General features: G+C 47.4%; 2 protein-coding genes and 2 long non-coding RNA genes across 11 annotated transcripts in view; 2 read left to right on the top strand and 2 right to left on the bottom strand.

Moving 5' to 3' along the window:
* LOC135897293 (uncharacterized) overlaps positions 1 to 203 on the bottom strand; it is a 5,468-nt gene extending 5,265 nt beyond the window's left edge. For both annotated transcript variants that reach the window (XM_065425905.1, XM_065425906.1), the window contains exon 1: positions 1 to 203. This exon is cut by the window's left edge and continues 953 nt beyond it. The gene's annotated coding sequence lies outside the window, so the exon portion shown is untranslated.
* Positions 204 to 18,824: 18,621 nt separating this feature from the next.
* On the top strand, positions 18,825 to 25,239 carry LOC135897295 (uncharacterized). The gene is made up of 3 exons (XR_010562991.2): positions 18,825 to 18,866; positions 21,988 to 22,176; positions 24,874 to 25,239. It is a non-coding gene; the product is annotated as an uncharacterized lncRNA (long non-coding RNA).
* Positions 25,240 to 63,847: 38,608 nt separating this feature from the next.
* On the bottom strand, positions 63,848 to 90,694 carry LOC135897296 (uncharacterized). Of its 4 annotated transcripts, none has more exons than XR_010562993.1 (7): positions 90,359 to 90,694; positions 88,707 to 88,838; positions 88,224 to 88,537; positions 88,062 to 88,168; positions 87,567 to 87,690; positions 64,597 to 64,775; positions 63,848 to 64,512 (listed from the first exon to the last, which is right to left on the bottom strand). It is a non-coding gene; the product is annotated as an uncharacterized lncRNA (long non-coding RNA). The 4 variants fall into 4 exon arrangements; XR_010562992.1 differs by having other exon boundaries at positions 88,707 to 88,804; XR_010562995.1 differs by lacking the exon at positions 88,224 to 88,537 and having other exon boundaries at positions 88,707 to 88,804.
* Positions 90,695 to 91,853: 1,159 nt separating this feature from the next.
* LOC135897301 (uncharacterized) lies at positions 91,854 to 135,063 on the top strand. Of its 4 annotated transcripts, none has more exons than XR_010562999.1 (5): positions 123,562 to 123,687; positions 123,803 to 123,855; positions 128,082 to 128,223; positions 133,836 to 134,020; positions 134,756 to 135,063. XR_010562999.1 is itself a non-coding variant. In XM_070527265.1 (4 exons), the coding sequence occupies exons 1-4, from the start codon at positions 91,907 to 91,909 to the stop codon at positions 124,352 to 124,354; spliced, it is 492 nt and encodes a 163-aa protein (XP_070383366.1). In that variant the 5' UTR covers positions 91,854 to 91,906; the 3' UTR covers positions 124,355 to 124,926. The 4 variants fall into 4 exon arrangements, 1 of the variants encoding a protein (XP_070383366.1); XR_010563000.1 differs by having other exon boundaries at positions 133,825 to 134,020; XM_070527265.1 differs by lacking the exons at positions 128,082 to 128,223; positions 133,836 to 134,020; positions 134,756 to 135,063 and adding exons at positions 91,854 to 92,084; positions 124,217 to 124,926 and having other exon boundaries at positions 123,565 to 123,687.
* The last annotated feature ends 9,116 nt before the right edge of the window (positions 135,064 to 144,179 follow it).

The raw sequence follows: 144,179 nt of genomic DNA, 5'->3' as shown, positions 1-144,179 counted from the left end.
TATTGGGCCCGATACCCGGGAACAAGGCAGTCGCGGAAAATCGCAAAGAGAACCCCTTTTTGCCCCGGTTTTTTTAGTCGAATACGATCCCTGTGCGCTTAAAAACAACCCCAGCTACAATTTGGACATGCCGAATGGGAAATACCTGGTTTTTCTTGAGAAATCGCGGAGCCCGACGCAGCCGGCCAGCCAGACACTTGCACGCGCGCTCGTGCAAGTGCCTGGCTGGCCGGCTGCTTCGGGCTCCCGTTTTTCGGCGAAAGGTCAGTCATTTTTGATTCCCGGCTTCCAATTTCTGTCAGGGGTTATTTTTGAACATCTGGGGAGTGCATTCGACGCGCGGGTTTGGGCTAAAAGGGGCTATTTTGTTCTATTTTTCGACCTTTCGCCGCGGCCGGCCACCGGCCTACGGGCCAATGGCTCATACCCGCTAGCGGGGCATGGCAGAGAGCGTCCACCCCGCTACTGACCTTCCGCCTGGGAGCGGCTCTGCCTCGGCGGGCGGCTCACCGCGCTCGGACGCGTCTGTATTCTCGAATGATGGCGATCGCATCATTGCGGATGTTAACCTCGGCCCTTCCGAGCAGGGTGTCCCTGCGCCTCCTGGGCGGGCGGATGCCGATCGCCGGCCGGGAGACCGGGCGCATGCCGACTCGTCTTCCGAGCGCGGGGCCGTCGATGCCGCGCTTTCGGCTTCCTTTCAACGGGCTATTGATTATCACAAGCAAATCACAGATGTCCTGTTCGAGAACAACTGTAAAATAACTAACAACTACCGGTCGCAAATCCTGGGCCTTTTGAGAGGCATGTTGCAGGAGTGCGCCGACCTGCGTGCGGTTGCGGCCCGGCAATGTGGACGGGCGGACGAGTTGCGGCACCAACTGGCGCGGACTGGAGCGGCTGGTCCGGTGCTGTGCCCGGCCGCTGTTCCTTCCGCGACTCCAGCTCGCTCCTATGCCGCTGTGGCCCGCGTTGGGGGTTTGGCGCCTCATGTGGGCGCGCCTGGCATGCCCGCTCCGCTCGCCTTCGGCCCGGCGCCTTCGGCCGTCGACGTCGCCGTGGAGGAGGAGTTGCCCAGGCGAGAACACGCCCATATCATGTTCCTGTCACCACTCACACCTACCACCACGCCCGCAAAAGATCTGTCCAACGTCCTTAAAACTAACATCGACCCGGCTAAGGAAAACATAAGTGACCTTACTATTCGCAAGACGTCCCGCGGCCTCACTGTCCTCACGAACAATTTACCTTCTGTCCTACGACTTAAAGAGGCGATCGAGCAGAATGTCATAACCAAAACATCAATGTCCGTGCGACTCGTTGAGCAGCGTAGACCTCAGGTCAAAATCACTGGCGTTGATCCTGATGTCCCGGCTTGCAACATCGTGGCGCAGATCAACGCGCGCAATCCCGATATCCAACTCGACCCTTCGACTTCTGAAGTGCGAGTCTCCTTTCGGGAACGATCAGGCAATTTCACTCATGTGCTTGCGGTGCACCCTGCAGCGTTCCGGGCGCTCGCGAGCCGCGGTCGCGTCACGGTGGGGTGGACGTCTGCCACCGTGGTGGACGACCTGCACGTTCCCACGTGCACGTTCTGTGCCTCGTACGGCCATCCCCGGCGTGCGTGTCCTCTGCGCGACCAACCTGAGCGGGCGGTTTGCACCCGATGCACCGGCCAACATCTCGGCGAGCAGTGCACCGTGCGCATGGGTGACGCGACGGTGTGCTGCAGCGAGTGCCGTCGGGCGGGGCGGCCGAGCTCGCACCCGACGGGCGATCGGGGGTGCCCTCTTTTGATGGCTCGTGTAGCCCGCCTGCGCTTGCGCACCGACTATGGCTAGCTGCCATCCGATGGCCGAACCTGTCAAATTCCTCCAGGCTAATCTTGCCGGCACGCGCGATGCGACCAAGCTGTTTGTAGAGCACATGCTCGCGGGGGCATTCCATTTTGCACTAGTGTCGGACCCGCACCTGCGTGACGGCCGCATGCAGCATCTGCCCCGGTCCATCGTCTCCTATCATGCTCCCGCGCGCCCGCGTGTCGTCTTGTTAGCGCGGGCACCTGCCTTTGACATCTTTCCGATACACTGCTCCCAGTTGGTCGTTGCTGTCCGCTGCGAACGTGCTGGGAAGGCGTTCATTGTCGTCGCGGTCTATGCGCCGCCTCATCGCCCATTGGACCCCATCCTGGATGAACTGCGCCAGGTTGTTTCCCAGAATCTCGCACTCAACTTTATTCTGGGTGGAGATTTTAACGCGAAACATGCGCTGTGGGGTCCCACGGTGGGCGATGTGCGCGGCGCTCAACTTGTGCAGTTCGCGTGCGGGAACGATCTGCAGGTTCTAAACAACTCTGACTCTCTCCCCACCTTTGAGACACCCTACGCCCGCTCTTGGATCGATGTCTCGTTGGCGTCCTTCCCCTTGACGGAGCAGGGCTTCAGCTGGTCGGTTTGCGAGGAAGAGACGCTGTCCGACCACCGCTATATCGCTTTCACTCTTTTCGCGGCCACGACGACGCCGGTCCGTCGACTTACCAACTTCGCGCGCGGACAGGTCCTAGAACGTCTCCGGGATCATAACTGGTTCCGAGCAGTCTCCTGTTGTCAATATTCCACTTCAACAATGCTCGACTTCGTGTTACAGGGGTTTTACACCACTTACAACTCCCTCTGTCGGCGCTACATTCGTAGGGTTCGCCCACGCAGCGACGGAGCCAGGCCTTGGTGGTCGCCTTTCTTGCAGGAGGAGCGTTCCAGGGTGCGTGCGATGAGACGGTGTTTTCAGCGCACGCGCGACCCTGCCATGCGTGCCGTCTTTCGTGCCCAATATGCTGCCGCCTTCGCTATCTATAAGCGTAATCTGCGGCAATCAAAGGCTGCGGCTGATCGGGCGGCATGCCAAGATCTCACGGCACGGGCCCTCTTTAGTCTCCCTTTCCGGACCGCTTTTGAAAAGATACCACCTCTCCTCTCTCTTCCCCCCCCCCTGCAGGCCTCGGATGGTACCCTCACCTCGTCCGTCTTAGACTCGGCGACCCTCCTCTTACGGACGCATGTCGCTCGGGATGACCCCACCGTTGACACCGACTATCATCGTCGCATCCGGACTGTGATACAGAGCCCATATCCTGCGGTGCGGGATGACTATCCCTTTACTGAGGCCGAAGTCGAACGCGCGGTTTACCAGGGCAATCCGCAGTCGGCGCCAGGGCTCGACGGGCTCACTGCCCTGTTCGTCCGCAACCTGTACCGGCTTCATCGGCGCTTCTTCCTTGCTGTCTTCAATGCCTCCCTCCGTTTGGGCCACTTCCCCTCCGTATGGAAGGTCGGCCGGATTATTTTTATTCCTAAACCCGGTCGCCCCCCTTCTCTCCCTTCCGCATATCGGCCTATCGTCATGAACTCTATATTCGGCAAGATCTTGGAACGGCTGCTAAATTCCCGCCTCTATTACTTTCTTCACGCCCACAACCTCCTTCACGCTCGACAATTCGGGTTTACGCATGCGCGGAGCGCCCCTCTGGCCCTCTATGCCCTCCAACGCCGCCTCAGTGCCCTGAAGGCTGATAAAATCCCGGCGGTTTTGATCTCCCTGGACTTTACCGGCGCGTTCGACAGCGTGTGGCACGATTCGGTGTTGTTTTTTTCTGCGCCAACACCACTGCCCCGCCAACCTCTATCACCTCCTCAAATCCTTCCTGACGGACCGCCACGTAGTCTTCCGGGCTAACGCGGGCGACGCGTCGGCGCGTCCTTCTATTGGCAGTCCACAGGGCTCACCGATTAGCCCCTTACTGTAGAATTTAGTCATCTTTTCTTTACTCGACCTTCCACTGCCACAGGGGGTACATATCCAGGCTTATGCAGATGATACCGTTCTACTCGTTTCCGGATCGTCGCGCTTGCAATTGCAGGCTCTTGCAGAATCCGTCCTCACCTTGGTTTGCAATTGGGCTCGGCAAAACAAGGTCAAAATTAGTCACGAAAAGTCCTATTTCGTCTTTTTCAACAATGGGCACATTGGCACCTCTAAGCGCCGTCCCTCCATTCGGTTGGACGGCACTTACCTAAAAACCAAAGACCACATTAAAATTCTCGGCGTGGTCTTTGATGATAAACTTAATTTCCACGCCCATGTTGAGTTTCTAAAAACCAAAGCCGAGGTATTGGTTGCTCGATCTCTTAAATTTTTACGCATGCATTTTTCGCTGCGTCCCGTGCTTATACGGAGTCTATATAGACAGGTTCTGCTTCCTGCCATTGCTTACGCGTCTCCGGTGTGGTGGCCGGCTTTCCCATCCTCCTTCTTGACCACAAGGGTATTGTCGGTCCAACGCTCTCTCCTTGTGGCCCTTACCGGTGCCTACCATACCACGCGTACCACGGCATTGCATATCCTGGCCAACTGTCCCCCTTTGAATGTGGAGTTGGACAGGTTGGCAGCTGAGTTCTCTACCCTCACTCTCCGCCAAATTACGCACTATGGCCAGGTCACATTCCACCCGACCTCCATAGCGCGTCCTTTCGACAAATGGGCGCATCACCCACGCACCGCCTGTCGGTTTTCATTCACTCGGCTGACCTCCTCCCAGGCAGCCCTACTCTCCTCCTTGCCAGTATACCACGTCTACACAGACGGCGCCTTCACGACAGTCGCGGCAGGAGCGGCGTACGTGGTTTTCGACCCGCGCGGCCGCCTTCTCGCGGTGCGCAAGTACAACGTCCAAAACGCCACTAGCGCCTACAGCGCTGAGGTCGTTGCTTTTGACGAGGCCCTCCAGTTCATCGTCAACGTGCGCGGGGCTCGCGTCACCCACCTCTATACGGACTGCCTGTCTCTTTTGAGCGCGCTTTCCAGCCTCCACCATGCGGATGACCGCATATGGAAATTCCAGCAGGTGCTGCGCCAGCTCCACCTCGTGGGCCGCGCCGTGCGCCTATTTCACGTCCCTGGCCACCGGGGCGTGGTGGGTAACGAACTGGCAGACGAGGCCGCGTCCTCGGCGCTGCACGGAGGTCTACTTCGTTCCTGCCTCACCACAGTCCGGTCGGTGAAAAAGACATTATTCGTCGCCTCATTACGGCTTTGGCACTCGTACTGGCAGCGCGAGGGACAGGGTACCAGCCTTCATAGATGGGTCGGGAGCGTCTTTGCCATCCCCTCTTGGTTCCCCCCGCCTCGTCTGTTCACACATTTCTTCACTGGCCACGGCCACTTTCCTTACTACCTTCATCGTTTCCGTCTCATTGCCTCCGATCGGTGTGCGTGTGGTGCCTCGAACGTCGATGAACTTCATTACTTCACCTCCTGCCCGCGCACTGCAGTTATTGCTTCGCGGTTGCGCCGCCTTCTCAATGTAGATACCATCTCTTCCGACATGTACCCCGCACTCATCAAAACCGCACGATCCCGCGCCCTGCTCCTGCAACTCATCCGGCTAGTAACCCTCTCCGTTCCTTCTCCCTCTGTTCCTGTGCCTCCTCTACTTCCCGATGCCTACTAATTCCCTTCTTCTGTTACCTCTCGGCTCACCCTTTCATATTACTTTCGCATGACTGTTCGTGGCCATCCTCACTGTATAAGCCAACTATGGCGGGGCTTCCCCGTGTAGGATGGTCCTAGCCGCATGCTACATTCCCATTTCTCACCTTTTCATTTCTCCTTTCCGTTCCTGTTTTGTAAACTCTTCTAACGATTGTGCAGCTGTCCAGCCAGCAGACTGCTGGCGTCTCCTTCGAGATGCCCTCTCTTCGGAACATTCCAGCCGCCTCGGCGTGGCAAGACCATGCTGCTCGAAGACCACGAAGACGCACGAAGACGCACCACTGATCTGGCTCTTCTGTATAATAAACCACCTGCGCGTCACTGTGTGGGCGTTGTTGGGTTGCCCTGCGGACGGGGTGGTTTGGGAGCTTGCGCAGTTTGCAGACCCATGGAGGCAGTTTTATTTCACTGCTCCCCTCTTCTCTATGTGAGTCTTTGTTCCTTCCACCGTTTGGCCCCTTCGTACGCTTGCCTCCGCCTTTTTTTCTTTTATCAATTGGCTTTTTCTCTAAAACTGATTTGGGCTGCCTTGGCGGCCCCTTTTCATTTATTTTATATTCGGTTTTGTACCCGTTATACCTTCACGGTGGTGCGGGTTTGCCCCTCCTTTATTTTTCCTTTCTTTTTCGCTCATGGGGCCACATAAAGCTATGGATTTATCCAAGGCATACTTGAAGCTTTAATTGGACGAGCGAGCGCAAGAACTGCTCATGGTCAATACACACTTGGGCCTTTTCAGGTTCCAATGATTGCCATGTGGCATAGTCTGCGCGCTGGCAGTGTTTCAAGTAGTGATGGACCAAATTCTAAACGGGTTGTCTGGTACTGCCTGTTACTTAGGTGACGTCGTCATCGCAGGCGAAGATTGAAAGCAGTGCTATGACATGTTAAAGGAGATGCTCATATGCCTACGAGAACAAAGCATAAGGATCAACACGGACATGTGCAAGTTGTTCCAACAACGAATAAGATACCTGGGCCATAAGGGTGATAAGAATGGCTTGCATTCCACTGTGGATACAATAGCAGTCATCGAGCATGTGCCAAAACCGGAAAATGTGACTCAGCTGAAAGCGTATTCGGGCTTGATTAATTTCTACTCATAATTTTTGCCTTACCTAGCTACAGTGCTGAAACCCCAGCATGACTTGTTGAGCAGAGAAACAGCATGGCAATGGTCGTGCCAATGTGATGATGCATTTAGGGCTTGTAAAGAAATGCTTACCAACGAGCGCGTTCTCAAGCTGTATGACGTCAAAAAAAAGATACAGCTAACATGTGATGCTTCCATATATGGTCTTGGTGCTGTTTTGTTGCACGTCGTGAATGCAAAAGACAAACCAAGTGCATCTACGTCCCAGTCACTGTCACCAGCTGAATGCAATTAAGGGCAGATCGAAAACGAAGCTTTGAGCATTGTGTTCGGTGTGAAAAGATGTCACAACTACCTGTATGGTCAACTTTTTAATGTGTTAACAGACAATCAACCCCTAACCATGCTCTTCAACTATAAAAGGAAAAGCAGTGATGTGGCCACTGCTAGGGTACACCGATGGTTTGCTTTCTTAGCTAACTACAGCTGTACGATGGCACAGAAGCTCGGTATAGCAATTGGCCATCCTTATCTAGACTGCCATTGCCATAAATGGCAGAGAAAACTGAGGAATTTTTTTTATTTTTCCAGTCTTGACGAGCTTCCTTTGACAGCAAGGGATATAGAGCGTGAAACAATGCACGACAAGTTACTAACTCTAATTTGCAACATACGGCATGGTTGGCTAAAGGCTGTTTCTGGGGGATTGCAACCTTTCTGGGTTGGATGTTTTGAACTTTCAGTTGAAGCTGGTTGCATTGTTTGGACGAACAGAGTGGTCATTCCGAAATGTTTGCAGAATGCTTTGCTGAACTAGACGCACGCACAGCACCTGGGAATCCCAAAGATGAAAATAGTCGCCACGTCAATGGTCTGGTGGCGAGGCGCTTACGATGCACTGGAGGAAACGGTGCAAAAGTGCAGCATTTGTCAGAGCATACAAACCACAGCACAACTAAAGCCTCTGACCTCGTGGAAAGTGTGCGAGCACCCATGGGAAATTGTGAATTTTGATTTTGCCTAGAAAGAAGGAAAAATGTTTCTTTTAGGCATTGATGCTTATAGCAAGTGGTTGTAAGTTAAAGCGTGTGTAGCACGACGATGCCTGCTATGACAGTTACAGTGGTTAGATCTCTTGTTTGCTGTGCACGGTCTCCCTTTAGAAGTGATAACAGGCAACGGGCCACAATTCCGTGCCAATGAGTTCCAAAGCTTTCTGAAAGCTAATGGTGCGAAGCACACATTCACGCCTCTGTGCCACCTGCAGTCCAATGAGGTAGCGGGGCATGCTGTACAAGCTACAAAGACTGCACTGTCTAAGCAGTTGCTGGAGGACAGAGAAAATGGCAGAACAAGAACTGTGTAGCACAGAATAGACAATTTTCTATTTTGCTATCGAACAATGCCGCACACATTCACCGGAAAGACAACGGCTGAATTGTTCTTGAGAAGGAAATTGCAGACCAAGAATGTCTTTGTTGAGACCGAAGCTGACAAATGTCACGACCGATAAAGCAGAAAGGGTGAAACAGTCGGCAGATAAGCAAAGAGTGAATCCACAGTATTTTGTAGCTGGTAACCATGTGCTGGTTTGTTCAACGCAAGACATGGCAGTGAAAGTAGTTTCCTGGAAATGTTACACGAATTAAGTGTCCAACTACGTATTTCATTGTTACTGCAAACAAAGTGCGTTTTGTACGTGTAGATCATTTACGACATTGTGTGTTTGATGGCGAAAACCAAGATAACAGGGAAATTTGCCTGCCAAACACATCCGAGGTCGCCTCTCCTCCGCTACCTGTTCAGCCACAGTCTCAGGTTGAACCACAGCTGTCAGACCAGTTGTCAACCGATAACGAACTGATACCCCTAAGAAGGAGCAGCTGGGAAAGGCAGCCTCCCGAGTGTTGGGGCTATGACCGCTTTTGATCTAGTAGGGAAGGAAGTGTTGTGTCGGTATCTGGAATGCGGCACGTGCGTTAACCATTGTTAGATGATGCAGCGATAGCGATGTCACCATGTAGTGCATTTGCGAGTGTCTTCGTTGCTATATATTCTTGTTCATGTACTGTAATCTTGTAGATGGTTGCTTTCATGCTGCCAGTATGCAGCACAGTCAAAGGTACTACGTGTACACACACAATGTCGATGTGGTTTGTAGAAACGGTGTTCCGAGTTTAGAATATGGCTTATGGTTAAAGCAACAAAACATTTGTTCCGTAAGCGTGCCCATTTTCGACAGAACAGTCAGCACACTATGAGCAGATGCAGCACGGATGAACGCATCTTGAGAGGCATTCGGTTTTCCTATTGGCTAACTAGTAGTGCAGCTTCCACAGTGCTGCAAGAAACTACTCGGACAGAGTATATCTCTCAATACTATATGGGTGTTTGCAGATTACTGCCTCCATTGAAAACGGGGCCACAGGGGCTGAACCTGAAACTTTGTGATCGGCAGCAAAAAGTAGCTAATGAGTCATCACGGTGGGTCAGAATAAGCATACTGTTATGGCTGAAGCAATCATTCTGATGGCATGCATTTTTTGTGTCTTTTATGTTGAGAGAAGCAATTTAGTTGCAGCTCAATCTATACACTCATGTGTCAAGTGCCTGATAGATAAAAATATATGCCACTGTGTAGTTCATGTTGGCCTTCTTGACTTATAAAAGGTAAAATGTCACATACACCTAAGTAATGTTTGTGATCTGTGTGGTTTGATGTGTAAAAGCAGTACTGGGACTATAACAGATGCATGACCACCAAAAGTACCCACGTGCTGCAGTGTTCATTGCCACAACTCCAAGGTGGTTGACATGAATCGTCATTAGGGGTTGCTTTTGTGCATATCTTGGCACAAATTATGACCCCACATTATACAACCTTTATGGATTGATAGCTCTTTTCCACATTATTTGAATGGGGTGAATTCTCTTCCAGTCCACTATTTCGTATCGCCTTCCTGAAATACATTAGGAATTGCAGAAATAATCCTGTCTGCCCCTATGAGCTGTGTTATACGGTGGCCTATGAGTAGTGGTTGCTGTATTGCTTTGAGAACTAAAATGTCTCCCGGCGTCGCCATCTCATCAAGTTCCCTTAGGAGCAGGATTCGACTGAGAGTCGTTCTGATGCATTTTTTCCAATGTGGTAAAGAAGCTCATAGTCGTAGCAGCCAAGTAACAAACCCCGCCATATTATTCTGGTTGACACCATTATTGGGATTTGGTCCGCCTGACTCATTATTCTCAGTAGTAGCACATGGGCAGTGTAGAGTTTTGTGACGACCAGCAAGGTAGAGTTCAAAATGTTTCAGTGCAGACAATTGCTGCCACTTCCTTGAACCTGCGTGTAGTCTTGCTTGCTTTGATTCCACTGTTCAGGATGCAAAAGATACTGGCGCTTCGAGACCTTTGCCACTAATTCGTGAGAGGACAGCTTTCAAGCCGCAGGGTGAAGCATCGCATGGCAGTACAAGGTCACGTAGCTCATCAAAATGGCTTGGTTTTCGCACCAAGCTTAGAATGGGTTTCAGTCATTGAAAGGCAGTGCTTTCACATCCTCCCCAGTTCCATGAAACTTCTTAATCGAGCAGTGTATGTGAGCTTTCTGCTAGTTATGCTCGATACCGCAGGAAATGGCTAAGGAAGCTGAGCATTCCAAGGATACTTTGTATCAATGTATGGTTATTCAGCTCTGAAGGTCTTCCTGATGGCTTGCTATTTTCCAGCTGTTGGTCTAGTGTCTCCAGCATCAGCACAGTAGCCGAAAAACCCTACAGTGTACCAAACACAAACTTTTCTTTCAAAACACTGACTCCTGCACTTTTCAGTGGTCGCAGGGCTGCTTTTAAGGGTATTGTTGCGGGGCAATGATATCAGTGGCTGCGACAATATCATCAATGTACACACTTGCGCCGTCAAGTCCAATAAGCAGAGGCCATGAACTGCAGGAATAACAAAAGCGCTACGGCAATATTGAAACGGACATCACTGACTCTGTAGAGTGACTTTGCTGTGGTCACAGGGAGATCTTCAGTGGGGCTTTCATCTACTTGTGACTGCAGATATACCTGCTGGAATGCACCTTTTGGAAGAACCATTCACCTTGGCATTCAACTCATTAATTGTTGAGAGGTTAAGGATTTGGCCTAAAAGGAGAGCTCATCGTGAAACAGTACTTGCCACATAGGCACACCGTTCCATTTTTCTAGTGAATCATGCAGGCTTGTGGCCCACGAAACGAGCTGCATGGTTTCCTCAAGCCTTCAGTATGTGTAGTTCCTCGTGTACTGCCAAATGCAAAGCTAGTGGCCCTTCATGGCATATCAGGAATATCAATGTAACTCCTAGTAGCAAATAAACATGCACTGGTTCACCAATGTGCCGAATGTGTGTTTATTGAGCATACCATGGTGACCCAAAAGTTAGCCCAGGTTAACAAGAGTCACATTGTTTATTCTGGCAATCCCAATTCGCAAAGCCTGATAGTAACCTTGTCCAACTACCTCATTCGCCTAGGACGACATGTAGGTAGTTGTGTGGTCTTGTTCTTGAAATGGAAACTCGCTGAGTTAGCATCCTAGGAGCGCCATTATATGTTTTCTATCCCGACCATAAGTGCAATAAAAGGTCTGTGGGTTCCAGCTGTGCACAGCAATTGCGCCAGTGATGTCAAAAGGTCTCTTTGCCAACTAGTGAGTGATCATTCTAAATCCACTGCCATGAGTAACAGCTGTTTTTGTTAATTTTATTGTAATCAGTGTTGGCAAACCAAACTGCACATTGTTCAGGATGAAGAGTTCTGCCCACTGTTACTACTGCAGAAAGCTGTTAGTGTAGAGGAAGCTGGAGCACTATCAAACTTGTTCTGAAGTTGGAGTCACGTGCAATTTTGTTTGTAGTTATTCTCATGCAGTGTCTATTCCTAACGTTTTACAAAATGTAGACATTGTGAAAGCATTTCCTGCATTCAATTGCTGTCCTTGTACAGATGCTGACAGGAGTATGGTGCCGAGAATACTTTTTTTTTGTTTTGGCATGGTTGAGGTCTGTGCTGTTGCAGTGAAAGTGATACAACTTGTAATTCTGTGGTTTATTATTCTCGTAGCAGCACTGATTCTTCCACTATCAAACTTGTTCTAAAGTTTGAGTCACGTGCAATTTTGTTTGTTATTCTGTAAAGATTGTCAGAGCATTCGCTGCAGTGCTTGTACGGATGCTCACAGGAGTACGGCGCTGAAAATACGTTTTTTTAGGTATTAGTATGGTTGAGTTCTGCACTCTTATTGTGTAAACGATATAATTCGCAATTCTGTGCAAATGTTGTTGATGAATAAAAAGCTTATTCACCTTGGCTTTTGTTAAGCTTAGGATCCTTGTTGTGCTTCAAGGCGCTCCTGAACATCAGAGATATTGTTTTGGGTATGGAACACTTTATCAGTGCACCATTTGATCAGTAAGGATACGACTGGAATGCATGTTTGCTAAATATATAGATTGATGTGTGCGGTTTGAGCACATAGCACTTTTTACACCTGTGACACCCGCGCACTTAAGGTAGCGATACTGCTCGGTAAGGATCCAGTCGGTCGAGCATCGATCCAGCATTCGAGCGCGCATTCGTTTTCTGCGCCACACCTCAACAAACTCGACACGGATAGCAGGGCCGTGCAACAGCGCAAATTTTTATCGTGATCGGCCTCGATCGCGATCAAAAGAAACCCGCGCAACAACTGCTGTGACTGAATGAGATAGCGATATTCCTCGGTAGAGATCCAGTCGATCGAGCGTCAATCCAACATTCGAGTGCGCATTCGTTTTGTGCGCCAACGCTCAACAAACTTGACACGGATCGCAGGGTCGTGCAAAAGCGCACATTTTTATCCTGATTGGCCTCGATCGCGATCATAAGAAACCCGTGCAACAACTGTGTGACTGAATGAACGGAGATCAGACACGCGAGTATGGCGCAGGTACCCGTTTTCTTTTTTGCATCTGTCACGGACGCACATAAAGTATCATTCAAGAACAAAAGTGAATACAAAACTAACATTGGCGGCACCTCCACTATGTTCACTGCCGCTGAACCAATATAACAAAGTGAAACTTACCTGTTTTTTTTCAGCATTTTGATGGACAGCGACCCTCTGGCCGTTAGCTTGCAGCGCTCCCGTCGCTCCGTGGGGGCTGCAAAAGTTGGGGAGGCGGCGGCGCTAGGGGAAGGATGGCGCTAGGCGCGTTTTTTTACACGACACCTAGGGACCTAGACTCCCCTAGGACGAAAAGTTACCTAGATATATAGTTCCAGTTGGCGCCGCGGGGGCGGCGCTGCAGTAGACCGGCTGCAAAGGCGAGCGAATGTAAATGCGCGCCCCGAACAACTACTTCCCTGTGCACCTGAAAGCAAAGTCAAAACTAAACGTTGGGGAGAACATCTACCTGCAAGAATGCATACCAGGTTTAAAGCCAATTGAAAATAAAAGAATAGGGGTTGTTAATACCGAAAGCGCAAAATTTAATGATAAAAAGCCAATCGGAAAAATAATATATGGGCAAGGTAACGGGTCAGTGTCTGAGGGCGTCTCATCGAGTTCAGAAGCCCTCGCGCCGGGCTTTTTTAATGATGAAATAACGAGGCAGAGACAAGGAGGCATGGGCATGCCATAAAAAAAGTGAAAAAATCCCCACCAATTCCCAATGCAAACGAAATAAACAAACACAATAGAAATGAAAGGAAAAAGCAAAAGAAAGGACAGGAAATAAAAGTGCATGAAATGAAAGTCATGGATAAGTGACACGATGAAGGCTGCACAAGACAAGTCTGTCTAGCGAAAAAAAAAGGAAGGAAACGAAAATGAAAAGAAACGAATAAAAAAAATGAGAGCAGGAAAAACGTTGGCTGGCACACACAGCGTCACACACGGTGCCGACACTGCTGCCAGTCCCCTTAACGTTCCTGCTTGATATGTCAACACATGACGTGTTCGGGGTGCAGTCGTGTAGGTCTCGTGATTTTACACTTGAATTCTGCAGGTGGCTTGTTCTTGTGCGGCCGTCTAAGTTGCCGCGGGAAGTTCCAACGGCGACCGGCACACACACCGTCGCGCTCGGTGCCAACTGCAGGTCCCGTGATTTTGTTCTTGCAGTCTGCAGGCGGCTTCTTGTGCGGCCGTCAAAGCCGCCGTCCTCTTCGTACACGCACGTACGCGTACGGTTCGACGGTCTAATGTTTGCTGTTACGGACCTACGCCACTTGCCCCCGGCATGCAAGCGAGGCGAAGCCTCTCCATATCTGGTCGAAAGGCCAGCATGCAGTAGGGGCAGGGGCGTGACGTTCAACTAATATGTATTTGTGTCATGTACCATACCGAAGAGAAAAAAGAAAATTAAAAAAAAACTTTTGTCACGGTGGGAATCGAACCACGGACTTCTGGATTCCCGCTGCTTCTTGCCGCCGGCCCTCCTTCCGCCTTGCCAGGCGGTGCGACGACGATCTAACATGTCGATCACACGGACAGCTCACCACCGATCTGCGATGTCCCATCCCCGCCCCTGCGAGAGGGCGCACCCCCGACTCGCCGCCGCACACTGCCCAGCCCCCGCGCTCCGCCGCCGAACGGCGCGCAAACGGTGGCTGTATTTGTGTCGGATCTTTCGTGCGACGCGGCAATGTCTGGGATGTGTTCGCTCACGATCGCCACTATGCGCGTCAGGTACGCCCGAGAGCGCGCGCAGCGCAGGAGACTGGGGTATTGTGTATACGTTATTGCTGGTTCCCCTGGTGTTTTTCAGTTTTGCCGCTACCTCCGCCGTTAACGGGCACGCGCTAAAGTAACCCTTATGAAAATGACTGTTGAAATGTTGTTGGCATATTGTTGACGAACTGTTGACTGAACAGCTTTTCAACAATACCTCAACAATTATTGAAACCATAGAGCAATAATTCAACAGTAAAGTTGTTGGGCAGTTCACAACAAAAAGGTCGTTGACTAAATTTTGTTGGTATAGTGTTGAATAGTATTGAGTATTATTGAGCCATTCTTGAGTAGTTTTCAACACTAAAGTCGTTGACTAAATTCTCTTGATATGTTGTTGAATAGTATTGAGTATTATTGAGCCATTGTTGAGTAGTTTCCAACAATAAAGTCGTTGACTAAATTCTGTTGATATATTGTTGAATAGTATTGAGTATTATTGAGCCAATGTTGAGTAGTTTTCAACAATAAAGTCGTTGACTAAATTCTCTTGACATATTGTTGAAAAAGTATTGAGTATTGAACCATTGTTGACTAGTTTCCAACAATAAAGTCGTTGACTAAATGCTGTTAACTTATTGTTGAATAACACTGAGTCACGAGCAATATTGAGTTTCGAAGTACATGTGAAAAACACATGCACATATGTATGTGTGCGTCTTTTGCACATATATGTTGCTTTACTGATCACTTGATCACCATTGCATATATACAGGGTGTTGTTTCACGTTACTTGAACCATAGACGTATATACATGTGTTTCAGCCAACTTTACTCAGAGATAAAAAATATGCCGATGCACCATAAGACGATGCGACCAAATGCATGTTGCTCACTCTTGCACGTGTCACGCTATTCTTGTATTTTTCCTAAGTAGTTATTTAGTGAAGAAAATTAGCCATTCTGAATGAACAAAGTTAGGCGAAAAATTCCAATTAAAAAGTTCTAGAGCACTTTGCAAAACGTCCGATTAGGCAATTTCTAACTTTCTATCTATTAAGTGTTAGTGTGTTTCAGCTTACTACGGATGCCCGAGAAACACAAAAAATATCACTTGACATACCCGCTTGCGCGCCGTGCTTGCAGCGCTCCCAAACGAGCATACCATCGAGCAGGGTGTGTTGCCGCTTAAAAGGCGACAGGGCAGTTACGAAGGCGTTGGCTGTGGTATTGACGCCAGCGACGTGCTTCCCTCGCTGCGGTTCATGATGGCGATAAGCAGACGGGTGTTCACACCGGTTAAATGGTATGTTTTCGTTTGTGTGCAGAAGGCTTAGGAGCCGTGCAATCACGACTCGCAGGCGGGCATGTCACGTGGTGCTTTTTGTATTTTGCGAGCATCCGCAGTAAACTGGAAAACACTAATACTTAACAGATAAAGAGACAGAAACTGTTTATTCGGATGTGTTGCCAACTGCTCTGCAATTATATTTCTAATTGGAATTTCTTCGCAACTTCCTTGCTTCAGAAGTTGGTTAATTATCCTTGACTAATTAGCCAATTAAGCAATATATAGTAATAGCGCGACACGCTACATACCAAAGGGAGCAACATGCATTTAGTCGCGTCGTCATAGAGGGCATAGAGTTTACACTCGGCCTAAAGTTAGCAGAAACACCCTGCATATATATATATATATAGTTTGAGAAGACAAACGTCGCTACAAGCAGTGATAAACAACCGATGATTGGACGCATTCTGCATTTCTATCGGCGTCCATTATAAGGGGCCAGTGCCCTGGCTGAGTGTTAGGAAACGGCATTGCATGCCTCTATGTTAAATATGGTCAAGGTGGCGGGGAACGTTAACAAAATTCAAGTCTGGGGTTTGACGGGCCAAAACCACGCTTTGATTATGAGCCGCACCGTAGTAAGAAACTCCACATTTATTTTGACCAACTGGGGTCCTTTAACCTGCACCAAATTTGGTGCAGGTTAAACGCACAGTACGCGGGCGTTTTTGCATTTCAGCCCCATCGAAATGCAGCCGCCGCCGCCGGCATTAGATTCCAAGCACTCGGCTTAGTAGCGCAACACCTCAGCCGCTATGCCACCACGGCGGGTGCGGCGGAGAAAGGAGTGAACATCGTTTTTACAGATTAATTTAGCTTAGATGTTACCCGTTAGCGCGCTACAGAACGAAACGAAAAGCTTGGCGGATATGTACAACATGGTGCTCATATTTCACATGGAGGCCAAATTCTTTTCTGTGACCTAGACGGGGTGCTGGCGAATGTGTTGGGAATCTGCTCGGCCACCAAGCACAACCTGCGCTGCTATACGTTCTCGGTGACAACTCGCACAGCGCAGAAGCACACGCACAAATGTTTAAAGAATGGGACGACAGACCGCCTGCAGTTTGCCATGACGTCGAAATAAGAAGCACAAACAGCGACGTTTCTGTACTTTTGTGGTCAATAGTTCAGTTCGCATGGTTGCGGCACGCATTACTTTTTTTTTTTTAAATACAAACGACGAAAACTGTGCGCGCAAACATTAGCACGGCGTTTGCGACGTTTGAATTTGGCGCCTTTTCCCGCGCATGCCATTAGCTCCGGCCGGTGCACTGCGTTATTGCGCCAAAGAAAGTAGTTCATCAAAGAAGTGAAGCAAAAAACTTTTATACACTTCCAAAGCGCTACAATGTTTCTGTAATAACATGACATCATAGAATTTGTTATCAAATGGTACAATTTATGATAATATAAGCGTGTATTTGTATGAGTGTACATGTATGATTGCGCGTTTGCGCTGTTGAGGCTTGTAGCATTCCGGCGTGATCGTGCATGCCGGTTGTGTGAAAACTTCCTGCGTTTTCTGCGTTCTTTGTGTGCTTCGCTGTGACATCTTTGGAATGTTCCTGCGTGTTGCTCGCTTTTTATGGGCTTGTTGCCTCGAAGATCGCCATGATCGCCTCCGACTCAGCGACATCAAAGGTGAGTTAGTGTTTCGAATTCCCCTTGTTCGTCCGCGCCGCAGGAATTTCAGCGCCTGTGCGTGTTTTCCGTGCGCCTCTTTTCTAGTTTTCATTCCTAGCACTATCCTTCCGTTGCCAGAATTGGTTGTACCGCACTAGATTCGTGGTATATAACATGGAGCTTTGTCCTGGTTTAACTTTACACTCCGCTTGTGGTGACGTAAGGCAGCTATGTGGTGCCAGCTAAAACAGGGCATGTTGTACGCCATGATTTCTGATACGGTATTCGAGCAGTGATTGAGTTAGCCTTATTAATGAGCGCAAAACAATGCGACGTGAAACCATCCGATCTGTACTGTAATCGGAAGATATTTCGTTTGCGCCACGCTAGTACAAGACGTGGGAGCGAGCTTGTAGCGGCGTGGGGCGGTGGGATCGGCGAAAGTGTATTCTGTTGCGCTGAATTCCCTTCAGGAACGAGTGACTAGGCTGCTATCTGACACGCCGTGCGGCCGATGTTCGCGCGATCGGAAAACACAGAGGAGGCTGTCGCGCAATAATAATAAAGAATTTGAAGGGTGTACATGTGATTCTATGCGATACGTGAGATACAATAGAGGGGGATGCCACAGAGTGCTGCGAAATCATCGAGTTATACGCCTTGCTAACCGCGTGTGTTTTGTTTTCCACCAGTTCGCGCGCATTCAGCTTTCTTTTTTCATCTTCGTTCGACGCCATCGAGTGCTTCGCCCCAAACGGCTTCGCGTAGACGCTCTTAGCATTCACGGAAAGGCAGATTTCATGGCACTCCAGGTCCTACAACATTCAAAATAACGTAATTTCGTGAAATTGCAGCTTTTCGCACTTCAGTAAGTGATTGATTTAACAAAATTTTAAAATCAGTAGAGGAACGAGATGCCTGGCATATCTGCTTTGTCGTCCCACTGGGTTTCGAGGCGGCATGTATACGTTATCGGCAACATAAACATCAATAATTAGCATTGTTTCTTGTGACCATAGAAGTAGCTAGTTATGTCGAAAAGCTATTTTTGCTTTGAATCCGAGCACTAAATAGTGAACAGATTGAAAGGGGAGCGCATAGTTGTGAACTAAATTACAACGCTTTGCCACAAGCTTGGAATAATGCATTGTCGAAAGAGCAGTTCTGTGAAATTCTTTCTTTGAGAGTAAGCAAAACTTCAGTAGCATCAGGTAGACGGGGAGTAAAAGAATGCAACACTGTGGTTTTATATGAAGGAGCGTCCTTTAATATGTGGCCATAACAGTTCAGTAGATGCATGGAAATAATTTTTAAAATAATAGAGGAATGTGAAATAAATTATTTGACAAGCTCACACTGCCATTGGCAAGAGCGGCCACACTTTAGTGTATTCAATGACTAGTCATTTGTATCCGTCTATTTATGTCAGCCTAATGGTCCATGTAGCTCTTTTGATTGTTGATTTTGCTGCATTGTGGCTTCACATTTTAATACTGACATCTTTTTTCACATTCAAAATGAGCTGAGAGACACCCAAGCTGGAATGCTAAAGGTGAATTTTTTGGCCATCCATTCTGTAACGTCACCATGATCAAATACAGTGATGCCGTGAAAATGTATTGCAGGAAGCAGAAAAAACATTGCTGATGCAACTGCAAGGCATTTGCTCCAGTGATCAATTGGTGCAGAGTGCCTTCATTAGGAGACATGGTGCCTTTAAGCACTCAGCTGAAAGACTGCAACTGCACCGGGACTGGGAGTGAATTTCAGTGTCACTTGTGAACATAATAAAGATAGAATGTGCCTTCTTCAGGGTATATGCCTGATATGGGAGGGGTGTTCAGAAACAGTGTGGACATTAGTGGTCTACGTGAGTGCACATCTTCCTAGTTTTACCTATGTCATGCAGCAGTGCACTGCTAGAGGTATCAAACCAGAGCAGCAGCATCCTTTGAGAAAGTTGGCTGAAGAACGAGCAGTGATCAAAGCTTTCTGCATTTCAAGGGCCAAATTCCAGAAAGATTGATGCCGAGCTGGACGGTGTGAAGTGCCGGTCACCACATACTGTAGCCAGCATGGCATGAATCTCCTTGGCATTATGCCTCGTTAGGATACAGAAATTGCATCACTGTTCATAAAAAAAAATTGGAAATTGGGAGGTTGAGGGGAAGTGGCAGGGCTCCCCTCTGGAGTAGCCAGTGCATGCCCATTGCTATACTGATAATCCTACCTTAATGAGAACCAGTGATGCATGTTAACCTATTACGCAGCTAAGTGCATTCCTTGTTTTGTAATAAGGGGACACTAATGACACCTTAAATGAATTTAAAATAAAGCATCGTTTTAAATGTCTACTTCTGTAAATTGCTTGGTAATTGCTTGATTATTAGAGAAAATAAAGTTCAATTTTCTGAGTATCGCCCCAAAATCTTCGTGCTGACATCTCATTGTCACATCGTGGATTTCAAGTATTTTTACAAACTTGGGTTGTATTGTTTCAGTAAAAGTTCCTGACGCTTTTTATTTTGGGTTTTTGGAATACGATGAAGAACATCTTTATTTGTAAAAAAAAATTGCTACACCTGAACAGACATCATCTAAATCCATGACGTCACAGCAAGCGGGTGTGGTAACTTCAAGGCAGCACTGCCAACAATCTTTCCTCTTGTTGCTTTTACAATTTACTCACCCTCTTGTCATGGTACGAGTGAATCTCTTGAATTGTAGGAAGGTCATTTACAGATACATCTAAAATAATTTTTCTCTTTAGTGCTTTCTTGCCATAGTTGCTTAGGGGTGTTGGCACAGCGCCGCTAAGCACGAGGTCACATGATCAAACAACCGCATTTTGATGGAGGTGAAATACAAAACTGCCCATGTACCTTGCAACCTGATTTGGTAAAAATTAATCCAGAGTTCCCCACTATGGCGTTCTTAAAGCCTGTTTCACATGCAAGCGAAAATGCTTGCAAATCCTGCCGCCGCGCCGCAGAAATCAGTTTCAAGCGGTGGTGGGAGCGGCAAGGTTCGGGCCAGTTGGAATTTCATCGCAGCGGCAGAGCGGCAGCACTGCTTCCGAACGGCCCACCTCGACACGTGACCAGCGGAGGATTAGTGCTGGAAAGCCTGCGCATAGGACGATGTTTATTTACTTGGTACACGTGGTACAGGCAACATGCCAAGAGAGCTTTTGAACGAATTGTTAAATTGCTAAGCGCAGGATATGTATTTATAAAATAAAAATTTGAGAGGCAGGGACAAAGCTATGTTTATGTTGGTAGTCGCAAACTACCGAAACTGGCTGAAAGTCCTGTGTTTTATGCCAGCAACATTGCTATTCGCAGCAGCGGAAAATGCGCGGCGGCAATGCATATGAAACGAAACTTTGTGATAAGCTTTGCAGCGCCGCGTCGCTGTTCGCTCCATTCGCTGAATCGCTTGCATGTGAATCAAGCTTAAACATCAGATTGTCGTTTTGGCACTTAAAATGCCAAAATTTAATTAATTTAATTTTACTTTAGTGCTCCTTTAAGCGGTAGAATTCATGATCTCTGCAAAAACTCATGCTCAAAGTATTTTCCGTAAAGATTAAATAAACAGTAGATATAAGTGTCTATTTATATTTTGAATTCTGTGATACGTGATGACTATTAGTGGTACAACGAGACAGAATTGTAATACAATGTGTGACGGCACGATGATGCACATCGAGGAAATGACCGAGTCTCCCTAGAGGTCCTTGACATGGACATCAACTGACTGTCCACAAACTTCTGAGTTCACTCCGTGATCTTGTGCAGCCTGTGCTTTGCGAGTAGATTAATTTAATTGAGGTTTAATTTAATTAATTTAATTTACTGTCCTTGCGGCTTATGTACATTTCATACAGTGGAGTGGAATCTCGCATTACTTCTGGAGCACAGCAAGCGAACGTGATGTGTAGTGGTAATCTTAGTAATGATCGACAATCATGTCCCACTTCGAGCTCCTAATGCTGCTTGCCAACACAAGCAGCAGCATCTGCTCAAGATAGCGTGAAAGAGATTCATTGAAAAGTGGCGTATGCCCAGGGTCGCATACCCAGTCACCCAAGCTGTTCCAACGGTTGGTATTGAACTCTTCCCTCAACATAGCAGCCCAATCTCCCCATTAGACCATGGCTACATATTCACACAAATGGATGGGACAATCGTGACAAACACCTGAAAATATGAAGTATCCCAAGAATGGTAATCACAATAAATAGTACTAGATGTGCATTAGCGCAAGCTCTTGGGCCAGTTGGTGCATGATGAACTTGAAAAAGGGGGGTTCCAGCAAAACAAAGGACGCGCACACATGGAAAAGGCGCTAGACAGGGACGAACGCTGGTCCGTCCCAATGTCCGTCCATGTCTAATGCCGTTTCCTTGTGTGCGTGTCATTTGTGTTTCGCTGGTGCTCCCCTTTTTCAAGTACTAGATGTTTGGATACTTTGGTTTATTTTTCTTGTTTGTGCTGGATTGTTTTTCTGAAACATGGGGCATCCAGACAGCATCCGAAGCTTGTAAGAAGTCAAGTTTAGCATTTTAGATTTGCAACAGGTATTTTTGTAATTGATTTGCAGTAGGGCTGTTGTGTGAATGTACTTGAAAGGCTTAAAACTGTTTTGCTAACATTTACTTAAACATGCAGGTTCACATACGCTGTAAGAGTGCACATTGAGAAGGTTATCCTGGCCCAGCTTACCATGGCCTGCCATGGTGGACCAGGAAAGTTTGCAAGGGCCTTGCTTCACCATGTGTTCACAGAGGAGGAGCTCATGGGCCATTTGGGCTTTGGAAATAACACCAAGGGGCAACAGAGGCTCTTGACCCCATCAGGGTCAGTGTTGTTATAGGCAAGTACCATATACCCTTTCCGGTTGCATTTTTACATTCACATTTGTTTTCTAAGTTTATGAACTTGCCATTGGCATAACAAACGACTTTCATGTAGCCTGTGTGTGCAGTTGTGTGCTACAATAGCCTACCATTTGGAATGACTGTTCATATGATCTTGAGTGCCTAATGCCGCCATACTCAAATGCTTCCAAATTTAAAAGCTGCCTTCACTGCCGAAAGTTTTTAGCATCTCCACCAAATAAAAGGAGCTGCATTTGTGCATTAGCAGTGCTACTTGGCTGTCATTGCAAGGAATAGTTGTCTGTGAAGCACGCTCCAAATCTGTTGGCATGGAGGACATGGTTAAGTAGCCTGAAAGTGTTAATACACGAATTGCGGAGAAGCTATGCTCAAGTGTGGTTACTGCTCAGCTCGAGCAGGAGCACGTTCACCAAATTGCAGAAATCAAAACAAAACTGCTCTCCATGTTCTGAGATGTGAAACAGTAGTTTCACCAATTTTAACAGACCACATCAAATCAAGGTTGCTCCTATCTTGAAGCAGGTCCATGTGATCCGAGACAGCAACCTTTCAGCGGAGGGAACCTGAGTGTTGTGGCAATTTTCTTTTGGTAGTTTCAATCAAATAAACAACAGGGACAGAGTTGCCAGCTTCACAGTCAAGAGTACTATGTTTAGTGGATGCTTACTTATTCTAAGCACCTAACCTATGACTCGTATTTAATAACATGCACTGTATCACTTTGTATTCTAAGATAAGAAAAAAATATTTATGTGGCTTTTCCTCATATACTTCAATAAATGGAGAATAGGCTCTTGGGGCCTAATGTATAAAGCTTCTTACAGACCATCGGACATGTCCACTACTCCCATTCTGAAATTGTTAGAATTGTTTCCTGCTTCCTTATTTCACCTACCTGTTAACATGGTTATGAACCATTGCCAAGTAGATTATAGGCTTAAATTTATCAAAAAGATGAATGGGCTTTTCTGTCGCTCTTGTTTAGCCCGTTGAGGATCACATTTTGGGGAGAAATATGCCTCTAATTTAGGAGTTATATATCTTTTGTAGTGTGCACATACTCAAAACTTTCGACTTGAATAGTGTCCTATTCAATTTAGTCTTTGAATGGTCACTATTTTTAAATGTGAGTATTATTCTAATATTTCGAAACACCAATAAAACATGAGATTTGAGCCAAAGTACGGTAAATTTTCAGCTCCAATAACATAGTATAGACGTAAAACGTAAGAACTTGTAAGAATAGCAGACCAGGCTACGTTACTAAAGTAGCTGTACTTTAGAGGCTGTACAGCAATCATTCATGCTTACTGAAGAGTCTTGTGCATGTGAAGAAACTTTTTGCTGCTCCATTTGTGCCTTTAATAAACAGCTCTTCATAACGTAACAATGACAGAAACTTGCTAACTTTAAGAATACTAGTATGTGAACCTCATCTCACATTAATTGTGATATCAGCTGTTCATTATTCAGAAGCTATCCAATATTTGATTTGCTTCTGGCATTATTCGGTTCAGTCTCAAAAATCACTTTTCGCGCATACTTAATATTGTTATTGCAGATTTAAGTTCTTCAGGGCGACTTTCCGAGAAAATAAACTGGTAAATAATTTTTTTAAATAACAATAAAGTGGCAATACCATTTCAGTATTTGCAGTTTTACATGTTTTATTTTTTTATGCAGGGGAAAGCAGCATAATTTTTTCTGTAAAGAAACTTACGGAAACTTGTGGCAGCACTCCCAAATTAGTGCAATGACAGACACCAAGGAGCTAAGTGAAAAATCAGTTTGGGAGAAACCCAAGGGGCGACAGCACTATAAGAATATTTTCTAGAAGTCTCGGAAGGTTGCAGCACCTCCAGTGGGAGGCTAGGCAACACTTTGTTCTGAAAAGGCAAATTTTTTCAGAACGTTCCATCACAGTGACAGACGTATGGCAGTGAACCCTAAAAGGGTTAAAGAAGTCAGTCCTATGGCATATGGCTCTTAAAAGACAGCATTTCTTCGTATCTGTCACATTCTGCATGTGTCATGCTAAGCAGTTTGGCGCACAACTACACGGAATCCTCATTATAACAGTAATTCAGTCGTTGAGGAAGAAAGCATACTTCGCTGTAAGCAGTGTCTTCTTTAATGTGGAAAGTCCTAAGTCATTGTAAGGCGAGAAGTACGTTCCGATTGCATGTGAACTCAGGAAACCTAACATCAAATGAACCTACACTCAATTATAGTGACATGACACTATTGTATTTGGAGCATGGAAAAGCACAGGGAAGTGCTGCACATTTTAATTATGAAACTTACAAGAAATAATTTTAGTTGTCAGTTCAGGTTTATTTATAAACGACATGAATTTTTTTCACCATTTTGTTTATCAGCAAGCAAAGTTCACATCTTTGACATTGAAGATATTCATAAAGTTATATTGCTACAGTGTTTTGTTCCTCTTTGCCCTTTCCTGCATTTTACACTTAGTGGAGTCCTGTGCCACACTAAATAAATTTAAATGGTCATGCTGTAAAGCTGTACCCATGGAAAATTGGAATAAAGCAACACAAATACATAAATCAATTTCATTGTAACAAGGGCATATTGCATGCCATTCCTTTGCATGTGGAAGTTGTTTTTTAAAACTTATTCTGGCTTGTTTTTGCAGGCTTCACGTGTCGCAAATTTCCTGGTACCAACATGCCCTATGTAAAGAACTCTGGCCTCGCTTCTTGCATGGGACCCTGCCCCTGAAGCAACTGCCCCTGCCCCTTCACCTCTGAAGAGCCCAAGTTGGACAGCTCAAACCAAAACACAAGTGTTGTGCTTTTGTAACTCTCGACATTTTTATGTTTTATGTTAGTCTCCTGAAGGGCCCAATTTGGATTTCTCAAATGAGCATACAAATGTTGTGCCTTCCTATGCCTTGACATTTTTATGTTAATTTTATTTATGTTAATTATGCTAGTCTCCTGAGAAGCCCACATTGGATTGCTCAATCCAGAATACAAGTGCTGTGCTTTGTTATAGTTCACTACATTTTTATGTTAGTTTTTGATATGGTTCCAGTAAGGATAGTGTTTCCTTATTAATATATTTTTTAAGTAGCTTAAGTCATTTCATGCCAAACCACCCAACAATTTTCTCAAGAACTGTTCCATTATGGCAAACCATTTCAAGTTTGCTTGATTTTGAGTAGGTACAACGAGAAAATTTTTGAGAAAATTTGCTTTCATACATACTCAAGTAATTCCAGGGCAACCAACCAGCGTTTTGTTGGCCATCAGAGATATAGTTGAAGCTCCGAACTCTTGCTCCCCATTTATTTTCCTTCACAAAAATTTTTTTGAATTTTGGCAAAAATTTATTGTTCTTGCCCAGCTAAGCTAGAAGCCACTGATACACGTTTCTTCTGAAAGGGAAATTGTATGATCCAGATATTCAGGTGGTGTTCATGTCAAGAGACTGAAGTGGTGTGACTGCCAAAATTTGCAAAGTTTGAATTTTCTTCTAACGTAGGGAAATACAGAAGGCACAAAATGAATATAAAATCAGACTGGTTGACTTGGGATAGCAGCAAAATATTTCAAGCCTTGGAGGTTCAGTTGATCAGCTAAAAAAACTGTAACATTGAAATTTTTTGCAAGCTTCGTGTTGAAGGTAAAAAATTAGCTTTGGTGGTTGGCACAAAAGTATGTCACCCATCATTACACAGCCGTACATGTCTGCTATGCATGTGACATGAAACAAAAAGTGATTATTCTTTAAGTGCGATAAGGTATTTTTTATAATGTTCCTTTGTGGATCACACATACAGCATAAATATAGCATAAATATATGAAGCCATGTCATCTAGCAAGGAGAGGTTAATATATTAGCCACAAGAACTACTCAACAAACTGACTTGCCTTTTTTATCATTACGAAGGCAGGTGACGTCAAGCGCTGCTGCTGCAGTCTCAGCTCGTATTTTTTTAACATGAACGCAAAAAGTGGTCGCCAATGGTGTCTGACCACATCAGATTGAACATGGCACATATGACTTTTATAGATGAGCATGTTCCAGCTCTGAAACAGTGGTAGCAAACAACACCACAAGAATTTGTTCATACTCATGTAGGTTTTCAGTCTTAATTGTGAAGGTGTTTTCTACATGCATCATCATTGGGCTTCAGGGAGCAGGGCACAAAGTGTCCTGCTCCCTCTATGTTGCATTGCAATGCGACATGCCCTTTAGGATGCTTTGTATGAACAATATCAGTGCTCTTTATAGATATACTGTCTACATAATAGCTGATATTTCTTTTTCTAAACTGCATGAAACATATCTTTTAGCACTGCAGGATTCCCTCACATATTTATTACGTACGAGGTCTGTTAGAAAAGTATTCGACCTTTTTTTGCGAACACCTGGTGAATATGAAACAAGCGCGTTTTCATCAGCCGCCCTTGAACCTTTGTGCGCATGCATGAATTTTTTCCCACCTGCCAATAGCGTGAATTGCTGGGACGCAGCGTTTGAATGAGGTAGTACGGTGCTCTCGTCGGTTTTTTATCGCAAGGAAAATGGCAGAGCGACTGGAGCAGTGCTACTGCATCAAATTTTGACAGAAACTGGGCGACAGCCAAGTGGAAACCATCTGGAAGATTCAGAGTGCTTTCGGTGACTGTGCTATGAGCAGCACACAGATTATGGAGTGGTACAACCAGTTTAAAGACGGCCACACATCGGTGGAGAGCGAGCCACGCTCCAGTCGGCCATCAACATGCCGAAATGACCAGGTCATTGCCGAAGTGAACCCCGTGGTGATGCGGGACCGTCGTGTAACTATCCAAGAAATTGCGGAAGAGGTGGGCATCAGCACATTTTATCCATATTCCATTATCGCCGAAGATTTGGCCATGAAGAGAGTTGCGCCGAAATTCGTTCACAAGCTGCTCATGGTGGAGCAAAAGCAACTTCGTGTTGAAGTCTCGCAGACATGCTGGATTCCACAAACAGTGACCCCAACTTCATGAACACCATAATCACTTGTGACAAGTCTTGGGTGTATGTTTACTACCTGGAAACCAAATCCCAGTCGTTACAGTGGAAGCATTCCACGTCGCCAACCAAAGACTGCTAAGTGTGCAGCAACGTCAAAGTGTTGCTGACTGCTTTCTTTGACTCCCACAGTGTGGTACATCACAGATACACACCACAGGGTCAAACAATCACTAAAGACTACTACAGGGATGTCCTCCATGGCCTATGTGATGCTGTATGGAGCAAGATACCGAAGTTGTCAACAGGAAATTGGCACATCCTTCAAGACAGTGTTTTTCTCGCACTTGATTCAGACTTTATTGGCGAAAAACCAGACTCCTGTAGTTAGACAGGCTCCTTGCTCTCCTGATATGGCGGCCTGCAACTTCTGGCCGTTTCCCAAAATCAAGGGGCCATTGAAACAAGCATGATTTCAGACAAGAGAAGACATTATGGCTGCAACGACAGCTGAGCTAAAGTCCATTTGGAAAGAAGCCTTCTCGGAATGCTTCTAACAAAGACTACTTTGAGGGTGATTAGGTTTCCAACACTTCAGTTATGCCAGTTTTTTTTCTTCAGCCAAAGGTCGGATACTCTTCTAACAGACCTCGTATTGATATTTTATGTGCAATGGCTGTATGGTTTACCTGGCCCACACCAAACACAAGCCTCGTTGCATTAGAGCATGTGTCCCTTAGCAATAAAATGCAGACCCTAACACCGCTTATCTGTCATCTGTGCATACGAAGCCAACTTTGTCGTTGGCTTTGTCGTGGGCTGTCAACATTGACAAACAACACATTTCAACAATACCTCAATGGGCTTTCAATTTTGAGGCTCAACACATTTGCAACAATGCTTCAATGGGCTGTCAACATTGACAAACAACACATTTCAACAATACCTCAATGGGCTTTCAATTTTGAGCTTCAACAATGCTTCAATGGGCTTTCAACATTGACAAACTACACATTTCAACAATACCTCAATGGGCTTTCAACATTGACAAACAACACATCTTCAACACTGCTTCAATGGGCTTTCAAGAGTGAAATACACCATAGTTTCAACGATATGCCAACGATCTTTCAAATTGAGAGGCCACAATGATGTTTCGACAAAATGTCGCAAGCCAATTATCAACACTTGTCAACAATTTCCTCAATGATGTTTCAACAATTCGCCAATGATCTTTCAAGGTCATTTGTTGACGTTGACCAATGATATTTCAATAACCTTTCAACAATTTTTTTTGTAAGGGAATGGTTGCTGTCCTCGCATTTAACGCCGCACGGACACTGCGATTCTCGCTGCAGGTGGAAACGAGCGAAATAATAGACAGTTTTAGTACTGCGTACGTAGCCTACGCAACGGCGTTGCGTACGTAAGATCGCTGCGTTCTGCAAACTGCGCATGTGCAGAACGCAACACAAACGGTACGAGATGCGTACGCGGCCGCTGCGTACGCACGCATCCGATTCTTGCGTGCGTACGTACGGAGCCTTGCGTGCTGCTCTCGTGGTTCTCGTTCGTTCGGGAGAGCGCGAGACAAGAGTTTCGAAAAATGGCGGTGTCGAAGGCGACCAGCGGAAGACTGTTCTTTTCCGTGGCGTACGACTTGGCTTTGCTGCGTGGAGTGAACGCGCAGAAGGCATTCCCAGACCCTGCACGTTGGGAATGCCTGGCAAAAATACGAACCTTGTTTTTGAGAAAGTGTTCAGTGTGTGCTGTTTGCGCGAAAGGCTCGACCTGCTTTTGGCGCAGTTTGTCGCAAATGACCGTGCCAGCCCCAGAAAGCAAGTACTTGGTTTTTATTTTTCTCTATGTGATTCGTGCATTTCATCCGCATTAAAAGTAGAGTCTCTTAAAGGCCTAAATATAGTTCGACGAAGCGGGAACGCGCCCACACGTTACATCACGTTAGTCAGATCAGCAGCGTCTAGTTTGGCCGACGGTTCCACGTACTGGTGGACACGGCCAATGCGCTCCGACGCGCCCGGCGTCTAACGCGCGCCCTCTTGCGTACGTAGGCATTTCGCAGTACTAAAAGCCCCAACGCGACACGCGCTCCTACGTTCCGAAAAGCCCTTGCGTGCTGCGTACGTATCGTCATGACGCAGTACTAAAACTGTCTATTATGGGAAACGCCCATGCGCCGGGAGCAGCGTGACGAGCGGCCTGGGCGGCCTGGGCGGCGGAAAAACCGCGGAATGCGCGAGGCCGCTGGGACCCATTTGAAACATTCTGTGTCGTTATTCTCTTGCAACCATCTGGTGTTCCACTAGGCGGTCACAGTAACATGAAACGCGCTGCGAACCGCTCTGAACGGTTTCTTAAGCACCCGATACGTCCCCGCGTCGCCGCCAGATCGGCTAACTCCTTACCATACACGCCACTGTGCGCGGGCACGTGATGGAGGCGAATTACCGACTGCTCATTTATTCGCGCCAGCATTACTTTAATGTCTTGTATGCGTTGGCCTTTCGTCACGGGTTCCGCGAGCGTCGTCAAGAGCGACAAACTGTCCGAATATAGGTGGATAGGGGGAACGCACCTGTGCGTTTCAACGAAGCGCAACGCTTCGGCAAATGCACATAATTCGGTGCAGTAGGCACTAGACGCTTCTTGCAAACGGTATCGAAGAACCGCAATCATGCTGTCCTTAGGGCGCAACACGACCACTGCTGCCCCTGCCGACGAGGAAGAGCCGTCGGTATAAACTGCGTGCCCGGGTGTCTCGACGCTTCGCACGCGGCGGTCGTGTTCAGTCGGAGAAATTCAAATTTCCTCGCCCTCGAGGGCTGCTCACTGAATGAGTATCTTCAGTGAGTAGAATGAGTATCTTCCAAACGCTACTGCACGGCGCATTTGAAATAGAGCGAATTCGACGCTTAGTCTGTTCAGCTCTAAATCAATGGGGGGGCTGGTCGAGCAAGACCTGAAGCGCCTCTGTGCATGTCGTTCGGTACGCTCAGGTCAGCGCAAGGAGCAAGGTGCGCTGCACAGTATTTACCCAGACCTTAAGGCGACAGTCGGGCCGCACCCTCCACCACATGGGCTACGCATACGTCACGGCGTATTTTAACGCGATAGCGTTAAGGAGCTCGTGTCGCAGAAAAGCCGGTGTCGTCGGCGTCGGCGGCGTTGGCCATGAGCGATAAATCACGGCAGGCACTTCATCAATAAAAAGAAAATTGGAGGACGCTTAAGCTTCGCCTTCAAGAGTGGGACGCGACAGCGTTCCCGTCGACCCGCCAAGGGGTATAAGACAATGCGCTACGGCACAGCGATCACTTACAATGCGCCCCGCATCGGACTTAGCGCCCACCTATCACGCGGTGAGCGTCGAGCAACGCAGCGTTCGGCGCGGCAACGAAACGTGCGCCTGAGCGAACGGAACGAACCAAAGAACTCGGTGTCTCGGAGGGGAAACGATCTACGCCAGCCAAACGTCGCGATCGGCACGGGCAGAGAGATAGATAGTAATCTAAAGAAAGGACCGGGAGCACGGCGAAGCGTCGTCAGGGGAGAGGGAGTCCCGCGACGCGCCTGGCAGCGGTCCCAATGCGCGCGCGGCGCGCATCCTGTCGGGGCAGCGCCGTACATTGAGAGGAGGGGGTCTTCTGTGTTTGCCGCAAGATGGCTCTGCGTGTGCGGAAAGCGCAGAAGAAATGCAGCGGAAACGCACTTCGCAATTCGTGTAATTGTGACTTCTGTACGTTACATGTTCATAACTACCGATATACACCGCAGTATAACTTTCCACGGCTCGTTTCGAAGGCAACACCGCATTCACTAGAGGCGCGTTTGCACCGCTTGGAAGCATCGAACTCGTGGCTGAGTGGTAGCGTCTCCGTCTCACACTCCGGAGACCCTGGTTCGATTCCCACCGGGCCAATCTTGGAAGTTGCTTTTTATTTATGAAGCGCCTGCCGTGATTTATCGCTCACGGTCAACGCCGCAAACGCCGACACCGACGCCGACGACACCGGCTTTTCTGCGACACGAGCTCCTTAACGCTATCGCGTTAAAAGCAACTTCCAAGGTGGGCTGGGTGGGAATCGAACCAGGGTCTCCGGATTGTGAGACGGAGACGCTACCATTCAGCCACGAGTTCCATGCTTCAAGCGGTACAAACGCGCCTCTAGTGAATGCGGCGTTGCCTTCGAAACGAGCCGTGGAAAGTTATACTGTGGTGTATATTGGTAATTATGAACATGTAACTTACAGAAGTCGCAATTACACGAGTAGCGAAGTGCGTTTCCGCTGCATTTCTGCGCTTTCCGCACACGCAGAGCCATCTTGCGGCAAACACAGAAGACCCCCTCCTCTCCATGTACGGAGCTGCCCCGACAGATGGCACGCCACGCGCGCATTGGAGCTGTGCGGCCCGGACTCTCTCTCCCCTGACAACGCTTCGCCTTGCTCCCTCTGCAGAATTAAGCGTCGTTCCCTTCTTTAGATCACTATCTGTCTATCTCTCTGCCCGTGCCGATCACGACGTTTGGCTGGCGTGCATCATTTCCCCCTCCGAGATACCGAGTTCTTTGGTTCGTTCCGCTTACTCAGGCGCACGTTTCGCTGCTGAGCCGAACGCTGCGTTGCTCGACCATATGGCTCGACGCTCACCGCGTCCGATGCGGGGCGCCTCGTAAGTGATGGCTGCCCTATGGCCCATCGTCTTAAACCCCTTGGCGGGTCGACGGGAACGCTATCGCGTTCCACTCTTGAAGGCGAAGCTTAAGCGTCCTCCAATTTTTTGAGCCCCTCAGATTGCAAAAATACCCTAAATAAAAATGAGGGAAACCCGCACCACCAAGGTATAGCAGGTTTAATCCGATCAAAAGTAAATGAAGAGGGGTAGAAACCCAAAATGTAATTTCAGGAGAAGCCAATTGTTGAAAAAAAAAACGAGGTACGCCGACAGAAAATTTATATCGTTACAAGTAGGGGACAGGAATGAACGCCGGAATACCTGTCTGTATTGGCTTGTGGCGTGTGACGTCTCGTGTTTCGTCCAATTCTTTATTAGATCACTGAGCTTGAGGAAAAAACAGCAAAAAAGGGAAAATAAAGAAGAGAGAATTAGGACGGCAGAAGATGGCAGGGCCAGAGGAGGCCTGCAGTTCCAGCAGGATTCCGGATATCTGGAGCAGAGCTTTGGGTAGATCGGACTGCACAAGCCTGGAGACGTACTGGCGTGTAGTAGGCTCCTCTAGACAAAACGCAGTGGCATACTCTTGGAGGCTCGTGGGATGGCGTACTTTCCGTACATGTGATCGGAGGCCTCCGGTAGGTGTGACTTTACGTCAGGTATCATAAGCATAGTGCAGGCCCCTTGGCTGCAGCTCGACCGAAGATCTGTAGTAGACCTGAAAGAGGTGGCAAGCAGGTTCAGTAGGTGTATCTTGGGCACAGGCAGGGAATGGAGGAAAAACTAAAGGGCCGAGTCAAGAAAACAGCCATTCCGTCTATAGTGTCCGCGGAGACAAGCTCCACCTTGGTTGGCATAACTAAGGACACTATAAAGCGAAAGGCGAAGGGCAAGGTGTGAGGGATATGGTATGGAAACAGGGAAAAAGGAGAGAGAAAGGAAGCCGTTGAAGAAATAAGGGACGGTTGAAGAAAAAAAATTAAAAGGAGTCCGGGAAAGTGAACGATGAAATGATGCGATAAAGACGAATGAGAAGTGCCCGCTTTCTTTGATCGGTAAGAAGGGAGGGGTAATCAATCAGGTGTTAGGGTAGTGGGGTGATTCTCTCTAAGGAGTTTAGCAATGTGAGAAGTAAGAGGACAATTGTTGAAATAATGGAGCAAGTCTGTGCAAGGATTGCCACAGGCACAGTTACTGTGAGATAAAAGGTGAAATCGGAAATAATAGAGATGGAAGCGGCCATGAGCGGTCATGAGGTGAACAATGGGTCTTTTCGGCGGGAAGAAAGGGGGAATGCGAGTGACGTTTTTTATCCAAATAAAAAGTCCAGTGTCGCTGTTCTCTCGCGTCCAGTGAGCATTCCGCTGGGCGAAGGAACAGGCACGCATCTTTGATTTTATGGATGAGGGAGTGGCAAGGAGGAATCGAGAAACACCGTGGGAGGCGGCGGAGTTAGCGAGGAAGTACACCATCTCGTTACCTTCGATTCCCTGATGTGCCGGTACATGGAAAACAGACACCCGTCGCCAGGTAGACATGAAATAAGGAGCTTCTTGATCTCTCTGCTAGAGGTATTGGTTGTTGTGAAAGTGTTCAATGCAGTGAGCATGGACAAGCAATCGGTGTAAATGTGAAGAGGGGGGGAAATGGGGCAAAGTCTATATATAGGCTAGTGCCTCCAGTAAAGCAACTGTTTCGGTGGCATAAGAGGAAGTGGCACCAAAAAGTTTAAATTTTACAACTTTATTGATGTGGCCTGTTGGACTATAAAGTATGAAAGCGGCTCCAGCAGACTGGGAAGTGTAGGAGCCGTCGGTATACAGGTGGTAGGCCGGCACATTGGTAACATAGGGTACCTCTTTAAGTCGCAGGCGGTAATGGGAAAAACGAGATTTAAGGCTTGGAGGACAGTCGCAAGGATTCATAGGGTAGTGAACAAGCGACGGATGGTAGGAGTCAGGGCCATAAAAGGTAAGGGCCTTGAGTACAAATGAAGAGAAGTGTGCGTTAAGGCGGTCTAGTTCAGTGTGGAGCGGTGGTGTGTTAGCCAAAACTTGAAGCGACGAGGTACGCGTCGTGCGTAAAGCACCGGTGATTGGAAGGAGAAGGGTACGTTGGATAAAGGAAATTCTGATTTTAGACTGTGAAGTAGGTAAGGTTGGCCACCAGACAGGAGAGGCATATGTGATGGACGGAAGTAGAACCTGAGTATAGAGGAGACGGAGAGCGGATGGGGGCATCGAATAATGCATTCGAAGGAACAGGAGAAGACGGGAAGAGATAAGGTCTGCTTTAGTACGGAGATATGTTAAATGAGCGTTAAAGGTGACATGGGTGTCAAAGATGACGCCAAGAATTTTAATACTCGATTGAAATCTGAGGGGAAAGCCGTTAAAGTAAACAATCGGAAGACGGGTGCGTGAAGAGGAAGCAGAGTGGCTATTGGGGAAGTATAGAAAGGAGGATTTGTCGGTACTGATTGTGAGTTTGGTGCGCTGCGCCCAGGTCGAAATAAGATTAAGAGTGAGAGCTACCTTCGATTCTAAAGCGCGACGATTGTCTGCAGAGAGCACTATGACAGTGTCATCTGCATAAGCCTGCGCATTCACGCCCGGCAGAAAGGGGTGGTCAAGCAATCCGTAGATGGCAATGTTCCACAGCAGCGGACTGAGTGGTGACCCTTGAGGGCTGCCCAAAGTAGGCGTAGCAGACACCTGACCTGCCTGCGATAGGAAAGTGATCTTTCGGTGTTCTGAGAAAGATTTTAGAAGGTGGTGAAGGTTGGAAGGGCAATTATGCGAGCGTAAAAAGTGGAGGAAGACAGGGTGCCAAACACTGTCGAAAGCCCCTTTAATGTCTAAGCAGATGAGAGTTGCGTGTTGTTTCAGGTCTTTGTAGGTGTTTAGAGTTTGTCTTAGACGGTACAATGCGATGGACGCAGTCTTCCCATGTGTAAAACCGAATTGACGCGGATGAAGTAAGTTATTGGAGTTGAGAAAAAAGTAGAGCGAGGAATTTAAAGACGTTCAAGAATTTTTCTAGATAAAGAATTCATAACAATAGGGTGGTAGGATGAAGGAGAGTCGGGAGAGCGATTGCGTTTAGCAATAAAGATAACACGTCCTTTACGCCAATGAGCTTGGAAGTAGGAAAGATTGAGACAATGGTTAAAAATGAAGATGAAAATGGACGGGTGATAGGAGAAAAGCGTCTTGAGCATAGGAAGAGTGAGTCCGTCTAGACCTGGGGCGGCGTTGGTGTTGCCTGAATTGAGGGCATGTTCAATCTGCGCAATAGTGAAAGGGAGGTCAATAGTTTTGGAGGAATAAGGTCTGGCAGTTATATTACGCAGGCGCACGTGATCGTCATTATCTGTTGATGCGGGCAGTAGAACTTGCCGATATAATTGGCGCTTGTTCTTGAGAGTGAGCGCCGCGTGCATTTGTAAGTATGACATGGCTTTATAGCACCAACGTCTCGGCCTTGCGTTGTAGATGTTCGGCGTTGTAGATGTACCGCGTTATGAAACTTCAGGCCTTTTTTCTCCCGGTCTATTTTTATGGTATGTAGGCTCTTCTCCATTCCGCCCTTGCCAAAAGAAAAGAGGACGCAAATGGACTTGTCATGGTTTGTGTTTAATTTAGCCATTTGCGACCATTCCTTAATGCGGTCTATGGCTTCCGTCGCTTTATCGATTACGCCTCGTCCGTTTCTAGCCGGTACGAGGACGACAGTGTCATCCGCGTATACACCTGCACGCGGATGCCCTCCGGCATCGGCGATCGCAGCAGCCCATCCACCACCGTGTTCCAGAGCATGGGCGACAGCGGAGATCCCTGAGGGCTCCCCAGCGACGCCTCCGTCGTCACCGCCCCCGAGTGCGACCAAAACAAGACAGTGCGGTGGCTCAAGAACGCATGTAATAAGCGCGCCAAGTTGGTCGGGCATCCGCGCTCCCTGAAGTAATTCAAAACCAATGTATGCCACACGCTGTGAAACGCTCCCTGAAAGTCTAGGGATATGAGCGTCACAGGCGTGTTTTGGGAGCGATGCGTACGAATAAAATGGCAGAGATCTTGCAACGCCATCACTGCGCTTTTGCTGTGTGTAAAGCCATACTGATGCGCGTGAATGAGTCCTTGCGTGACCAGAAAATGGTACAGGCCGCCGTGTAGTAGCCTCTCTAATACCTTCCCCAATACAGATGACATACGTATCGTACGATATACCGTGGGGGGGGGGGGTCTAGTGGCCGAACTAATTTGCATATAAAAATGACCTTGCTCTGTCGCCAAGTTTGCGGAAAGTATCCCAACGCGAGTCCGGCGTTACGAAGCATGATGACGAACTTAGGGTGGGCGCGACAGATGGAGGCTACGACGTCGGTCGTGAGTCTATTCCGCCCCTTTTAAATCCGCAATCTTCGATAGCGGCACGGTAGGGCCGCTGCATACGTTTGCGGATCTCGCTGTCACAAGGTGCATCGCTATCTTCTTGGTCTTTGTTATAGAACGTGTCGAGCAATAATTGCGCCGACTGCAGCACGCCCTCCTTCAAGTCGCCGTCGGGTTTACGCAGCGGAAGCAGTACGGTTCTTGCACTTGTTTTGCCGAAAGCTCTTTTGAAAGGTTCGCATATGGCGATCGCTTACTGTACGCAATGCATTTTTCTTTTTCGGCGCATTTTTTTTCTTTTTCAATATGACGCCTGAATTTTGCAAGTGCCGCACTATAGGACGCCCTGTAGACGGCCTTCAGTGCAGGGTCGCGGCATCTCTGAAACCGGCCCCACCCCTTAACCTCCTCTGTATCTTCCATGCTCACTGTCAACCCTCTTTCGAGGAACATGCACCTTGAGCATCACGCCGCCCGCCGCTCTGCCCGCGCCTCTACCCTCTGGCGCCAGTATGGCTCACAGTCTAATGCTATGCATGTCGATGCGGCACCATACAATTCCCACCCCGCCTACGCCCTTTCCACTACCTCCCATACACTTGCTCCCCTGACCGTTGCCACTATACCTGCCCCCCACCTCCACTGCCGCCGAGGAAGCAGCTATTGCGCTCGCCATTGCCACTACCCTGGCCCATTTCATATTCAGCGACTCCAAAGCTGCAGTCCACAACTTTGCGAAGGGTCGCATCTCCTCCTCTGCGCTCAGCATTCTTGAGCACTCCCCTCCCCCTTTTCGTCGTATCCAACTCATCTGGGTTCCAGCCCACGCGGAGCACCCTGGCAACGACGCGGCAAATTCCATCGCTCGCGGGATGTCAAACCGAGCTGGCCCCCTCCACTCCGGGATGGACACGCGTGACTCCCTCCTCACCTTCCATGACATCACCCTTCATTACCGCAACTCTCGACTAGCCCTCCCTCCCCCTCACAAATCCCTCTCTAAGCTCCAACAGAGCACGTGGCGCCATTTACAGGCCCACACTTTCCTCTCTCCTGCCCGACTTGCCCTTATTCACCCCGGGGCCTTCTCACCCAAATGCACGCCCTGCACACACCCACGAGCAGACTATGCTCATATTCTCTATTCATGCCCAAAACACTCCCCCCCCCCTGCCTCTTGGCATGTATCTAGTCCGCAGCTGTGGGAGGCTGCTTTGGCCAGCTCGGAGCCGGATGTTCAGCTACGGCTACCGATCTGGGCAGCGGAAGTCGCCGCCAGGCAAGATCTGCTGGCCACGACCGGCAGCCTGAAGGCCACGCACGGAACGGCGGCATCTTAATTTTTTCTTTTTTTGGCCTTCATTAAATAAAGTTCATACCACCACTACCTGAAACAGGCGGCGCATAGCATTGACATGCCTTTTCTCGTCCACCAACTTTTTCCTTTATTGCCCTATCTTACCGGTTTCATCTGCTTTTTACGATTCTGTTCGACTAGGTCATACATTTTGTGCACAATCATGTCGGGCGCCCACTCCGATCCCACGACAGCACCGCTCGCTCTTTTAAACCACCCGTGTTCTTGAAGCGTCTGTATCAACCTTCTTCTGCCACACCGCGTGAGAAGCCTCTCTCGCCGCTGCGATCCGGCACCCAGGACGACATGAATGTATTCATGTTCCGAGAAGGAATCATCATCAGCGACGCTCCATCCATACCCGTGCTTGATTAGCTACGGACTCGCCAGGGTGACGTGAATCCAGCTCTGAGTGTATTTGTTCGCGTACGTTGGCGGCGATGCAGCGTCGTTAAGCACCACCAGTGCGTTTACCGCCGCAAATTCAATGAGGCGCGACCCCCTGTCGTCGTTGGCACTAGGGCCCCACATTTCGTGTCGCGCGTTAACATCACCCCATCACTATTACATTCTCCGAATGACATTTCGCTAGGCTTGGCGCGATGCCGTAGAGTGTTGCGTTCATAGGCTTGTGTGGGGGTGCGTACGCCGAGGTGACCGTCCAATCGCGATCTGCCGCACTGCATCGCACCGCGACCCCCAGCTTGGAGATGTAGACGGGAAATACATCAAATGATGGTCTGTGTACCACCACGGCGCTGAGAGCGCCCTCTCTCTCGCCGAAGTACATGAATTGCGGCGGCAAATTTGGTGTGCTTCCCTTTGGAGCATAGGGGTCGCATATGGCTGCTACCGAAATTTCCATTGCCTCCATTCTGGGCGCAATCGTCGCCGTCGCGCGCTTGGTATGATCAGTATCTAGTATCCTAGTATCTGCTTAAGTACCGACCGCTCGGTGTCTTGTCGGTGATCAGTGACCAAACGCGCGAAGCGCCACCCGTCCGATCGCGTCCCGGTCCATCCCCATCCGCCACGCGCGGAGCTTGCGCGCCCCGTGCTACGGCCCGTAGTTGGTGCGAGCCGGCAGTCGCGCCACTCTCTCCAGGAGGACTGGGCAACCCGGAAAGCCTGTCGGGTGACTGGTGTCACGACCCGCCTTCTTACACTCGGAGCAGCATACCGCTGACTCACCCATCCGTACCCGACACGTCACCACTAGGTAATTTTCGCCGCACTTCATGCAAACCGCCTTGGCGGGCTCCGCTTTGTGAGAGCAGGTCGTGCGACCATGTCCGTACGTCGCACAGTATGTGCACGTTGGTGTGTGCCGATCCTCCGTCGCTACTATTGTCGTCCATCCTACTGATAGTCGGGGCCGTTGCATAATTCGTTTGAATGCGTCGGGGTCGACTTCCGAAACGCCCCTTCACGAAACGTAACTCGCACTTTGCATTTGTCTTTGTCTAAGTGAAGCCCCTCGTTTCTCTCATTTAGCAGTCGAATAAGTTCGTCGGGTGCAATGTCAGGGTCCACCCCATTGAACTTGACGTGGGGGTTACGTTTTCGCCTAATCCTACTAGCAGTGATGCGCGGGTGACCGAATTATCTTTTATGGCTTGTTGCAAGTTGTCTAATGATTGTTTCGTGTTAGAGAAGACCGTCAATCCGTACCGTGTATGGTGTACACTGATTTCTTTGACGTGCTTGGCTCCGGGGTCGATGTTCGTTTTCAATAGCCGTAGGACATCCCTCGCCGGCGTCGCCGTCTGGGCGATCGGCGTTAGGAACGCCACGTGATCATGCGTCTGCCGTGCCATCGCCCGCGCCGCCCTCTCCCCTTTCTGCCGGGACTGCAGCGCGACCGCAACGTTAGAACACTTGCTGTGCGAGTGCCAGACTTTATCGAACGCGCGCGCGGCCCTCGCAAAAGTCTACCGTACACACAACCTTCCCTGTGCAACGGTGGACAATCTACTGCACCCCTCGGGCTGCATTTCGAGCCAGAAGCGCCTCTTCCGAGCGATTCTGGTGTTCGCCGAGGACATCGTCCTAGCTGATCGCCTCTGAGCCCCCTCCCCACGCCAACGGAGGTTCGACCGCTGCTGCTCCTTCCCTATTTCTTCCACCACTCTTTTCTATCCCTACCCCCTGTGCAGCGCGGATGAGGTGTCCTCATCGGAGAGACAGTTACTGCGCTGCACTTTACCCCATGTTTTTCCTTCCCATACAGGAATCTCTCTCTCTCGACGGGCTGTCCCGTGCGGGCACGCACGAGGCCCGCTCCGAGAGCCGTCGCGTACGACCACCCGCCGGCAGCCCCGCCACCGGCACGCCCAACCGGCCGCCAACAGCACCAGCGCCGGCAGCGGGTGTGGAAAGGTCGGGTCCAACTTGTCAGGTTCCACCGAGGGCCGGGATGTCGTCCTGGAAGGCAGTCATCGGCTGCGTATGCAGCCTCGTTCGCAGGGCCGCATTGTCCCGGCGCGCGTCCGCGAGCTGCCCATGCAACGCGAGCGCCGCGCCGCTACGTGGTCGCGTCCGCTCACGGGTCGGAGCAGAATGCTACCATTTCAAAAACCTTCGACATTATGAACTTTCGAGCCTCCACTGGCACCTTGTTCGCCGCCGCCGTACAGTAGTTCAAAATCTCATCTTCGATGTTTCGGATGCGTTGCTGTAATCGGCTGCCAAGGTCCGCGAAAAGCGCTGCGGCCACTGCGGTTGTTTCGGGCGCAGAAGACAGGGCCTCTGCTGCCTCCCCGCCAGCCGGAGGCTGCGTTTCCAATTTCGCCGGCATTTGATCTATCATGGCACAGAACCGCTCGATCACCGCATCCCCGTCCTCAGAGAAATCTGACGCTTGTGAATGGGGCGAATGCCCGTCACCTGTTTGCCGTTTCGGGGACGGGGAGATGGAATGCGTTTGCCTCGTATTAGGCATGGTTAGGGCAAACGAGCCTCGCCATGGCTCATACCCGGCCAACGGGCGGCGTCAGACAGGCAATGCCCACAATTAAAAAATTACCCCTTTTTTGGCCCAACCAACGTGTCGAATAGCGTCCCCACACGTTTAAGAATAACCCCTAGCTAAAATTTCGAGACAGATATATCAAAATTAACCGACCTTTTGTAGAAAAACCTGGAGAGCGAAGCGCAGGCCAGACGGAGCAGCTGCACGAGCGCTCGTCAAACCTAGTCAAACTACCGCATGACACTGTCCTCGGAACAGGTCGCGCAGGCCCGACCGGCACCGCCCCGAAGGGAGACCGGGGGCCAATCGCTTGGCGCTAGAAGCGTGGACAACTCAATGGTCCGCTGCCCGCTCCACCGAGGAAGTAAAGAAACGATGAGAGTAGTGGTATTTCACTGGCGGCCACGAGGACCCTCGCCGAAACGAGGCCGTATCCCGTGACCTCCCACTTGTTCTACACCTTTCATGTCTCTTCACAGAGTCAGACTAGAGTCAAGCTCAACAGGGTCTTCTTTCCCGCTGATTTCGCCAAGCCCATTCCCTTGGCTGTGGTTTCGCTAGATAGTAGATAGGGACAGAAAATGGTGGTGGGCAAGTAAAATTACATAGAAGAAAGGTTTAGGCCCTGCCTGCTGCACCTAAGTATCGCAGCCTGCCGAATTAAAAAGAAATGAATAGGACATAAAATATTTCAAATGATAATTTTGAATAAAAAAACGAAAGAAAAAAGGGGGGCGGAGTTCTACCACCAGGGGACCGCGGCCAAAAGAACGGGACAGCAATGCGGGATTTATTCATCAATGGGGTATATGGATATGAAATGTACATGCCTTCATCTTAAATAACAAAATTTCTTCTGGCTCTTGCTTATTTTATTCGTTTAAAAGTTTTTTCTTGAGCTTCATATTCAGCTTCTTCTGGGGCCAGGACTTCTTGAAGTCGTCTCTTGCAGGTTCTTCTGACTTGAGGTTTCTTTTTCACGGTTTCCGCACCCTGCTCAGGCCCTCACATTTGGCGATCTATTAGTAAACTTGAGATTACTGTTCTATAATATTTACTGAAGGAGGAAGTAAAACTGTAGGGAATTTTCTTTCTATTTCTTTCTAAATGTATGTTTCATTTTTATTTCTTTGTTTTTTTTTATTTTTACTTCCTTTTCTTTTTTTCTGTTTCTTCCCTTTTTCTACTCTTATTCTTGTTTTCATTCACTTTTTTTTCATATATTCATGTTTTAATAGTGAATTTATTATTACAATAGATTTGCTACTTATGTTTGACGATAGCCTATCGAGAAGGAAATATTACCTTTCTTTTTGTCTGTGTTCCTAGTGACGAACATGCCTCCTCATGATGCCATGGTTCATGGATGAGTTTTGAATGCATCAATAAAATATATCCGTGGTCTATGCGTTCTGTTTGAGGCTGGTAAGCCCTTGTTCAGGGCGGGTCTGGATCGTGTATTCCAGCTTTTAACGCGATAGCGTTAAGGAGCTCGTGTCGCAGAAAAGCCGGTGTCGTCGGCGTCGAGTGTCGGCGTCGGCGGCGTTGACCGTGAGCGATAAATCACGGCAGGCGCTTCATAAATAAAAAGCAACTTCCAAGATTGGCCCGGTGGGAATCGAACCCAGGTCTCCGGAGTGTGAGACGGAGACGCTACCACTCAGCCACGAGTTCGATGCTTCCAAGCGGTGCAAACGCGCCTCTAGTGAATGCGGTGTTGCCTTCGAAACGAGCCGTGGAAAGTTATACTGCGGTGTATATCGGTAATTATGAACATGTAACGTACAGAAGTCACAATTGCACGAGTTGCGAAGTGCGTTTCCGCTGCATTTCTTCTGCGCTTTCCGCACACGCAGAGCCATCTTGCGGCAAACACAGAAGACCCCCTCCTCTCAATGTACGGCGCTGCCCCGACAGGAGGAGCGCCGCGCGCGCATTGGGACCGCTGCCAGGCGCGTCGCGGGACTCCCTCTCCCCTGACGACGCTTCGCCGTGCTTCCGGTTTAGATTACTATCTATCTCTCTGCCCGTGCCGCTCACGACGTTTGGCTGGCGTAGATCGTTTCCCCTCCGAGACACCGAGTTCTTTGGTTCGTTTCGTTCGCTCAGGCGCACGTTTCGTCGCCGCGCCGAACGCTGCGTTGCTTGACGCTCACCGCGTGATAGGTGGGCGCTAAGTCCGATGCGGGGCGCATCGTAAGTGATTGCTGTGCCGTAGCGCATTGTCTTATACCCCTTGGCGGGTCGACGGGAACGCTGTCGCGTCCCACTCTTGAAGGCGAAGCTTAAGCGTCCTCCAATTTTTTGTCAGGCGCCGTGAGAGCAGGGGGCGCCATCTCAGTCTCCTTTTCTCACTTAGATTGTCAGCTCCCGAGTTTATCGGGGAATGGTGCGGGTCAATCCAATGGGTATGTTCCTGCCCGCATTAAGTATTGAAGGTGGCTCATAAAGAAGACCAATGATGCACCTATTAGGGCAGTTTGGGTCCATGATGGTCACCATTATGCTTGGAAATGACGGTTCCCGAGTCGGCGGCGTGCATATGAAGAGTTGCCCATGGGCACCACACTGTTGTGGAATGGGAGTTCCTATTTCTATTGAGACTTTCGAGATGTCTAGAGAAAGGTAGTTTCCTGCTCTTGTTTATTTTCATTTTTTATAGTCAAGATGTGCCTCGTTTGACGAGTCTTCTTGGCTATCAGGGCGACGGAATCGTCCCTGAGAACTGTTTTTTTTCCAGTAGGTCAAATTGTAATTTCAGATTTTGCTATTTATAGTGTCTACCATTTCCTCGAGAACGTGCCATAGCCTTTGGATTACTTGTACTTTCACACAGCATATGTGTGAGATGTGTGCCATATTGTTTCATTTGTGACCGGTAAATTTTTGTTCTTTTACAGTTAAGATAATGGTCTAAATTAAGCGCTTCTATATTGTATGGAGAAGTTCTATGTCGCCTTATTTTGAACCTAAGAAGACAATGTGGTAACCGTCCATGTCCTGTCAAAATTTGTGATATTTGATGATTGGCTATAAATTGCCGTGGAATCTGATTTATATTATTAAACGAATTGTGGATGTAACATTGACTTACTAATTTATCATTAGGCCATATTTGATTCCACTTTTGAAACATTTTTTTAGTTTCTTATTTAGAATTCTTTGAAATAGGGAGATTTATTTCATCTCCATATTTTATGGCATTTCGTGCCAATTCGTCCGCGATCTTATTGCCTATATTACCACAATGTCCTTTTATGTATGTTGAAATCAGGCTATTTATTGTTATTTCCTGCAGTAATTGCTTTATGTATATAGGGGTTAAGGTTAGTACATAGGGACATGAAGATTGTGTTGGGCAACCAAACTTACTGAAAAAAAATAAAACAATAAACTAAGCCCTGCCTGCTGCACCTAAGTATTGGAGGCTACCACATTAGAAAGATAAATAAAAAAGAATCGTAGTCATTTAATTTTGTAGATAAATAGGGACAGAAAATCGTGGTGGGCAATTACATAAAAGAAAAAGGTTTAAGGCCTGCCGAATTAAAAAGAAATGAATAGCATACGAAGTGTATGTCGAATGATAATTTGGAAGAAAAAACCAAAGGAAAAAAGGGGGGGGAGAGAGTTCTACCACCATGAGACCACGACTTGGGGAACGGGGCAGCAATGCGAGATTTATTCATCAAAGGAGTAAATAAGTATGAAATGAACAGAACATGTCTTCGCCTTGACCAACAACATTTCTTCTGGCTCCCGCTGTTTTCTTCCTCTCAAAGTTTGCTCTTGAGCTTTATCTTCAGCTTCTTTCCTCGGCCAGAACTTTCTGGGGTCGTCTTCCAGGTTGTCGCACGTTATGTTTTTCTTTTTTTATTTACTTTCTCTGAAGGGTATATTGAAGGGTGAAATATTACTGTAGGGAATTTTCCCCCCTTGGTATATGCATATACATTTTCTTGCTTTGTTTCTTTTTCCGATTTGTTTTTTTCCTCTTTTCAATTTCTTTTTTCATTCGTCTGATTCTTTCCGTTTCTTTATTTCATTCTCATTCTTTATTTTCAGTTTTCGTTTCACCTTTTTTGTTTCGGTATTCACAGTTTAATAATTCATTCTGTTATTACAATACATTGGCTAATTACTTATTTTGACCATAGCCTCTCGAAAAGAAAGCCTTAATTTTTTTATTTTTTTTCCTTTCTGTGTGTGCTACCAGTGGCGAACATGCCCCCCATGATAACATGACTCATGGATGAGCTTTGAATGAACCCCAAAATGTACTGGGTTATGTGTTTTGCTTGAGGTTGGTAAGCGCCTGTTCAGGGCAGGTCTTGATCATGTAGTACAGTTTCTGTAGGTGTCGTGAGAGCAGGGGCTCTATCTCAGTCTCTACCGGGTTCAGCTCCCGAGTTTATCGGGGAAATGGTGTGATTCAAGCAACTGGGTATGTTTCTGCGCTTTAAGTAGGTGACTCCCGTAGAAGACCTATGATGCCTATTTGCGGCAGTTTGGGTCACGATTGTCACCAATAGGTCAAATGACAATTTCAGATTTTGCTACTCATAGTGTACCCTTTGCTCGAGAACAGCCGTAGCGTTTGCGTCATTTATAATTTAACATAGTTCTTGTGTGGGATGCGTGCCATATTTTTTCAATTGTGACGGGTATTTTTCTGTTATTTTACAATTAAGATCATGATCTAAATCAAGTGCTTCTATATTGCAGGGACAAGTTCTGTCGCCTTATTCCGAACCTGAACAGATAATCCATGTGCTGTAAAAATTTGAGATATTTGATGGTTGGCTATAAATTGCCGTGGAATCTGGTTTATATTTTTAAACCAATTGTGGTTATAACTTATATGTACTAATTTATCATTATCCCATAATTGATTCCACTCTTAAAACATTCTTTTGTTTATTTCTTTATGTACAAATTTCTTTGAAATAGGGAGATTTATTTCATCTGTTTTGTAGCTTTCCTTGGCACTTCGTCCGCGATTTCGTTGTCTACATTTCCACTGTCATCTTACGTATGCTAAAATCAGGCTATTATTTATTGTTATTTTTTGCAGTAATTGCTCTATTTTATGGATATAAGGGTGAAGGTTTTTCTGGATTATTTACGCCTTGGAGTACTGATAAACTATCCGTTAATACTTGGCAACTGGCTCGGTTATTCTGCGAAATAATATATGCTAATGCTTTTGTTATAGCTTTTGCTTCTGCTTCAAAATTATTACTATGATTTGGCAAGGAGTACTGCTTAGTATCTACAATTTCTTGCGATTTTATGATTACAAAAGCTGATCCAGCTCCGTTTACATCGCAAGAGCCATCTGTAAAAATATATTCTGCATGTTTAGTTGGATCCTTATTAAAACTGAATTTCTCTTTATTTGTGGGATGAATTTCCCATTGATCAATCTTGTATGCTATTTTCTTGAGATCGAAAACTTTGTCGTTCAAAAGAAATTATTTTCCATTGTTGATGATACTGTACCTTTCTATTTATTTTTCTAGTTTTAAATGAACAGGTCTAAAGTGTGCTAGGACGTTTATTGCATTGTTAGTTTTATATGGGGCATGGCAGCATCGACACTGGGCATGGCAGCATCGACAGAATGAGGAGCACTAATCCGTTTGTCTTCCTTGTGCAGCTGTGTGGCCTTCTTGGGTGTTTCAACGTTGGCTGTCCGGACATCAGCGTGCTGAACCTCTCTGCGCATGTCCATCTTTCAACGCATCAAGACGTCGATCAAGAAATACGCCCACCAGCATTGGAATCTTGGCATCCGTATCATCATTCTTCGGCAACACGTTCTGATTGCCAGGAACCTGGACTGCAGGGGGCATCACAGTGCACTCAAGCTATAAATGGGATTCATGCTCGTTTTGCAACCACTGGGCATGGCAGCATCGACAGAATGAGGAGCACTAATCCGTTTGTCTTCCTTGTGCAGCTGTGTGGCCTTCTTGGGTGTTTCAACGTTGGCTGTCCGGACATCAGCGTGCTGAACCTCTCTGCGCATGTCCATCTTTCAACGCATCAAGACGTCGATCAAGAAATACGCCCACCAGCATTGGAATCTTGGCATCCGTATCATCATTCTTCGGCAACACGTTCTGATTGCCAGGAACCTGGACTGCAGGGGGCATCACAGTGCACTCAAGCTATAAATGGGATTCATGCTCGTTTTGCAACCACTGGGCATGGCAGCATCGACAGAATGAGGAGCACTAATCCGTTTGTCTTCCTTGTGCAGCTGTGTGGCCTTCTTGGGTGTTTCAACGTTGGCGGTCCGGACATCAGCGTGCTGAACCTCTCTGCGCATGTCCATCTTTCAACGCATCAAGACGTCGATCAAGAAATACGCCCACCAGCATTGGAATCTTGGCATCCGTATCATCATTCTTCGGCAACACGTTCTGATTGCCAGGAACCTGGACTGCAGGGGGCATCACAGTGCACTCAAGCTATAAATGGGATTCATGCTCGTTTTGCAACCACTGGGCATGGCAGCATCGACAGAATGAGGAGCACTAATCCGTTTGTCTTCCTTGTGCAGGTGAGCAAAAAGTATGGAAAATGTTTTCGTTCTAATGACCTATTCCTGTTGGTGCTGCCGTGCCCTCGGCTTTGTTGCTTGCTACAGGTTTTCACATTGTGTCTGAGGAAATTATTATTGTTAGCCGGAGACATTGAATCGAACCCAGGCCCTGACATGACCCGAATTTTACAACAACTTAATGATATTGCAGTCGACATAAAAGATATGAAAGAGAACAGATTACTGAACATAGAGAACAAATTAGATGCCCTGTCCAGGCTTGAGAGCCGAGTAACGTCCTGCCAAGAACAGGTTAGTTGTATGAGTACAACGATTGAAAGGCTTGAAGCAAGGCTTGAGCATCTTGAAAATTATAGTAGGAGGTCAAATCTGATCATATATGGCATCCCAGAAACTGAAGAGGAAACAAATGAATCGCTTGAAGAAACCGTAAACAAAGATATTTTTCATGATATTTTAGGACTCGACCCTATCCCTATTGAGCGGATACATAGGTTAGGTAAGCCGGCAATTGACAAAACACGTCCTGTAATCCTAAAGCTTTTAGACAGTAGGCATAAAACTGTGATACTCAAGAACGGAAAGAAACTAAAGGGAAAAGATTATTCAATTGGCGAAGATTTTTCAAAGAACGTTCGTGAACTAAGAAAGAAACTATGGGATAGCGCGAAGCCGAACCGAGATAAAAAAGAAAGGGTTTCCTTGGTGTTTGATAAGTTATATATCAATAATATTCCTTACGTTTGGGACTGCAAAAAAAATGATAAAGTGAGGGTTCAAAAAAACGACGGGATCGGCGCAAGTCGGCCCGTGACGCGAAGTTGTACGCAGTTGCGAAACCGCTCACCGATAAAGTGAGTGGTTCATTTACCTCAGCTTCTTTCTTCACTAAGACAGATAGCTTGTCTTGCCATAGTAACACGGGCCAATCTAGTATAAAAAGCTTGAGAATAGTTAACATTAACGCACGAAGCGTTGCAAACAAGAAAGACTCGCTTGAACTTAAACTGCTGGAGTTCGACCCACACATATCAGTCCTGACGGAAACTTGGTTACATGAGGACTTAGCAGATGACCTGGTATTTCCTCCTCATTATAAAGTTGTTCGCAAGGACAGGACCTCAAGGGGTGGTGGCGTAGCCATTCTCTTAAAAGACTCTGTAGAATGCGACCTTGTATATGATGTTCCTGACCTTGAATGCCTTTGCATAAAAATTTCTTGCTGGGGTCATTCTTTCATCCTGTATGGTTGCTACAGGCCACCAGATGCCGCACCCGACTATCTTATTAAGCTACAACATCACCTGTCTCATTTCCAAAATAAGAAAATACTGTTAATAGGTGACTTCAATCTGCCAGATGTGTGCTGGTACCGCTTACAAGGCGGTGCTAAGTCTGGGAGCGATGCAGACGTTCTGTTTGATGTCATGCTTACTCATGATTTAGCTCAAATTGTAAATCAACCTACTCGTGTACAAGGTTCATCTTCCTCTATACTAGACTTAGTTTTTGCTAGCCGTCAATATTCTATGCATACTGTATCGGTCGAAACAGGCATTTCAGACCATCACCTCGTAAGCGTATCGATAGATTTAGTTAAGTCCCCTTACCACAACAAAAAAGCCAGTCACGTACGTTGTTTCAAGGATTATTCTAGGGCTGATGATGCCGCAGTGATTGATCATATGGAAACTTGTTTATCGAGCCTCGATGATAATGACGATGTCTGCAAGCTGTGGGAGCGATTCGTCGAAATGTGTCAATATTGTCTAAATGCCTTTGTTCCGAATAAACGCAAAAAAGTTCACAAACGCACACCTTGGATGACGCGGAAGATTATTCAACTGAAGCGAAAACTAAAAAGATCTAAGAAAAAAAACCACCAGTTAAGTCAGATTGAAACGCTCAAAAATAATCTTGAACGTGCGGTTCGTGAGTCAAAAGACTTCTACTTTAACACAACATTACCCAGTTTTGTTAAAAATGACCCAAGTAAATTTCGGAACTTCCTGAGTGACAGCAAGAAACATATCTCAAAAATAACAGCGGAGGGAGATACTTTGACTGATCCGATTGACATTGCACGCCATTTTAATTATTTTTTTCACAGCGTATTTTCTGAAGAAGGTGTACAAACTGTACAAAGCGCATCAAATTTTCCTGTATCGGAGGTTGACTTTGTTAGCCTCCCTGGTGTATTTGCTTTGCTTTTAGAACTGAAACCTAAAACTTCTTCTGGGCCTGATAATTTACCCAATGTATTTTTGCGACGCTATGCCGAAATAATTGCGAAGTTTCTTTTTGTGTTGTTTAAAAAATCTCTGCTGTCATCAAAACTTCCGGTTGAATGGAAGACTGCTCGAGTTGTTCCCATCTTTAAAAAAGGTGACTGCACATTACTACAAAATTACCGTCCTATTTCTTTAACTTCCGCATGCTGTAAAATGCTCGAACATATTATTGCTAAACATATTAACAAATTTCTTGAAGAACACTCCATATTAAGCGACTTTCAGCATGGGTTTAGAAAGGGCTATTCTACAATAACACAATTAGTTACAATAGTACACACCTTTGCTAAAACACTGGATATGAATGGTCAAATAGACACCATATTTATGGATTTCAGCAAAGCATTTGATAAAGTTCACCACGAAAAACTGATTCAAAAACTAAAAAACATTAATCTTCCAGACATTTTAATATCGTGGATTCAAGATTACCTCACGAATAGAGTGCAATTTGTTTCAGTCGATGGGTGCAGCTCCAGTTGTCTCCCAGTCACCTCTGGGGTGCCCCAAGGAAGCGTCTTGGGGCCTTTGCTTTTTCAGATTTATATAAATGATATTGTTAATGTGGTTACTCCAGGAACTCATATTCGCTTGTTTGCTGATGATTGTGTCGTTTTCCGTCAAATTACGTGTACTAACGATCAAAACGAACTTGACCAGTGTCTTCGAAATGTTCTTGATTGGTGCAGCGAGTTTTCCATGGTTCTTAACACTGAAAAAACAGTTTCGATGCAAATAACACATAAAAAGAACCCAATTAACCACGTGTATACACTCGGATCATCAACACTAAAGCAGGTTAATAGCTACAAATATCTAGGTGTAACAATCACAAGCCGTCTTTCCTGGAACTCACATATAGATAACATATGCTCCTCTGCATTTAAAAAGCTGTGTTTTCTGAGGCATAAACTAAGAAATTCACCTTCTCACATAAAACTTCTAACGTATAACACTTACATCAGGCCAAAGCTCGAGTATGCTTCGGTTGTTTGGGACCCATTCACTAAACTTAACATAGATAAATTAGAAAGGGTTCAAAGAAAAGCTGTTAGGTTTATCTATTCCAAATTTAAAATCACCGACTCCCCCACTGACCTCATGGCGGCTAACAATATTGAAACACTTGAAACGCGAAGAGGAAAATATCGCCTTGAATTTCTTTATTCTTTACTTAACCATAAGTTTGCTTTGGATCCTTCACAGTACATATCCCCTCTAACCACACGTTATACCCGACATCATCACATTCACTCATTGACACCGTATTTTGCGAAAACTGACTGTTTTAAATATTCCTTTTTTCCGCGGACAATATCCGATTGGAACCATGTTATGACATCTTAATAGTTTGCAATATTTGTCTCCTTATTTTTATGTATATTTCTTTTTATTCTGTTCTGTATCTTTTGAGTTTTAAGAATATATGCCTGTCCTGCTTGGACCCTGAAAAGGGTCTGCAGTATGTACTAAATAAATAAAAAAATAAAAAAAATATGCCTTTGCGCTTGATAGTAGGGGTTTCCTTTGAATTGATTTTAATCGTTTAATGATAATATTGGTGCCTTCGTACAAAACTGGTGCAGTGGGGATCTCGTTAATCCATTGATGCACGCCATTAATTCGATGATGAGGCATTTGGCTAGGTACATTTATGTTTCCCCCACTGGTGGTCGGGGGTGTATTGGACAGCCTGGACGACCATGTTGAGCAGCAGGGCAGCGTCAACAGCGAAGGACGGCAGGATTTTATTTGTCTCCTTTCTCCATTGGAGCGATGATTTGTTTTTGGGGTGGCATATGTCCAGGCTCCCGTACGTGTCAGCCACTTGGTTACAATAAGTAAAACAAAAAGAAAACACGAACACGAATAAAACGAGAAAAGACGCGACAGAACATACAAGAAGTTAAATGGCATGCAGATAATTATTTAAGGGAAATTAACCAAAGTGGCAATGGGAGTGGGGTTGGCCCCTACGTTAATTTTGCTGGGAGCCTCAAAGTTTGCACTATGGTCCCCCAGTTGAGGCCGTTGATTGGCCAGAAGGTTGGTAGCATTTTGATACAAGAACACTAACGAATAGAGTTGAAAAAATTAGGAACAAATAAAGAGCAAGAAAAAACTGAAACCAAAAAAAGACATGAAAGAGCAAAAAAAAGCCAGAAGAGATGAGAGAGCGGATGCAGGCATCAACCACGCTGCCAATTCCCCGAGGTTAAGAAACCACTTGTTTTGGGAACCGGTTTAGGCAGATCAAACTGCCCACCAGTGTTCTGGCCGCAAGCCAGGCCAATTGCCCTTCTCGCGAGCCAATTTCCTTGGCAGCCTGCTTGGTGCTTTGACAGAGGAGACCACGTGCACCGAACGCCAGGTCTAGGACCTTAACTTGCTTCTGAGGATGGCGCTCGCTCTGTACGGACGCAAGGGATTCTTATTTATCCCTCATGTGCGTGCACAATTTCTCGAGTGCGTCTCTCCTGGCATCCCAAGCGACCACCACAGTAAAAAATTAAATTATGGGGTTCGACGTAGCCAAAACCACTTTCTGATTATGAGGCACGCCATAGTAGAGGACTCCGAAAATTTTGACCACCTGGGGTTCTTTAACGTGTACCTAAATCTAAGTACACGGGTGTTTTCGCATTTCGCCCCCATCGAAATGCGGCCGCCGTGGCCGGGCTTCGATCCTGCGACCTCGCGCTCAGCAGTCCAACACCATAGTCACTGAGCGACCATGGCGGGTCGACCACCACATCCGCAATGAATGTTTTCTTCTTGAGGTCAAGTACGATACCAGGCCGAAGCCAGGTACCGCACTTGGCCACAAGGAGGCGCTCGCTTGAAATATCAGCATCTGGGTGATGCTTTTGAAACTTGTTAATAGCGTTGCTAATGAAGTTATGTCGGGAGCAACGCGGCTCGTGGACGGCTTCACACATCTAGAGAATGTGGTATGTTGTTTCTTGTGCCTAGTGGCACCTTCTCAATAGCTTGGCCAAATCGTTTCGACTGTGCCGATTGGAGAGCGTCCGAGTTGGGAATAGGTTGGAGCGCAGAAATTCACTGTAATTTCTGAAAAGGCTTCAATTTGGCCGAATTTATTCGAGCCAGTTCTTTCTGAATGAAGTTAACTGAAGTCTTCGGTGGCTTGTTGACGAAAAAGTCAACTCCGAGATATCTGAAGGGTTCGTTCCGGCTTCTTGGTGTGACCATGACATATCCCAGCCGAAGCTGGGGGATGCCATAATCAAACCACTTGAGTCGGTGAGCCTCGTATCTCCACCCGAAATACTGGGCCTTTCGGGGGTTGATTTCTAGTCCAATTTTCTTGAAGTGGTACTGTGCTACCCCCAGGTTCCTTCCCAGTTTCTCAAGGCTTGAAGCTAACAAAATGATGTCATCCGCATATGCCATCGCGGACACACTTGAACCTGTTGTCGCCAAACACTGGTGAGTTAAGCTCGTGCAGAAGAGGATCAAGCTTTAAGTTAAATAAGAAAGGAGAGAGGGGGTGGCCCTGCTTGACCCTCCTCTGCAAGGGCACTCGCGTCTCATCCGTGCGGCCCCTGTAGGAATAAGTGATAAACTGATCAGAGTACTGATCTGCTATCGATTTCACGTATTCATCGTGCGCCCCTCCCAGTGCCTTAGAGACGCGAGAAGCGCCTGATGGTTGATGGAATCGAAAGCTTTCCTTACGTCCAATGAGGCCGCATAGAAGTGACGAGTATATCGTTTGGCATGTTTCATAATGCCCTGTAACAGTAGAAGGTTCGACTGTGCAGCTGTCTTTAGAAAAGCCGCTTTGAAGCAGATGAAACATGTGCTGCTGTTGCAGCCTGGCCAGTAGCAGGCGTGAGTATAGTATGATGAGTACTGAGGATATGGTTATGGGTCTCAGGTGCGAGGCGGAGACAGCGTCCGGGCTCTTGCGTATGAACACCATCCGAGATAAACGGAGCTCATCAGGCAGGTGGTGGTGCGTGAGCCAGTTGTTCACAACGAGTGCCAGGACCTCTGTAGGGAGCTTGCGCAGCTCTTTTACCGACAGTCCGTCCGGCCCCGGAGCTCATGCCGTGCTCAATCCCTTTAGTGCATCGGAAATCTCATCTGGTGAATCTGGGGCATTCCGAGGGGAAGCGACTTTTTATCCCTACTTCGTTTACTGTAGGGGATTGAATAGTGAATATTGGGTCGTAGGCCAAATGGATTTGTTCGAGCGTTATTGGCTTAACAGTACCCTTGTCCGACATCAGTTCCTCTATTAAGGCTAAAGCCGAGGGCGTATAGGCGTTCGTGCTCCTCAAAGAAGCGCGGCTTGAACGCCCGAGAGCGCTCTACAGGCCGCCTCGGAAGAGGGGACTCTTCTGTCTGTTGCTTACTGCAGCTATTCCGTCTCCGCGTAGGTCGCAATCGTACCCCAAAGAATTCGTACATATTTCTCAAATTCGACATGGTCAGAGCATATTCAACCACATTGGTCGCTAAACCAGCGTCGTCGAGCCCGAAGGCAAGCAGTCTCGTGGACCTCGTCTTTTGTAGCGAATGTTGCTGCGTTAATCGGAGGTGTTGGAATTTGGTGCGTCAGGTGTCGGTTGAGGTAAAGCCGATGCAGGCAGGCGAGTTCACTCTTGGGCCTGCCTGCAGAGGCCTTTGATGGATTCGGCGGATCTAGTCTGGTAGATCACCGCCAGGGCAGCGTTGATGAGCCGCTCTCCGGGCGGAAGCCTAACCTCGGCCTGCGTCAGTATCCTAATCTGTGCCTACGTCCACCTCTGGTAGGAACTGGCCGCAGGCACAGCTGAGGATCTCTGCCTCACTTTGTCCGTCTCCCCCCGAGGATGTTTGCCATCCGCTGGCGTGGTAGAGACGGAAGGGGATCTCGGTGGCATTGCAGCTATCATGTCAGCTTCGGGCAAGGCGTCAAGAGGAGCCCGGGTTTCGGCGGGGTCGGCAGGAGAATCAGGCAGCACGTTCCCTAGTCTAACTGGGCTTTTCGGCATGGAAGTGCAGTCCTCCTTCTCTAATGAAACGGGAACACCTCCCCCCGTAGAGCCGGATCGGGGTTCTGTTGTGGTAGGTGACAGTGGCCGGGGCGTGAGCCAATGGCTGCCAAGCTCTCCCATCCTGGCAGAGGGTGGCGAGTGCCGACGTGTTGCACCATACTCCAGCGGCATCAGGCCCGACACGCCTATCATCCCAGTGGATATTGACTACAGAGACCCCCGAGAGCTCTCCAACTCCAACGCGCACTCACTAGAACCTGGTGGCACCGCGGCATTGCCGGTAGGTGGTGCATCTCCAAGGAGAGACCATGTTGCCCAGTTGGCGTTCGCTCAGGCGCGTGCGCGGTCTCTTCCTCACCGTACGAGGAGGAGGACGATGAAAAGTGCAATCGCAATGACTGCAGTGCTGCCTTGGTTGACTTCCTGCTTTTCGACCGTCGCCGTGACCCGCTCAAAGATGGTAGGAGCCCGGTCAACTCATTGCCGCCGTTGCCCCTCGCGACGTCCAGCGCGCTCTTAACCTCGGCCTCTATATTTTGGTATTGAACCGAAGCGAGAGGCGCCGATTTCGCATGTCGTCCTACCAGGGATCCAAAGGCTCGTTCTATAGTTGGAGGCAGAGTCCCCCAACCGATGCCCGACTGATGCCACGCGGCGAATTTCTGCTATGTTCTAATGATGGGGTGATTTAAGCGGATCTGGTTTCGGGGAGCTATTTGGGGATGAATTGGGGGTGCGTACTTGGTTCGGAGCTAGAATTTCGAGGTGTAAGTGGAGTTTTGGCTATGGAGGGAGGGGTTTCTTTGGAACTGAAATTTGTTGTCGACAGGTGTGATAAGCCCACGCGAGTGCTGGTATCCTTCGGATCTCGCGGATGCCGCATGGTCTGCTGGCTGGGTTGACTATCTGGTCGGTACACTGTTCTGATTATCTTTCTTTTGGCACTTGGTGAAGTGCGCCGAAGCGGAATGTGACGTCGGGTATTGGGCCGTGTTGCAGGCTGAGCATTGCCATATCACCCTGAGCTTATGATTCTTAATGTAATGAGCCTCAAGGGACACTAGTGACGTGAAGGAGCTCTTGCACTTGGCGTATTCGTTTTTGATGGACGGATAATTTAGTGTAATATGAGAAGGCGGATGTTTTGAAAAGTCGCTTGCCCTCGGCCCAGAGGCAGAGCCAGTGCGGAGAGTCGGACCATCCGGTCCGCCGGCCTCATGTTCGGAGTCAGACTCAGATGGCAGCAGCTCGTTGGCCCACTTCGAAGATACTGAATTGGCGCATTGCCAATAATTAGAGGCAATACTTCTCGAACTTTCTTTAATGAAACCACAGATAGGGCATTTCCATTTAATTGATATGCCGTGCTGCTGGCCTTCATGCCTTTCAAGGCCGACCAATCTACGTTCTGGTAGTACGCATACATGGCAATCATCTGGAGAAACTGTATAGTCTAAGACTTGGACGTTATTCGCCATAAAAGGCAGCAACATAATACAAACAAATAAAAAAAGAATCCAAGTGTTTCAGTAAAAATTGCAAGGAGGTCACCATGCGGACGGTCGTGGCGAAGACATGTAAATTCTCTTTTTATTATAATGAACAAGAAAAGAGGACAAAAAAGGTGAAAAAAAAGGAAGAAACATTTGAATTTGAACTCGTGACCCCTGGATGTCGACCGGAAAGATCGCTGTCTGTTGGTCCACCAGGCCCCAGGGCACTTTGGAGCGGCATAGCTCCTGTCCAGAGCCTCGTGCTTACGTGGGGATTGCGTGACGTTGTCCGCGATGGTCGCAAGGCATACGTCGTTGAAACAATGGCCGATCCCTGAGGGGAGGGAACTCGAGAGGCTCTAGACCGACTACCATTCATGGTCCAGAGGTGTCTGAACGATGCGGATGGTGGCGTGTCCGTGCAATCCACCCTGGGTGGAGCCGCGGCCTCTGGATCTGAGCTCTCCCCACCTCCTAGGGGTGCGTCACGGGTAACGTGCGTATGGAGTCGGATGCTCGCACGGCTAAGCGGGGGAGCTCTTGCCGCAGCCTGGAATCGGGGGTTTGGGGTCGCAGTGAGGGGGAAAGATGCGGAGCCCTATGTACCGCGAGAAGCAGTTCTTGAATTCTCATGAAACGCTGAAATAAGCTTGTTCATTGTATGTGCATGCGGAAGTGTGGCAAATATAAATGCTTTCGTACACAACTATTAGCAGAGCTTTATTTTCACGAGGAACAGACTTCGCTGTTATTGTGCCATTAAGTCTGCTTTACTATTTAGAATGTAAAAAGACGCAGAGAAAGAATAATCACGGGTGACACGAGCATGCTCTTGCGCTCTAAAAGAAGAATCTCTTCCAACTAGCCCAGTAGTCCATTCTCGCCGAGACTACTGTAGCGCACATCAATCTTGAGCAATGCATTTCAACAGAGAGTATTTGTATTGTATTGCAGTGTATTTTAACAATGAAAAAAAAGCTTGTCATACCAAAAACTGGTGCAGGACATTTAACCGAGAATACGGCTTTAGAATTTTTAATGATTCGTGATGTATATGTGATTAAATAAATGAGAGCTGCCTCATCTTAGCACCGTTACTTTCAAGCACCTAAGGATGAAATTTTTTACTGTCAAGTAATGAACAGATTGGCTTTTTGTCATGCAAAAACTCGGCCAGACGCACCATGTTAACTCTTGCTGTCTAAAAAAAATCTAAAGTGAGGATAAGAAAGTAAAAATTGAAAGTGACAGAGAAAACAAAGGTTCGAGAGGAGAGAACGAGAGAGAGAGAGGAAAACAGAACTAGTGGTTTTTGCTGGAAGGATCAGTCCCGGGTGTCATGTGGGTCGAGCGGTGGCCCGAAGAGTTGCCTCCGAGTGCTCGTAAAGGTCCAAACACATGGCATTCGCTCAACGTACAGGATCCCCTTTCCCCCGGATACGGCTAAGCTGCGCACGGTTACACAGGGAGGGCCCAAACTCCATGTGCTCAGGTCTGTGGTGTCGCAAGACACCAAACGCACGGTGACGCAGACGCCGCTGCGGGGATGATGACGACGCCTTGACATTATTGGCATGACAATGGTATTAGGATAATATAGTGACAAAACGTTTGTGAAGACGATGACGTGACGACGACTGCATTACGAAAACTGCATGGCGACATTGGCGTGTAAAGGGCTGCTTGGCGTGAGTCAAATAACGAAGCTGGAGTGACGACGTTGAACGGATGACGACGGCCTCACGGTGACGACTATTTGACAACCAACGCGTAAAGCGAGTCGAATGACTAAACGGATGCCACAAATGCAATAAGACTACAACGCCATCCCGATCACAAAAACGTATCTTGGGTCGGAGCTATTACACAATGAGCTACTGGAGCATGGCGAGTAAGAAGACGAACATTTAATGAGGTCTATAAAACGATCATAACGTTCTCACGACATTATGACAAAGAATGCATACTGAATGTGCGACAACGCTGGTGACGACGAAGGCATGACGAGTCGGACGACAAAACTAGAAAGACAATGACCACGATTGTATCACGGCTGCGAGCGCATACCTGGTGGCCGAAGCTATTCGACAACATGGGCTGCGGGGTCGGTGCAGAAGGCGTGACAACGACTGCAGGGACGAATCTTTAAGGACTACGATGGAACGGCCACGATGGTATCCTGTAGCACACATATTTAGTGGTCGAAGCAGGTAGACAACTTGGGTCACTGAGTCGGCGTGTCAGGGTACACAGACAGGATCAAAACGAAGTAGGCAAACAAGGCTGTTCGTATTAGCAACTTCCCTTTTTATATTGTTACGGGAAGGAAGAAGCGTTCGTCTATTTACAAGTGGCTTTTAATGGCTGAGCCAACAAGCGTAGAGCATCGATACTGTTAAACACTTAGTCGTCTCTAAGACCACCATCAGCGTCGTCTTCTTTCCACATTACCGACTGTGAGATCACCCCCGTCGGGAAAAGCACCTGATTGGTGCGGCTCATCTGTCCGAGAAAGTTAAGGTTTGAGACGGCTGACGTGGATGATGTCAGAGAGAGGTGAAGGCACCGTGGCATCCAGCGGAGACACTTCATATGTGACAGGGGTCACCTGGCGAAGGATGCGGTAAGGGCCATAGTATCGCGAGAGGAATTTCTCCGAAAGACCAACATGCCGAGTTGGATACCAGACTAGCACAAGAGCACCTGGTTCATAATGCACGTCATGATGGCGCTGGTCGTAACGGCACTTCTGGCGTTTCTGTGAAGCAGAAAGACAAAGGCGGGCAATCTGGCGTGCTTGGGTAGCTGTGGTTATGACATCCCGAGTGTACTCTGTCGGCGAATCGAGCGTGGTCGAGAGGAATGTCTCGAAAGGCAAAGTTGGCTCACGGCCGAAGAGGAGATAGAAGGGGGAATAGCCAGCTGTGTCGTGGCGCGAGGAATTGTAGGCGAACGTGACAAATGGTAGAGCAATGTCCCAGTCGCGATGATCGGAGGAAACATACATTGCGAGCATGTCAGTTAATGTGCGGTTCAGGCGTTCGGTAAGACCGTTAGTATGAGGATGGTAAGCGGTAGTAAGTTTGTGTTTAGTAGCACTTGATCGAAGTAGCTCGTCTATGACTTTGGAAAGAGAGTATCTGCCGCGATCGGTGAGAAGTTGACGAGGTGCACCGTGGTGCAAGATAACGTCGTCAAGCAAGAAATCAGCGACGTCTGTAGCGCAGCTGGTCTGTAAAGTTCTAGTAATGTTATAGCGAGTTGTATAGTCCGTAGCGACGGCAATCCACCTATTTCCGTCATTCGACATAGGGAATGGTCCGAGAAGATCAACGCCAACGCGAAAAAAATGGTCGGCCGGTATATCCAAAGGCTGCAGCAGTCCGGCAGGAGGCACAGCTGGTTTTTTCCGGCGTTGACACGACTCACACGCGGCAACATAGCGGCGAACGGAGCGGTTGAGACGGGGCCAGAAGAACCGTCGCCGAATTGGGTCATAGGTCCGCGTAACGCTAAGGTGTCCAGCGGTGGGAACGTCGTGCAGCTGCTGCAGTACAGTCTGTCGCAGATGAGATGGAATGACGGTCAGGAGCTCGGGCCCGTCGGGGTGCATGTTGCGGCGATACAGGATGCCATTTTGTAGCACGAACATGTGAAGGGATGGGTCAGACGGATCAGAGAGCAGGCGTTCGATAATTGGGTGTAACGACTCATCGCGTCGTTGTTCAGCGCCAATGTCTTGCAAGGCAGAGAGCGAAAGAACGCAGATCGTTGCGACATCTACTAAGCCGCCCGGTACATCGACGGGATTTCGAGACAGGCAGTCGGCGTCCTGATGTAGACGACCCGACTTGTAGACCACAGTGTAGGTGTATTCCTGCAGCCGTAGGGCCCAGCGACCGAGGCGGCCGGTGGGATCCTTAAGGGAGGAAAGCCAACAAAGGGCGTGGTGGTCGGTTGTAACGGTAAATGGCCGACCATATATATAGGGTCTGAACTTGCCCACCGCCCAAATGAGGGCGAGACACTCGCGCTCAGTAATCGAGTAATTGCGCTCTGCGGGAGAGAGGAGGCGGCTGGCGTAGGCAATGACGCGGTCGTGCCCACATTGGCGTTGAGCTAAAACTGCGCCGATGCCGTAGCCACTAGCGTCAGTGCGGATTTCTGTCGGAGCGGAGGCGTCAAAATGGGCGAGAACAGAGGGTGTGGTGAGCAGCGTCATCAGCTGCGAGAAAGCCGACGCTTGTTCAGAGCCCCAAGAGAAAGGAACGTCTTTCTTCAGGAGGTCAGTCAGGGGACGGGCAACATGGGCGAAATTTTCCACAAACCTGCGTAAGTACGATCATAGGCCAATAAAGCTGCGAACATCTTTGGCACAAGTTGGTACGGGGAAATTCTGCACAGCGTGAACTTTAGCGGGGTCGGGGCTAATGCCTGATGAATCGACGAGGTGTCCGAGCATAGTTATTTGGCGGTGACCGAAGTGGCACTTGGACGAGTTGAGCTGCAAGCCAGCGGTGCGAAAAACAGAAAGAACAGATGAAAGTCTTTCAAGATGAGTCGCAAAAGTTGAAGAGAATACGATGACGTCATCCAAGTAGCACAAACAGATGGACCATTTCAAACCACGCAAGAGCATGTCCATCATCCGTTCAAAGGTCGCCGGGGCATTGCACAAGCCAAAAGGCATTACCCGCAACTGATATAGGCCGTCTGGTGTGACGAATGCTCGGTGATAGCCGAGCAGCACCAAGCTTTTGTATTAACTGATCTAACCACGTTTAGTACTCATGATTGTTCGTTTCCTTGAACGCACATGCGCAGTTCAGGTGTGTACTGACTCGTTCTTTCAATAAAATTTTGTGTTGAAACACGGGGATTTTGTTGTCTGCGTCTTTCTTCTTTTATTAATCACTCATGACTACGCACAGATGTCTCAGCGATGGCGTTGTGAACGCCGGCAGCAGGAACCGAATTCTTCGTGGTGCCTCTGACTTCAAACGCATTTGAAAAACTTGACATTACAGAACATACTACACTAGCTGTGCTGGAGCACAGCGCCTATCACACCCCCTATCTTGGCTTTCCGCTACAGAGTACCACCAAAAGTGGCACTCTAGTGTACTCCTAGCCTGATCAGCCACGGTCGGGCTAGAAGGGATCTACGCTCACCTGGGCTGCCACCTGGGCATATTGTGCACTGAGAACTAACACAAGGGTAAAAAAAAAGTTACCGCAGGAGCCCATTCTAGGCAATGGCGATAACCAAGGCGCGACAGTTGCGCGCCATTACGACTTGTGGGCTTGTCTTGTCCACGACCAGTGGACTTGGTTTCAAGCCCATTTGTCCAAACTTTGGCTCCTGCTTTCACCTTGTTCTCGTTTTGCCCATCGTACAGGGCACTAAGTTATACACTATAATGATAAAACCCAGATAACGAACAAGGCTTTTACTAGTATAAAAAGGCCCACGTATCACGATGGCGCCTACCCAGTGGCCCAAGAATGGACTAAGGTAAAAATAAGAAATTGAAGCAAATATAAAATTGTGAGATTTATGCACTTTAATGATATGTGTGAGCTGAAATAATATTTACGAACTTTGTGTAGTGTAATTTTTCGTTACAAAAATGCGCTAATTGGCACCTGACACAACCAAACCATTGATACTTCAGGAATCTTATCTTTATCCGTCCTCTAAACCTCGGTGCGGTGTAGCAAGCCAGGGACATGCTCCTTCGGCAAACTTTTTCGCCTTTTCTCTAATCAAGTATTCTCTCTCTCTATTCTCTCTCTCTATCAGCCTATTTTACCACTGCTGACGTGTTTCCCAAAAATGGGCCCAGGAATTGTGGGGGTCGGGAAGTTCTTATTGCTTCAAAATATAATCTATATCGTACACCATAGAATGTATTGCTTCCCTTGGAAATGCAGCGGGTTTCCTGACATTTCCTTTCTTATTCCTCCATGATGTCCTGCCATAACCATCAACGTTTCATCAAACAGCCCTTATTGTGTTATTCAGGGACTAACATCCCATCATTTCCTTGGATGAACACAGTCTTTGCTGACAACTGCACGTTACCTCCCCAACATAAATTCTTTTTTTCATGTCCATGGCATCCAATCCATGCGAATTCAGTTCGCCTACCACGTGCCCACATTTATATTTCAGTACTCCTATGCCCACCCCTCATGTAATGTCCCATGTTGTGCCTTTCAGGAATAGTAAAGAAACAAATAAAAGCATAATTTAAAACTTTTTATTGCACTATTAGAGCACAAAAAATGTAACGATTTATTGCACTGCTGGTGTGGTTCTACTGGAGCACTATCGTCAGCGACCGGTCAAGAATGCAATGGCAAATGCTTTGGAGAGGGACTTACGATTATGCACCTATGAATCACTATGTGGGGCTGAACTCAGAAAGCTATTTGTCATCAGTGATTTTGGCAGTTGGTTTGAGTTTCCGCTTGTGAACAATTCTAATGAAAGGTTTTGTGAATTCTGCCCCTGATTGACCTCGTCTATGCTGCGCCCATGACCACGTTCACCTTAGGCGCTGTTGTGTCACAAGCTCTGTGTAGTGACTGTTTGTAACACAATGCTGAACAGGGATGTTACTATTACAACTAGGTACACTACACAAGATTGCTATGAGGTAGAAAATTGGGCTAGTTGTAGTGGATGTATACTTAAATTAGTATGAATAAAAAAATGGCAACACAATGAGAATGACACAGGAAGAGTGCTAACAACTGAAGTTCCATTTTAGCAACACACAAAAGGCATACATGCTTGAATGTGCATGCCATTAGTCACATTATGGAATAAATTATCAAGCAGCTGCATCAAAAGGTTGAGGTACCCAATTGTCGTGCTGCCTCTGTATGAATGTGAAAAGCTTTTACGAGTTCCTGCAGCTTTTCATTTTCATGGTTCTTTCCCATTGTAGTTCGCTTGAACAAAGGCTTGCAATCGTGTTACAATGTGCCGAGCGCACTGAGGTAGACATTTGCTTTATTGTATTGTGCTGACATAGACCTTCATTTAAACAGTTGCCAGTCTTCCCAAAGTGAATTTCTAGAAGCTTTCCCTATGCATTGGCGCCTGTTAACCTATCTCCCTGTTGATCGTAGGATGCAGCCTCTTATTTCTTCCATGTGACTTGATGGCACATACGTTTAGCTAGTGTTTTCATTTTGTGTGTTATTCTATTACGCTTCAGCTTGAAGAGTGCTCATGCCATTAACTTCTCTTGGTGTTGCATGTTTTCCATGCTGATTTCAAGTGTGCGCGCAGAACTAGACTAGGTACAGTATTCGATGGAGTGCAGTAGTATGGCAAATGGTGTCAGCAACTTATATGCAAGCGGCTGCTACTGCTTTCTAGACCTGTGACTAAGTGTAGGGCTTTAAAGGGACACTAAAGAGAAAAATTATTTTATCTGTATTAGTAAAGTTGTAATATAGCAAACCTAAAGAAGGCTTGCTTACCATGAGAACAGGCTCGGTAAGCCAGGAAAGGTATACGAATATAATATGGGTAGCAACGTCACATTGACGTTCCTGCCCTGGCTCACCATGGTGTCAGATTTTGGTAGTGTCTGCTCGAGGCTAGTTATATTGTCCTTCATGAGTCAGAAGAGCCAGAAACTGAACTGACAAGGAAAAAAATGCCACTTTAAGATAGATGAAGACAAAGTATACACACAAAAGTCCACCCAGCTCGCCCATATATTTGTTCTAATGGGAGACTGAGCTTAACAAGTTTCAATAACATTTATTGCGCCACAATGACCGAAATACGAAAAAAGCATTTTGAAGTTGACATCTCACTGGCATACCATCTCTGAGGTTTCAGTGCAATATTAAAAAAACTGAATATTTGCTTTTTTTCTCATTGAATAACAACTACTACCGCAAAATTAGTGAAAATGAAGTTTCCAATTCGTTGGGTCTACACTGAGAGTTTCTCTTTAGTGACCCTTGAGCAAAGTATTTTTATTCATCTTATGATCCATCTTCGAACATGCCAGCGTTTGTCTGGTTGCCGCACAATCAGGTGAGGGAACACCCCACGACTATATGATGACACCACATTCAGCAGTTCTTGTCGTAGGTATGGCTGCATATGTTTAGGGGGTTCATTCACCGCTTCCTCTAGTGAGAGTAGAAAGTAGCCTGCAGATGTCAATGGCTTAAATGCTGCTAATGCTGTCTTCACAGCTCCAGGGCATGGACTACCTCCATGTCTGTTACTCCTCTTTTCCTTTTAATACCGTGCCCCTGTGGCTCGGCGGCTGAAGTGTCAGAGGGTCCAGGCGTGTCGGGAGGGCATTCCGGAAAGCTATAAATATCCTCAAACAAAGGTGGTGTGGAATGCCTGTCGTCCGAGGTCTTTCTTCCTCGCTTGCTTCATGGCTGGTCATCGCCTCCTGGCTCGCAGTCGCCTTCTGGCTCTTCCGGCTAGCAGTCACTTGCCGGTGCGTCAACTTCGGGTAGTTCGTGTACTTCCACTTCCGTGTACATATTGCTGTGGCTCCTGCAGAATTTGCATTCATTAATTATTTTTTTTAGAAAGTGTACCTGCTTGAAAGAGCATGCAGTGTGACTCAATGGTTGTTACTTGCGTGGTTCCATCAAGTACGACATGAATCGCAGGCGCTCCATGTAGGGCCATCGTCGCGATGTGGATTTGCAGCCAGGGCCACTGCTTGTCTCATCCTTCAGTTCTTTCAGTTCTCAGTTCTCTTCGGTACGTGTGCTTCAAATTTCGCCACCAGCTTTGGACCTCGCACAGTGTAACTAAGAATTGTACATAATGAGAAAAAATGCTCGTTTGGTAAGGCTGAAGATTACACAGCAGTGTAATGTGTAACAATCATATTTTCTAGATTGAGTTTTTATGTTCTACGATTCACCAATAATGGCTTGTGAAAATGTAAACACTAATGCCTAGTGATAACTGGCCACTAAAAACCATGCATGAAAATTCTACTGCACATTCATGACTTATGCGGAGAAAGTAACTGGCTTTCACAATAATCACATTATGTGACACTTGCATTCAGCCACCCCCTATGAGCTCTACTTGATGAATGCCTCAGTCATGCTGCCAATTGTGAACAAATACTGATGTCAGAGGAAGGTTGATACAGATTTCATTAAGCTATGTCCGAGATTAAAGCGCTACTGTAGGATTACATAAGTTCTGCAAGCAACAATAAACGAAGTGCATTGGCCACCTGTTTCTTCTTATTGGATTGCGGAACAATAGACCTGATACAATAATAACTGTGCCTGTGCTGGTATTCTAGTTTGGTATGAGAGGGTACATCAAGTGTATTTAACTATACCACAACAAAAATCCGAATGCAAATAATAACGGCCAATAAGGTTATTGGCAATCAATAGCCTATGAGCCTTGGTATTTACAGTTGGACGCAAGGAATATTTGAGACTTGGAAATCATATTGAAATGCACACACACAATCAAAATTCACTCCAATGACTTGCTCATCATTTCACTAGGTACAATCTCTTGCACACTGTATAAATATGCTAGAAAAATTTGGATCAAGCATGTGCCAGTGGTTGAAAACCAATAAGTAAATATTTTGGCAGCTTTCTGTATTGACAGAAAATGTATATGCTCCCTCACTACAAATTTATTTAATTTCGGAACTGAAACTATAGTTATGCTATTGCTATAGTTCCTAACTACATTGTTCGCACTAATACAGTGACTTCCATTTGGGACTTATTGACAGGCGAACAGCCAGGCTAACCTCTCCAGCTCATCATTACAGCTTGCTTCTCTCTCCTGTTGACCTATCAAACCTGATCAAGTCCACGTGTCATTTAAGATTATGGCGTTAGAGAGATGACATATTCCAACAAAAACGTTGGTTGCAGTAACAGGCTACAATCATGCATAGCACAAGACGCATTCGTCTGAGAACTAACATCAACAAGCACTACGTCACACTGTACAGGCATTAGTACATACTACTTATATCGTTTGTCCCATATCACATTATTCACGCTGTCAAAAAAAAAACGAATTTGCTGTGAAAGGGACAATTATAAAACCTACGGTGTTCAATCGCCAGAGGTGTAACTACTGACACCATAGGCCGTAAGACGGTATCTTGCACCATGTTTTGTAAACACTTTTTTTTCGTTGAATTTTGCTAACGTTAGTTGGGAGACCCTTTAGACTAACATGTCAGGAATGCTATTTGTCAGGAAATAAATAAACAACGGTACTTTAGTAGCAACTTGTCACACTAATAAATGCATCGCATAATAAAGAATTTTACACATAATCATCTGCATTGGAAATTGGCACAATTGCCAGACAAAATTCACCCATACGAAAATTTTTAAATCACACACTAGGAGGTCAGTGTGTATATTGAGCTGTCTGACATACATTTATCTGGAGGGCCTTAATACTGAAACTTGGCTTGAGTATCATAATCAATTTATTTCTTGCCAACTGTGGAGGTAATTTTCTAAAAAATACTTGTTTACTAATAATTTCAAATTACTTTTAGCAGACACTAGAGTAACAGGCAAAGAAGGAGAAAAATTATGGTAGCTCAAAAATAAGTTTGTGCGAAGAATTTCTAAAAACGCAAATTTTTTACTGAGCCAAATAAACACGGAAATTCATCAGATTTATTAAATTATGACGTCATATGAAAGGATGCCAACAAAATTCCCTGAAATAAAATTTCTTACTGCGCCTAGTTTGAAACATGAATAAAAAATGTGCGCCTCCAACCAAATTTTGCTTCTCTGCGGAACTTTCAAACAACGCTCACGTGATAAAAAAATTGAAAATATTTTGGTGAAACCTTATTCAGGCAATAGCCATCTAGCCCAATTTTTTCCAAGAAAATCAACAAGGGTCACTCTTGAGCCTGGGACGTTTTACCCTAATATTGCAAAAATAAAATTTAAAAAAAGAACGCGGTTTTAGTGCCGCGCGCGCGTTAGCTGGCCAATCCCTAAGTTAAAATAGAAGACGTAATGTGTACACCTAAATCTGTTTTCATGCCACTATGATCATTACGTTTATATATTATACGTACCTCTAGGATCGACGATTTCAAGCGCCGCCTCGATTTCTTCCCATAACGCAGTCCTATTCACGGTTTTTCTGTAATCGACGAGTCAGACGTCCCACAAAAGCGAGCGCTTTGCCACTTCGTTTATCAACAACTCGTTGAAAGACGCACACGACATTCTCATTGAACGGATGCGTTGAGATGAAGATCTCAAGCAGACGACTCGCTGGTGCGCAAATTGTTCAAGTGATGCGGTACAAAAGCAGTAGTTCTGCACGCGGGGCCCGCAAACGTATCTACAGAATTAAATCTTGAACATTCCGTTCTCGCTCTTCTTATATTTAATTTTTTTTGCTTACAATACTCCTCAACATTTACGCCAATGTATTAAGCTTTTCGCGTTTTTCGTAATGCGAAACTGAGCGCTAGCTATGACAGCATTGTTGTCATGGCGACCAAAGACACGACGTGCACTTGCAGCCTCGAGACAGTTTGTGCCGGGCTCGGTAAAGAGAAAAACAAACAACAACGCGAACTGTACGGGAGGGGCGAAGGAGGGATAAGCCGCGACGTTGCCACACAACAGAAAACCTGACCCCGAAACGGTTGAAGATCTGGAAAGCTAGGTAAAGCGCAGCGCCATTCTAAAGGTTTAACAGTGCGACTCGCATTAATTTAAGTGACCTGGGGCGAGAATCCCGAAGGCAGATGCGCGCAAAGGGCGGCACACAAACTGGAGGTGAAACAGCGAAGTGGGAAAATTAAAGGCGACAAAATGTTCTGTGCTTTCCTTCCTTTATTAGTTTTTCTTCTGAAATAAACATAAACAGGATGATGCTGTTATCGGCAACGACTACCCATTTTCAATTGGTTTACAATATAGAGAGTATGTATACACACACACACACACACACACACACACACACACACACACACACGCACACACACACACGCACACACACACACACACACACACACAGGAGGGCTTCTTCCGGCGCTGACGGGGCTCACAGGCGGCAACGTAGCGCCGCACCGAGCGGGCGAGACCCGGCCAAAGGAATCGACGGCTTACACGGTCGTATGTGCGCGAGACGCCCAAGTGTCCATCCAAGGGAGCGTCGTGAAGTTCGTGGAGGACAGTCGAACGCAGGTGTGATGGAACGACGAGCAGAAGGTCAAGGCCGTGTCGATCGAAGTTGCCGCGGCATAATGTCCCGTCATTGAGGAGAAAGATCCGGAGAGGCTAGGCGTTGACTCCAGACGGTCGGCGAGGGCTCGTAATGAAGGATCGCGGCGTTGCTCGTTGCCGATTTGAAGTAACAAGGACACAGAAAACGCAAGCGATGGAGTCCGCATCAGCCGGTTCGTCGACGGGGTAGCGGGACAAACAATCGGGTACTGGTGCCTTGCCTCCCATTTCAATTGCTGCCTCTTAAGCCAGCCTAGTTACGGTTTCATTCATTACCCCTGTGTCATCGTTTCTCTGTTCTAGACTGCATATTTGTTTGCAAGTGCCAGCCTGAATTTGCTTGCACCCTTACTGCTAAGCTGGCGTGTTTCTTTTCGACCAAATTTACTCTTTCTCTTCAAATTGAAGTGATTCCTAGCAATCGACAAGCTATCATCGCTGCAATTTACTTACCCTACCTAACACTTCTACATCCTGCATTATCCTGGGATCTGCGGAGTAGGAAATCAATTTGATTTTCTTGTTTCACCATTGGGGCTTTTCCAGCTTCACTTTCTGTTGCTACGCTTCCTGTAGAAAGTGTTCATTATTCGCAGCTTATTCCTTTCTGCAAATCCTACCAGCATCTCTAGCGCTGTGCACCTTGAAAAAATTTTTATTTCGGCAATGTTGAAAGAGCATGTAGTACAGAGCAGTGAGAACAGGCTGCGCTAACTTCTAACCAATGAAAGGTTTGTAAAATTTCGGTGATTTATAAAGGATAACAGGAAGTAGTACAGCAAGAAAGGCTGATGAAATATGAGCGCTTGACGAAACGAAATGATAAAAACAGGAGAGGGAGGAAACTGCACACGCGATTACGTACGAATAAACTCGGATTTTTTTTTTTCAATGGCATGGAACTGGAAGTGTGTGTGTGTGTGCATAAGCAAGCTGTCACTCTGTGTATTGGAAAAAGAACTGTTTTCTGAAAGGTGCTGGCATGCGCAATTGGTGATTAGAATGGTTTTCTTCCTCTTCACTTGGATTTTTCATCTGCATTTTCTTTCTGCAATATTTTTTTATTTATGTTTGGTTACATCAAGCAGCAATCTTTATCTGGCCTCCTTGACGCATTTCTTTTCTGTTAAACTATAAATTGCCTCATTTTCACAAGAAGTCTTAGTTGCGAAGTTTGGCGTCATCCTGTATATGCCCTTGCAACTTTTGTGCGTGCGTGCGTGTGTGTGTGTGTGTGTCTGTCTGTCTCTCTTTGCGCGTGCGTGCGTGCGCATAGATTTGGACGTGAAATCGGAGCGTTGTGCGGGGCCAGTGCTCTGTGCAGCCCGATGAATTCATGAACTATACAGCACAACACAAACAAAAAAACAGAGTGAACACAAAGGTCTTTCTTCATGTCCGTAGTCTTGTGCTGTAGTTAATAATGAACACACCGACTCGTCCAGTTTTCAGTTATGTCGGGCCACTTGCGTCCTGGGATATCTGCATGGCTATGTACCCTGGAACCAGTAATTTAATTTCTTGGCCACGTGCCTGCAAGTAGCGTTTCAGTCTCCCGATTTCCCTGACAATCTGGTGTTATGCACAGGCCCTGATAGCTTCTGGTGAATCCATGCAGTCGTGCGGGATGTTAGCCTGTATATTTGCACTGCAAGTGTTGCTTTGCATTCAGTTCGGTTTCTCTGGCTGTAGGATGTCCTGGAATGGTCCCCACTTGTATGGTATTTAATTTTATGTAGTGTCATGATACTGTTATACCGTTATTGCCACATCAGTGTACTACGTGCCTGATGCATGTTTGTGTCTTCATGAATGACAATCTCGTCCGAGTGCTTGCCAGCTTAATACAGTCTTCTGGCCTTATTGTTTATCCCCATATTGCACGGTATGGCCTTGTGTTTCGAGTTCAGGTGCTCCTGAGGGTGTGTTTCTGAAATGAGGAGTAGTCGTCTTTGCAGCTCATATGCTAGCAGGCATATTATCTTGTGACCAGGTTCCACGCTCTTCAGGCAAAGAATTTTTGCCGCAGGCTGAGGCTCTACTCTGTCTAGGTTCTTGTTTGCTTGCACTTTCTCAAAGAGGTCTGCAAGCTGGGTAAAGTTGAAAAGAGCAGTCACCACCCGTATGCCTGTGTTTGATGAGTTGTCTCTTCTGTGTACTGTTTCTAATTCATACCGCAGAACACCTTGGACACAAGTACAGCATCTGCGCTTTTCTATAGTATCCGCTCATTCACCCCCGCATGATGTTCAGATTATTATTTTCACCATGTGTACGGTGCCCAATCATGGCATAATTGCTTGACCCACACGCTGGCTCTGCCATCTTGATCTTTCACTAGCCGACGATTTGGAGACACTTTTTTTTATGCGAGGATAAATGCCTCAGGGCATACAAGGGTATGGGATGGGGGTGAATAAGGATGATTAAATGAATGAGAATAGATTTTCTGACCTAATGAAGTCCAAGAGGGATCGATAATGCGGCCCCTGCGTCCAAGCAGTGTAATGGCTCAGATTATGCGGCGACAGTCCCGCTGCTGCGAGGTGCCGGAGCCTCGTCGGTTTCAGTGCAGGGCAAACCCACAGCAGGTGGTGCATGTCGGCTTCAACATTTCGCGACTTGCCGAGTGGACACTCAGGAGGACGATATAGCGGGCGAAAGTGCGGCCACTTCTTAGTCACGGCAGTAGTGAGGGCAACCCCGACCCGGATCCTCCGAAGCGCAACCTCCTCTGCACTGGTAAGACCGCGGGGAAGGTTTACCGCACACGGAGGTATGAGAGCACGTGTGCGGCGCCGGAGGTGCTCCTTTCTTGTTAAAGGGAGGGTGGCATCATCTAGGTAAAAGAGTTGAGGCAGTGACGATGGAGAGGTCGCAGAATCTGCACGGCTTTGGGAGCTTAGAAGGTCGCGTGGGATCCACTCGACAGATATTGACTGCGGGATGCGTGCCGCCAGAAGATGGATCTGTCGGCATATGTCAGGGCTGCGACTGACGCGTCGCAGAAGCCGCGTCGCCTGGAGGGCATCAATACGGATGACGATGCGGGCCGTGGGGACCATGGGAAAGGCGGCCACAGAGCAGAACGCTTCTCGGACAGCGAGGAGCTCAGCACAAAAAGAGGAAGGAGGTTCTTCGACTTGAAACCGGGTCGTCTTATTAAGGGCAGGTGCGCATGGGCAATAAATTGCAGTGGTTGTTTCACAGCCCTTAATGCTTGCATCAATGTAAAGGACGATGGAGCCAAGCGGCAGGTGGGCATCTTGATCTACGATTCGGTCACGAAGCGACGCCGCCGCGTGAGTGGATGTCGGGCGATGTATATCAGTTGGCTTGTTGTCACTCAGCTGTACAAAACTCCAGGGAGGAAGAACTGGCGATGGTGGTGGTAGAAGCGAGTTCGAGAAAGCGTAAGAACGCTTACTTGCGGGTATATTTGTCCAGTTATGTGAAGCACAACATGCAATCTGGGCTAGTTGTTGGTTCCAGTCTTATATCCGACGTCGATGCATGCTGACTTGTCAGAAAGTGAGAGGCCAGGCTGGCTAAGAAAGTCTCCAATGTTGTCAAGAGCTTATTTCATCGTCCTTGGTTTCTGTATAGGATAGCTTTCCCATAGACTGTCATACTCCATACGCGCCCGGCTCCTCAAAGATCATCAAAAACGGTGAGTCACCTGATCGATAACAACTTTTGAATGATTGGAAAGCGTTCGTGAACGTCCCAGAAATAAGAACATACATAAATTATCATTGTAGGATCAATAGTCTCTAAATTACGCCAGTTTTAATCATCGCCACGTGGAACCTCCAGGGTTGATTTCACAACTGCAAAAAACGTCCATTTAAAATCGCTTGCCATCCCAGCAATTTCACGCCAATCCGAAATAACAGCCATCGAAATGTAATCTCTGAACCCCGGCCTAACTGCAACATTAGGTTAATCCTATAATCCTTAATTAACTATTTTCACAAATTAGGAACCCCCATTCAAACAGGCCATTCCATACACCCCGAGCACATGGCCAAATAATCCGATCCCATCCAGCCCAATCACGTTGAATAAAGGGGCAATCTAAGCAGCATGCTCACCGAGACACTGGGCAACGTATCCGTTAATTAGTTTGCCAATTTATTCATTCTAAGAGCGATAACTTGCATTTTGTAAATCATTCCCAAAGCGTCCAGTCAGCACCCATGGGGGCAGCCATTTTTTGAACATGGAACCCCTCTGTAGGCGCTCTTGGCTCTGTCAACCAAAGTAAGATCAACCGTCCAACAAAGCACTGACAACTGTTCGCTCTGGTGGCAAAGCCACCCTCACAGGCGAAATTGAAAAAAATTCTGCTACCAGTGAAAAACAGCAAGGAAGAAAAGAAAATGGGGAAGTCATAAGAAACAAAGACCTCACAACTGACTAAGCCTCACGGGAGAAACAGCGCAGAATCTCAAATCTCCAGCAGCAACAAGGAAGACCCCTGCAAAGTGATATCGCAGTCAACTTTCAAGAAACCTTTGAACAAATCACACTTTCTGAAAGACGCCAAACAGAAATCGTCTGAACCATCCCTTCCCAGTCCAAACTACCCACAAGACGCATGGGGTGAACACGAAGACTGGGACTCCACAGGAGAAGGCCCAATGGAAGGTGAAGACGAGTAGACAGTATGCAGGGAAGCATGCTTACAGGAAAGGCAAGAAAACGTGCCCACTTCCTTCGGGCTCGGAAGAGGCAACCTCCGACAATACTGTGACTAATAAAGCTTTTCGCAACGAGGTGGGCGAAGCATCTCAGAGGCAGAGTAAACAAAGCGGCAGCATTCACGCAAACCGCGATTGCGCTGAGGTGTCAACAATGAAAACTAGGTAACTAACAACTGACATTCACGTCAATGAAACAACCTTGTACAAGGCTCCCATGCAAGCACAAAGTGAAGGAGCAAGAACAGATACATGCGCTGAGCTAATGAAAGCATTTTAGGAAGTCAATACACTTATTTTTGACTTCGCATTACAAAAAGAGGCCCTCAACACGGAACTTCAACTACTTAAGGACAGAGGCCAGTGCCCTTCGGACACTCAAACCTACTCACAAGTCGTAGAAAATTATCACTGCTGGAGGGACCCGGGTTATTGACACCGAATGTGAGTCGTCTATTTTGTTGTCAAGCCCAGAAGACGCTCTCACCCCAAAACAAATAGTTGAGGCTGTAACAAAGAACATCGATCCAGCCTCATTCAATCTCACCAATGCCCAAGTCAAAACACAAGGCCCTCGAGTTCGAATCACGTCGACTAACAAAAGATCAATGGAGGTCATCCAAGCAGAGATAAAGCGGCTTCCCAAAGCCTTCAAGATTGAAATTCACGTCGGAAGCCCCAAGAAACCTTCCTTGAAGATTGTAGGGATTGATCAGGGAACAGAAAAACAGGACATTCCCCAAAAAAGAATTGCCCAAAGTCATCTCACAGGAAATCTCTCCGACATCGAGGTGATAACACAGTGTGTGAACAGGAAGCAAAGTCGCATCACAGTCATCAAGACAACAGTAAACACTTGGAAACAACTTAAAAACAAATTGGTTGGCTCAAAGTAGCTCTCTATGACAACAATCACCCAGTAATCTAGATTTTGCGAAGATTTGGGCATCCTGAAAAATATTGCAGGAGCAATGTGAGATCTGGCATTTCTTGCGCAAGGAATCATTCACCAGAACAGTGCCAGTCAGAAGACCAACACTGCCCGGCATGCCATAGGGTGGGTAAAGAAGAATGCAGGCATTCAATGGAGGACAAGGAATGCCCAACGGCAAAAGAATGGCGTTCTCGCCTAGTCTCAATGGGACTCGTACTGAACAACTTAGCAAGACGTGGAAAGAGCATTCGGTGCCTGTAGTTTGCAGGAGTAAATTATGCAGGAGTAAACATGGTGCAGGGTAAGAACAAAAGAAATGAATGTGGTATCAAGCACGTCGACAGGTTCGTGCCATGCAGAATAGGGGTAGTGTACCAGATACCTCTCTCTTGTGGCAATAGCTGCATAGGGTAGACGGGACGGGACGGTGCCTAAACGTCAGACTGCAGGAACACCGCGCAGGAGTAGAGGGATAGGCGGACGGTGGCAAACTGGCTGACCATTGTCACCATCGTCGTAATTGCACGCCTAGGTTCCGCGACACTAAAGTCTTGAAGATGTTTGCGTCACAACTGAGCCGAGAAATCTATGAAGCTTACTGTATAAAAATGCTATCTGGCAGCTGCGTAAGCAGCTCTTCAGTGTCATTGAGCGATAAAGAGCTCAAATATTTACAAGCAAATTTGTGGCACTCACGCCCGCATGCCAACGTCGAGTGATGGCTGTATGATGATAAGCAAGTGTGATTATGATACTTGTATAAATGTGAGATTTCCCGGAGTAAATATCAGTTGAAGTTCCGCGCCTTTCTTGTGTGTTCCTTCTTTGTGCCTTGTTTTTGTGCGGTTATATGATGCATCCTAATATTTCACAATTTATGACAGGCCATGGCCGGTTCGCGCACTGCCTCCAGAGGGTCAGAATCAGACAAAATAGGATGTGTACTTGTGAAGAAGAGGCGGACTCATTCGATCATTATTTGGCAAATTGTGAAATAACTAGGAATTACCGTGATAAATAAAAAATGAAATTTGGACATAGAGTAAGAAAAAAATCGAACTTCGAAAGGACAGGGATGCACTTTCTATTTCGGAGGAGATGGTTGAAGAGGTCGATAGCAGGATCTAGGGGAAAAGGGAACTTTTTTTCCAGTTCGTTTTGTTTGTAGAAATAAATAAAGAAATAAAACATATATCATCTGTTAAGAAGCAAACGACTAAGAAAACGAATAGACTGTAAAAACCCCGAGCACATGCAATCGATGATAGCCCAACAAAGTCCAAAAGGACACTCATTTTCAATATAAAGTTAACTTCTCATCCCGATAAATACTTCATACCCCAGACCAATCTATTAGGCAGTACAAAAAAAAATGAAATAAATAGCTGACACTTTCGGTATGACGGCTAAGGCTACCACCGAAGAACAATATCAACAGATTGAGTTCTCCAAATCGGTATGATGGCCTTGGCTATCATCGAAGCAGTTCCAACAAATTCCTAAACCTTGAAACGGTACGACGGCTGCTGTTACTACCGAAGTAAAGACATTCACAGAAATCAAAGAAATCTCATATGGAAAAGTTTTGATACCACAAAAAAACAAGAATGCGAAAACATATCTGACATGATCGGTATAACGGCCAATGCTATCACCGAAGCAGGACAACATGAACAACTGCTCATCTTTCGGTATGACGGCCTTGGCTAACACCGAAGTCAGATAAATAACAACTGTGGAGTCCTCGATTGAAACGGTAAGACGGCTACGGCTACCACCGGAGTAAAGAGAGGCTCATAGAGGTTAAAAACACTCATATAAAAATGTTGGATACTGACAGAAACTGAACGCATATAGTGACAGGACTGCCTTCTCCTAGTGGTCTATAAAACTGGAATTGAGGAATATAAAATCACAGGGCCAGAACTGACCCCTTGGGCTGGAGTTGTCATATTGCAATGTGATGGAAGAACCAAACCAATCACTCCTCCAGAGTCTGAGCTTCCCAGTCCTATAAGCATTGTAACACATTATAGTCATCTTAAGTGAGTAGGCCATCTTTAAATAACCCAGAAAATAAATAAAGTATGTAAAAAATGATGAAAGATCTACACAGAAAAAAATGGTATCATTAAAATAAACGAAAAAAAGAATACAAAAGAAATGAAGAACGTTAGTTTTAGGAAGAAAAGAAGACGAGATAAATTCAGGCGTTCACACTGTTGAGGAAAGGAAGAAAGAGGCGGAGAAGGAATTATTTCCGGTTAGTAGTCTTTACAATCTGTGTCAGTTACCTAAGGCACACGTCAATCTAAGCTTCTGCAGGCTGTGGAGACTGGTAGAGAAAAAGCAAAAAAAATTGTATTCTAGCTTCGAAAGAAAATGCCGGGAAGACAGAAGACATCGCCAAGACAAGACACACAGGACGACAACTGGCAAGACAAGAGGACATCATCAACAGAAGACGTAAAAAAATTAAGGACTGTAAGTCAAGAAAAGACAAGGCAGCAATAAATATTCTATAAGTATGCATGCAAAAGTATGAAACAAATGAAGACCTGTGTAAGTCAAGGCATGACATTATTACTTGTTACTATGAATCGTGTTTATGAATTATTTGAATAAATCTCGCAACCATCCGTTGCCTTGGCACTGGTTTCCCTGGTGATACTCCCCCCCCCTTTTTGTATTACATAATTATTTGACTGTGGTACTTTTCATTTACCTTTCTAATTTGGCAGCCTGCAATACTTTGGTGCAGCCGGCAGGGCTTAGGTTTTTATTTTAATTTTGTTTTTTTATTAATTTTTATTGCCCAACACAATCCTTATGTCATGCACCATAGACTGTAGTACTTATGTAGTAAGCCTGTTTTGTTGGTGTGGATAGGCCAGATTTCCCACGAACTCTCAACCTGAAATTTTCTGTCTTTCAACAGTAGAACATAAGTGCTCTACAATTTTCTTACTCATTCCTCTTAAGAGAGTAGCATGAGGTACTGCACCAAAAGCTTCTTCACTCTATTCTTTCATAAGCAGTATTACACAGTGTTTTCTAATAAAGTTTCTGCTCGTTATCCCCCACTTATATCTGCCAGAAGGGACAAGTCTTCAAAACAGTTTTCTTTCTGCTTTGCGCATGATGTAGTATCAGCATTTATGTCTTTTGACATGTATACATCAGTAAAACCAGCTACGTGATAGTACTTACTATGCCTGATCAAGCTTATTTGTGCAGCACTGTTGCATACATACTGATGCAATGAATGTTCACACATTCAAAGTGCCGGGAAAGATGCTATGCTGTCGAGTGGTGTTAGTATTAATTTTTATATCTTTCATAAGCATGCTCCCTTTATGCAGTAGCTTCTGAAATTTTAAGGCCTTAGTAAATGGTGATGAACTATGTGTAAGTGCAAGAGCTTTTTTACCTGTGACTGTCATCCAAAGGCTACTGCCACAGCTGGCAAGTCAACCCCATTGTGTGAGGAGCAGGAATGCTATAACCACATTGGCAGGTGAATAAATTGAACAAGTTCACTGTCATGAGATTTGTGTTTTTTCTTGCCTATATGTCGGCAAAAATTGTTGCAATAAATGTGTGTCATTGCAAAAAAGCTCTCTGCGGCCCTTTATTTAATAAACTGCATATTTTGTGAAGTTGAAATGTAGAAATTTCTTTTAAAATTGCAGGGTGATATGTTCTTGTAAGTAGCATGGTACTTCATTATCAAGGTAGTAGTTACGGAGGATATCGTTGTACAAGTCGTGATCACGAACTTACTAGAAACTGTTATTAGAAACATGTATGGCATGAATGTTTCTGCACTCCTTATTAGGTGCGGACGAGCAGGAAAGTTTCACTTAAAATATTCAAAGATTGCCAGGAAGGGATGCAACTGGCTTACTTCACTGCACAGTTTTGATTTACTTTTCTTTAACGTGTCTTGTAGCGTTTCGTTGCTTTTCGCATTGCCGCACGAGCTTTAGATGACGGTGCGGGGCGGTGCGTTGCCACTGTGCCCTCTATAGCAAGCCAAGTTCAAAGCAAATGGTAATACAGGTGCAATAAGGATACAAAGTCCGCAACATATTCTAGGTTTATTAATTTCTGTGCAGGAAAAGAAAAATCTCGAGAACAAGATGCAACTTATCGTGCATGAAGTAGGCGAAAACAAATTGACGACGCTGTTTATTCAAGCCACGGAATTAATGCTATTGTAGAAACTTCATTACGATAGCCTGCACGTTTGCCATGTTAAATTTTATAACTGAGGTTAGATTACCTTTCAAGATGCATCGGGAAATTCACGGGAAACCGGGAAATCCACGTACGTACCGAATTCAACACTCCACGTCTCCGCGCGTAGCACTTGTTGTGCGAGACACCACTTTCCAAAGTACTAACCGGCGAAATAGCTACAGGACAGCTCTTCGCCCAATTTCGACAGAAAGTCACAGCGATCACTGCAACTGTGCGACCAACTGGTTGGTCGCAGCCGAAAATCGGGGGGTCGGCACTGCAACTGCGATTTTCGTCGCGAACGACGGAAATCGCCCTTCCGGTGCGGGAAAAATCGCATCATGTGAAACAGGCTTAACAGTGGGGCTGCAGATTAATATGCAGAACATAAGGATAATGATAAATAACCTGGCAAGGGAACAAGAATTCAGGATCGCCAGTGAGCCTCTCGAGTCTGTGAAGGAGTGCGTTTACTTAGGCCAACTAATCACAGGGAACCCTGACCATGAGAAGGAAATTTACAGAATAAAAATGGGTTGTATCGCAAACGGCAGACATCGTGGGCTACTGACTGGAAGCTTACCGTTATGATTGAAGATGACAGTATACAATCAGTGCATTTTACCGGTGATGACATATACGGCAGAGACTTGGAGACTGACAAGGAAGCTTGAGAACAAGGACAGTGAAAGGAGCGATGGAACGAAGAATGCTAGGCATAACTGACAGAAAGCAGTTTGGATCAGAGATCAAACGGGTATAGACGATATTCTGATTGATATGAGAAAAAAACAGCGCTGGGCAGGTCATGTAATCATAGAAGATAACCGTTGGAGCATTAGGGTGACAGAATGGGTACCAAGAGAAGGGAAGCGCAGTAGGAGACGTCAGATGACTAGTTGGTGTGACGCAATTAGGAAATTTACGGGTGCAAGTTGAATCAGCTGGCGCAGGACAGGGGTAATTGGAGATTGCGGGGAGACGCCTCCGTCCTGTAGTGGACATCAAATAGGCTGATGATAGGTTTTGCAAGGAAAAAATATTTTGCGCAAAACTAAGATTGATTTCATGGTCGTCAGGATCATGCAGCAAATTTTATCAGAATTAAAAGTGGTCACCAGACATGTCCAGCTGAATTGATCTGAGCATGCCCAACTGTCTACGGTGCAGAGGTTGCAAGTTCAAAGGCCTGCAACAAGGCACCAATCACGTTTCCTAGGGCAAGAAGGCGACAGAGTATGTCACTTAAGGCAAGTAGTCACGCAAGTCTAATCAGTAGAATAAAACGTAGATAAAGAAATTATGGCACGTACTACTGAGTCACGTTGAACAGCTTATCGTTATTCTCGAAAAGTACAATCATTGCGTTGTGTTAACACTAACGTAAGGCACTTAAACCTAGCACGATAAAAAAAAGAAACTTCACATGTAAAGGACTGTTCAACATGCAATGTAACGACAAAAATTGATAGCCGCGACAATTAAAACAATCAGCACAACCCAACAGATTACGATGCCACTGGTACTGCAAGCGGGCATCCATGGCTGAGAAACTGAACGCAAGGCCGCACGCAGACATCCTTGAATGATATAACAGCTGCAATTGAGATAATGATAGTTATTTTTCGACGGCTCATCCAAAACAACGCACTATGATTTTTTTATATAGAATTGGACTCTTGCGTATCAGTTCATCTCAGTTGTTAATGCTGCGAGACAGCTCACAGTACTTTATAAAGTGCTAACAGTCTCGTTCCACCCATTTGCCAAAAAAGAAAAGCAAAAAATGAAGTAAATGCTATTCGGCAAAAGAGCTGACATCGATCTTCATGACTACATAATTATTGTAGTCATGCGCATAAGCCAAGCATTAGTCTCCGCAACACGCGACACTCGGTGTGGGAACCGTTCTTCAACATCTGTGCTTAGACGTCCTTTTTTCATGCTTGCTACTTGTTTCGAACATTTATAACCTTAATGACTCCATATTTCACGCTTGGCCACCGCTATCCTATGAAATTGGAGGACGCTTAAGCTTCGCCTTCAAAAGTGGAACGCGACAGCGTTCCCGTCGACCCGCCAAGGGGTGTAAGACAATGGGCTACAGGGCAGCCATCACTTACGAGGCGCCCCGCATCGGACGCGGTGAGCGTCGATCCATATGGTCGAGCAACGCGGCGTTCGGCGCAGCAACGAAACGTGCGCCTGAGCAAGCGGAGCGAACCAAAGAACTCGGTATCCCGGAGGGGGAAATGATGCACGCCAGCCAAACGTCGTGATCGGAACGGGCAGAGAGATAGACAGATAGTGATCTAAAGAAAGGAAGGACGCTTGATTCTCCAGAAGAAGCAAGGCGAAGCGTTGTCAGGGGAGAGAGTCCGAGCCGCGACAGCTCCAATGCGCGCGTGGCGCTATCTGTCGGGGCAGCGCCGTACATGGAGAGGAGAGGGTCTTCTGTGTTTGCCGCAAGATGGCTCTGCGTGTGCGGAAAGCGCAGAAGAAATGCAGCGAAACGCACTTCGCTACTCGTGTAATTGCGACTTCTGTAAGTTACATGTTCATAATTACCGATATACACCGCAGTATAACATTCCACGGCTCGTTTCGAAGGCAACACCGCATTTACTAGAGGCGCGTTTGTACCTCGTGGAAGCATCAAACTCGTGGCTGAGTGGTAGCGTCTCCGTCTCACAATCCGGAGACCCTGGTTCGATTCCCACCCAGCCCATCTTGGAAGTTGCTTTTTATTTATGGAGTGCCTGCCGTGATTTATTGCTCACGGTCAACGCCGCAAACGCCGACGCCGACGACACCGGCTTTTCTGCGACACGAGCTCCTTAACGCTATCGCGTTAAAATTACTGCATGCATTTTGCTTTACAATTGCGACCTCATATCGGCAGGATTTACATGGCGATCCTCACTCCCACAATACGTGAACTGATGAAGTACTGCGTAAGAACGTTAATCCGCAGCCTAATAGTTGTCAGAAGAAACGAAATGTACTTCAAACTACACACCAATAAAAAGGAGGTGGACGTACAGCACATGCTTGCTGTCAATTAGCTTTGCGCTGATATTCATTCAAAAATGTTAACATCCCTTCAAGGGCGTATGTCAGCCGCATAGTTAGCAAGCTAATATAGAATAAGTGGTTCCGATTTCAATATTATCTAACGGCACGAGCACATCTTACTGTACGCCGCCAAAATTCCTATTCTGCCAATCGCTCCCTCTGCTCGCGCCCGTTGGAAAGGTGTCCCTCCTGGAACCGACGACAAAACCACGTAGTCCTCCACATGTTGGCGTCGTGTTCTGACCGCGGTCGCAGAGCGTTCTCGACGAGAATCTCAGGCATGCGTCACAGATCTGACAAAAGCGTGCACAGCATGAGCCACGCGTTGCTATGACGGATAAATTGAAGAAAAAATGTAGGCAGACACTTACGAACATGGTGCTGAGTGTATAGTACTCCTTGCGACACATGAACGCCACCTTCTGCTCGCCATTCGGTAAGACTATGACGATAAGCCTCCGAACGGCGCCGAGTCGAAGGAAATCTTTCCTCTTCTAGCCTTTTTCTCCAACGTCCTCGGAAACCGTACGCACTATTTGTGGGTCCCAGGTAGACGATTGCCTCCGCCACGCATGGTACACACTTGCTGACCACAGGCTGGGTCACGCCAATCGCGTGCTCGCTTCCCGTATCCATGAACCGCAACGCCCACAACACTTGTTGCTGCATCGACAGCGCAGTTTCTCGCTCGCTTCCGAGTTCCTCCGCCACTTGGTCGCACAGCCGCGTCAAAATTTCATTCCTTAGACAATGGAACCGCAGAAACAGATTGTCCGGCATGCCGAACACGCCCTGTGGTTTCCCTGTCACGCGCCCGGCCTGCCAAGCCGCTGCCGCCAAGGCCAACACGTAGGCAGCAATATTGAACAGAACAGAGCAGTCGCTGGTTGTTCTAGGAAATTTCCGGAATTGCTCGACATAATTTAACATTAGTGCATCAACTTTACTTTGACCTGTCGGTTTCTAAAGTTTTCCCAACGTCGTTTCACAGATCGGCTAACTGGACATCGGCTGAAAGCGTTGGCTTAAAACCTTAAGGCCGATCACAGAGGAGAACGGCGGATATGGAATAAGAACAGATTGGAATATCATACGTTGTAGGGACCCGTGTGTCATCATACATCAATACATATGCAGACTAAAGAAATGCCAGAAAAAGTGAAACGCCACGCAGCTGAGGCTTCCCTATGCTTGCTATATGTTACGAAGTGTGGAGCGAAAACGTTCATTCAAGCAAAAAAAAAAAGAAAAGCTGAAAGCCGGCTGTACGAAAAGCGGGAAGCGCAACGTGTCGCGAAAATCAGCGATGATGCGGAAATGCATTTGGCGCGGCGAAAGCTATTGAAAGTGAGCAAATGACCTCAACATGATGCGCGAAACAATTAAAAGAAAGTATGGGGTTTTGCGTGCCAAAGCAACTTTTTGATTATGAGGCACGCCGTAGTGGAGGACTCCGGAAATTTCGACCACCTGGAGGTCTTTAACGTGCACCTAAATCTAAGTACACGGGTGTTTTCGCATTTCGCCACCATCGAAATACGGCCGCCATGGCCGGGATTCGATTCCGTGACCCCGTGCTCAGCAGTCTAACACCATAGCCACTGAGCAACCACGGCAGGTGCGAAACAATGAGGATCTACAAATATGCGATACACACGCTATATCATATGGTAATACACATATATTCCAGGCATTCGATCACGGCCAAAGATGCTTAAGTGAACCGCCACGCAGGCAAGGCTTCGTTATTCTTGCTATATGCCGCCAAGACGGGTGTGGAGCGAAAACGTTACCTCAAGCAAAAAAACGAAGAAACAAAGAAGCGCAACGCCGGTTGTACGAAAACGCAAAGCGTAACGTCTCGCGAAAATCGGCGACGATGTGGAACAGCACGTAGCTCGGCGAAAGCGATTGAAAGTAAGCTAATGACCTCAAATTGAAGCGCGACACAATAAGGATCTACAAATATGCGATACACATATTGTCATATCATAGGGTAATACATGTATGTTCCAGGCATTCGCCCTCGGTCGAAGAGCCAAAGACGCGGATTACGTGAAACGCCACGCAGGCAAGGCTTCGTTATTCTTGCTATATGCCGCCAAGACGGGTGTGGAGCGAGAAAGTTACCTCAAGCAAAAAAAAATGAAGAAACAAAGAAGCGGAACGCCGGTTGTACGAAAAGCGCAAAGCGTAACGTCTCGAGAAAATCGGCGACGATGTGGAACAGCACGTAGCTCGGCGAAAGCGATTGAAAGTAAGCTAATGACCTCAAATTGAAGCGCGACACAATAAGGATCTACAAATATGCGATACACATATTGTCATATCATAGGGTAATACATGTATGTTCCAGGCATTCGCCCTCGGTCGAAGAGCCAAAGACGCGGATTACGTGAAACGCCACGCAGGCAAGGCTTCGTTATTCTTGCTATATGCCGCCAAGACGGGTGTGGAGCGAGAAAGTTACCTCAAGCAAAAAAAAATGAAGAAACAAAGAAGCGGAACGCCGGTTGTACGAAAAGCGCAAAGCGTAACGTCTCGCGAAAATCGGCGACGATGTGGAACAGCACGTAGCTCGGCGAAAGCGATTGAAAGTAAGCTAATGACCTCAAATTGAAGCGCGACACAATAAGGATCTACAAATATGCGATACACATATTGTCATATCATAGGGTAATACATGTATGTTCCAGGCATTCGCCCTCGGTCGAAGAGCCAAAGACGCGGATTACGTGAAACGCCACGCAGGCAAGGCTTCGTTATTCTTGCTATATGCCGCCAAGACGGGTGTGGAGCGAGAAAGTTACCTCAAGCAAAAAAAAATGAAGAAACAAAGAAGCGGAACGCCGGTTGTACGAAAAGCGCAAAGCGTAACGTCTCGAGAAAATCGGCGACGATGTGGAACAGCACGTAGCTCGGCGAAAGCGATTGAAAGTAAGCTAATGACCTCAAATTGAAGCGCGACACAATAAGGATCTACAAATATGCGATACACATATTGTCATATCATAGGGTAATACATGTATGTTCCAGGCATTCGCCCACGGTCGAAGAGCCAAAGAGGCGGATTACGTGAAACGCCACGCAGGCAAGGCTTCGTTATTCTTGCTATATGCCGCCAAGACGGGTGTGGAGCGAGAAAGTTGCCTCAAGCAAAAAAAAAATGAAGAAACAAAGAAGCGGAACGCCGGTTGTACGAAAAGCGCAAAGCGTAACGTCTCGAGAAAATCGGCGACGATGTGGAACAGCACGTAGCTCGGCGAAAGCGATTGAAAGTAAGCTAATGACCTCAAATTGAAGCGCGACACAATAAGGATCTACAAATATGCGATACACATATTGTCATATCATAGGGTAATACATGTATGTTCCAGGCATTCGCCCACGGTCGAAGAGCCAAAGACGCGGATTACGTGAAACGCCACGCAGGCAAGGCTTCGTTATTCTTGCTATATGCCGCCAAGACGGGTGTGGAGCGAGAAAGTTGCCTCAAGCAAAAAAAAAATGAAGAAACAAAGAAGCGGAACGCCGGTTGTACGAAAACGCAAAGCGTAACGTCTCGCGAAAATCGGCGACGATGTGGAACAGCACGTAGCTCGGCGAAAGCGATTGAAAGTAAGCTAATGACCTCAAATTGAAGTGCGACACAATAAGGATCTACAAATATGCGATACACATATTGTCATATCATAGGGTAATACATGTATGTTCCAGGCATTCGCCCACGGTCGAAGAGCCAAAGAGGCGGATTACGTGAAACGCCACGCAGGCAAGGCTTCGTTATTCTTGCTATATGCCGCCAAGACGGGTGTGGAGCGAGAAAGTTGCCTCAAGCAAAAAAAAATGAAGAAACAAAGAAGCGGAACGCCGGTTGTACGAAAAGCGCAAAGCGTAACGTCTCGAGAAAATCGGCGACGATGTGGAACAGCACGTAGCTCGGCGAAAGCGATTGAAAGTAAGCTAATGACCTCAAATTGAAGTGCGACACAATAAGGATCTACAAATATGCGATACACATATTGTCATATCATAGGGTAATACATGTATGTTCCAGGCATTCGCCCACGGTCGAAGAGCCAAAGAGGCGGATTACGTGAAACGCCACGCAGGCAAGGCTTCGTTATTCTTGCTATATGCCGCCAAGACGGGTGTGGAGCGAGAAAGTTGCCTCAAGCAAAAAAAAATGAAGAAACAAAGAAGCGGAACGCCGGTTGTACGAAAAGCGCAAAGCGTAACGTCTCGAGAAAATCGGCGACGATGTGGAACAGCACGTAGCTCGGCGAAAGCGATTGAAAGTAAGCTAATGACCTCAAATTGAAGTGCGACACAATAAGGATCTACAAATATGCGATACACATATTGTCATATCATAGGGTAATACATGTATGTTCCAGGCATTCGCCCACGGTCGAAGAGCCAAAGAGGCGGATTACGTGAAACGCCACGCAGGCAAGGCTTCGTTATTCTTGCTATATGCCGCCAAGACGGGTGTGGAGCGAGAAAGTTGCCTCAAGCAAAAAAAAATGAAGAAACAAAGAAGCGGAACGCCGGTTGTACGAAAAGCGCAAAGCGTAACGTCTCGCGAAAATCGGCGACGATGTGGAACAGCACGTAGCTCGGCGAAAGCGATTGAAAGTAAGCTAATGACCTCAAATTGAAGTGCGACACAATAAGGATCTACAAATATGCGATACACATATTGTCATATCATAGGGTAATACATGTATGTTCCAGGCATTCGCCCACGGTCGAAGAGCCAAAGAGGCGGATTACGTGAAACGCCACGCAGGCAAGGCTTCGTTATTCTTGCTATATGCCGCCAAGACGGGTGTGGAGCGAGAAAGTTGCCTCAAGCAAAAAAAAAAAATGAAGAAACAAAGAAGCGGAACGCCGGTTTTACGAAAAGCGGGAACGAAAGCGGGAAAAGCGGGAAGCGGTCTCGTGAAAATCAGCGACGATGCACATGGCTCGGCGAAAGCGATTGAAAGTAAGCAAATGACCTCAAGTTGATGCGCTAAACAATTTAGAAGTTATACAAATATACGTTAGACAGTTTCTGATATCGCAAAGTAATATCATTATATGGCTGTACTACTGCATAGGGCATTTTATGAAATGAAGGTTCTGTAAACTACCCAGATATGGTTTACTTCAAAAGTGCTTCCCCCCTTAGCTGTCTGTTTCGGTACAAGGGAAACCATGATATGGAGAGTAAGAAATTTGTTACACGCTAAACAATATAAACAATACAAGAGTAGGTTGTTGCACTTAATAGAACATCACGAAGATTGGCGCCAGCATGTAATTTCGTCTTGCATGTTTATCGTTTAAAACATTTTGAATTTCTTGTTTGTGTCCACTTTTCGGTTTGCGTCTTACGTAGCACCGACAGTGCACAACAGCTTAACGTATTAGCAAAGCAAATTTCTCCGCATAGCATGTCAATTTCAAAAACACTTTCCTTTTAGAATTGCCTCAAATGAATACAGCTGCAAGTCATCCCTTGTGCATCAAGAACTGCTTGTGCAAGTATGGGACTGCGCATACATTCTCTAATGTGCTATGTGGATAATATCGTAACCTCTCCGCTGGCACAACTGCACCCTACGACTTAGTAAAACTGTGTGCAGACATCCTTGCAAAAAAGTTCTCAACGATATCACATAGCACACCTGGACAGGTAATCACAATTTCTTTCATGCTAGGCACGCAGTTATTATGCACACTAGTACGAAATGGTAACGAGCATAAGAATCCTGTACTAATTACGTGGAGTGCTACGTTTTCGCCAATCTGCTGCAACTGCATACTGTAGCTCCTGTGACGCCACGGTACCCACCTATTTTGATTTCCTTTCGGCAAAGCTTTTGTAACAAGTGTATCACAAAATACGTACCTCTCAACTCTTGTTTGAACATGTACGCGGCGCAAACCTTTTCACATTCTCACTTACTCCAAGATAAACCACGATTGTGACATCGCTACATTACCGAGTGAAAAGATTTCTGCGTTTTTTTACACAACTCGTACGCACTGCTAGGCACTTAGCAGTCGCAAACTACTATTAAGTAACATGTCGACTGCTTCACTGCTTGCCTGTCATCGTGGCGGTGCACATATTGATGGAACCTTGGACCCCAATGCAGTAGTACCAGCAACGCACATTGTTCAGTCGACAACAGGTGAATTGCAGATACGTTGCAAGACCGAACCTTAAGGTTGAATACAACATATACCACTTAGCAATAAACTATATTGCACTTTTTGCACGCTTTGGGCATGTAAACAAAGCGGAACATTACGTGATGGAATGCACGTACGCATGTGCCTTGCTATACTCATATCTGTTCATAAGTGATATGCACAGTGGCTTACCCTCGCCTCGATCTCCTTTGTAGGCAGGTACCGTGGCACAGGACATGCCTGTTCACCGAATAGTGCCCGGCTGCGGTTCGGTACTCCTTCCCTGGTCCTGCCGGCTGACTGATGTTTCGCTGTCCTGCAAATTGCCAACATAAGGAACGAGACTTTATAACAGCTGTAAACTGAATGTCACATGCAATGTACTACTACATTGCTCGACACCACGCCTGCATCCGCTTGGCAATCATACAGCTACAGACGCTTTCAATTTATGCGCAAGGTCGTGTTGCGTTACCCTGCATTACTACTTCACTGGTCGAATGGTTAAGAGGATCTAGAAGGAACTAAGTAGGGCATCTCTTACCCACCATAATAGCATAATGTGCACACTCCAAGCTACTCTGTACTTTCTCTTTGCCATCAAAATACACTTCCCTGATATTTGAGGCACTTACATCACAAACAAGTAAAGAAAATAAAACAGTACACTTAAAATAGTATCCTCACATCAGATGCGCTTGATGAAAGGGTCTCCCAGACCCACGCTGCTGATACCTCCAAGGCAGTGCAAGACGCGGCCTCGGACGCCACCGAGCCGGCCACCGTCGGTTGGTCTGCAAGAAGGAAAGTGGTCAAGCAAAAACGTCAACCGTTTTCATTCTAACCTACTTTTCACTCGCCTCTGCTCTCCCGAAAACTTGCCGGCGTCACACCTGCATTTATACACGAACTTCGCCCACCGCAGCCTTCAATCGCGCTCTGTCTGGACTGGCAGCCCTTAATTCAGCAGGGCCGCCAGTTCCGTCCACAAATCTTTCCTTTTCGCGGCCCAGAAATTCCCATCAAATTCCCCCGACCTACTAGCAAGCTGGGGGTTCCTTTCCATGAAATTTATTATTTCTTCTTGCCGATTGGTAATTTGGTACGGAGGCATGGTGACATGGTGGACTTCGTTCATGTACAGCAGCAGACAAACTGGTCGTCTGCGAGCAAGACGGACAAGGAATTAAATTTTCTGGAACTATAGCCCTTATTTTATACAAATAAACAGTCGTACGCTACTCCTTCTCAAACCTGCAACTGAGTAGAAAAACAAAACAATCGGGAAAAATGCCATCTCTTCACAACTCAGCGCTTGCAATGCACACTTACCAAATTTTCGCACGGCAGCAGGACAGCAGACGACCTACGGCGACGTCCAGTGCGTCTCTTTCGAGGGCTTGCTGCAGCTTTGCCATTCTTTCCATTACCTTGCCGGTGAGTTGGACATTGTACACATTAAACCTTAAAATAAAACGGCCACAATAAACTCGCACACGCACTACGTCGCTTGCTTTCGTCTTTGCTCAGCTCTACTAGAGTGGCCTAGCTCTAGCCATTTTCAAAATAGTGCGCCATGTTTACACGACGCCCCTCTGCCGGTGCCCCATGGCTGCTGACCCACACACGTAGAAACAGAGTGTCGGTTTATAATATCACCTAAATTATGCTTCGTAACCACGTGAGTTGTAGCACCGCTAAATTAGCACCATTAAATTAAAACGTATTACATCTCCTTTTTTCATTTATTTCACCTAAAGCGGCCGCAGACTGCTGTTGTCAGTACGCTGGAAAACAACACACCCGAGCCGCGCTGCACTCGCACGGCGCGCCCATTCATGCGATCAGAAGCGTACGATAGCGCCTGTTCGTAGTGAGCGCTGACGTCACGGATAAGTCGCTTGATTTACTGAACGTGACTATCGCGACGGCAAAGCTATCCCTGAAGGCGAACGTTTCAGAATACTGCCCCAGAATTTTCACAGCGAGTTTCGGCGCTCATCGAGCGAGATGTGTTTTATGGAACGCCGCGAACAAGTCGGCCCGCACCACTTGTCGCTAAAGAGAAAAAGGCGGGAATAGTGTGTAACGTCACCCAAAGCCACCGCAGAGAGCGAAAAAAAAAAAAAAGGCGCAGCCTCCTCCACCCCATCCGAGTAACCTGTAGCCGCTGTTGAATCTCGTAAGCTTAAATTAAAAAAAAAAATTATGGGCTTCTTCGTGCCACAACCACATTCTGATTATGAGGCACGCCGTAGTGGGGGACTGCGGAAATTTCGACCCCCTGGGATTCCTTAACGTGCACCTGAATCTAAGCACACAGGTGTTTTCGCTATTCGTCCTCATCGAAATGCGGCCGCCGTGGCTACCTCGTTAGCCTGTCAACATCCATGCAACAGGGCCCCCAACATATACGTGCGTGAGCACGTATTGGCACATTATATGTTGCAACGCTAACGAGCTCAACGGGCACGCGGAGTAGAGCGCCGAGCCTGGCTGCGATCGCGCTGCTATCATTTTGGAATGCCAACGAGATCGCAAGTCAACGCCGCTCCAACGCGGCAAATCATTGTCGCGTGACCCCGCGCACCCGCGGCTGAGGAGGGGGCTGGAGGTGTAAGAATTACAGAACGCCAACGAGGAATCAGCCACGACAAGGTTACGTGTGCGACCGCAATCCAAAAAGGGAGTCGCATGCCCGAGCGCCGCACACCTGAATGAACAAACCAACGGCCTTGCGGTACCGAAATCCTATGGCGGTGCTCATTCAAGCGCCTCGGTCGAGAGTTCAAAAAAAGCTTGCTTTTCCCAGTTTGCATAATACAAGAGGCTGTCCGCGGAACGATAGTATAAATGAACAACAAAGCCGTTCGCGAGACGCGTTTCAATGTTTAAGCAGTTCAGAGGCTCAAAAAGCATGCAAAAGTTCACGCTCACGGAATTATATGTCGAAAACAGTAACAATAAGCAACGGGGAAACTTACCGGTCGCCGTTCAGCCACGCGTCATTAGCCGTTGTAGAGACGTGTGCTCCCGAACATGCCAAACTCGTATGCAGCTTCCGACAGATGCTGGCGTTACAAAACACCAGTCGCTTACATCTGGGGTAACGAAGCTGCGTCCGCAATTTTTGAGCCCCCCGTTCTTGGTCGCAACATAGCCGTGAGCAAGCGGGGTCCAAATACGCACTCGCCAGCTTAGCAGACATGGTCCAAGTGGCGGGAAGGCTCCGCGATGTATCTACGCAGGACGCGGCCTGTCTTGCAGCAAAAGCGCTAATCCGCCTCTTTCATGTTCATGTGCTGCCATCTGACGCACGCCGCTGGAAACGTTTTGGGAGGGTGCCGGGGATTTCGCCGGTTGATTTATGTAGCTGCGCATATGTTGAGTGCGCGTCGGTTGTGCGATTCGTGGATCGCGATTATTTGTTAATGATTTCTCCGGGGCAGCACTTGGTGAACAGGCCCGAGTGCGCTGTTGTGGTAACAGCGCGGCCGATAAGGGTGCGCCGCGTTCCGTCTGCCGACGCGGCTTCCTTAGAGTTCCTTATCGCTGACGTGCCTTTTACACATTCACTAAACATTTCGCATATTAAACAAGCCTTTGAGCGCAGCCTTCCACGTGGGATTTGCCAAAGCGGTGCATTTGTTTACATCTACAGCTTCAGATTGCTGTTAGCTTCGGATATTGTAGAAGCGGCGCATCGCTGATGTGAAATAATCTCAAAACGTTACAACACGCAAATATATCTGCGCATATGAGCCGCGTTTTTCCTCGCTGAGACGAGACAATATAAGCGGCCGAGTCGCTTAAACAACTGCAACTGTGATCGAGACACATATATGTTGCGGGCTGTTACTCCTTACTGATTCTCGCACTTGTTTAACTTCATCATACTCACAGTTTGGGCGTGCTATAAAGGATCATTAGAGACAACCGTGCTCGGCATAAGCCCCCACTTACAAGCCGTGTAATTCTCTCGCGAAAACGCGAATGCCGTCGCTTACACCGTTGGCAACTGAGCGAGTTTATGCTGCTGTATCGAATTCGCTGTTGCTTCTTTCTCGTTTGACGCAGAGGTAAACAGTGCTTCTCTTGAATTAAGAAATTTGTCAGCATTATAGGAGTTGAAGGACAGACTTCAGGATGAAAAAACTTGGGAGGTTTTATTATACATTATTTACAGTGAGACGTCAATGAACAGTCGTACAGTCATTACGGGCCGCCAGTCGGAGAGGTGAATCAGGGAATGCTCTGGTATCTCTGGAATCTTCTGCTGCTCCCGGTCTGCGTCTTTTAAACCCTTCGAGGTCTGCAAGATGCGTCATGTTCGGCCAATGGGAGAGTCTGCTCAGATGGCGCCATTTTCGGCCAATCGTAGGCGCCCGAGCGGTGGTGTCACACCCGGCGGCTCCCTGCGGTCTTGCCTTGCTGACTTACGATGCTGAATTACGCACCGTCACAAAGGCGGACGGGGGAGGGGGGGCGACGCTTGGGCCCCAAGTGTCCCAGGGCCCCCTACTCTCGGCGGTATGGCCTCGCTGGCTTGCAAATGCCCTCTTCAAAGGCGGCCGGTGCGACGCTGCCAGGCCTTCCCGGTACATCAAAGCCGTCTGGCTACGGGACTCACGTTACCTGGAACAGCGCCGGGCTATCCCCTCGCTTTCTGGAAGAGTCAAGCATTGAATAGCTCCACCGGCGGCGTACAAAGTAGGGGCCTTCAACTTGTTTGCACGTGCGCTCCTCTGGAATGTGCTTTCCGTGTTTCTGCGCTCCTTACTTAACAGTGGCGCGATTCGATGTGGTCTCCAGACCTCGAAGTAGGCTCAGAAAACAGCCCCATATCTAACAGCATAACAACACACACAGGTCCACCATCTACGGGAATGCGACCGGCGGCGTTCGGGAATGGTGACCAAAGTACAAGATGCTGGCACAGCGCTGTGCCGCCGCTTGCCGCTTATTGTGTACATGTCATGCGAAGTGAGGAGTAGTTATCAAATCGCTGTAAGGCCACAAATTAACTGTAAGAGCGCTTTCCTCCCCCCCCCCCCCATGACTGCTTATTTTTTTAAGTTCAGCTCCATCGGTAGCGGGTGCACGAACTCGACGGGGTCAAGCCTAACCCAACTCTCGCTAAACCGGGTCAACATAGACTCCAACTTCACGTGCACGGCTTGAGAGGGCTGAAACTCGAGCATTTCAACTTCGAAAGCATGTCGACACATATTGAGGGGAAATAATTATATTTACAAGTGAATCAGCTGCGGTTATCGCGTTGTCGGTTTGATGGCTGATCGCGTAGTGTTCTGTCTAGGTATCATGGTCGGCACGCTGATTTTGTCGGTGCCGTCGACAAGAAAGTCGGTCGCGCTATACGACAGCTCGCACTCGTCGGTTGCGTCGTTGTCGGCCTATTACGATCAAATGGTCTCAGTTACACATTGCTGAATTGTCGGCCAGTCGTCGGCGTCAGCGTCTTGTAAATCTCGTATCGACGCAGTGTTACCACGCCTTAAAAAGAGTACGGGAAGTCAGGCGCGCGCTGCCACCGCTAGCAACAGTGGGCGGACGCAGCTAGAAGACTGCCTCATCAACGTGTGTTTGAAGTGTCGCTCAAGTGTAACGCACGGGTTTATCGACAAATTTGACAGCCGTCAATGCAAAGCGGCAACTACGAAGCCCTGGCCCTTTTCTGTTTAAAGTGGAGTTGGCCTTACGCACGTTTTCGGCACCGCACCGTCGTCGAGCTGCCAGTAGAGTTTCAACGTGGCACATGGCACGAGTGTTCGCTGCAGTGAGCGTTTGCGCGCTTTTTTTTTTCGGGTTAGCTTTCCTCGATATCTGGCCGCGCGGCCACGCGCGCGTGCCTTCCAAAATGTTTCGCGACTAATGCGCTAGGGCAGGGTGCATGCGCCGTCGCGCCGTGAAAAAGGCGGATTGTCTACACTGGCCAGGCGATTTCCGAGCACTGCACCAAGAAGCAGCGGCGCCTGCGCCTGCGGCCGCGCCGGCGTCAAGAGCAAGGAAGATGCTGATTGGTTGGCGAGCGCAGCATGGCATAGCGCACGACCTACTGAACTCCAGACCTGCACAGATCTCCCTGCTCCGGCACGCCTAGTCTAGTTCGCCCTTTTGCCGCTAGGGACGGAGCGTACGAGCAGAGTGGCGCTGGTTACAACCTGTTCGCTGTAGTCTGCTTCTGCGATCTCAGCGCTCGTGCTGCCATTTTGACAGACGCAAAGCTCTTGTATTGGTGATAAATTAATAAATTGACAAATATAAAAAGAAAACGAAAATTGCCAATGCTTCGCATTTGAAAAGTGAAATAAGAGGAGGGGCAGGAGGAGCGGCGCAAGAAAGGTATACAACGAGCATAGGTGGCGGCTGCAATGGCAGACGGCATAAATTTCTGTTTCCTAGTCTCCGTAAGAGACCAGAAAAAGTGTTTTAAAAGATTCATAGCATAATCTAGCATATGTTGAGTTGATTACAGATAGCATAATGTCGTAGATGACATTAGGATTCACTGCTGTGTGCCGTACTGAAAGGTAGATGATGTGGTAACAGTATTCGCAAGCAAGACCTGCGCCCGATATGTGCATGCAATAGGTTGATCGAGTCTGTTCAAGGAAAGGTGAGCATAACTTGTTTTTATTGTTTAGATGTCTAGTTCCGTAGAAAGCTTGCAAAATATTCATCCCAGTGTTTAAAATCTGCTGCACTGCAGGCCATGTCACGGAACTCTTTTCCAACTGCAAATATATCTTTTCTGCGTGGTGCAGCGGCAGCATTACGGTGGTGGGAAAGATACGTACACAGTGAAGCTATATGCGCTATACACTTTTTGAACTCACGACGCATTCACGGACAACATTTAAAAGGTAAAATGAGTGTAACAGTTATGTCGCCGAATGCTACGGCGGTTTCCACTTTCAAAAGATAGCAGAAGCGAACTTTACAACGTACACAATGAAACTGTTGTGTACTTTATGAACTCTATAAGCAATGTGACTTATAATCAGCAATATCTGTGCGGTTTGCTACTGTCTGAAAAAGGCAACTGGAGCGGCTATTAAACGCTATTTTAGAGAGCAGCGCACTGCACACACCAACACTTTTCACGCTCGGGCGGTCAACTTTTGGAGCCAAGAGACTTATTAGAGCCTTGTGAGGTCACTGTCACTGTGTTCACAATAATCATCAATTAGACAAGCAGTTCCCTATGATACAGCAGTTGCAGTACTAATTGCAACGCTACACCAGTGAACCACAGAGTAGCAGACTAACGGATGGATGGGTGGATGTTATGTGCGTCCGCTTTGGAACGGGGCGGTAGGTTGCGCCACTAAGCTCTTGCTATTATACTGCCTCATGTCCTAACTAGTTTAAAAAAGAAATAAAGAAATAAAAACAATGTGAACTCCCTCAACCAAATTTTCTGATCGCCTATTGCGAACTGTGCTTTTGTACGTCTGCGTCTTTTGTCGTTTCCCTACTTTTCTTTCACCAATCCTCCAGTCGCCTCTTACTAATGTCTATTGCGGACATGTTTGCTTTAGCACTGCTCCCTCTGAACCCAAGGGCTTCAAGGAGGCCAGTGGTGCCTAAATCGACCGCTGGGTAGACGTCTTCACATTCTAATAAAACATGCTCCATAGTTACCCTAGCTTTACCGCAGCAAGCACATGCTCCTTCTTCCTTCTTATATCTCGCTTTATAGGTGCGTGTTCTAAGGCATCCCGATCTCGCTTCGAAAAGCAATGAGCTTCCCTTTGAGTTATCATAGATGGTTTCTTTCCTGATTTCGTTTTTTCCTCTTAAGTAGTTACTCATGGCAGGTTTCTTTTCCATTGCCGCCACCCATGAGATTAATTCAGCCTCTCTGACTTTCCGCTTGACCTTCTTTGTTGCTGTGTTGCGCACCCTAAAGGTCGTCTACTTGCTGGTAAGCTACCCAGTTCTTTTCCTCCACTGTGAATCAATGTTTTTCCTGTACAGATAACTCAACACTCTCAGGGCCCATTTACTTTCATCCATATACCTCAATCGTTGTTCAAGATCAATTTTACTGTGAGTTTCCCTCATTTCCAAACAAGTCCGACCCATATCACCCTGCGCGGCTTCATTTGTAGTATTCCCGTGAGCGCCCAATGCGAGGCGTCCCATTGACCTTTGGATCCCATCTAGTCCTGATCGTACCCCTGATTTCAAGCAAACAACTGCATTTCCAAAAGTAAGGCCTGGAACTATTACACCTTTCCACATACCCCAGGGTACCTCGGACCTATTAACGCGATAGCGTTAAGGAGCTCGTGTCGCAGAAAAGCCGGTGTCGTCGGCGTCGGCGTCGGCGGCGTTGACCGTGAGTGATAAATCACGGCAGGCGCTTCATAAATAAAAAGCAACTTCCAAGATTGGCCCGGTGGGAATCGAACCCAGGTCTCCGGAATGTGAGACGGAGACGCTACCACTCAGCCACGAGTTCGATGCTTCCAAGCGGTGCAAACGCGCCTCTAGTGAATGCGGTGTTGCCTTCGAAACGAGCCGTAGAAAGTTATACTGCGGTGTATATCGGTAATTATGAACATGTAACGTACAGAAGTCACAATTACACGAGTTGCGAAGTGCGTTTCCGCTGCATTTCTTCTGCGCTTTCCGCACACGCAGAGCCATCTTGCGGCAAACACAGAAGACCCCCTCCTCTCAATGTACGGCGCTGCCCCGACAGGAGGCGCGCCGCGCGCGCATTGGGACCGCTGCCAGGCGCGTCGCGGGACTCCCTCTCTCCTGACGACGCTTCGCCGTGCTTCCGGTTTAGATTACTATCTATCTCTCAGCCCGTGCCGATCACGACGTTTGGCTGGCGTAGATCGTTTCCCCTCCGAGACACCGAGTTCTTTGGTTCGTTTCGTTCGCTCAGGCGCACGTTTCGTTGCCGCGCCCAACGCTGCGTTGCTCGACGCTCACCGCGTGATAGGTGGGCGCTAAGTCCGATGCGGGGCGCATCGTAAGTGATTGCTGTGCCGTAGCGCATTGTCATATACCCCTTGGCGGGTCGACGGGAACGCTGTCGCGTCCCACTCTTGAAGGCGAAGCTTAAGCGTCCTCCAATTTTTGTATCCCCATAGGTATCTGTGCTTCATTATGACTGAATTTCCCTTCTCCTTTATTGTTATTGTTATTTCCTGTGTTTCCATATATCTATTGCTTTCGTTTATCCATATTCCATATATTCTCTTACCCGAGGTATTTCCTGGCCCTGTATTGCCACTGTCTGTTGACTGTTTTTATTGAATACCATAATACCTGGTTTTCTAACACTAAATTTCAAACCTAAATTCTTGCCTTCCTGTCCACAGATATTAGCCGTGAAATCACTTTGTTTGCTAGCTAGCAATACAATGTCGTCTGCTGCTCTAGTACTGTACCCGCGTGTTTGAATGAGAGATTAAACCCGATATTACTTCCTTCTGGCGCCCTCTCATCCTCACCATCTACATCATAAAAAGCAGTGGGGATATAGGGCACCCCTGCCTCAGTCCCTTGTTGATATCAACTTTCTCCTCGCTCGTCATCCCTTGCCATTCGACGCAAACGGTACTCTCTAACCTCTCTCAAAAGCTGTACACAATCGTCACGTAGGGCCTTCCCCTTCCAAAATATCCCACAAGGTGTTGCGGTCTACGTTGGCATACGCTCCTCTAATGTCTAAGAAGGCCACAAATAACGGTCTGCATTCTACTCTTGATGTTTCAATACACTGAGTAAGAACAAGAAAGTTATCATCCATACGCCTACCTGTTCTGAAGGCATTCAGAAGTTCTCCCAAAATGCCATTATTTTCTTCCAACGCTTGCAGCTTTAATTTGATTGCCTGCTGTTGTAATCCCAGTGCTGACGCCCGTTGTTGCATCTGGGTCGCAAGCCCCAAAGGTAGCGTTGACCTGACGGCCTGGGGCACCACTGGAAGCATCCGAAGGTCCTGGCAAAGCATGAGTCGACTGCTAACAAAACAACTTGTTTATTCTAGCATCGCAAAGGAGCGGCCGGTCAGGTCGACCGAAGTAGAGAGATGGGAGAGCACGCTTCTCGACGGAAGAATTCGGAGCCTCTCTCTTGGCGTCCGGGGCAGCTGCTTTTATACTCTCGGAGTTGAGGGCAAGAGGGAACGTCACGGGACGAGGCCACGTGACAGCGGGGCATGGACAAGCTGAGAGACATGTTGAGACGAGTGTAGTGACGCATCAGCCGGGCCGGCGCGGGTCAGACCTCCTCGCTTCACACTTGGGGAGCTCCTCTGCCCGGCTGCCGTGCTTTGACAAGCGTGGGCACACACATACACACGCACACACGAAGACACGTGGCACTGAAACATGCCTTGACGCGCTTGCCGGGGAGGCGTTGCGGCAGCTCCGAACGGGCCAAAATGTCCGCCGCTTTGAACGAAGCGCCGGCGTCCGTTGCATCCGCGCCGGCTATACCGCGCGTCGTAGGCGAAGCGTAACACTGCATCGCTACCCTGTAGATTACCGACCTAATGGTCGACGGCCTATACAAATGAATTCTATCTTTCTCCCCTTTACCTTTATAAATTAAATTCATTCTACTTTGTCGCCAACTGTCTGGTATTCATCGATCTTTTAAAGTTTTTTCCACTGTTTTCAATACAGGTTCCTTACTTTACGGTTCTAGTTCACTAATTAGCCAAACAGGAACCTCGTTTAGCCCTGTGACTCTGCGCTTTGTAATTTTATCTTCGCCTTTCTTGCAGTTAAAATTTGTCAGCACGAGCTCTTTTTTCATCTGGTTCTCTTTCATGCGACTTTTTTCTTCGAATAGAATCTCGTCATTGCTTTGGAAAGATTCGCCTATTTTTCTGATGTAATTTAAAGCCGCTTCCCCTTCCAGTTTGTTTTCATCTTCGTCTAGAATATGTTGTTTTATTGTTGTTGACTTCCTGCCTAATAGTCTTATGTGCTTCCAAAGTATTCATGGTTTGGCCTTCTTTTTCTCACGTATTTGAGACAAACAACGTTCACTTTCACCTTTTATCTTGGCTTGCACCAGCATAACGAAAAGGTTATAAAAGTGACCCCAACGGCAAACGGTTGAGCGAGGGTAGGCGCAAGTGGCTCCCATAGAAGCTGGATATCTGTGCAGGTCTGGAATGGTTTAGGCCATCTAATCTCTCGCGCTGTTGGAACTGTCAGCCCGAGCTAACTGGCTAATATCGACGTGCAGTCTTCGCCCAGACGATGCTTTGATGCTGTGAGCTCTAAGCGTGATCTCCCACTGCTGCAGCGCACGACGTGTCTACCACGAGTGGTTCGTTGCCAAACCCAGAGAAGGTGGAACGCTGCCCCCGCCAGACGGGAGGCGCTTCACTCGCGCGGTGACTGGAATGCGTTGGAGGCGCGTCGCGAGTAACGAGCGCATTTTGCTGCTATTTCAAGCACAGAGGCGCGTTCCTGGCCGCTTGCATCGTCGCCACCCTCGCTGCGTTCGAGTGTGCGGACATGCGGGGGCACACTTGAGCTTTTATGCGAAGCATACTAGCCGCACAACCAGGCTCCTTCTTGCTGCGCCGCGCGCGGCCGCGTAGCTACTATATGACGTCATAACAGCTGCAAAACGCGACAGCGTTCCCGTCGACCCGCCAAGGGGTGTAAGACATTGGGCTACGGCGCAGCGACTACGCGCCCCGCATCGAACGCGGTGAGCGTCGAGCAACGCAGCGTTCGGCGCGGCAACGGAATGTGCGCCTGAGCAAGCGACGCACGCCTGAGCCTTAGAAACAGCTCGTTTGGTAGCAGCTTGGACTTGATCCCGCACAGAAACGTGGTGAGAAAATACGAGATAAGCGATGTTCAAACAAAGAGCCACTACTTTACTCATCACCACAGCGTATTTATTGGTTTGAAAATAAAGGAATAAGCCGAGTAACGCATGAGTTGTTTCTTCGTCTAGCCGAACCAAATATAGCCAAGCAACAGCAGTTCACCAGGCTAAACAGTGGTTCAACAACTAAAATAAAGGCTAGTATGCTTCGCATCCTGGGCTTAACCTTAGCTATTTCTCAACCCGTCATCCTGCGTCGTCCTATTGCAAGGAAGATAACGAACGTGCACACTGGGTCAGCAGCATCGGCAGCATCAAGCGCGCAGCAGAGGCTCGAGCTAGGGGACTGTGCTCGGTGCATCCTAGAACCGGCGATTGCTACGAACTTCAATAAATGTCCTTTATACGTGGTGAAGTCGTGCGGGGTAACGTTCCACTCTACCATTCTGGAACTCCGTTCTCGGACGCTACCCTCTGCCATGCCGGACGCCGACCTGCAGACTCTTCCATTACCACCCGTCCCTTGCGCTGGCACCGTTAGCCAGCGGTAGCCTCCCATCTTCAGTGGAACCGACGACAACGACGTTGAAGAGTGGCTGTCGTTCTACGAACGGATGATGTTCACAACAATTGGAATGACTCAGACAAGCTGGCCTACGTATCATTCTACTCGGCTCAAAGCTCCGCCATCTCGTCAGCCAGGGCTGCGATTTGGCGTTGCAATGGGTTCCACCGCACATCGGTCTGCAAGGAAACGAAGCCGCGGACGCTCTCGCAAAGCAGGCTCACTCCCTGCGCTTCCCCCTCGCTACCTCGGTCAGCGGCTTCGACGTGGCCAAAGCAACCATTCTGCGAACGCTCCGTGCGCAGCATCCGGACCAGCGCGTCGCCGCGGGTGCGTCACTTCGACTCCTCCACCGCGTGGGCTTCTCCCGGGCGGACCGCTCTTTCCTGCTTCGCCTGCGCGTCGGCTGCTACAGGACGGCTGCTAGAACACACAGGCTGCAGGGAATTGGCGACCCCGCGTGCAGCAACTGCGCCGATTTGGAGACGCTTGACCACTTGCTACTTCGCTGCCCTGCCTTCGATGCGGAGCGCACGGACTTGTGTATAGTCTATCGGCGACTGGGACTGACTTACGATACGGCGACCGCGCTGCTATTCCCTGCAGCCCACTCATCCATCGTGAAGCACGCTCTTTCGGCACTGCTAGACTACTGCAATGCGACGCACTTGAGAGCGCGGCTCTGAGCCCCGCACTCACATTTTTGTTCCCCTTGCCACGTTCGTCCTGTCTTTCTCTCCTTCATCTTTTTCTTCCCATTCCCCCTTCCCCGTGCAGTGCTGTTGAGGTGTCCTCCTGTGAGAGACAGTTACGGCGCTGCACTCATCTCTTCCGTTTCCTTTCCTAAAATCACTTCACACACGTATCATTCTACCTCGCGGGCGTGGCCAGTCTTTGGTTCAGAAATCATGAGAGGGATATCCTAACGTGTTAGGCGTTCAAGACGTCGATTACAGAAGTATTTTACCGACCCGCCGTCAGGAAACTCCGAGCCGACCATCGTTTGCGTACACGCGCACAGGACACAGGTGACACATTCACTAGCTATATAGAAGACGTTCTCGCTTTGTGCAGGCGCGTGAACGTTGCCATGACGGAAGCAGAACAGATCATGCACGTCATGAAGGGAATCGATGATGACGCGTTCCAGATGCTTCTGGCCAAGGCCCCGCGCACTGTTCACGACGTTATCGGCTTGTGCAAGTGCTATGATATATTACGTAAGCAGTGAGCTCTGACAAGGCGACATCCCACACAAAGTGCGGCGTCATTCGGTAGCCTGACCACCGGCCATGAAAAATCCTTCGTGATAACCGAAATCAAGGATTTCGTCCGCGAAGAAGTCGCACGACAGCTATCTCTTGTGTCCGTCACTCAGGAGTCTGCCAGCACTTTGCCGTCTCATCTCCGTAACGTGATCCATGAAGAGGTCGTGGAAGCAGTGCCGGCTGTTCACGAGCAGGATGTCGTGACTACACCGGTCACTTATGCTACGGTTGCTGCAATGGTCCCTCGCAGTGTGCCCGCGCGTCGCATCCAGCAGCCTGCGCACCTCCCTCCCCCTCCCGTGCCCTGGACCACCGCTGCCATCGCTAAACCGTGGCGCACGCCAGACAATCGCCCTATATGTTTCGCATGTAGGTATCCCGGTCATGTCGCAAGGTTCTGCCGCTGCCGATCGCAAGCGTTCGATGACGATCGACGAGCGCCCTATGTGCCGCCTGATCCAAATGGGCCTTACGGACCCTTCGACCCATGACCAGCTCACTCCCAGATTGGTCGCCGTCCTCGCTTCGAACTCCTCCGGTCACCCTCCTTACGTCGCCCATCGCTTTCGCCGTCGCCGATCGCTTTCTCCTAGAGAAAGCATCGCGAAGCGGAGCCATGAAGTGCTCGGAAGAGAGAGCGCAAGGAGAGGAGGCAAAATTCCAGCAAGGCCAAGGCATGCTCGATTGGAACCGCTTCTTTTTTGGCTGAAAAAGGCATCGAGCTTGTCGCAGCGCCATCGCAATCGCTGAAGTGAACGCGTGAAATTAAAGCGAACGGAATCGGGCCAAAACTTTTTGGCAAACCGTCTGCAAGATGTGCGAGGCGACGGGTCGTAGTGGTGGGTGGAGTATGTGAGAGAGGAGAGAAATGAGCCGAACTTGTTATGCCATGGAACGCTCGGCGCCCAATGGCTGCCGGATGCGCGCGCGCTGCGAATCCTGCAATGAGTGCCCGCCAGGCCATTGCGCACTTTGACACCACAAGTGACGGTCGCCAACTCTGACGGGGCGAGCTGATTGCGACGAATTTTTCTGGCTCCAGCCGGACGATCCGAAAGCATGACAAGCCACGATATGCACGCGCGAGGAAATATGCGCGCTATGCAGTTTCGACCGGTTCTCTACATATCAACGGTTGGTGACGTATGGATGCTATAGCTTTACGATCGACACTGGAAGTGAACCTGCGTTGAACCTGACCATTTATTGTTTTCCTCTCGTAAAAGAAGCGGACCAGTTTCCTTCGAGGTATTTCAGTGTAAAGGATGCTTGACAGTGTTCTCGTTTAAACTTCAGCGCTCCTCTCTGATGCTCGACTGTTCGCCGGCTTTCTAAGCCTGTATATGTAGACTATGGCATTGGCATACGGACACGTTCCCGATGCTGGAAGGATGCTTTCCACGGCATAAATGTTTGCGGGCTCTTTCAAGTCAATGTGAGCAAATGCACTGCTGTCATCGGTGGGAAGCGGTATGTGGGTCAGACAGACGGGAGGGAGGTGGCACGGGTGAACGGCTTCGGGAGCGCGATCACAATGTTGGGGATAGCCACGAAGGTGCCTTGGTTGGCAAATGTGTAGAATGTAGGGACGTTCCAGACTTCGGATGATGCGCAGTCACTGACTCGAGTAACAACCGACAAAGAAGCGAAATAGCCGAAGCGCGCAAGATAAATAGGTGGTATTAAGAACGTGGATGCGCTGTTAAGAACGGCCCAGCTGAGGTGCAAGTTTTTCCAGCCAGTTGCGACAGCAACGTCAACTTTCTTGGAACGCTAGCGTTACGCTCTAGCCTAGTCGCCGTTGTGACTTAATGCGTTCGGCGGACCAACTATTGTTACTGAGCCCGCCACCGCCGCCTTGATCTGCCGCGAGCGGGGGAGTGCTCGCGGGAACGTGGTTCGAGGCTCCTTCCCACGCGCCGTCCAAGACGCAAGACAATGGGCGCCCGGCCGCGCTGCAGGGGTCAGCTCGGGTAATAAAAGGCACCTTACCTGACACAAGCCCCGAGTCCTACGAAGTCCGTCTGACGTCGGCTCCGGACCATGAACCTCGCGCAAGGAAGCATGTGTGTAAACCATCCCGCACAGAGGCGACTTGTTTACGATGAATGGATGAACGTTTCCGTCACCTTGGGATCGAAGGGGGAGCGAGTGTTTATAAACCGCTGTTGTGCGGATGCTCAGTGTACTTTCTCAAGCAGTCATGTTAGACTGATGCACTTTTTAAACAAGTCATGTTAGACTGAGGTACTTTCTCTCACACTCATGCTAGACTGATGTAGATGCTGTAAATAAACCCATAGTCCTCGTTCTCGATGAGAAGCAGTACCCTTCATCAACGTCCTCAGCGTAGATAAGTTGGACGACGGCATGGGCCAGCTACTTTCTAATTCATGCCGGACTCCAAACTTCACAACGGGTTACGAGCGATGGGATTGAGCCCCCAATCCTGACAGCGGTGACTGCGTGAGTGCTCCGCCCGCTAGACCTGTCGATCCAGAAATCGTCTTTTCCGGAAGGGACGCGTTGCGCTGGGCCTTCACTGAGTGATATATGCCGCGTGTACTTTGTTTAAGATATATTGGGGTTGAGTCGTAGTCGTTTGTTGTTCCTTGATTCGCGTGGATCACTGGTGCTTACATATTTTTTTCGCTTTGTTTGTGCTTCTTTACACATTGGTGCGTAGATATGAGAATAAACGTGACTGAAAAAAAGTGGACTTAATTTCTTCGCGCCCTTCGCGTCCTCGGCTGTATCGTGATGTTATGTTATCCCAACTCGATTCATTTTAAACGTAGAAGCGGAAGAGAGGTACAGGTTAGTGCAAACTGTTACGGCCGAGAGTTCAGGCATATTACTTGGACGCATCATTATGGAGGAAACGATGGTTACAAAAAAAAAGGGCGCGGGGGAAACAGCAGTGGACGAAATGGAAGCTACAACCGGAAATACGGTCTTTTAAATGTACTACAGAAATGGCCGACGTACGGTCGGCGCCAAAAGTTAACAGACAGCGGGATCTGAGAAAGGATTGGATTTCTAAAAAGTCCCTGTTCTGCAGCCAGTAAAACCGTCCGACTCCTGTGTTGTTAGCATGTAGACGCAGTGCATGCTGGAATTCCGAATACCATGCATGGTCGCAAAACTATTTACCTTCTTTTTGAGATCCCGTTGTCTGTAAATAAACATTTGACGCCAATTGTACACTCATGACTGTAATTTAATTAAAAACCTGTCAATACCTTTACTTATACACATGGAGGAAGAAGAAACTAGGAGGGCGCTTGCGTGATATAACTGAAGCAAGAAAAAGTCGGCCTAACATGTGATCATATCGCGGAACGATTAGGAAGAAGCTTTAGGGCGGGGCCAACTCTGATTTCCGTATTCAAACACACGCAAAACGCCGAAATTCTTTCATTGGATAACTGTTAGACCGATTAGAATAACTTAGTTGCATATGAGAGGGAAAGTAAAAATTTGACAACAGTAGCAAGAAGAATTTCGATTTAGAACTGCACAGTTTTTTTTAAAATCTGCCAAAAAACGGTTAGGTTAATCAATTGCAATATCAAGTTCCGAAATTCCTAACTCTGCAGCAAAATAATTATCGCAGTCCTGTAAACTGGTTCTCTTAAAGCATATAAAGCGGGAAAGTTTGATCATTTACGTGAAATTGGCACTACGCTTACAAGGGTTTTGCAAAAGTCCTGGTCACAAAGTAGTATATTTGCGCGTTCAAGTAGAAAACTCGTACTTGAGTAGCTTCCTTTTTGTTTTCAATATGAGAATTTTCAAAACTCAACTAAGGACATTAAAGACCTCAGTAGAAATTCTGCTCCCTACAGTCAGTGGCAGATTAGCGCGCGTCTTCCCGTCTAGCACGGCCGCGCATGAGGGTATCTTTATCTGCAGTGGGTGCAAAGGTCAAGGTGTGCCGAGGTGGCTTTTAGAGCGCAGCTCTTTGGCGTCCGTTCCTGGGTTTCGCGTCGTCGTCGTCGTCGTCGTCGTCGTCGTCGGCCTCGTAACCAGCTCCGCCCCCCTTTCATCCCCCCAGCGCTAGCAGCGACCGACTGATACCGCTGGATGCCGCTGACGCCGCTAGAGAGTGAAGATAACGTGACTGCATAGAACGCCGTCGCCGCCATGCAGAAAGAGGAGGAAAGGGCCCCCCCCCCCCTGGTTCTTAGCGCTGCGGAAGCGAGGGTATCATATTGTTTGTGTCGGCATCGGCGGCGTTGTCCCTGAAACCAACTCCGCAGCTGGGGTTGACTCACTATCGGCGTCAGCGGCATCAGTCAGTCGCTGCTATCTCTTCCCTCCTCCCTTTATCGTGTTGTCCGCTTGCTGCACGCGCTTCTGCCCCCATCGTTTTCCGCTGGGTGTACACGCCGCCCCCTTCCCACCTCTTCCTGCGAGTTTCCGGTTGTCAAAGCGCCGGCTCGAACTTTGAAGTTGGCGAACTGTGCGCCGCAAAGTTGCCCAACGGCTTGCTGGTAGTAGCTGCCTACTTCGCCCCTACCGCACTCACGAAAGACGTCGTGCACTTCCTGCAACTCGCATTAACCGTCCATCGATCCACACCGATGTTAGTAGTGGGGGACTTTAATGTTGACATAAAGACAAACAGCAATTTCCTAACACTTATGCGGGAGAACATCCCGTTCCTCTCGCTCGTAACGCGTCCCACGGCTGTGACAACCTCGCGAGGCACTTGTATAGATCTCGTCTTTGAGAATCAAGCATTGGTGTACCAAGTCGAACATATATCAGTATATTTCTCCGACCACAAAGCTTCCTTCATGACTGTCAAGAACTGTTAGTGGAGTCTTTGTTAAAGGAATACGTGTGAAAAATAAAAAAAAAATTCTGTGATAGCGCATACATGTGTTTCTATTCCAAACGGAACGGGGCACTCACCGGCTATTCCACGAATTTGCCGGGTTTGTTCGGCATAATTTAGCATAATGAGTTCGTAAACGTCACTTTTTTACTTTGCGCACGCTGTTTTCGCGCGCCTAGCGCACGTTCAAGCGACAGTCAGCACAAAGGGGAATTCCCTCGTCGTTGCTGCCGCTCTTTTACCACGCCAGCAATGTGACAGCGAGTGTCCGCGGTCAGGGAGTGAGATCGGTTCATCCTTACTTATGGTCGCGTAAAACCATGCTTGTTAATTTAGTTATTCAGCCAATGTTTTCTGCGGTTTACAAAGCCGATGAAGCTCCAAACCTTAAGTGTAATTCTATAATACTTCGCGATTGCTATCACTATTTCGCCACTCGGGGCAAAACTGCGACTGTTGACGTCCTTAAATTTGGTGAGAGGGGGTGGCTCGCTAAAGCCCCATGTAACGAAAACGTGGCCCCCATCAAAATGCGGCTGCCGGTGCTAAACCCGATGCAGCACAGCGCCAAAGCCACTACATTGCCCCGGCGGGTCTTGGAATACATTTCTAGCCACGCTTCTAGCACAAGCACCGCATACGCTGCTCGCACGGTTTGGACAAAGCGTAATAGCTTTCGAAAGCGCTTACATGTCCTCTCAAGCTGTGTGCAAGCGTCGTGGCGTTCACCCTGTCACTACCAACCACATCCGCCTAGAAAAAGGACCGGGAGCACGGCGAAGCGTCGTCAGGGGAGAGGGAGTCCCGCGACGCGCCTGGCAGCGGTCCCAATGCGCGCGCGGCGCGCCTCCTGTCGGGGCAGCGACAGGAGCCGCACTGGGACGTGGTGCGCTACTATTGTAAACACGGAGCCAACGTCGGAAGCTGTGGCAAGCAATGGATGCGTCACCAGGTGATTAAACATGGCGGCGCCCACGGAATGGGCGTGAAAAGAGTCCATACATGGCGCGTGTTAGTCTCCGGGGTGCTGTTTACGCTGCGCAGCAGCACAGGCCTCCCACGCTTGCTAACGCGGTAACTGCTTCATCCTTCGATCAAAACTGTAGATGGGACAGCAACATGTGGCCTCCGCTCTCACACCTTGCGACGAAAAATATAAGTGTATAATGTTACAAGCCACCGAAGTTGTATAATTTTGGCTTGAGAAAAATGTACGCGAGTTAGCAAACCCCTTTCCCCCGAACAAGTGCTTATCGTATAAAACCTACCGGGAACCAGGGAAAACATGGGGAATGCGGGAGATGGTAATTCAAGACGATGAGCAAAAGGTGAACAAGGTGAATGCAGGAGCTAACGTTTCGACAAGTGGACTGGTCTTCTTCCAGGCGACGTACGTTTTCCTCGCCACAGTATATATGGGGAACCAGCGCTGGCCAGGAGGCGCTACGACATTTTTCATGCGTTACTAAAATATGCTGAAACCGTCCGATAGGGAGGCTACGAAGATGGCACGATATATTTAGCGATAAGAAACGTGCGCCTGTATCAATGTTTGTCTAGCCCGATGCGGCCAGCCAAGTTCTGTCCATGACCATGCGCGCTGCGTAGAGCGCATGCGCTGCTACATCCTAGCACGTCGGTTCCCTGCCACTTGAGGAGCCGTGAAAAGTGTGACTCAAGACAATCGGTGAATTTGCTGACACGAAATCACTGCGTGTGCTACTGGAAACTGTGTCTACCGCTCGCTAGGCTGTGTGTTACGGCGCTGCTGTCGGCACGCGAAGCTTCAGCGCTGGTTGCCCATGGGGAACCAGCGCTGGCCAGGAGGCGCTACGACATTTTTCATGCGTTACTAAAATATGCTGAAACCGTCCGATAGGGAGGCTACGAAGATGGCACGACATATTTAGCGATAAGAAACGTGCGCCTGTATCAATGTTTGTCTAGCCCGATGCGGCCAGCCAAGTTCTGTCCATGGCCATGCGCGCTGCGTAGAGCGCATGCGCTGCTACGTCCTAGCACGTCGGTTCCCTGCCGTTTGAGGAGCCGTGAAAAGTGTGACTCAAGACAATCGGTGAATTTGCTGACACGAAATCACTGCGTGTGCTACTGGAAACTGTGTCTACCGCTCGCTAGGCTGTGTGTTACGGCGCTGCTGTCGGCACGCGAAGCTTCAGCGCTGGTTGCCCATAGATCGTTTCATCGGGTGAGGAGGATAGGGCGCGCGGAGAGCCTTTCCTCCTCTCTGGCTTGGGCGATCCGGCGCGGCTCTGCTTAGAAGTATTGCTGTCGCGTGCTGCGGAACGATTTTGAGATGTTTTATATGGTACTTTCTCAAATTTACGCCATGTGCGTTCATATAAGGTCGTCAGGGAAGCCTTTCGGTGCATAGGCAACTACACTAGGCGGAAATATCTCTTGGGGGCGCAAAAATATGACGCGTTTTATTAGCCGCGGTGTACGCACATTATCAGTCGCAGTGTGTGTATGTGTTGTGAACTATTTTGCTTATATCGGTTTTAATTCAACAAAGAAAGCCGGTGTCTCTGTATTAGCAGCATGAAATGGTAAATCTGCTCACTATCTGATCGCTTTGCGTAAGGAGTAAAACATAAATCATAAGAGCGCATGCTCGTGCACGGCCAACCTAAGGCAACCATGAAACATCTAAGCGGCAGGCGCTATCAAATATTTGTGATGCACCGGCATCGTTCTCGCGCATTTAAAGTCTAGTAGGCTTCAAATTACCATATGTCTACTACGCTAGCCTTCCTGCATGAGGCCGATGGCGCTGCTCAACACAGCGATCACTGCGGTTGGTGAACCAGCACGATACATGTAGGCTGTGCGCTTCGGCATTGCCTTTTTGGCCTACATACAGCCATAATATATGAGGGATCGCATAGAAAGAATGCGATGCATATTTCGGAGGACAAGATTTCCGTAATGCGTGCGAGTGCGTCGTGGAGAACGGAACGAACACAACCGAAAAAAAAATCGGTTATCATCATTCTCGAAAAAGCAAGAGAAAACGGGCTAACACTGCAATACGACCTCACATAGTCACGCCGCACAATGTTTATAAATATATAAGCTCTGATGCCGTATGCTTGGACCATGCGGTAGAGAGAACAAAGATATCTACAATCCAGTGCCTACGGCTGCTTAGGACGCTCGCGCAGTTCGTAAACGATCGCTTTGCTGGACAAGCTTAATTCAGAATGTAAGGTATGCTGCTATTACTAGCCCGAACAATTTATTCATGAGTGAAAACTTCATCCATCGAACCTAGTAGTCACGCAATGTTACCTGCAGCGAACAGTTTAAACGCTTGTCAAAGTATAACAGCACAGCTCCTATCGTAGCAGAACGCTACCCACGCTGTTACGGTTGTCGCGTATGTTTCATCGCTCCTAAATCGCAAATTGGAACTAGGGGATAATACTGCAATAAGGTCACATTAATAATTGGAACATTCAGAAATACAAAATTGATCTCCGAGGCTGATTGTAGGCTCAAATATGCGCGCACACATCGCGCTGCGTGTTCCGTCCACCTCATCGCCAGCAGAAAATCCGGCCATGACGCCTTAAATCACTTCAGTACGTCTCACAGAACCGTCTACCACGTAGAAGACACACGTCATACTAAACAGACCGCACGACCGCGAAAACAAACGCCAGAACCTGCCGCCGAGCGAATACCTGCCATGCAAAAGACCGCTTTCACCCAAGCCAGTATGGCGCTGCTCATAGGGGGCGCCACTACGTTCGCAATATGGCGGCGCCTACGAAAAAACAGTCTATAGGTGGGGTTCTTCTAAAGGGGAGAGGGTGTGATGTGGGAGGGTGCGGAAACGAGGGAAGGTGTGTTAGCGTGTCGAATTGTGAGTAAAGGAACGCTGTCTGTGGAAAGACCCTGGCTTTGACCTTGTGCACTGTGTTCTTTTACTCACAATTCGACACGCTAACACACCTTCCCTCGTTTCCGCACCCTCCCGCCTCACACCCTCTCCCCTTTAGAAGAACCCTACCTATATACACTGCGGCGAGGAAAGCGTACGTCGCCTTGAAGAAGACAAGTCCACGTGTCGAAACGTTGGCTCCTGCACTCACCTTGTTCACGTTTTGCTCATCGTCTACCGGGAATCAGACAACAGGGCCCACTTCGGCGAGTGTAGGGCAGCTTTTTGTTTTGACAAATTTGGCTGCCCGCGCGACGTGATGCTCCCAACTAGTTTATTAATGCGATTAGCATTCCTCGAAAACCTCGCCCAGCTTGCGGTATATCTGTCTGCATGTCTGTCGGTCTTTCCGGGTCAAATTTATTTTACTTTAACTAGGGCAGCTGTCTCTAATGTTCTAACGGTCCAATCGTTCTAATTTCTAATATTTCTAATTGAATAGTGAATAGAGCGTGAAGCTCCTGTGCTGAGGGAACAAAGTTCAAATGTTCAAAACCAACCGTTGGATCAACTTGGGTCACCGGGTATGTGACACTTGGTGTGTGCTAAATGATGAAAAAACTACAATTTTTCCGGTGCTTGGCGAAATAGAACCCGCGTCGACAATGTTGCCTGAATGTCTGTTGCACACGCTCCACGCGAGGACTTCGCCGCCGCTAGATGGCCCAGCAGGACCGAAGGGAAGCTCGAGAGAGGAACCCGGCTAATGTAATCGCATTAACGTCTAAATTCATCGTGACATGGGCGCCACTGGAAATTTACCTTGTTCCACGGTTACAACTGCATGCGGATATACCAGGCAGTGAGCGCCGTTTTCTTCATAGCAAAACGAGCACAGCGTGGAAGAGAAAGAAGAGACGCAGAATGGCACAAGCTGAAAGAAAGAAATACATGTCGCTGATCTAGCAAGGCATAGCGGCATAGTGGCGCAGTGGTGGCATAGGGGCAGACCATCCGCCTCGAATGCGGGAGGTACTGGGTTGAGAATCCAGTGCGGCAAAAAAGAAAAAAAAACACCCACCGTATTTTTTTTCTTGTTTGCCGCACTGGATTTATTAAGGCGTAGAAATTTTCTCGGTATGGTGCTCGGTTACTTTTGGGGCTTCGCATAATGAAAAGGGCCTGATAGGCATTTATAGGCGTCGTATCTGCGCGCCCCTGGTACAACCACAGGTGACCTTGCTGCGGAGCATTCGCTGCGGTGCCTAAGGCATACTGGAGCTGCTGCCATGTCATCATCATCATCATAATGATCATCATCAACCTGGTTATGGCCACTGCAGGGCAAAGGCATCTCCCATACTTCTTCAACTACCCCGGTCATGTACTAATTGTGGCCATGTTGTCGCTGCAAACTTCTTAATCTCATCTACCCACCTTACATTCTGCCGTCCCCTGCTACGCTTCTTTTCCTTTGGAATCCAGTCCGTAAACCTTAATGACCAACGGTTGTCTTCCCTGCTCATTACATGTCCTGCCCATGCCCATTTCTTTTTCTTGATTTCAACTAAGATGTCATTAACTCGCGTTTGTTCCCTCATCCAATCTGCTCTTTTTCTTATCCCTTAACGTTACACCCATCGTTCTTCTTTCCATAGCTCGTTGCGTCGTACTCAATTTAAGCAGAGCCCTTTTCGTAAGCTTCCAGGTATCTGCCCCGTATGTGAGTACTGGTAAGACACAACTGTTATACACTTTCCTCTTGAGGGATAATGGCAACCTGCTGTTCATGATCTGAGAATGCCTGCCAAATGCACCCCAGCCCATTCTTATTCTTCTGATTATTTCAGTCTCATAATCCGGATCCGCGGTCCTAAGTAGATGTATTCCCTTACCACTTCCAGTGCCTCGCTACCTATCGTAAACTGCAATGTGCCTGCCGGTAAAATAAGTACAAGCGCTCCTCCGGTCTTATACTCGACCATCAGGGGACCTCAATGCTTGGAAAGGAGTGTTTCTCCCAAACCACAGGTCATCTCCACCTAATAGTTGCTCTGTGATGCCACAAGAGAAACTGTCGCGATTATAGTGGTCCAGGCCTTCTCTTTAAAGGGTTTGGCTGTGCTTATAGGGTTCGACGGAATCTGTATGGTGTGGGCTGCTTCCCGAGGACATGAAGGGGACGAAATGCCAAAATGCTCGTGTACTTACATTTAGGTGCACGTTAGGAAATCCCAGATGGTCAAAATTAATCCCGAGTCCCCCACCATACTGCGTGCTTCGCAAGCTGATCATGGTTTTGGCCCACGTAAAACTCCACATTTTTTTCTTCTTTGCCCAGGCAGCTGATCCAGAATGCTGAGTGCCCGGCCGCAGGATGCCTCTGCGCATTTGGATAATCCGTGGGTCACCGGCGGGAGCGTGGTTTTGAACTTGCATCCCCCCATAGCTGCAGTACACACAATATTGCGTGTATCTTTTTTTTCTGTCTCCCCGTCTTCCGCGCTGTGCTCGTTTCGCCATGAATAAGTAACTCGCCCAAACCTCTAACCATGGTAATTTTTTTTTTCATTGGCTACCACGCACGTTGAAATGCGCCGTCTCGCTGGAAGAAGTGATGTCTTGGCCACTACAGTTCGTGGACACGTAAAGTGCACTGCAGCACGTCCGGACAGACTGCACAGAGCTCTCGATGGTGGCCCTCTCCTCCAGCGCCTTTGACAACGCCATCGATGGAGAATGCGAGGCGTGCACCGGCTAGCAAATGAGCTAGGACGCACCCCCACACGGTATCTGCCCCAGAGGCCCTACAAGGCGCACAACGCGTCAAAGTTCGCATAGGAATCCAGAGCATGGGTCCGAAAGGAAGAACGCCGCAATGAGCACTGACCGTCGTCGCACAAGCTGTGCGAAGAACTTCGCGACCATCTGCAAGTGCAACACCAACGGCTCGGTATTGCAAAATGGCCGCTAACACAGCGCGGCCATCAATCCAGCACTCAATCACAGAGCGCGGCCATCACTTCAGCACAACACTCCAGCACTACGAACTGAAACCAGCGACTGCCGAGCTGTGGCGCCTGAGCATGGGACTCCGCCTTCCCCTGGAGGCGGCACAAGCGCCACCTAAAAGTGCGGTCCTGTGCAACTGGCGCCCGCCCTTCCACCGCACTAGCTGAAACGCCGCTGTAAGTTAGCCGCGCTGGCGCAGAGGTGTGCCAGGGCCCGATTGCAGTGGATTTCCACCAACTGCGACGTGCCCTTCAACAAGCGCGCCGACGAGTGTACGGCAAGCGCACTCCAGTTGCCGCCCGCCAGCGTACCCCTGAATGGCCAAAAACAGCCGTCTCACTATCTGGAGCCTCCTCCAATAGCACCCCAAACCGCGTATCGAGCGCGGGGAGAAGCTGCCCCCAATCATCCCACTCAATATTTCCAGGCAGGGGGGGTGCGGTAAGGGACGGCTCGCGTCGCCGTAAGCAACGCTTCGGTTTCGCAAGCAACGCCGCGGTCTCGCCGCTGCGGACAACTGCAGTCACTGTGGCGGAAACCTTCGAACGCTTGCTTCTGCGGTGCACTGCGTCCGAGGCACCGCGGATGGAACTCATGGGCTGCTACCACGCGCATGAGCTCCCGGCCGACAGCGCCGAGGCGCTCTTCTGGCGATGCAGTCCCTCTCGCGCTTGGGAGGCCACTCACATAACACTGTGTGACTTCGAGCAGCCGCGCGTCGCCACCCGGCTACTCTACTTCATCTACCCGTGCCGGTGTGCGGAGCCGTCTGTCACATTCTCTCGAGGAGATCACTCCACAAGCGAACTACGAATTACTCTGGTAATTAAACGCTTTGTTACTCCTTACAACGTCGCCTCATTTCTGCCTGAGCATCTCCGCGGCTGGTTAAGCCACATATTGCATGGGACAACGTCGCCTCTACGGTCCGTGGTGCCCGTTCCTAAATACCGGCGCTAGTGGTTAGATCGGATGTAACAGTGGTTAACTACGGTGAGGTGTAACGGTGCGTTGTGATGGTCTAAGCCGAATTCTCGGCTGCCTTGTTTGATTACTGCGTTACCTTTCTGTACTCAGCTTTACCAGGCTTTTGATAGTGTACAAAACGAAGCGGGTAAAAAGTGTTGTAGTCGCCAAGTTCGAGTGCTCGTGGAGACAGTGTATGTGCCGTAAAGAAAGCAGCACTGAAATGAGCCATGAATTTTAAACGGTAGCGTAAACCGGAGTTGCTGGAGCTTCTGAAGGAGTTGCGTCTTGATGTATCCGACGCACTCAGTAAACGCGAGTTGATCCAGGCTAGTCTTGCATTGGAGGGCGATGATGACGAGCTAATACAATGCCTTGAAATAATTTGGGAGAGTGCGATGACGAAAAAAGAAGTGGGCAAGTGGAAGAGAAGAACGCGAAAGGCAAGAGCGAAAAGAGCGCGAGAAGCACAAGTTCGCACTTGAAATGATGCGACTTGAGCTAGGGCTGGAACGCGTTCGAGCAGCACGATGGGCAACAAGGCGCCAACTGCAGCAGAAAGCTTTACGCAACGTCCTAAAGCGGGTACCATTGATGAGAGAAGGTCATTAAAGACCGGGCTGTTGGCTTTGTGTCGGGAGCTTGATGCAGACCTACGGGAAGAGATGACAGAGGCCGTAATTAGTAAAGTCATTTTGGAAGGTGGAAATGATCGATTGGAGACAGAACATTTCGGGAAGCTGGTTCTAAAAGAGAGGCTCATGAAGGAAAAAATGTTGGCAGGATATAGACGCATCAGCTCACGAGATTGAATAACTGAGACTAGGTGATGAACGAGATCAAAAAGAGCTCGAAGATCGTGAACGTGCGAAACGAAAAGAGTATGAAGTCGCGAGTGTGGTTCTTTCGAGAGCTTGTGAGTTCGCAGCAGAGGCAAGTAGATCAGAAAACGACGGTTTCAAGCGGCGAACGTGAGCGAGAGGCGCAGCGTGTGGAGACCGTCAGTGCAGACGCGTTACAATTATAGTCCAGGCTGTAAAATCAATCGTTCTATTAAACCGAAGCTTTCTTTGCCTCTTCCTTTGACTTTCCCACTCCTGCTTCTGTCTATCACACTGCGTCGGGGGGTGTTTCAGAAGCACGGCAGAAAGGAAAGGCAATGCAAGGGACTCATTTTCGACCTTTGCGACGGTGCCCTCTGGAGCTCCCTGGGCATCGCCACATTCCCCTCTTGACAGCTGTAATGATCCGTGATATCCCGAAAAAGAATTGCGAAAATTGCAGGGCGGACCATTCTACTAACGTGGAAGTACAGAGGAAAGCTAGATAGCATGGTAGAGAGGCGGTAGGAGAGAAGGCAGAGAACGGGTAGAGCCGACGCAGTCGCGAAAAGACACAACCTTGCTACTCTTCGCTCGCAGTTCCCATACAAGGGGACGGGAGGGTATAGGGAAAAGGTGGCGTAAGAAAGTAAGGAAACGCTACTACTATAGACACGACAGCGGTTGCGATCAAATGATATAAATGTAAATTCAGGGTACGGTACTGTACGTTTCTGCTATTTCTAAAAAAATAAACGCAGTAGAATTTGTGAAGTGGACAACTTACGCAGGGCGTACAGTACAAAGCCGCATTAAAGTGCACCGTAGGGTCCAGGCGACACCAGGGAAGCGGTCACACGTCAAATCTACGCTTCTGTACCCGCCGCGGTAGCTTTGCGGCGATGGCATTGGTTGAGTCCGCGGGTTTGATTCCGACCGCGGCAGCCGCATTTCGACGGGGGCGAAATAAAAATGCTCATGCACTAAAATTTTCGGACATGTTAAAGAACACCAAGGTGTCAAATTAATCCGCAGTCCGCTACAGCGGCGTGCTTCACAATCCGATTGCGGTTTTGGCACGTACGCCCCCATAATTCAATTAAGGTCTAACAATTATGCTACGATGTGATGTGCTATGTGAGACAATGAATATGCTCAACTCTACCAGTGGTTATGAAGTATGCGGCACATCAACGCCTCAAGCAAACACCGTCCCCTGTGCGTTGTTGCTACTGCGCAGACAAACAGCAGTGGTGCACACAAGGTAATGTTTAATATCAATTAAGCACTCTCGTGCTGGACTAAGCTTTGAAAAAGGTAAACATTCGCCGTCAGCATCACCGCTAATTATCTTTAATCAAAGCAAACACCACAAAGAGCTTCGCTTACATCGATTACCACAGCGCGTGGGATCAGCACAAGATTTGTAGTCACGACGATTTCAAATGATGAATCTGAGGAGCAGCGCTTACCTCTGCGTTAGAGCGCGGTGTCAATAGTATTTCACACCGCGAGATGGAGCCACAGGGCGTCGGAGCCGCGAATTCACGCGACGTTGATGTGGCGCAGATGCAGGAGACGCTTTAGACAGCGCGCAGGGTTGAAAGGGTAGACGAATCGACAAGGTCGGTCGTTGCAGACACATCAGGAAGCCTGACGAGGCTAGAGATTAGCTGCTCCGCCCTAATAGCCGAACAAGAAGAGGATACTAGCGTACCAAACATCCAGTGCGATATAAGCGAATGCGTTGCACAGGAATATGCAGGCTTGCGAGCGAAAGACGTTTCACTGCACCATAGGCGGATAGTTTGTTTTCATTTATCCAGGGGTAGGGGTTTGTGGCCCGACCAGCTTTCCTAACCGAACACACACACACCTACCGCCGACCAGAAGAACTTCTGCGACAGTCTACCGGATTGAAGAAAGCTGAAAGTCTACCGCATCCGACTGCGAGCATCAGCGCAAACGCTCTGGGCAGGGGCTGTCTGCTAGGAGTCGCCTCTGTAGGAACAATTCGTATCACGCCGACAAAAACGTTGTGAAAGGCCGGCCATTTAAAAGATCCCGAAAAGAAAGAAATAATCGCGACGGATAAAAGCCATTGGCATCTGTGTGTGCGCATGTAATCGTCCGTGCCTTCACTTTACAGCGCGCGCGACGGTAGAGGCTGGTGACTCATTCTCCGACCAGCAGCACTTTTGTTGATATTACGACCTCGCGTGAAGCAGTGTTCAACCAGCCAATGAGATCACCGAGCTTTTTTCAATTAGCCAATCCTCGCGCACTGAAAGTGATATTGCCAAAACGATCCTCCGACAATACGTCTCCTGTTTGCGCGTTTAAACATTCTTCTCCACCACACCCGGGATGGTTAGCGAAAGCTTGTGACCGTTATACTACTCTCATGTTGTGGAATTCCAGAATGAATCGAAAGAGGTGGTACGTTTCACTTTCTTTTTTCCTGTTATTTCTACACATTACGCACACGCGACTAAATAGTGTAAACTGATCCTGTTTTTTTTTAAAAGAAACCTATTAGTAAACGGGAAATAATTCATGAAAGGTAGTGGAGCAATGATGACAACATTACAAGACGTGTTTTTTTTCTTACTTTTGCCACAATGCTTAAGGCCACGAAAATATAATATGACTGAATGAGACCGCGGCGCCAACCAGACAGAACAGGCAACTCCCGGGAACAGGGTACGTCAGCTGATCTAGCCTGGGTGCTAACTAAGAAATGTTTCACCAGAGAAAACACCCGCGATGCCCTCGGCAGTGATCACTCAATAATCAAAATGAACGTTAGCCTGGCCAAAACCAGTGTCAACGAAACCAATCGCAACCAGACCACCCGCATCACGATTTGCACGAAAGCCAAGGGCACGTTTAGAAGCATCCCTCGACAAGACCGCTGATCTGGAGGACTGGGCTCGGTAAGTTCGTTTCGCAATCTGTCAGCATACGTCCTCTATAGCCAACGCAGATGACCATCCTGATGTCAACGCGCATCTGCTGGCCCTACGGTAAAAGCGACGTAAACTTATAGGAACATGCAAACAACTTAAGCACAAGCCTCTTCACCATCGCATCTTGAAAACTACCCAAGAAAGTCAGGACTACGCCGACCAGCATGCGGCGCAGCGTTGGAGTCATATCTGCAAGCAAAATAATGGTTGCCAAGGGTCTGATGACCCGCAAGGTTCAATCCAAGCCCTCTCAGACACTACAAACACCAGCTCCAATACGAATTCACCACAGCTGAGGTTCTCCAGTAGTAACGGACACATACTATAAAGAGTTCGACCATCCACCACTTGTTCCATCAGCTGCCCAACCGGAAGAACGAGATGGAATCAACTTCCCCTTCAGATTATCCAAATTCAGTTTTGCTCTTAGCCATAACACCTCACCTGGTCCCGACGGCATTACATATGCGATTCTCCTCAAGCTACTCAACGATCACCAGGAGCACCTTCTCCGCGTCATCAGCAACGCCTGGGAAATTGGAAGCATTGTTGATCAGTGGAAATAGACCTTGGTCATGCTTTTGTGGAAACCAGGTCGTCAACTTACGACTCCTGGTATCTTTTGGCACATTTCACTTACATCGTGCGTGGGAAAAATCATGAATGCGATAGCCTTAGTACGCCTCGAATGACATCTCGGCGTCCACAGCTACCTCCCAGACACCCTGTTGAGCTTCCGTAAGCAAGTTGGGATGTCGCCCTACGTATTTACGAAGAGGGTTGCCCCCATGCCCATGCCAGTAGTTCCCAACTTCACACCAATGACGGTGTTGACGTAAAGAATACTTTCACAACATGCTACCTTGACCCATCCTCGAAAAGATTAGCCACACCAAGCTTGGTGTCCGCATGATCCGCTTCGTCCACGACTTCATCAGTGACCGCACCACCCGCATCGTGGAAGCGGACGCCCAGCCGTTTAAAGCTTATCCCGTCTACCGAGCCACCCCTCAAAGTTCCATCCTGTCTCCAACACTCTGCAATTTGGCTATGAACCACCTGCCCCCTCTTCTCCACAAACTTCTCGGCCTTAAGCATGCCATATAATGTGACGGCATCACGCTCTGTTGCGTGACACCTCGGACACCACGGCTGTTTTGGGATCACGCGACAACATCGAGCGTAATCACGAAGCAGCCCCATCTTCCACTGACGCTGAAGTTCTCGCCATAACAGAAGCCATTTGCCTCTACTCCCATGACACGCATACAATTACTGCTCGCAGAGATAGCGATAAGACCGTTAGGGCTTTCGAATCTTAGACTATATTGCCCCACCTTCGAGCGAAATTAGCTTGCTTAGACGTCCTGCTAGAGTCAGCAACCTGGTCATACCCCAGCTCGTGAATCCTTTGCACCGATCGGCCCTTTATCATGACCGCACCCTTATTGGCCGAGGACGCAGCGGGCCTAGCAATGAAAGCGTCGTCGTGCACGACTCGTAGTACTGCGCAAAGACGCACCTACCCTCCCCCCCCCCCACCACTCCATGTACTGTCATGGTGAGTCTCTCACCAGGCACGCCGAGGCATTCTCCGTCCACAATGATATCATCCAGTACCGTATTGGATCAGTACCGCGGCGCGCCATCCGGCCAGGTATGCGGCGGTTATCTCTGCGCTCTCCCCACGTACTGGACCTGCCCTCCAACAGGTTAATCACAATTCGATTCTATCACAAACCCCACACCGGCCCTTCGGAAAGCTGTACGAACGCCCCACGGGAGACTCAGCCAACGGTCTGGTCTCGCCTAGTTTCTCACATCTTCCACATTCAAGGGCCCATGACACGCAGCTCACGTTCGGCACCTTCTATATCACGGGTTGTGCACATAACGGCGACGCGAACAGCATCGCAGCAAATAAACGTTTTCTACCATTCCCTTTTACTCCCTGCGCCCCCCCCCCCCCCCCATTGAGGTATCAGCGCCGTTCAGGTGTCAGCAGACAGCACAAGACAGATACAGTGCCGTCAACAGTAATCGCATTCTCTTTATGTATTTTGTAATTTTAAACTGAGCGGGTAGAGCAGAGCAAACAAAACCGTTATGGGCGCGCGACAATCGTTACCCTGACAAAGCCGCGTTACTCTCTCCACACCAAACAGCGGCAGAATAGGCAGGGCGTAGATTCCGAACAAGCAGGCGTTGTCTTTCGCCACATTAATCCACTGCTGCTGCTGCTACTACTACTACTACTACTACTCTCTCTCTCTGTCTCGCCGTCGCGCCGTTTATTGCTTCTTTTTACTTGCCATCATTATATTGAGAGAGAGCGAAAGTAGCGGCTAACCATTGGTTATCTCGAAGCATCGTGTTGCTTCTTGCAGCCAATGATGAGACAAGCCGCGACCGTTGAATTGTTTGAAGTATTTGAAGGTGCGGAAAGCAGCAGTAGGACGACACTGCTGCTCTTGGAAATAGACAAAGAAGGGGCATGTAACCGCTACTATACAGTCAAAGTGGTGGAGATTATGTCCATGCTTTGTTAGGAAGAAGACAGGCTTTTGGAACACACAACTTCTGTCGGACATCGACTTCTAACGAAGGGGCCATCTCCGTCCGGTGGTGGTGCGGCATTTTTGACGATTGCTGCTCGGGCGATGTCATTACGTATATTTTACCGACTTCTTTGTGCGTGTGTGTGCTTTGTGCTTACGGCGTTGTTGTGGCTTCTTGTGGCAAATTTGTGTGCTCTTCTGAGTGGGTGCTCGCGGAGAAAGAAGTTTAATCCTGGCTGTGCGCAGAGTGAATAGCCGCTGGATACAAACACCCGCTTTTCGGATGTTTGTTTTTTTCTCCTCGGTGAGTAACCCATGATGTACGTCAGCTGCCTTTACTTCCCCTCGTGATTTTGTCCCTGTATGACTATGTCGGACGTTTGAGTTGCTGTGTACGTACGTCTGCGCTTCTACTGCGTGCACCGCGTTTCAGGGAGGACTGCAGCCTGTCCTGGCGGAGCAGGCAACACGCTGCAACCCTCCCTGACCAGCTGCTTTGTGTAGCAGCCGGCAGGCGGCGACACAAGTTTGTGCTTGCGGCGTCGCGGCAGCAGGTCGCACCCCTGCAAATGAAGCCAACTTCTCACTTTTTTCTTAAAAGCTAAGCAATTACCTGTGGCAAGTGTTGCACTGAACGACGTAGATTCAAAAATGCTAGGTTTTTGCAGCATGTTAGCTAGAACATTGCTGAGTTAAAACGCAAAATCTTTTTTTTTTTTGACACGTTAAGCGAAATACGCCACGTCCCTGTATATTGCTCCAACTTAAAAAAGAAATTGGCGCTGCCAGAGGAGAGGCAAAGAGAGACAGAGAGAGAGAAAGCCACCCCTTATGTTGTTTGCTTCCGCGGGCTCAGTAGCTGTCGTCTGCTCGCTGAGCTGTCGTTGTTGCGTCGTTTGCATCGTTTTCGTCGCTCTTTCCCGATTTTGTAGATTCTAGAGCGCTGGAAAATAAAATCACTCTTCCCGCCACCGAGTGAAAAAACTATATGCAGTAGACTGAAACGCCTGTGAAAGCTTCTTGCGGCTGGAGTAGATTCGCCGACGCGGCAAGCGCCGGCGCGCGGGGCCGCTCATGAAGGTGAAGGCAACGGTAGCGCCAGCAACTCTTCAATAAAAAAGAAAGAAGCCTCAGCGTGGGGTCCTCGCTGGATCCACGCCCCCTATCTCTCATTCCTGCGATAGCCCAATTAGGGGTGGCAGTAGCTGAAAATTAAAAAAAAGAAATAATATAAAACCTCCGTATAGTTTCCGGACGTTAAACCCCGCCATCATTTCAATCTTATTTCTACCGACAAAATACTTTTTTTTTTTCTCTTTCGTGTAGCAAGCATTCATTGACTGCAGCATTCACTTTCGTCATGCTCATTGTCACTGAATACATTTACGTTCCTCGGGATTGCAAGGTCTGAAATGGAATGCGCTATTTACTAGATACAGCTTGATGCAAACACAACTATTTGCGCGCCTCTCTCTCTCTCTCTCTCCGCCCCGCCTCCCGGGCAAAGCATACAAGCTGCGCGCCTGCTAAGATTCTCCAAAGCGAACTAACAAATTTGCCTTCTTGATGCGTTGTCCGTAAACGGAGTGTTCGCATGCTTTATTTATTTCGAGTCTACGCTTCAGATTTTGTCCAACCGATGGGCAGCAGTGCGTCTCACCAGATTCCATGCTGGTCCCAGCGCCTCCCGGACACTGCGCTTTTCTCTTATACCGATTCCACAAATCAGCCAATTTAGCCTTGAGATTTCGCACAGCTGGTGAGAGTATGGGACGAGAAGCGTTAAAAAAAGAACGCCTCCATTATAGGCCATTTTGAAATATTGGAGTGTCTCTCGAGTGGTGCTTCACCTGTATTCGAACGGTCCTTCAAAAATTGCTCGAGCTATGCTGTAATTGTGGTTATTTGTTGCTTCTTGATTTCGTCCGTTGCCCCTTGATGAATGTGTTGTTCGCATGGAGAGGACGAGAGTACCCCTCTGCGTGTACAATACTTTTTTTTTTCCACAGGATACTCTTCTTACTTTTCTAGTCACATTCGTGTAGAAGCAAAATGAAACGATTCGGCAGCGTAGCTCATCAGTCCCCTTCTCACTTTTTAGGCGAAAGGTCGGGCATTTCAGCCCCTGCTTTCAGCTGAGTTGTAGCGAGAAGCTACAGGGTTATTCAGATCGCGGCTGTTCTTGAGGTCTGTAACGATGACTAAATACGATTGCTTTACTGTTAGTGCGCAAAGAAGATTAGTAATTTTTTGTTGTACAGCCTGAAAAAGAGAGCCTCAAACACGAGTTCCTTTTTCTTTCTGCATGTCCCCGTCGCTTATACCCCTGACAAACGCAAATGCTGCAAAAAAAAAGCGTTCAAATCGACGAGAATTGAAATCTGCAAGCCCTATTGTCTCCTTTTCGCGAGACTCCACAATGTAGTCAATCGCCAACGAAAAATTTTATCCCGATTGGTTCGATCACAATCGAAAGAGCCCGTATGACACAAGGTATTACGGCTCTCGTAACCTGCCTAATGCCCACGTTAAATAACAGAAAGAAGTTAAATATAATGGAACGCTTGCTGTACTCGCCTTCTAGGCGAAGGCGCTGTGATGATGGAACTCGCTTGGAAAATGTATACGCGCCGTTGTAATTTTAAAAGTTTAGACTGCCTGACCTTTTCCTCAACTCAAGAAGGGCTACTTTACGCAGCGTGTCTACGCAGTTTCTGTGCTCTGGTATGACTCGCGATCGCGAAGAAGGCACTTATGCCTCTGTAATGCTGCTTCAGTGCAATGCCACACTACAAAAGTGCTCCGAGAAGCTCGAGGACATGGCGTATGAAAGCAAAAGAAAGAAAACAACAATTTAAAACATTGCAAAGTTAAGTTCTAGTCCTCATAAATTCATTTTGCCCCGCAGCCTTGTCTACAGAGAGGCCACTCATTCATTTAGGTCGCCGGAAACTACATCAACACCTATTGCAGCAACTCAACTGGAGCAGACGAACTGGAGCAGACGACATGGAGCAGACGAACTATCCTTCGCAAGATACCAGCCGTGTGAACGCAGCGCTATAAGAGGATCCGTACACAAGAGCGGTCCAGAAAGTTAGTACAGCTATTGGAATAAAGCCTGATGACGTATAGTGAAATAATACACTTTAATTTATAGGAACGAACCAATTTACGGAAATCCGACGCGCTGCTAGGTGGTCAATTTTCCGAGACAGGCTCCATTGACTTGCGCCACCGCTTCGTCGGTGACAGAGGGCGCAATTTGTTAATTTTCCACTTTTGTTTAAAAGGATTTTAATTTCAGTTTTCTGCCCCCCCCCCCCCCTGCGATCCTAAAGGTTCCAGGTATATATAATGCCTATTATTTTCGTGAAGCGGTATGAGTTTTTTCTTGACGACTGCATTTCACATTGCTTCTCTATCTCCCTATGCGAATGCAGTTCAGAAGCAGGAGGCACAACGAGTCTATGAATACGTGAATGTGAGGAAGAAGAAAACGAGGCAGGCAGTTGGCGCATTCACCAGCTTCGTGGCACAGGGAGGCTGCTTCAATTTGCAAAGCGGTGAGTTTAATTCAGGTTGTTTGCAGTCCATGCAGCAGAAGGGACTCTACGATTGCCCACCAGTTACTTGCCGGATAATTTTTGCACTTGTTGACGAACGCTCGTTTCGTTTCAGCGGATTTCTCCACTTGGCTGTTTTCACCTGGGGTCAGTTTTGCGGCTCCAAATGTAAGTGATCTCTTTTTCAGTTGATGCTGTAATATTTTGCGAGGTTCGGGATTCTGTGAACAGCGCCAATGTATCAGTAACTGCCAGTGGGATGCCACCACGCATTTTATTGTTCGGAAACGTTCGGTCAGGACTGTTGCCACTGTTCCACCTCTGGCCCTAATCGCCATACAGAAATGGCTTAGCACGGGCAACAGTCGTAATGCTCGCATGCTTAGGCCTTTAGCATCGTGGTCAGAGCTCGTGAAGCTTTGTGAAAGTCTCGGCCATTGGAATGTTTTGTTCAAGAACCTATCTGCGGATGCTTATTAGTAATAGGTACCTCTCAATCTCCTCTCCGTTTGGTGGCGCTCCGTGCCAGGTGATGCTCCGCATGTTACCACCGCGCGTCAACCTCACGAGTCAGGACATTCTGACACTTGACAGCGGGAATTTGGTCGGTGCCGAAGGAAATGAACGTGCAAGGAGACAGAGTGAGTGCGTCACCATCACGCAATAAGAGTGGCAATCGTAGCTTCCGCTTCGATGCCCACTGCGGTTAGCGTAGCCTTGGTAGAGTATGCCAGAAGGGGAGATAGTCCAGTGGATGTCGTAGCAAGCGCCGAGAGGGATGCAAAAACACTGAAATTGTGGCGGCGCTGCCGTTGCCTTATCCTGAAGCTCCGGCTGTTTCAGCTGCGCCGATTCGCTGAGCTGATCTCGCGGGCCGAATAGCTGTCGTCTGCTCCACGCACCGTCACTTTTGTGGTTCCCGTCTCTCTTTCTCCAGATCCTTTACAGCACGTCGGTGGGGAATAAACTCAGCGTTTCCTCCACCGAGTAGCAAAACTGAATGCAGCAGAGTGACACACCTGTCCAAGCTCGATGCAGCTGTGGTAGGGTCTGAGACGCAACACGCGTCCGCTTGACGTGCGGGGCCGCTCATTCAAGTGAAGGCGACGGTGCGTAAACCGACATTTCAATGAAGATCGCCTCATAGAGGAACCCGCGCTGGACCCACTCCCACTATGTAGTACACTCTAGCTGCGATCTTTCCGCCGACATAGTAGGTATACTACTGGCAGAGTAGGAGCTTCCTAGGGGCAGAGCACGGCGATATTATGCCTTCTCTTGTAGCCGACATCCAAACACGATGTATTGTAGAATATTGCTTTGCAGAAGGGTTGAAATCTGGGCCAGTTGGTACATACTTGAACGAAAAAAACCAGTCAAAAACACAAAGGACAAGAGGAGAAGTTCACACCACAACGACTGTACTATCAACTGAGGTTTATTAGAATCGGTGTAGTCCCAGCAAGGCCAGCAGAGCATGCGCAACTGCATCATCACTAATCACATAGCATGAAAAGACAAGAAACGTTTCTATCGGGACCGACTTAGAAATTCAAATTCTTTTTCATGTAAGCGCACCGAGGTTGTACTAACGCAGTCATCACCTAATAAACTGATGTAGTACGCTTCCAAGATTTCTCGCTCTTCTTCATGAAAAAGAATTTGAATTTCTAAGTCGGTCCTGATAGAAACGTTTTTTGTCTTTTCATGCTATGTGATTAGTGATGATGCAGTTGCGCATGCTCTGCTGGCCTTGCTGGGACTACTCCGATTCTAATAAACCTCAGTTGATAGCCCAGTCGTGGTGTGAACTTCTCATCTTGTCCTTTGTGTTTTTGACAGGTTTTTTCGTTCAAGAATATTGCTGTGTTGTGGTACGGCGTTATATGGCAAATATAATGCACGAGATGGACCTAGAATTAGCGGCGACATTAGTGGGAGAGCAGCGAAACGGAGTACACTCCGCGTGAGGTGCTTGAGAAGTGGAGCAGCCCGAGCATAGCCGCGTGCCTGTTTTGGATGCGCGTTAGCCCGATGCATTTAAGAAGGAAACTTTGTGGCCCGATGGGCTGGCTCCACTTGAGAAAGGCACTAGAATTGGCAGGTGTCTTCTAATGAGCTGTATTCTTATTTCTTTTCGAAGGCAATGTCTTCTTAGCCGACTTCGCACAGATTTGGCGTATCTGGAATCCGGGTATCTTGCAACCACTTGTAGAAGAAGAAAAGCGCCCGCTATGTGACTTGTAAATGGGTAAACATAGAAATTGTGTTAAAAAAACACCTCGTCATGCCCAGAACGCGCAACATTAGTCAGTAACTAAGCATACAATAAAAAAAATTGGCGTAAAATTACGACACTCCCTAACGCGAATATTGAGCGCAGCTTATAGGTGTTTTGAATTTGCGATATAGGAAAGAATTTGATCCTGAACGACAGGTTGCTATCGGTGGTGGCGTGGACTCCGCACGGGTAGCTCGTTTGGCATCAGCGGCCGACGAAGCGTTTCCAGCGGTTGCACCGCTAATTATTCAGAAAGAAAGCGTGAACACGGGAACGCGTGGCTCTCGCGGAGCGCATGCTCTAACGGCGGCGGCGGCGCCACAGGCGAATTAGCGCGTGCGCAGTGAGTCCGAAGCTCACGTCAGCGCTTTGTTTCCGCGCTGTCCGCATGCCTGCTCGCCGCCGGCACTCCGCGTTCTTCGTCACCCTTTCGTCATACCTACCTCCGCTCTCCGCCTCATGGTTCTGCTGCACCCTCTCTCCACTTTTCTCCTTGGCGGCTCTTCCTTCTCGCTTTTTTCATCATCCGCTCCGCGCTACGTTCGCTCTCATCTTGCACTGGGCGCGTTCGTTCGGCACGTGAAGCCGATGCTCTCCACAGGAACGGGCGCCTATAAGCTGCGATCTGAAAACAGGTGCAAGTAGCCGTAAACAGCGTGCGATGCTAGTCTGTGTCGCTGCCACCCTGCGCCGCGATGCCGTCAAGTGCCATCTAAGATAACTGCCATGCCATCCACCAGTTGGCGCGAAGTCTCCGAGTTAGATTCAGAGTCATTGCAAGTTTAGGTAAGGGTGCATAAAGAGATAGAAGTTTAAAATACAAAAGTTAAAATCGAGATCAAATACATGAAAGACTACATATCGATACATCTAGAAACATCTCATTAAATCAAGCAGGATAGGAGCGTATTTTTCCCCGCCTGTTTTGAAAGGAGATGCAGTCATCATCATCACTGGTGCCTCGCTGTGCGTGCGTTCGCCGCGGACAGCTCGTGGGGAGGTGCGCAAATCGAGGCACTCTACAGTTCGGGACACGAGATAGTTCGGGAGGGAGCAGAAATGTGATTACTTGTACGTCACTAACAATTGCGGGCACCGCGGCTTATCTGGGGCATGGTCTGAGTGGCCTATTGGCGGACGCTCATTACGGGTCTCGAAAATCGCTAAATTTTGCGAAACGTTTGGCCCACAATAGAGCGGTTTCCGGCATCGACCATTTAGAATGATGACACCACCTAGAGCAGGGTGCAGGCGTCAGTATGAAGGCTGAGCAGATCACTGGAGGACATCGTAAGATCTAGTCACATTGAGTAGTTGTTTGAAACCACACAAGAAAATTGCAGATCCGTCGTTCAACAAGCATAAACTTTTAATTTCTTTGCGCAGTATGCCGCGGAGGCCTTAGCTTTGCCATGTAACATTCTATGCACTGCATTCTCATCACACTACAGCAGCGCTGCTACACATTTGAAAAATATTCGTTTCAGGAAAAGAAAGATTGGTCGCTGGCTGCACGTGAATGCTGACTACGGGGATGCATACCGCGAGTGAACTTGATGTGGCATAGTACGTACTATAGAACATCGAATAGATACAATAAATGGTGTGTCGAAAGCACGACTCGCCGCCCACAAACTATCGCTCTGGTCAATGCTCGTTGTCGAGCAGACATATAGACTACGTAGTTTACCACAGGAAGTGTTGTGGTCTTCTGCATGGTACCAATAAGGTGTAAACTGAACCGCAAACTCCCTAAAATTTGCACGCTTAGAGCGAATACTATTTGCACTCCATTTGAAGATGGGCTACATATTCATAAAAGTTCTTGCTGAAGCTAGGGTAGGGATGAACGAGCCTGTTAACAATGCATGCTACATCGAGAAGCATGTACTTGGGAGGCTGTTAGCGTGAGAAATCTCGGCGACTGTCGGTGTGAACTCATAAAACAGCATGCGAGTGACCAATTTGTTTACTAGGTAGGGACCACAGCTTTGGCGATGTCCACACACCTGATCGTGATGGTCTCGCACTTTGCTGTTGGCTGTTCGATGCTCATATGTATTGGTTTTTGTTGTTTACATGTTGTGATGACCACAACCGTGGATTCGAAAAGACCAAGAATGGAGCCTGGAAATGGCGGAAATTCCCACGAGCAGGGTAGGAAGAGGACTCGCTCAGCCTCCCCGGAGCCGCTCAACTTGATCAGGCGCCGAAACGCTGACGGCACTATTGACTGGCGATGGCTGGAGGAGAACGTAAGTAGAACTGGAGGCAGTGAAAACCTTTTCGCCGGAACAAAATTATGCGCGGTCTTGCTTGTATGCGCCTAGAGGTATTTGTATACCACTGCTCGAACTGTTGTGGTCTCACGCGTGCGTCCCGTGTTGGCAACCCTGTGTCCGAGAGTTACACAAACGGGAGCTCGTACTTTTCGCACAAATTTCCCTGTGCCGCGTACCCAGTTGCCGACGAATTACAGGGCTTCACAGGATCGATCGCGTATGGCAGCAGAATAACAGCATGTGGAAAGGACAGAAAAAAAAATAAAACGATGGGACGAGCACTTAAAAATGAAATTCTGGGGTATTACGTGCCAAAACCACGATCTGATAGCCGGCGAAGCACACTGCATTAGTTACGCTTGACTTCAGCTGGGAGGTGAAAAGTGGTGACAGGGTTGATTTCCTCTATGGCGTCAAAACCGATGCTGCAGAGTCCAGTGAGCCACTGTGCAATCTGGCTTGAGCGAAGTCAGCAAAGAATTTGCATGGACAAGCGGCATTGGTATATTTCGTAAAACATTTTTAATAGCTTTAAAATACATCTGAATACATATAGAGGCGAGGGGCGAAGGAAGGCCTGAAGAAAGAAAAATCAGCAAATATAGCACATAAACAAGAATGCATATTTAAAAGCAGTAGGATATACAGTAATACTTTACATATTCACAATATATATCAATATACACAGAAGATGCCGTAAAGATAAACAGGCATCATTACAAATTAACAAAACAATAAAATACTTTTTCGCAAAAGGAAAGACAGTATGGCATGGTTACATATTTCCATGCAATCTTAAACAGAAGAGGTCCTTGAATGTTAATTACGCGGGTAGATTATTCCATTAATTGGATGTTCGTGGAAAGAATGATTGTGAAAACGTGACGGTGTCATATCGGGGCATGTTGATCTTACGTCAGTGGTCTCGTCACGCTGAAAGAAATGGCGCTGAGTGAATCCATCTGGACTGAAGAGCCCTGTTATGACACTATAGCTTGTGTAAAAGAGGAATGTGAGATTACTTGCGATGAACCAAAAGTAATGAAACACCAAAGAATCCTTCATTTGTGTGATACTAGCAGTTAGATGGTAATTTGACAAGAAGAAGCGTAGAAAGCGATTCAGTACTGCTTGAAGTTCGTCTATTAATATGGCCTGATGTGGGTCCCATATAGATGAAGCGTATTGCTGTTGTGGATGGATGTATTTGTATTTAGAAATAGTGTTAAAGAAACTGAAGCGAGGTAATAATTTAGCTTTAAGTTGTCTTTAGATATTGTTTGTTGTACCTGTCGCTTCGAGCACGGGTTGTTAGCTATGTGGCTGCCAAGGTAGCCATGCAATATTACAGACCGCAGTGGAAAATAATTTTGTACTTAGGCTTGCACGCTGTCCTAGTACGGGAGATCCGCATACCTTTGTATTTGTTAACGTAAGGTTCAACCTGCCAAGTGCGAGATCATTCATGGGCGATATTTAAGTCAGCCGGAAGGCACACATCAGAAGTGTTAGTTATTTTTAGATAAATGACACGCTCCTTTGTGAATAAACAAACCTATGCCGATATGTTAGTGGATAAGAAATTTATATATAATAAAAATAAAAGCGGACCAAGAATCGGCCCGTAGGCAACGCCTTATTCTACTGGGGCCATTCCGGAGGTAGATACGTTCGTACTAAAAAAATTGAACGCCAGATGACAGGAAAGCACAAATCCAGTTGATTATTCCCACATCGATATTAAGAACGCTTAGTTTATGTAAAAGTAATAAGTTAACTTTATCAAATGCTTTGGAAAACATTACGTTGGTGGCTTTAGAAAGTGCGGTTCGTATTTCACGTTGAGGAGCTCGTAGCCGGCCAAGCCACAATGTCGAAGTACTCATGGAAAGGCTATCGAATTACCGTTCCGCTGCGCAAGATCGAATATCTGTGGGATGTGTAAGGCCAACACGTAATAATGACCTCTCCTTGAGAGAGAATCTACTGTTCACAGCACTGATTGCGTGTCAGAATATTCAGTTCTAAACCAGCAGGAAATGAACCGTGCAGTTTCTGGTATCACAACAAGTTATCCAGCTGTTTAAGGCGACCTGTGGTTTAATTTGAAGTGACGGGAGGTGGCTAGTTGATGGATCACAACGGCCGCCGTCGAGGCGCATGTGGTTACGCGATCCGTCTGCGCATATATCCAGAGAGCCACCGTACTACAGCGCAGGTAGATGCCCCAAGGTGAGCTGCTTAGGGCTAGCGCAGGGGAGACACGATTTCGTTGCAATCGCAGGCATTCGAAGGCACACCAGTGCTCTACGCAATGTAGACGGTGGCACTTCCGAGAAGACTGTAGGTGCGAAGCCTGAGGTATTGTCGTCCCTGTGAGCAGTGATACATCTTAACAGGTACAGTCTTGGCGGTTTTCTAGACGTTGTAGGGGTTGAAGGACGGTCTTCGGGATGAAAACCCAACTTGGGAGGGTTTATTTTACATTATATACAGAGAGGTGACAGTCAAGTAACATTTGTACAGTCATTACGGGCCGGCAGCAACTCGGACGCTGCGGCCCACGGCAAGAAGTTCGAGAGAGGTCAATCAAGGGAATCAGGGAATGCTCCAGAATGCCCAGGTCTCTCTGGAAGGCTTCTTATAAACCCTTCGAGCACTGGAAGCCGCGTCATGTTCGACCAATGGGAGAGTCCGCTCAGATGACGCCACTTTCAGCCAAAGGTAGGCGCGCGTGCGATGGTGTCATACCCGGCGAAGAGAGTCGGCGCCTGGTCCTCCTCTCTTGATCACTTGATCCCCCTGCGCTCTTGCCTCGCAAAATTGCAATCCACTTCTTCTAAGGTGGAGAAGGAGGGAGGGCGCTCATGCTCCATTATACAAGGGCCCACCTGCTCCCGGTGGCTCGGCTCCGCAGTGGTGGCAAATGCCTTCTTCAAAGGCGAAGGGGGACGATTGGGCTCTATTGTCCGACGGCCCCTTCTAATCCCGGCGGCGCACGACCTGGGGGCCGCAAACTTGTTTGCACTTGTCTGGTGCTCCTCTGGAATGTGCTTTCCTGCTTCTGCATTCCTCAATTAGCTGTGCTGCGATTCGAAGTGGTTTGGGGAACTCGAAGTAGCCTCAGGAAACAGCTCCATATCTAACAACGTGCAGGCAACGAATGGCGTGCGTGTCGAGTGAGCAGTTGATGTTGAGCAGAAAAAGGCTCACAGGACCTATATATTTTCATTAGATGCGTCCGTGATTCATGCATCGTGCTGAAGGTCTATAAAAAAGGCAACAGACAGAGGCATGTTCACAGTTTTGGGCCTGAAGGCGCTCCAAAGTACGAAGGCAGGTCGTACACATACTCCAGAGCACGGGCATGTTGTAGCGCAGACAGTGCATAAACAACGCCCGGTATCGCTGCAGCAGACTATGAGGGGTCCCATCTGATTCCACTTGCAACTCGAATCACCATCATCATCAGCCTGGTTACGCCCACTGCAGGGCAAAGGCCTCTCCCATACTTCTCCAACTACCCCGGTCATGTGCTGATTGTAGCCATGTTGTCCCTGCAAACGTCTTAATGTCATCCGCCCATCTAACTTCTCTGCCGTCCCTGCTACGCTTCCCTTCCCTTGGAATCCAGTCCGTAACCCTTAATGGTCGCAACTGGCCGCAAGTCGGATGCGAACCCACATCTTCGGATTAAGCGGGCGATGCTCTTACCAACCGAGCCACCGCGGCGCCGTACTGCAATTCATTGTCATGACTATTTACGCAAGTACACCAGAACTAATCCTAGAAGTGCTAGTGAACGCCGCCACTCAGGGCCATGGAAGGGGTTGTAGAGCACCTACCACAGGAGTGACCTAGTAGATAAACTCATTCGTGTGAAGGAAACAAATCAATAAACCCTCACATGTTACCTAAAAGCATCAAAGGTATACAAGGCGATTATTTTCAACTTTTACGGAATTTTTAAATATAGCCTATTGCAGAAAACATAATTCTATCCCTTGAGCTGGATTAGTCAGAGAGGCGGACATTACTTGCACGAGAAGTATGACACGTATACAACCAATTAACAAATATTCACTAATCAACTTCTGGATGATTTACTATATGGGAATTGTAGTTTGCGGGAAGAAAGGGGGCTAACCAAGGGGCATGATTTTGATGAGTCATATCATAACCAGCCAACAAACACTGACACCAAGGACAACATAGGGGAAATCAGTTGTGCCTAATAAATGAAATAAAGAAACGATAAATTAAATAAAAAAACTACTTGCCGCAGATAAGGAACGATCCCACAACCTTCGCATGTGAAGGTTGTGGGATCGTTCCCCACTTGCGGCAAGTTGCTTTTTCATCCACTTACATTTCCAATCATTTATCGTTTCTTTATTTCATTTATTAGGCACAAATAATTTTCCCCATGTTGTCCTTTGTGTCAGTGTTTGTTGGCTTCTTATAATACTGTAATTTGCGAATTCTAGCGGGACAGCTTGCGAGGCCTACCGATTTGGAATGAATTTTCAAAATGGCGCCAGTTTGGAGATATGCGCCATCAAACTCGCCGTAAAGATGCACTGTTGTTCCGCCTACTTGGTTTACAAAACGCTCTTTCATGCATTGAAGCACGACAGTTACTGGAACGACCTCGTATTTCGTTTCGCACTTTGGGTGACAATATCTCGAAACTGGTGTCATCCTGGAAGTTCATTACAAGTGGATACTTGTTGGAAGACACCCGCCGCGGTTGCTCAGTTGCTTGGTGTTGGGCTGCTGAACACGAGGTCGCGGGATCGAATCCCGGCCACGGCGGCCGCATTTCGATGGGGGCGAATTGCGAAAACACTCGTGTAGTTAGATTTGGGTGCACGCTAAAAAACCCCAGGTGGTCGAAATTTCCGGAGTCCTTCACTGCGGCGTGCCTCATAATCGGAAAGTGGTTTTGGCACGTAAAACCCCATAATTAAAAAAACACTTGTTGGAACTTCACCGGCTACAATTCGTAAATTGCAACATATGTGCCGTAAGGAAATTAATTCCGAAAGGAATTAGCGCATTATTGTTAATTATTTGAATATGTGTCTGCGTTTGTCGTGCTAGTAATGTTTGTCTCTTCGAATAGTCCAGCTCAAGGAGTAGAACTATCCGCAGCAGATGACTTTTTAAAAAATCCGTTACACCTAAACATGATCAATCCGTGTATGTCAACCGTAGCTGAAACCGTTCATGAGCATTGACATTCGGCAGTTACTTCAATTTGGCGAGCCCACAGTTTCCCGCGGTTTTCGCCAGATTACAAACATTCGTGACTGCTGCTCTCCGTCTGTGAATACACTTTTTTCACAGTGGAGTGCTCGATGAAGAATATTCTCTCGCCTATAATATTGTTCCTACGACGAAGACTTTAAGGGGGAGCCGATATTGATATCGAATTGGTGTGACGAATAGTCGTCGTCATTCATGCCGTTCATATTCACTTATTCTATTTTTTATAGCGTATGTGTGCGTTGTTTATTTTTCTCTCTCTCTTTTTTTTGTCGGCACGGTAACGCGAACATGACCGACCGCTAGGTTTGTTTCAGGAACATGCCTCTGGTGACCGAAGTTGTGGAACGAGTTCGGGTGAAATCGCAGACGTGGAAGCGCCATCCACATCGCATGGCCGGGCTAGGCTCTGCACAGAGCCTTCTCCACCTCCAAAAGGGGTTGCAGAGCCACCTGTGGGCGTCGCCACGAGGTTCTTTCCCCCGTCGTCGCTCATCGATCGGTACTGCAGTTTCTTGAAATATGCCTCTTAGAAGTTGCATGTTTATAAATATACTTACGTTAAAGGGCTCTTTAAAGGAAAAAGAGGCAGGTTTAGATTAACACAAATATTCATTCTTTATTTTAATTCAATTCACTTTATTTACTAGATAGGTATGGATGGTCACCCTAGCTGAAAGCTACAACTTGACGGAGGCGAAAGTAGACACTACAACGTTAGGATGGATAGTTGGGCGTGTTGGTTAAGGATGATCTGATGTGAAGGCGCTAAAACGACGGTCTTCTTCGTCCACCGTCGTTTTAGAGCCTTCACTTCAGATCAGACACTACAAGGCAGGCACAGTGAAGGGGAATGTAAGATAAAAACTTGTTCGAAGAACAAAGAAGCTCGCAATACAGAAAGTCACGCAGAAACTCCTCTGGGAGTTGTCAAAGTATGCGTAAGCGTTGCGCCACTTGCTCTCCTCCACGCAGTCCGGTGTCATTATCAATGCCATGAAGCTCGATCCGACGAGCATAAGCGACAGATGGAGAGACTCGCGCCTTCTTCACCCGATGTATTGAAACGTTTAAACTTGGCTCTCTTCTGTCGTTACTGGCACAACAGCTCGTGACTGTACCCTCAAAAATAGGTTGTCGATTGCTCTTCGCACAGGTAGCTAGTAATTGCGCATTCATCCGACAGTCTCTGTGAAACGGTTCCCACATCTCATGCCCTGAACATTTGTGCTTGCAGTTTAACGCCAGTGCTGAGGGGGATCTCTGCGGGCAACTCTACCTGGCATCGTCACTCAAGAGTCAATCGCGAGAGCATGGTGCCGATGCCCAACGTGAGCCCCACGCAAGCTACTGCCCCGTGGGAGGAAGCCCAAGAAGAACAGCCCGGCCCATCAAACATGTTTCAACTGTATCACTGACGTCATCCGAATGGCAGCGCTCGATCGTCACGAGCGCATCAGTTTGACGACATTGTAATAACGTTTTTACCTTGAATTTGTGCACCCGGGTGTATCTATTTGCATTACTAAACGTTGACATGGCGTGCGATCGGAGATCGTTGTTCGGTGCGTTCGTTCAGTTAACGCCGATCCATACGACGGACCAAATTGCTCTTTTGGACCGCGGTCCTCGCGGTCCAACAAATCGCCAAGGCTTTTCCCTCTTCAGTTTTCGGGGTGGAACGCATGCAAACCACATGCAAAATTTTGGCGTAGCCAACGAATGCTGTCCGGCAACAAATTGTCTTCAGCAAAATTTAATCTACAGTTTTCGGCTCAGCCAAAGCCAGTCGTTTCATGTCCACCGTTCAGGCTACACGTGGGTGCAGCAGACATACCTTTTAAAAACCCTGTCCTCTTGGAGTGATGAGGATGTTTTTTTATTTATTTTGTATCCCTCGTTGAGCAGTTCCCGACTTTGTGGGACTCGAGCCGGAATGATTACAATGCTAACGCGAAAAAGAGTTAGTGAAACTTGTTGGTCTACTCTGGCGTCTGCTATGGCGCTCCGCCGTGTGGATGTGCTCTGCGCCAGACCGGACCTCGGAGGGCCGTGACGTCGCATCGCGTGACTGATCAGCCCGCAGACTTGTTCTGTCGTGTGGATTGGCTTTTATCGGCGCGCGCGATTGTCCTACTCCGCGCCCACGTCGCCAGCCGCGGGGCGCGGCCACGTTTTCGGTGACGTCAAAATGACAACACCCTCCTGTCAATCATCGGGTAACCACGCACGTCGTCTGCTAGGCGCCGAACCCGACGGGAGTTGGGAAGCTTTGAGCGATCATACGCTCGTTAGAGACCCGCTTCGCACGGCGCGTCTGGTGGATTGGATTGTATCCAACTGGCGGCTGCGGCTGCGTAATGACACGTTCGGATCCAATCCATAGTTTAATTCTAGAAAATGGCGCTTGCGTTAGGAACTTAGGTTGTTGCGCAGGCGTTGCTCGAGGAGGGTGGAGAGCGGGTGGCAGTGCGAAACGCATTTGAAGAAATGGCAAAAAGCGAATTCCGGCGTCGCTTTCATTTCTCGAAAAAAAATAGTGCGTTTGTTGTACAGCGAAATTGACCCCATCATCGGTGGCAGCGAGCCACTGTAATGTTGTTGCTGATTCTTGAAAAGCACGCCAGTGTTCGCGTCGTTTCTTTTTTCTTTTTCCTTCTCGCTATGCGCAACACCACCTAGGGACGACGCGGAGAAACTAATAGTTATAAATTGCAGTAGTCACACGTACTATTATTTGAAAACATGTTCAATCTTGAGAAGAACACAATACAATTTTTAGATAAAGATTTCATTTTGAAAGACGAGAAACATTTCGTTTTGTAGTATACTGTCTGCAAGCAGACGACAAAGGAGGGAAGTAAACTACCGGGGAGCTCACCACTTTCCGATTGGCTGCTTTCTCCGCCCCGTTCTCGCGAATTTTGTAAACTGCCACTTTGTGTCGTCGCAGCAACCGAACAGAACGCGTATCGAACAATGATCTCCGATTGCGCCCTTGGACACACAAGACAGCTTTAGTATATATAGCGTACAGCAGCAAACGCAAGGTGTTTGCATCAGTGTGAGCGTTGCTCATTCCACACTGCGCATTCGCTGTACGTAAACGGTTCTGGATCTCATTACGTACCCACGCTATTTTCGGGATTGAGCGTTGACCGCTAAAGCACGCAAGTGGAGCCTTACGCACGGAAACATGGCGGCGCCAGTGGAAGCGAGAACTGCCCGCTTCGGATATATCGAGACCTCGGCCTGCACCGTTCGGCACATTCCACTGATGCTCGCATTTGCTTTAGATTTGTGTGACGGTGCTTCAGCAGCGACGCACTGGTGACAAATGGCACTTGTCTTCGAGATACATTCTCCATATGCGATGCAGTAAGCATTGGATTAGCTTGACATTTTGTATGGGTTTGCCTTTGCAGTACTTTATGTTTTTTATATCTAGATGGCGCCGTATATGTATATGTTAGCGTAAGCGTTTTGCTCCGCTCCGCTAATCTAAAGGACCAGTTTGTGCCGCGCAGTGCATCCTTTCTTAGCGTTCGCTAATTAAATTTTTAACTAATTACCTTATGGCACATGTTCCAATATACAAATTCTAACCGGTGAGACTGCATGGCACATCCACTTGAAAAGAATTGTGTGGATGACATCAATTGCGAGATGTACGCCGTTAAACTTGCAGTAAAAATGCACTGTCATTCCACCTACTTAACAAAACATAGTTTTATGTATTGAAGCATAAAATTAACTGGAACACAATATCTCCAAACTTGGGCGCTATAGCGTAAAACAATTCCAGTCTGTTTTTATTCCATTCTACTGACGTCACATTTAGGCAACCAGTGACGTCAGCATCGGGAGGCAACCCTAAGCGTTGGTTGAAAAGCCCAATCAAACGCACTCCTCAGTTAAAGGAGGTCACTTTTTTTTGCTTTCAAAGCGGATAGTATTGCCTACACAGAGCTGCTTGTCTTATCTAATTGGTTGACACGAGGCGAGAAGCATGTCAAGTGGAGAGGGTTTCGATGGGGCCGAGCCAGCGCGTTGAAAATATATAACCGGATGAAGAGGACCGGTGGTGCGGGCGTCTGCGATGAGGCCGCTTTCGCCTACTTCGCTTGCGGTGGCTGGTGGAAAATCGCGGCGGCGGGCAGCGGAACTAAAGATTGCCGCTGAAACGTATCCTCAGCAAAGAAGGGTTGGCAGAGTGACGTCGTAAACATGCCTAAAGGACACGAAAGCATTACATAGCCACGTAAAAAGTTTTATTATGCGCAAATAAATCCATGCTCCCGGCAGGTGCCAGTAGGCAGTGCCTGAGCGATCGGCGGCAGCCATATTTTATTCCTTTCGGGACGGCCATACTTTATTCCTTTCACCTGTCTGTCTTTTGACAGACAGGTGAAGTGGGAAATAAGTTCCGAAAATTTTTTGACCAATCGTGGAGGGCTGATTGCAGAATTGGAACAGAAACGTTCGATATAGATTTACGTTATAGCACCCCAGGTGTCATTCTGAGAATTCGTCCCAAGTGGATCCGCTTTGCGAACTCGCCGGCTAGAATTTGTAAATTGCAATATGTGCCGTAAATTAGTTAAGAACTTATTTAGTGAGTTATAATAATAAGTCGATTATGCATTTCAATTTATTGTGTTAGTAATGTGCGCCTCTTCGAGTAGACCAGCTCGTGGACTAGAATTGTGCTATCTACCACAGGCAATGTGTAAATTTCTTTGAAAGTGTTCGCTGAAACACCCGGTGTAGACGAGCACATAGTAATCGGCCTGCTTTCACCGCCTTGCATCGCGGACAGAAGTTGTGACTTCCGTGTTGGCAGAACGCGAAATCATCCTGGACGCAAGTCCCGATCCCTAACGGTGACGCAAACGTTGCGAACGCGAAGAGTATGGCCTTTCATCTTATATTCACGGGCACTGCTTTCGATTCCACTGCGCAGCTGCGGTGCTTCCGCCTTGATTGCATCTTCTGTCCTGTTTTTTTTTTACTTGCTAATCTATGGCACATGTCAGTTTGAGTGAATCAGCGCCGACCCTCATAGTGAATCCAAGTTAGACAATATATTGAGGGAGTCATGAAGAAATCATTAAATTATCCCAGGCAAATATCATAGCGAAGAATCAGCTCCGACATTCTGGATCAAATAGAAAACGAATAGGATTATAGAGCCTGACCCTCATAGTCAATCCAAGTTAGACAATATATTGAGGGAGTCATGAAGAAATCATTAAATTATCCCAGGCAAATATCATAGCGAAGAATCAGCTCCGACATTCTGGATCAAATAGAAAACGAATAGGATTATAGAGCCTGACCCTCATAGTCAATCCAAGTTAGACAATATATTGAGGGAGTCATGAAGAAATCATTAAATTATCCCAGGCAAATATCATAGCGAAGAATCAGCTCCGACATTCTGGATCAAATAGAAAACGAATAGGATTATAGAGCCTGACCCTCATAGTCAATCCAAGTTAGACAATATATTGAGGGAGTCATGAAGAAATTAATAAATTATCCCAGGCAAATATCATAGCGAAGAATCAGCTCCGACATTCTGGATCAAATAGAAAACGAATAGGATTATAGAGCCTGACCCTCATAGTCAATCCAAGTTAGACAATATATTGAGGGAGTCATGAAGAAATTAATAAATTATCCCAGGCAAATATCATAGCGAAGAATCAGCTCCGACATTCTGGATCAAATAGAAAACGAATAGGATTATAGAGCCTGACCCTCATAGTCAATCCAAGTTAGACAATATATTGAGGGAGTCATGAAGAAATCATTAAATTATCCCAGGCAAATATCATAGCGAAGAATCAGCTCCGACATTCTGGATCAAATAGAAAACGAATAGGATTATAGAGCCTGACCCTCATAGTCAATCCAAGTTAGACAATATATTGAGGGAGTCATGAAGAAATCATTAAATTATCCCAGGCAAATATCATAGCGAAGAATCAGCTCCGACATTCTGGATCAAATAGAAAACGAATAGGATTATAGAGCCTGACCCTCATAGTCAATCCAAGTTAGACAATATATTGAGGGAGTCATGAAGAAATTAATAAATTATCCCAGGCAAATATCATAGCGAAGAATCAGCTCCGACATTCTGGATCAAATAGAAAACGAATAGGATTATAGAGCCTGACCCTCATAGTCAATCCAAGTTAGACAATATATTGAGGGAGTCATGAAGAAATTAATAAATTATCCCAGGCAAATATCATAGCGAAGAATCAGCTCCGACATTCTGGATCAAATAGAAAACGAATAGGATTATAGAGCCTGACCCTCATAGTCAATCCAAGTTAGACAATATATTGAGGGAGTCATGAAGAAATTAATAAATTATCCCAGGCAAATATCATAGCGAAGAATCAGCTCCGACATTCTGGATCAAATAGAAAACGAATAGGATTATAGAGCCTGACCCTCATAGTCAATCCAAGTTAGACAATATATTGAGGGAGTCATGAAGAAATTAATAAATTATCCCAGGCAAATATCATAGCGAAGAATCAGCTCCGACATTCTGGATCAAATAGAAAACGAATAGGATTATAGAGCCTGACCCTCATAGTCAATCCAAGTTAGACAATATATTGAGGGAGTCATGAAGAAATTAATAAATTATCCCAGGCAAATATCATAGCGAAGAATCAGCTCCGACATTCTGGATCAAATAGAAAACGAATAGGATTATAGAGCCTGACCCTCATAGTCAATCCAAGTTAGACAATATATTGAGGGAGTCATGAAGAAATTAATAAATTATCCCAGGCAAATATCATAGCGAAGAATCAGCTCCGACATTCTGGATCAAATAGAAAACGAATAGGATTATAGAGCCTGACCCTCATAGTCAATCCAAGTTAGACAATATATTGAGGGAGTCATGAAGAAATTAATAAATTATCCCAGGCAAATATCATAGCGAAGAATCAGCTCCGACATTCTGGATCAAATAGAAAACGAATAGGATTATAGAGCCTGACCCTCATAGTCAATCCAAGTTAGACAATATATTGAGGGAGTCATGAAGAAATCATTAAATTATCCCAGGCAAATATCATAGCGAAGAATCAGCTCCGACATTCTGGATCAAATAGAAAACGAATAGGATTATAGAGCCTGACCCTCATAGTCAATCCAAGTTAGACAATATATTGAGGGAGTCATGAAGAAATTAATAAATTATCCCAGGCAAATATCATAGCGAAGAATCAGCTCCGACATTCTGGATCAAATAGAAAACGAATAGGATTATAGAGCCTGACCCTCATAGTCAATCCAAGTTAGACAATATATTGAGGGAGTCATGAAGAAATTAATAAATTATCCCAGGCAAATATCATAGCGAAGAATCAGCTCCGACATTCTGGATCAAATAGAAAACGAATAGGATTATAGAGCCTGACCCTCATAGTCAATCCAAGTTAGACAATATATTGAGGGAGTCATGAAGAAATTAATAAATTATCCCAGGCAAATATCATAGCGAAGAATCAGCTCCGACATTCTGGATCAAATAGAAAACGAATAGGATTATAGAGCCTGACCCTCATAGTCAATCCAAGTTAGACAATATATTGAGGGAGTCATGAAGAAATCATTAAATTATCCCAGGCAAATATCATAGCGAAGAATCAGCTCCGACATTCTGGATCAAATAGAAAACGAATAGGATTATAGAGCCTGACCCTCATAGTCAATCCAAGTTAGACAATATATTGAGGGAGTCATGAAGAAATCATTAAATTATCCCAGGCAAATATCATAGCGAAGAATCAGCTCCGACATTCTGGATCAAATAGAAAACGAATAGGATTATAGAGCCTGACCCTCATAGTCAATCCAAGTTAGACAATATATTGAGGGAGTCATGAAGAAATCATTAAATTATCCCAGGCAAATATCATAGCGAAGAGTCAGCTCCGACATTCTGGATCAAATAGAAAACGAATAGGATTATAGAGCCTGACCCTCATAGTCAATCCAAGTTAGACAATATATTGAGGGAGTCATGAAGAAATTAATAAATTATCCCAGGCAAATATCATAGCGAAGAATCAGCTCCGACATTCTGGATCAAATAGAAAACGAATAGGATTATAGAGCCTGACCCTCATAGTCAATCCAAGTTAGACAATATATTGAGGGAGTCATGAAGAAATTAATAAATTATCCCAGGCAAATATCATAGCGAAGAATCAGCTCCGACATTCTGGATCAAATAGAAAACGAATAGGATTATAGAGCCTGACCCTCATAGTCAATCCAAGTTAGACAATATATTGAGGGAGTCATGAAGAAATTAATAAATTATCCCAGGCAAATATCATAGCGAAGAATCAGCTCCGACATTCTGGATCAAATAGAAAACGAATAGGATTATAGAGCCTGACCCTCATAGTCAATCCAAGTTAGACAATATATTGAGGGAGTCATGAAGAAATTAATAAATTATCCCAGGCAAATATCATAGCGAAGAATCAGCTCCGACATTCTGGATCAAATAGAAAACGAATAGGATTATAGAGCCTGACCCTCATAGTCAATCCAAGTTAGACAATATATTGAGGGAGTCATGAAGAAATTAATAAATTATCCCAGGCAAATATCATAGCGAAGAATCAGCTCCGACATTCTGGATCAAATAGAAAACGAATAGGATTATAGAGCCTGACCCTCATAGTCAATCCAAGTTAGACAATATATTGAGGGAGTCATGAAGAAATCATTAAATTATCCCAGGCAAATATCATAGCGAAGAATCAGCTCCGACATTCTGGATCAAATAGAAAACGAATAGGATTATAGAGCCTGACCCTCATAGTCAATCCAAGTTAGACAATATATTGAGGGAGTCATGAAGAAATTAATAAATTATCCCAGGCAAATATCATAGCGAAGAATCAGCTCCGACATTCTGGATCAAATAGAAAACGAATAGGATTATAGAGCCTGACCCTCATAGTCAATCCAAGTTAGACAATATATTGAGGGAGTCATGAAGAAATTAATAAATTATCCCAGGCAAATATCATAGCGAAGAATCAGCTCCGACATTCTGGATCAAATAGAAAACGAATAGGATTATAGAGCCTGACCCTCATAGTCAATCCAAGTTAGACAATATATTGAGGGAGTCATGAAGAAATCATTAAATTATCCCAGGCAAATATCATAGCGAAGAATCAGCTCCGACATTCTGGATCAAATAGAAAACGAATAGGATTATAGAGCCTGACCCTCATAGTCAATCCAAGTTAGACAATATATTGAGGGAGTCATGAAGAAATTAATAAATTATCCCAGGCAAATATCATAGCGAAGAATCAGCTCCGACATTCTGGATCAAATAGAAAACGAATAGGATTATAGAGCCTGACCCTCATAGTCAATCCAAGTTAGACAATATATTGAGGGAGTCATGAAGAAATTAATAAATTATCCCAGGCAAATATCATAGCGAAGAATCAGCTCCGACATTCTGGATCAAATAGAAAACGAATAGGATTATAGAGCCTGACCCTCATAGTCAATCCAAGTTAGACAATATATTGAGGGAGTCATGAAGAAATTAATAAATTATCCCAGGCAAATATCATAGCGAAGAATCAGCTCCGACATTCTGGATCAAATAGAAAACGAATAGGATTATAGAGCCTGAATTGGATATCACGTTAAGATTAAACGGCATATTAACAAGTCAAGCTGTTCAAACCAAGAACAATGCGTTGGAGGGCCGCGGAAACTTTCGTGCGGCCGAACTCTGCACTTCAGCAGTGGCAATACGCTGTGCCGATATTGATGAACGCTAAAGCATTACGGTCATCCGTCGTCGTGTGTTGGGTTCTCCGGTAAAGCGCATGGCAGGAGCGCGGGAGAAGAGTGGGCGGTATCGCAATGCATGCCTCGCTTGGGTACTGACGATGATTATGACTTACTGACATACACATTGAAATGGCGCGGGGAAAAATAGTCACCTAGCCTGATTGAGTTAATCAGGGGCGCTATAACGTAAAACTATTCCAAACTTTTCTATTCCAATTCTGCTATCAGCCCTCCACGATTGGTCAAAAACTTTTTTCGACCACCCCCACTTCACCTGTCTATCACGCGACGTCACGAAAAAGGCGAAACCTCCCCCTGTGATATGATGTGTACACACTGATTATGCATGATTTGACAGAAAAAAGAAAAAAGAGTTATTTCTGTTTCGACCCCTTTTCGCCATTAGCCCTCGGCTATTGGTAAAAAGTTTTCGGGCTGCACTCACTTCACCTGCCTGTCACGCGACGTCACAAAACCGCAAGAACTCACCGCGTCAAAGTGACGTGTACGCGATAAGGATGCAATAATATGCCGAACAAAACTGAATTTTCTTCGGAATAGCCGCAGGCTGCCCCGTTCCGAAAGGAATAGAAGATGGCTGCCGCCGATCACTCAGACGCTGGCTACTCGCACCTGCCGGCAAGCATGGGTGTATTTGCGTATAATAACACTTCTTGCGTGGCCGTGTAACGTTTTCGAGCACTTTCGGCATGTTTACCCCCTCATTCTGGCAACTCTTCTTTGCTGATGGTCCGTTTTAGCGACATTCTTGAGCTTCCGTTGCATGC

The sequence above is a fragment of the Dermacentor albipictus genome, chromosome 10, assembly GCF_038994185.2.
Source record: "Dermacentor albipictus isolate Rhodes 1998 colony chromosome 10, USDA_Dalb.pri_finalv2, whole genome shotgun sequence".
NCBI classification, from domain to species: domain Eukaryota; kingdom Metazoa; phylum Arthropoda; class Arachnida; order Ixodida; family Ixodidae; genus Dermacentor; species Dermacentor albipictus.
The sequence above is the reverse complement of the archived record's forward strand: the minus strand, read 5'-3'. Positions and strand labels throughout refer to the sequence as shown.

Bases quoted from the DNA above. Each gene is read 5' to 3' on its own strand.
- LOC135897301 (XM_070527265.1), top strand. From the start codon at position 91,907: ATGGCCTCGCTGGCTTGCAAATGCCCTCTTCAAAGGCGGCCGGTGCGA. The intron at 123,688-123,802 runs GTGAGTTTAATT...GTTTCGTTTCAG, and splicing joins CTGCTTCAATTTGCAAAGCG to CGGATTTCTCCACTTGGCTG. The intron at 123,856-124,216 runs GTAAGTGATCTC...GCTCCGTGCCAG, and splicing joins TCAGTTTTGCGGCTCCAAAT to GTGATGCTCCGCATGTTACC.